Source organism: Chlorocebus sabaeus, chromosome 17, assembly GCF_047675955.1.
Source record: "Chlorocebus sabaeus isolate Y175 chromosome 17, mChlSab1.0.hap1, whole genome shotgun sequence".
Taxonomy (NCBI): Eukaryota; Metazoa; Chordata; class Mammalia; order Primates; family Cercopithecidae; genus Chlorocebus; species Chlorocebus sabaeus.
The window spans coordinates 47,784,062-47,898,585 of NC_132920.1; the positions used below are offsets into that span (position 1 = coordinate 47,784,062).

Sequence of the window (114,524 nt, forward strand, 5' to 3'; positions counted from 1 at the left end):
TCCATGAAGTGGCTCCTGACCAGCCCAGCCTCCGTCAACTCCTCCCTTGTTGGGAGTGACTGCCTCAGCTATTGGTAGAGAAGATCTTGTATACTTTTCATATTTATGTGTTTTCTTCTTCCAACAAGAAGTGTGAACTCTGGGAGGTTAGGGGTCATATTTTATATGAATTGATATATCCACAGATGCATGGCACACTGGGCATTTTGTATATACATAATGACAATGCAGCTGGTGAGGATGTGCTAGTGTAGACTCACCAGTTGTAACAAATGCATCACCTACTGTGAGATGTTGATAGTGGGGGAGGTTGTGTGTATGGGGGGGATAGGGATATTTGGGAAATCTCTGTACTTTTGCCTCAATTTTGCTGTAAACCTAAAACCACTCTAAAAAAATAAAGTGCATATATATACACACACACACACACACACATATATATATATACACACACATATATATATTTTCTTTTTTTTTTTTTTTTTTGAGACAGGGTCTTACCCTGTCACCCTGGCTGGAGTCCAGTGGCACAATCTCCACTCACTATAGCCTCAATCTCCTGGGCTCAAGTGATCCTCCCATGTCACCATGTCAACCTCCTGAGTGGCCAGGGCTACAGGTGTGTACCACCATGCCCAGCTAATTTTTTTTTTTTTTTTTTTTTTTTTAGTAGAGACCAGGTATCATTATGTTGCTCAGGCTAGTCTTGAACTCCTGGCCTCAAGCATTCCTGCCTCAGCCTCCCAAAGTACTGGGATTACAGATGTGAGGCTCTGTGGCCAACCTATATTTTTTAAGAGATGAAATTTTCCCATCTGAGGAGCAGACTTGAGTGAATTTTAAGAGGAGTATTCAGTCCTCAAAGGGATTCACAAACCTAGAACTAGAGAAAAATAGCAACACAGTACTCACAGCAGCTTGGAACTTTCCCATCCTTCCCTGGTCACTTCCTAGAAGATCAAGACTAACCAAGGAAACAAAATGAGGAAGGGGGAATGCTGAGATTAAAATTAAGGGGTGCCTTTCAGTATATTATGAGAACTTCATGAGGATTTTGAAAAATGCCATGCTCTAGATAAATATAGCTTTTCAAACATGGGATTGGGGAAGCTAAGAAGTTCATAAATACAAAAAAAGCAAGAATTTTTGAGTGTTTCAAATTTAAAAAAAGATATGTCACTGACCATGTTGCTTTTTGAGAGTCTTTGTCCTTGTATCAGTCAGTGTAGGGTAGGTTATGCTGAGGTGACAAATAGCTCCCAAATCTCAGGGACTAAGAATAGTAAGAAGTAATCTTTTCTTTTTTTCTTTTTCTTTTTTTTTTTTTTTGTGACTGAGTCTTGCTCTGTCACCCAGGTTGGAGTGCAGTGGTGGGATTCTGGCTCACCACAAGCCCCGCCTCCCAGGTTCACACCATACTCCTGCTCCAGCCTCCAGAGTAGCTGGGACTACAGGCGCCTGCCACCATGCCTGACTAATTTTATATATATATATATATATATATATTTAGTAGAGACAGGATTTCATCATGTTAACTAGGATGGTCTCAATCTCCTGACCTCATGATCCACCCGCCTCGGCCTCCCAAAGTGCTGGGATTACAGGCGTGAGCCACCGTGCCCGGCCAGAAGTAATCCTTTCTTATGATTATCATATGTTAGCAGGGACCTCTTCTTATCACGATCACTCAGGGACCCAGTCTGATGGAGTAACTATTATTCTGAATTGCCGGCACCATGCAGAATTACTTGCATGCCCCACTGACCACAAGGAGGTGAAAAATCGCAATACTACCTTGTGCTTGCAACTGGGGACTGATAGGAATGATTAGGGAACCATACCACCATAATCCTAGTGACCAGAACGCCAGCCAGCCAGTACCAGAGCCCCAAGCAGAGGCACTCGTGGTTTCCAAATTTCATCTTTAGGCTCAGGCTGATTTGTAAGAACAAAGGAGCTACAGCCATGTATCATATATCCTGTGCTACCACCACAGTCTTGAATCCCTTGCCCAAGACAGGAGCCTTTGCTTTTTGTGAGAGTCCGTGTCTGTCACCCAGTGTGACTCATCCATTCTCCAGTGCAGTGCCCCTCCCACTGCAGGAGCTACTCCCATGCAGGACTTGTCTGTCAGGCTGCAGCACTCCTGCACATGGGGCTGACTGCCTGTGGGAACGCAGGGCCCAGCCTGGGGAGCTGCCATTCGGGGCTAACTTGACTCTCATTCGTACAAGAGCCCAGCCTGCTGATTTGTAGCAAGGTATGACGGAGGAGAGCCAGTAATGTCCATATCTCCAGCTGTCAGGGAGTGGGGCAAATTTGCCGGTGACTTTGTCTTTGGCCAGCCACAGTGAGTAGTCCCAGGTCCTCCTTCTTCCAATGGCTTTCTTTGGAGAGGAATTTCAGAGATGACCAGCCACTCATGATTCTGTATGTATGAGGCTTTGGTAATTTGGGGTTTAATTAATAACATATGTAGTGAATAAGTGAATGTATACAGTGAATAAGGGAACATGTACAGTGAATAAGAAGGAATTTGTTAACTTTGAGGCACTTTATATAATAAGAGCACAAGTCTGTATAAAAATACTTTTGTTTTCATTTATTCTTCTCTGTTATTCTGTGCTCCACTAATTTTATCCAAAGATCATAATATAGGAAATGGGAACCTCTAAATAACATTTTTTTTTTTTCTGATCATCTCCAAGTTACTAGGTATAAATACAGAAGTTAATGAACATTTTTATGATTATTTTCCCTCATCAGGCCTTGTAATGTTTTATCTACAATTTTGGCTTATTATGAAGATATCACTAGCCTCAAATCCTTCTTGAAACTGAGGAATATTTTTACACCTTCTCAAAAAATCTTGCACCAACGACTAACCTATGGCAATGAAAACTCTTGGACTTACACATTCTTCTCAGATGAGACCTTCTCAAGAGGAAGGTAGACTTTCGGGAGATTTCTCTCAGTTCTTAAGCTTGTCTTCATTGTGTCATTCTTCGTATTGTGGGGATGTAACTACAGTTCCGTTGTTTTTTATACTATTCTTTAAAATAGTATAATTGATGTTTCATTCATTTGTTTTTTCTGATTCTTTGTCAGTATTTGTTGAATGTGAATTTTAAAAGTTTAGTTTTGCTTAAAAATGTTTATCCTTTGAAATTTGACAAAATGTGTTTTTGCCTCTTAAAGCGAACTGGCAGATGAAAGTGAGGCTTGAATTTTTCTCACACTTTGGTTTATTACATTTCCTCTTTCAAAATTCATTCATACACCTATAGTTTCGAAAAATCCACTTATTCGTAGTTCAAATACATAATTTCAAATATATTTCCGGGCAAGTGGTTAGCCTTAAAAGACCGCAAGACTTGTACTTTGTGTCCTTAGCGATGGTATCCTAAAATAATGTAGCCACAATCCTGTTCTAACAATATTTGCATAATATAGAGTTACAACATCATTGTCTTTTTTGAAAAATGAATAGAAATGTGTAAACAGAAATCAGACCTCTTCTTCACAGATAATGAGATCAGGGGATTCAGTTACCAGGCCTGGTAACTGGTTGCTCTTTCTAAAATTGGACATGGGAGGAGAGCACAGGGTTTGTCAGTGGAAGTCATGTGCCCTGGGTTCAAGCATTAACAGGGTGCAGTTCCTATAGAGGATAATATTTTTAAGTATGTCTAAAAGATAATAGAACCAACTGAAAATCAGTCTTCTTTATCATCAGCATGTTCTGGTAATTCTAACCCATGTCAGTGATATGGGTCAGTGATATGGGCAGACCAGGCCCACAGCCACCTTCCCCACTTGGTACTGCTAGTGTGTGTGTGTGAGATTTGACTTAATTCAGTAGTGGGCAACAGTCTATCTCAGGAGACAGTGGCTACTTCCAAAAACCCATAGTTCAGCACATGGTCTATCAGTCCCATTATCTTAGGAATTGATGGCTTCTGAGTTTGTTATTTTTATATATTTCTTTTAACATAAGAGCCATCTCTCAGGCCAGTAAAACCCCTGTTTTTATTTTTATTTAGGGATGACGCTATAGAACCTACTGTTTCTGCCTATTATTCCTGAATATTTTGACTGCAATGAACAACTCGTTAGCTAAAGCCCCAAAGGTGATTCTATTTTAGTAATACTCAGAGATCTCCTAGAATCCAGGGTGTGAGACACAGGGGTCTGAGAGGCCTCGGGACTCTCTTTATGATCTTTGCCCCTCTTGGTGCATCTGCTTCCTTTTGCTCTGTCCTTCTTTCTACCGTTGAGATGTTCTCAATCACATATTAATATCACCTAGGGATTTTTTTCCTCAGTTTTGTATATTAATATCATCTGTGGAATTTAAAAGACCGTTTATCCTAATGTTAACAGCACAATCTAGGCGAAGGGAAATGTAAGTGTTCACTGTTCTATTCTTTCCATTTTTCAGTTGTAATTAAATTATTCAAGATGAAAAGTTTGGGGCAACATATTAGTGTCTGAGTCTCAGCCCCAGAAATTCGATTTCAATGGTTCTGAAGTGGGGCCCAGGCACGAGCATATTTTAAAAGCTCCTCTGGGAATCCCGATGGGTGATTGAAGGTGGAAATTACTGCTATGGATTGCTGGGTTTTTCAGCTTCTCTCGACAAAGAGAGTGAGTTCCATCTCTTTCTTCTTGTCCAAATTTCAAAATTCCTGGGGTGAGGATGGATGGGTTCAGTTGGATCAGTTGCCATCCCCTAATGCAGTCAGCTCTGGCCAGGTCCACCATTCAGCTGGCTGCACACACAGGAAACATGGACAGGGTAAGCAGTTTCCAGACAGGCACGGGTGGGCTGAGGGGCTAGTTCGGAAAATAAATGTAATGATAATAGGGGTCCAGTGTATTCCTCTAACAGAAATGCAAAGTGAGTCCTGAACTGCTGAATTTGAGAATATCCAGCTGTTGATAAGACAAAGCCATTGCTTATTATGACCGCCATTTTTTCAAATTGTCTCTATTTCAAAAGAATGGAATAACAGAGAATTGGTCTCTGTTAATTTGAAACTTTTGTACCGCAAAATACAAATTAAACATGTTTGATAACAAAAACAAAAATCCTCTCCATATTAGAGTAGGAACTTGTAAAAGTTGCTCTGCATTAGATGATGTGTATTAGCAAATACTGTGTTTGGCATAATGTTCTAGTTGTAGCAGGTATAAATTTTATCTCATAATACATCTGGCTTTTAAAATATCACATTTCCTCAAAGATTCTAAATCAGTTATAAATCAGTTATTAGGACGAGTCCTCCCTACCGCCCTTTGATTTCCTACAAATATTTTTTTTCCAGGAAATTCTATCTTGGCTTTGTGTTTGGAGAGGCTATTTCCTACTAAGGATCTGGTGAGAATTTGGAGAGTCTAAAGCAATCTCAAGTCATCATTGCAGTTGGGAGAGAGTGGCACTATCCCTTCTGTGCAAGCTTGGGCATGGAGATATTTTATGATGGTCTTTAATGCCTTTGATCTCAAAGTTCAGTTCTCTTCACATGCTGAGTCATCCATGAATATCTTCTCACTTCTACAGGCATTTGGTGGTACAGGAACTGATACCTAGGGAGTTTATATAACCTCTTCCCTTTCCCATACCAGGAGGAAAACTCTTCTTCCTTGCCCCAAATACCTATATTTTTACAGTATTTGGAACACCTCTTAAGCCAGGTGTTTGTACAAGAAGAAAGCCTGCGTGGGAATTGAGTTCTGGGTACTTAGCAATTTCTTCTTTGGTTGTGTATCACAACAGCCTGTAATAACCCTTTGGGGTAGAGAGCTCAGAACTTTAAAAAATGTTCAGAAAAGATACCTCTTCATTGGCCCATTCTTCTATAACAATGAGACACACACACACACACACACACACACACACACACACACACACAATTTTAAGAGATTATCCAGATACTGGTATCTGTGCCCAGAGCCATTTCCTGAGGGCTGTGAATCATGTGCTTTGGTGAGGTGGAACTGCTAAGGGAAGACAAGAGAAGCATAATGCTGATACCAAATGCCTAAGTCGTGACATGTTTTCAGCTGGTTCCGAAAGGAGAACTGGGCTTCGGGAGACAAAAAGATTCTATGAGTTCTGAAGCAATCAGAGCAAAAAGAGAGAAAAGGAAGAGCACAGAATGAGGGACAGGCAGTTTCCCATATCCCTGAGAGGTGGTGGAGACCAGACCTGACCCAGGCAGATAGTCTTTGGCCACTGAGAAAACAAAGAATCCGTGTGATCTATGTGCACCTGGTTACCAGAGAGGAGAGTGGGACGTGGCTATTTCAGTGTGGGCAAAGCAGGGCTGAGTACTGATGCCCATAGGCCAGCAATGATTGTACATCTTGGCAGAAGCTACCACTGTGGAGGCTTCATCCATGGATGTCTTTCTCCTGACACCAGAATATTATCCCAGGAGAGAAAGGAAGAGGAAAAGAAGGAGGAAATTCTGAACTGATCAGAAGAGACCTAGTTTAAACTGAAAGTCAGTGTGTTACCTTGCATGGGTTATAAAACAAACAAACAAAAAATGAATAAATAAAACAAAAACAAAAACATTTGCATTCATGCCTCACTAGTTTCATGGCTGTTAGACACAATCATAATCTGTGTGTATTTGTCATAAGTTTAGACTTTAAGTAAAGATTCTTAGTTGGGTTATTCAGATAGCCATGTCTTCCTCCAAAATGCTGCCTGTGCCTCTGAAATGCTCTCTTTTCCCTGAGCCTCTGTGTCTCAGTTCTCCTTCACTGCTGTCCTTCTGGGATCTCATGCTGGAAAAACCATTTCAAAACTTCTTCGGTGCAAAACTCTCTTCCTGCTCAAGAACCAAATTGTAAACAAGTCACCCTTTGAATAGAAACACTGATACCTTGACCATGTACTCATTTGTTTAGCTATCCAGAATGAGAGTAAAATACGGTATTTTCAGACATACCAAGATGAAGAGAGTTCTCAACCACAGATGTTCATTTAAAAAGTTTGAAAGGATGCAGTCTAACAAGAAGTAAAGCAAATACAGAGAAAAGAGATGTAATACTAGAAAGAATGTAAAAAGTAAGGAACCAAGGGAGGAAATGTGGCTCCAATACGGAGAACTGGAGAGGATGGAAATATCTTTTGGTTTTAGGGGTTAGATAGCCCCTTATTTTCATATTGCTTTTTACTTTTGAACATCCATTTGGGGACATTTTTATCTCTTCATTTATGAAGTAATTAATCACAAATAATTATTCATAGTGCTCCTATATCTATATCTACTGAGAGAGAGAGAGAGAGAGAGAGAGAGAGAGAGAGAGAGAGAGAGAGAGAGAGAAACCTAAACATGGGCTGGAGCTAAAGTTCACAAATAATCTGAAACTCCAACTTGTAAAATAATTTTAAAAGATCACTGGTTGGGTGAGTATGCATATTTTAGTGTAATTATTTAAGCCATTGAGGCAAGAGGTCCACATTTTTAATCCCTCTACAGCCATGCGATCAGAGTAGAGATGCTACCTAAAATTTCTCACTCAATATCCTCATTTTGTCAAAAAGGAAATAGTTATTACTCGTCAATGAACACAGTTAGGATAGTTTATACTACGTAAACATTCAAATGTAAAGTTTTTAGAGACATCTGTAGGTCAGGAATCATTCTTTTGAGATGAACTGTTATAAGCTCTCTGGAACAACTGTTATACGTACAAATGCAACCATTATACATACAAATATTTACAAATACATATTTGCATGTATTTTTAGAACTATTATGTATTTATGTTGGGCTTTCTCATTTCCGAGTCCTCACTCATGTGAGTGACGTAGTGCTAGGGTGCTTTTGCAGAAGTAGGAGGCATCATGGCTTAACATGTCCTACAGTTGTGATAGCAACATGGCTTTTATAGAAAAAATAAGATGAAGCCTATTGAAATCTGAACAATAGTAGAAGTGCTTCAGGAAAAAATTTGCATAATGAAAATACATCAATCTTAAAACAAATATTTCAGGCTAAATACTACCTAAATTTCAGCTGAATTCCCTTATTTCTCTTTGTTTCCAGACTTGCTCCTCTTTCTCTATTTCATCTCCTAATGGCCTCAGAACAGTTTACTCTAAAAACATCAATGTCATCTCTTTTTGCTACCCTTTTCATATATGCGTTTCCGCCACTAAACTATTGTCTTTTTCTCCAAAGTTAATAACAACCTCTGCTCTTCACTCCTCCCTCTTGCTCTTTTGGGCATTGGGTCCCATCATTTTTCTTCTTTGTATCCATCTCCCTGCAATTGCCTCGGTTTAGGTCCTTGTTACTCTTCACCTGGACTAAGGAATGTCTTCTTCACTGATGTCCCAGTTCTGGCCTCTGCCTTCTGACTTACCCACTGCACTGTTGGCAAAATAATCTTTCTAAAATGAAATCTGATTCTGTCATTAAAATATTTCTGCTGGATTACCTCAAATCTTCACTTTATATTGATACTTTGCTTCTATTGATGTCTCTTTGCTTCAAGCTCCTAATTAATTTATGAATTTCGTGATGGTATTTTGATTTTTCAAGAGTTATCTTGATCTGTTATTTTATCTTTTCTTCTTTGAACTCATGTGTAATAAAAAACACACTCATATTATCTTGTTCTATATCTTTAACTGTGAAGAATTTCCTTGCAAACGTGTATGTGTATGTGCATATGTGTGTGATATTAACTTTTATGTTGGGTTCTTTGACACAAGCTCTGCTTTGTTTTTCTTCAAAACGTTTCTCTATAATGTACTTGCATTGTTGGGATGCATCTCCTTTCATCTTCCTTGTGCTTAAATTACTCTGATACACAGAAGGTGACTTCTTGACTCCTTTCTCTCCATATCTGACACTACTTCATTCTTTACCAGGACAAGGTTTGAGGTAGGGGCATTTTGCGCTGTACCTCCTTTTCGGCAGTGTAAGGGGGAGAGCAGGCGGAAGAGGTGCTCTACAGCAGCACTGACACCTGGTATATTGGGAAAGCTCCCAGGAACGAATAGCCAGCATTCTCCATAGGATTTTCCTGAAGAAGATCTAGCTGAAAAGAAGAGAATTTAATGAAGAGAATTTTTTTTTTTTTTTTTTTTTTTTTTTTTTTACAGAGGTACAGGAAGGGCTAAAAGACTCAACAAGACAAGCAACAGGGAGCCTCAGGAGTGGAAAGCCATTATGATTTGTAGGCCTGAGGAGGTGGGAGGCCAGAGGAGGGAATTCCTAGAGCCAGTTGCCAACTGAGGCATAAGAGAGAATGCCTAACAGGAACTACAGTCAGAGAAAAGCAGCCGCTGCCAGGAATGTGACCGTGCAGGGAGAGAAAATGAATACATCTCCTCATCTCTCTATCCTCCCACCTTCTCATCTCCTGCCAATGACTCCCATTGGAATAAGCCACTTGGAAGCCAGAGTCAAGACAGTCTGCAGAGGCCAGCTTCCTGGGGCAGAGAGTAGGATGTGGAAGAACAGAGAATAACTCCAATGGGTGATAGGGAACAAATGGAGGGCAACCCACCCACCTAGGCTTAGCTCTCTGATACTGCGGTTTTGTTAAATGCGTGGTATCAGGACTTACTCCATTTTCATGAGTTGTGTATGCCAGTGGCAGATGTCTTAAGGTTCTGACTTGTTTCTTTGACTCTAGGTATAGCCCAAAAGTCTTCATTTGTACCAGAAAGAGGCATTTTCACTGTTTCCTCTCCCCATTTCACAATGTACCCCTAACATCCAATTCTAAAATTCTCAGCTAGATGAGGAAAAACAAAATAATTACTATATTTTGCCTCTTTCTAGATTTCTAGGTATTAGTGACATTTCTAAAGATTTTGTCTACTCTATAGTTTGGTTAAAGGGAACAGAAAAGGAGAATAAACTTGAGGATCTGTGCTCTGCTGCTGCACTCTACTCCATTTCAGAATTTTTGATTTCTTTTCTTTAATAGTTTTGGATTGTCCCTTTTCTCATTTTGTTACAACTAAAGTAATTTCAGTATTTTGTTAGATGCTGAAAATGTTCTTTAATTCATTACCAGGTAGGTGAGAAATCCCACCAGTGTTTCTCTATGGATAAGCATCTGATAAAGACTGCTTTTCTTATTAATATTATAAAATTATATATACACTACTACTATCTCATACTGATAATATCAAAGCACTTCATAAAGGTTTCTAATGTTTGCATGATATTCCTTTATATAGTTTATTATCTACTTTATTATTGTTTGACATCTATACTTTCCATGTTCTTTTTTTTTTTTTACTCTGTATACAACTGCCATGAGCAGCCTTATACCTTTTGATTTTTTCTGTGCTTCCAGTTATTTCTATATGACACAGTTCTAGAAGTGCTGCAAGTGCCGTAAAAGTTTGGCTTTACCTGGTCATTTAAAGTTTCTTACCCAGTTTTGTTTATTTTCCTAGTTTCTTTATCCTGGCAGCCTCTGACAGTCAGCTGAAATTCTCTCTTTGGCTTTTTGGTGAGTCACAAGGTGGATGAGCCTCAGGCATACCTTCACCAAGTGCCTGACACAGCTGCCATCTGCACATGCTCATCCCTATTTACTGTTTACATTTCAGATGTGAGTCATCATCTATTACCTGGCTTCAGTTGAAACCTGCATGCATAAAGGGGAAAGTGTCCAATGCAGAAGCTTTAGAGAAACTGGCCAATCCTCAGAGGAACCAATGAACATGATTGAAAGTTTTTTAATTTTTTTAATATTTATTTGTTTATTTTGCTTTTTCATACAGGGTCTTACTCTGTCTCCCAGGCTGGAGTGTAGTGGCACAATCTTGGGTCACTGAAACTTCCACTTCCTGAGCTCAAGTGATCCTCCAACCTCAGCCTTCTGAATAGCTGGGATTGCAGGCATGAACCATCATGCCTGACTATTTTTTGTATTTTTCATAGAGACAGGGTTTTGCCATGCTGTCCAGGCTGATCTCGATGTTGTCCAGGCTGATCTCGAACTCCTGAGCTCAAAGTGATCCACCCACCCCCACCTTCCAAAGTTCTGGGATGATGAAGGTGGCTGCACTAAACAATTAATTTTCAATGGCGACAAAATAGCCTTCTATTGGAAGAAGATGACATCTTGGACTTTCATAGCCAGAGAGAATTCAGTGACTGGTTTCAAAACTTCCAAGGACAGGCTGACTCTCTTGCTGGGGGCTAATGCAGTTGATGACTTTGCATAGAAGCCAACGCTCATTTAGCATTCTGAAAATCCTATGGCCCTTAAGAATTATGCTACATCTGCAATGTCTGTGCTCTGTAATTATATGGAATAACAAAACCTGGATGATAGCACATCTGTTTACAGCATGGTTTCCTGAATATTTAAGCCCACTGTTGAGATCTGCTCAGACGAAAAGATTCCTTTCAAAATATTACAGCTCATAGCCGTGAGCAATGCATCTGGTCACTTATAGAGCTCTGATGAAAATGTACAATGAGATTAATGTTACTTTCATGCCTGCTAACATAACATGCATTCTGTAGCCCAGGGATTAAGGAGTCATTTTGACTTTAAAGCCTTATTATTCAAGAAATACATTTGGTAAGGCTATAGCTGCCATAGATAGTGACTGCTCTGATAGATCTAGGCAAAGTAAATTGAAAACCTTCTGGAAAGGATTTGTCATTGTATTGTATTTTGTTTTATTTTTGAGATGGAGTTTGCTCTTGTCACCCAGGCTGAGTCCAATGGTGCAATCTGCCTCCCAGGCTCAAGTGATTTTCCTGCTTCAGCCTCCCGAGTAACTGGGATTACACCCACAACCACACCCGGCTAATTTTTTTTTTTTCAACAAAGACAGGGTTTCACCATGTTGACTAGGCTGGTCTCGAACTCCTGACCTCTGGTGATCTGCCCGCTTGGCCTCCCAAAGTGCTGGGATTACAGGCATGAGCCACCGCACCTGGCGGATTTGTCATTTTAGATGCCATTAAGAACATGGGAGGAAGTCGAAATATCAACCTTAATTGGAGTTTGAAACAAGTTGATTCTGACCCTCATGAATGACTTTGAGTGTTTAAGACTTCAGTGGAGGGAGTAACGGTAAATGTGGTGAAAATAACAAGAAAACTAGAATTAGAAGTGAAGCCTGAAGATATAACTGAATTGCTGCGATCTCATGAAAACACTTTAATGAATGAGAAGTTGCTTGTTATGGATTAGGCAAGGAAGCAGTTTCTTGAGGTGGACTCTACTCCTGGTGAAGATCCCATAAACATTGTTGAAATGACAACAAAGGATTTAGAATATTACATTATTAGTTGATAAGGCAGCAGGTGGATTTGAGAGGACTGACTCCAATTTTAAAAGAAGTTCTACTGCTATCAAACAACATAACATGCTACAGAGAAATCTTTCATGAAAAGAAGAGTCAATCAATGTGGCAAATTTCATTGCAGTCGTATTTTAAGAAATTGCTTTAGCCACCCAGTCTTGAGCAACCACCACTCTGATCAGTTAGCAGCCATCAACATTAAGGCAAGACTTTCCACCAGGAGAAAGATTAGGACTTGCTGAAGGCTCAGATAATTGATAACAATTTTTAGCAATAAAATATTTTTAATAAAAGTATGTACATTTTTCAGACATAATGCTATTATTGCACATTTAATAGACAACAGTGTAGTGTACTTGCAACTTTTACATGCACTAGGGAACCAAAAAATTATTTTGACTTGCTTTATTGCAATCTTATATTATTACGGTGGTCTGGAACTGAACTTACAATATCTCAATATCTCCTAGGCATGCCAGTGTGTGGAAATGCTCTGAAAAAATTAAACTCCATTCAAAGATCAGCTCTTTTACCAAGATTGCTCCACCGCACTCCAGCCTGGGTGACAGAGCAAAACTCAGTCTCAAAAAAAAAAACCAAAAAACAAAAAAAACAAAAACACAAAACAAACAAAAAAAACCCAAACAAACCAAAGATCAGCCCTTTCTTATTTTAGAAAAGCCACATGACATACTTAAAAAAAAAGGTACAGACCTGAGTTCAAATCCTAAAGAGTAAACAGACGATAACTGTTCGCTTTATTCTTTTTTTCCCTTCCATAATATCTGTATTCAGGCAGGAGGGATGGACTGGTCATTAACTAAAGGGAAAGCAGTGGGATGGTTAATGACAGACGCTATGGAATCTTCTACCCCTGAGATCATCTGAAGTGTATACCCACAGTCTGTCTGGGAACTTCTACGACACTTTGTGAAATCTCACTTGACGTCTCAGTAATTCATTACAAAGTCTAATTATGCAAGTAGCAGCCGCAGACTATCAGCTGACCAAGCTGGTGATTGAAATCCTTCTGGTTGGCTGATAAAGTTCTGTCTGGACTTTTGTTTACCTTTTTGATTACTGTGATTTGTGACTTCTAGTTCAATACTTTTTTTTCCCTTAAGTCAGAGGTGCGGTTTTAAAAATTTATTTTCAAAATTGTCTTGTAAAATTGCTTGTCTCCATTGCTCTGTGTGTGTGTGTGTGTTTCAGTCAAGCATTTTTTTTTTTTTTTCTAAAGGAGCCAACACTGAACATGTCCTAGCCTGCAGTTCACATGTTTTCCTTTTGCCTGTTTTGCCTTACATTAGGAAGCTGGGCCTGTAGTCAGTCAACTGTATGGCTTTTAGAAGAAGAAATTCTCTATAGAAACAGGAAGAGATATTCTAAAATTAAGTTGCTCACAAAGATGAGACTCGATTTGTGGAATCTGGAATTTTGGAATGCTTCCTGTCATGTTGATTTGATCGGCTTTTATTCTTAGAGTCTTACAGTCTCTAGGGAGAAAGCCCCAGTCTGAGTTCCCAGAGCCCCCGGGTGTGCATCAGATCTGTCATACTGTGAATTCCCAGAGTTGTGAGGGACTGTGGGAAAGAAGCCGTCTTTGTTCTAACTGCTAGGACATTGCTCAGACGTAAGGGGCTCATTTTTTGTTTGTTGAACAAATGTATAGATTAACATCTTAAGTGACTTCTTCAAGTTTGGAAAGCAAACAGCAGAGAATGGGTTGGAGGGTTGGAAAGGTTATTTCTTTGTAGATCCAGCCGTCTTACTAGTATACTTTGCTGTTCCTTTTTTGTTCCCCTCCCCCCACCCCACATTTTTTTCTTTTTTCTAAATCAGGGAGAGGGAAAACAGTTTCTTAATTTTTATTTAAAAAATATCTAATACTTTTGTATTTGGCACATTTCACCTTAGGAAATTGCAATACTAATGAAATTGGGTTTTTTTTTTTTTAAATATGAATCACATGAAGTGACTTATTTTTAGGTTGTATGTTCTTGACGGGTAAGCCTTTTCTGAAATAAATGTCTATAATGAATGTTTTAGCTTAGGACGTGGGTAACCAACATTTCAAACATTTGTTTGAGAGGCAAGAGTTATACTAGAGTTACCCCTGCTCACCCGGGGCAGGGAGGTCAGAACCACTAGATGCCTGTGGCTTTTCACAAGAAAATGAGAACAGAGGCTCTGGCGGATAGGAGGTGGGTGGTCAAAAGATTAGAGTCACACTACTGTTTTACCACTACACTTTCTGCTTCATAGAACTAGAAAAAAAGCTAATGACTATGGTTTAATGTCAACAACTCTGAAAGAAAAATAATTTCATTCAAGCCCAGATTAAAACACGCTACTTAATTTAAAGGGCAATCAGTTTTATCGGCTAAGTTTTTTAAAAGGTCAACTTTAAGAAATGTTTCTTCCAGTTAAAAGAAATTAGATAAAGCTGAAAAACACGCTAAAAATTAAAGTCACACTGTTGCTGAAACATGGAAAAAGAGCATGTCAGAGTTGTGGTCCTCAGTTATTTTATTACAAGGTAGACTTGGGAAGTAAAGAAAATGTTAAAAACTTCTGGGCTCTGTGCAGCAGCATAACTATCAAAAAAGGCCATATTGCAAAGTATAATGAAGGTCACTTCCACGGAGATCACAAAGCCCTCATTTGGACATAACGGAAGTATAATTTTAGTAATAATCAAAAGCATTTTTGATAAAAATTATAACAACTATATTTAAAATGCAAAGCAAAATGGCAATTTAATAAACAGATTTTCAACATATTACATTAAAATTTGAAGCAAATAGAATGAGTTTCATCCTGATTTGCAGAACTCAGCTGATCATACACCTTTTTAAAAAAAATATCTACTTGAGCTTCCGTGCTGAGTAGTGCTAACATTATGAAAGTTTGTTGTCTTGTGTCACCCCCTAAATCATTTTTTAGAATTAGTTTTAATTAAGAAAAAGAACATTCTTTATGAGGAGAGTTTTGAAAGATAAAATCAACTTGATTCAGAAAAACATGGAGTCATCCTTAAGTTTCATGAGCATTATGTCATCAAATTCATCAATGGCTTCAATTTTTTCCAATTTTGAATATTTTGCCCAAAGCAGTAATTGCATTGGTGATGATTCTGATAGGTCAGTTTGATGATTTTTATACCATAATTTTCATGTGTTCGAATAACTTAGGTAGGAATAAAGGATGAAAATATGGCTGGCAATTTTACTTGAAATTGTGTGTCCATCTGTATTGCTACAAAATACATTTAAAGTGATGAGTAACAAAGTAGCCTCTTTGAGTAAGAACTACAAATGTTTGGACAGCTGTATTAATACTAGGCTGAGATAGGCAATACAAAATATTTTAAATAATCACTGAATTTCAGTGGAATTTTAGCTAGACAAGTATTTCGATGGAGGAAACATGATTGGAAAATGAATTTTGCCTAGTCTTTCAAATAATGACATTGTTTCCTATGGAATTATGCATGATTGGGCTAGAGTTCTTCTTGGCTAAAAATGGTCAAATAGCAAATATAAACCATTGTGATTGCTTCTGGCCTTTGTTGATTACATTCAAGTCTTCTGAATCCTTTTAACTAAAAATGAAGAAACAGCAAATCACTTTCAAGGATGATCTCAACTCAAGATAAAATATATTAACATTATTAAAGTATAATACTAAATTTCTTAGCTTAGGTAAGTCCTCTGTAGAGCACAGACTCTGATGCAAATTATGAGCACTTCCCACCCACCTAGCCTCCATCCCTCCTCCCTACCTTCCTCTTTCTTTTCTGAATATACTCTGTGCCAACCATGTATCAAGCACTGTTTTAGGTGTCGAGGAATCAGTTTAGTTTTGATATCACTCCTGGTAGAAATAACAATAACAGACCATGCTGAAGATCGGTTTTGAAGAAATCACCAGTTACCTATGAACATACGGCTCCAGAGTTAGGTGGGAGTGAGGAATAACAGGCCAAGCCTCTTCAAAAGATATTTCTAGGCTGAGTTTGCCCATAGGAACCCCGGCTCATCTTGTACTGTAGCCATTCACAGACTTCTCAGCCCTGCCTAACCCAGAGACTGAAGCATCATTCCTGCTCCCTGAATACAGGCTGTTATTTATTATATCCATGCGGGCAAGGTGAAATCTGGCAGGCAGTAGCTTCCTTTGGAGGGGTTCTCATGTTAGGAGTGACGTGCAAGCTAACAGTAGAGGGTGGGGGATATCTCAGCAATTACCTCTGTCTCCCAGTGCTGCCTGTGCTCTCACTGCAGCCTCCTAGAGAACGAAGTCAATGGGAGGTCACAGGACACTGCCTCTGGAGCAGAAAGGTCTGAGTAGGCAGCATGGAAGAGGAAGACTGCCCAGTCTCATAGGTGAACTGATTGGGTCTGCAGTGGCATGGAGCCTATGAAAGCTTCAGATTGGAGACATTTTGCCTTTTTATTTATTCTTGTAGAAACAAGAAAGTCAGCTGTGTGGAAGACAATGGCTCATACACTTTTGCTGTACTGCTTGGTGTTTCTTTTGCCCACAGAGTCATGTAGGACGTTGTACCAGGTAAGAAAAGGGGAAGGAGTGGAGGATGAGCTGGTGGGGAAAGCAAATGGACAAAAAAATCCATCAGCTACCAGCTCTCAGTTACCAGAGAGCTGAAGTATAGGGAAAAGATGGTGATAGAGTAACTGGCCCAGCCAGAAGTAATTACAACTACAGCTAACCAAAACCCACTTTAGCCAATAGCTACACATTGTTTGTCTCTCACCCTTTTCCCATGAGTTCCTGAGATGCAATGAGGCTCAAGTGATTTAAGAGTAATAAATACTTTGTTCTATATCTTCTGATAGTGAATGTTTCAGTTGTTCATAACCAGGGTGGTACCATTTCCTGGGGGTACTTGAAAATGTGGGGGTCGTAAGGGTTGCCACAATGACCAGGAGGTATTAGTGGCATTTAGAGGTAGGGCCTCTAAAGAGATAGGGCCTAGGAATGGCCTGGCATAATGAAGCATTGTCCCATCCAAAATGGCAATAGCATCTCCCATAAGAAACCTGATAGAAACCTGAAGAAACTCCCATAAGAAACATCTCCCATAAGAAACCTGAAGAAACTCCCATAAGAAACCATAACCATGAATGGGTTAGAAGGAGCAATGAGGAGCTAGAAGGAGCTAGAAGGAGCTGGAAGGAGCAACTCAGGCAGTGGTTAAGCGACGTCTCACTGGGACAGAGTTTCTGGCAATGGACTATTTTAAATTTTGTAGGACAGGGGGCCCTATGGCTCTTTCTGAAATATTTTTCCTGACACCATAAGTAATTTTAATTTCCCTGTTAGTTACTCATTTAAAATAAGCTGTGGAGGAGCACTTGAGAGAGGATACATGAAAACATTTGAGCATCTTCTGAAGAGAGTACTATTATTTGACCACAAGTTCTGGAAGGGAGCTTTGAGATCAACTGGTGAAACTCCACGCCCTTGTTTTGCAGTTGGGGGGATGGAGACCCATGGTGTGAGATGTGATTTGCTTGAAGTATATACTTACTCAGTTACAGGGCCAAGGCCAGAACCCCTGTTTTCAGATTCTCGGCTTCTTGATCTTTCCATTTTAATGTATGTCTTCTTAACAAGAGCCTTTTTAGGAAAAAATGACTTTGGAAGTTCCTTCCAAGAGTTTTTCAAATGATATTTACTTTACCCTCAAGTTAGTTTGTCTTTGCATGGGAATCTTCTGCAAGGCTCCCCTTCCCCACTAATACTAAACAGGTACCTGGTTTCTGGGAGAAGTTAGAGACTCTTGGAAAGACCATTTCCTGAAGGCTGTCAACCCTACAGTTTGTTACTAATTCCTCCTTTCATTCCATTTCTGCATTCACATTTTTCTACAAGACAGAATGTGGACAGTAGGTAGAGCATGGGAGGTTGGCTTTGTTTCTCTTGATCATTGGGATTTACCTTACTGGGAACATTCTATCCTTCTCTTCTCATTAGACAAGTTACTGGGTGCTGAGCTGCTGAGCTGCTGATACTGCTGGCTCCTGACCTGCCTATGCACCCAGGCAGCTCAGCAGGTTCAGCAGGTTGCCGGTTTGCAGGCCTCTTTTTTTCATAGTATTAGGTTGGGGACGGTTGGTATCCCAAGCTAAAGTAATCTATACTGGATGATACACTAGAAATGAAATAACCAGAGGAGTATGTGATGTGCTTTGCAAATTAGATGGGAAGAAATTAATCAGATCCTTCCCTTAAGAAGGCAGAGTTTTCAGAACTACAAGTAAACAGAATATCATGGTTTTCTGCCCCATATACATGATAAATATAATGTGACTTCACTAGAGTTTATTTAATGGACCAAATATCATCCAGAGATGTTGACCTGTAACTGCATTTATCACAGTGCATTGAACACCGTGGTCTTATCAAGATGGTGTTGAGTATCTTGAGATGCCTGTATTTCCTTCCACTCATCCCCTCTGCCTGTTGCCCTTGGACACAGGCTGGCTGTTTAGAAAAAACAATATTGTAGGATCAGGAGATCTAAGTTCTCATCCTAGCTGTAAGGGGCATTTCCTGCATGGACTTGTACAAATCACTGCAATATCAAGCCTCATTTTCCTTAACTGTAAAATAAGAGGGCTGGATTGGATGATCTATAAAGTCTTCCAAAATTCTGAAGATGTTATTTTAGCATTCTTGTTTGGTGCAAGAATTTTAATTCTTCCACTTATAAAATAAGGCTTGATTCTCTGGACTAGAAAATGAAAAGTCATCTTCTGTCAGTGATTTCACAGATATGAATCCTCAGTGATACTTTCTTGACTTCGGAGAGATCCCAAAAGCTCAATTCAGATACCCCACAAGTTCTTATTCAGTAGAGAAAACAGGGAATATTGAGCTTTGTTTGTTGATAACATAGAGAGAAGTAAGGTTGTGAAGAAGAACCCCATGAGTTGGCATGAACCGCTAGAGTTAGTCACAGAGCTGTGTCAGTGAATTTCCAATTTCTTCCTCAATGGATTAGAACTTGGAGCCCAAGTTGCAGTAATTGGGTCAAGGCTCTTCTCAGCCACTAGGAAACACTATTCTGGTGCAGAAGCAAGAAAACTGAGTCTTTCTCTCTCTCCTCACACACACATACACACATGTACATATATGTCAGTGTATATATATGCATACTAAAATGTATACATGCATACACACATATGCACAAGACACTGAACTAGCTACTTGGAGGAATATACTGAAGCACAATATACAGTACATGTTCTTAAGGAACTTGCGATTTAATTGAGGAGTTAATATGCTTCTATAAAAAAGATTAGATAGCAAAATGGCAGGTCAGGTGAGAATATGCCAAGCATTGAATGTGCGTATGGCTGTATGGATGATGATCCCTGTAGGAGCCAGAGGAAAAGATGTATCATGTACAGAACTGGATCAGGAAAGATCTCTTGGAAGGGGGAAACGTGAGCTTTGTATGTAATTGACGTTTGACATTCGTAAGTGTATGTGCAGAGTAATAACAGTAGTAAATCCTTAAATAGACTTATAGTATTCTTAGAGCCCATTCCTAGTGCTTTTCATAGATGAGCGCATTTATTCCTCATAAACATGTTCTAGGGCAAGTATCATACAATTATAGTACTATAGTTCCTACTCTACTTTATGGAAGAGGAAACTGAGGCTCAGAGGGATAAAGTTTCCCAAGGTCTCAGATGTTGGTGTTGAGATTTGAACCCAGGTTGTCTACTCCCAGAGTACATCCCTTGACCACTATGTGACACTTTCTTAGTGAAGGGTCAGATATGGTCTCAATGGATGGGACAAAGAGGGGGTTCTAATTAGGACTGATGGAGATGCTCATGGTGTGCAGGAGCTAGGTTTTGGGGGAGTTCTCCTAAGGAAAAAGAATGCAATATTGCACATATAAAACTAAGGGAAAAGTGAAAATTTATTTAGAATGGGAACAGGAATCACAACAAATTTCAAATTTAGAAATGCTGGATAGTATTATTTAGCATTATTCAGTAATAAAACAATATTTTTTATTAACGAAATGCCCACCTTTTAGTTCCTACATTTTTGACTGCATACTTGCATGATCTTATTGTTTTTTCTGTAGAGAGAATAGAAATATTATTCAGTCTTTCCTTCAGCATTATTGATCAAATTTGTTTCTCATTATTCCTAGTTTAGAAAAGTATCTTTCAGTTTCTAATTTATTATTAGTAATGGCATGTAAGCATGTTGGACTGTTATCAAATTTGGGAAAATTCTATCCAATTTATTTCATATGTGAGCTGCAAGGTATCAGGGAACTTAGAATTTTCTTGTTCTGTGAATAATTGTAAATGTTCTTGGCATTGATATCACTTAAGTGATGATGTTCTCATTGTAATGCAGAAGTGACTGGAAACTACATAACTATATCCTACTAAATTCAAACTAAATGTATCCCAGCTTAACTTGTCCAGAATCCATGAATAGATATGGCTTCTCTAGTGACACCCAAAATGAGAGAGAGTATGAAGGAGGCAGAACTGAAATGGCACAAAATGATGGTCTTAACAGATGGTAGGTGGTTAAAACATTTTGCTTTTGAGAATTTAATAAAACATATGATCACATGAACACATGAGATGATCTGCTTGTTGCTAGATCCTTTCCCAGGGCTTCAAAAGGTCCCATATGAGCAAGGCTCTCTGAGGCTTCACCTTCGTCAATTTCCTGCTCAATCCACTTCTGCTCATAACATGTTTCCTGGATAGAACATAGACTCTTTTTACTGGAGAGAGAGGAGTGCTCCCACTGGGTAGCAGTGGGAGAGAAAGTGGTCCAAGCTGAAGGGAAAATGGGGTCACGGAGGAGCCGTAATTCATGGACTCAGCTTTGGGTGGGCCATGCTGGTATCATAGTTAATTTAACTGTGGTTGTTTGTGACTAACGTGAGCTGTTGGGCTGGCATATCAACAATTGATTTTGATGCAAATTTTGATTTTCCCTTTCTAGGCTGCCAGCAAAAGCAAGGAGAAGGTGCCTGCCAGGCCATACGGTATGTTGGCAGCAGTTACTTATCACATGGAAGTTTTGCTGTCCATCTATTGTAATAGAGGGCCATTCTCAGCCCTCTGTCCTGTGGCATGGCAGATGGAATCCTTGATGACTTGCATTTGGACTCTGATTATTTCCTTCATATTAAATTGTACCTTTGCCTTTTTTTTCTTTTTGATGTTTACGTTAGGGGGTACACGTGCAGGTTTGTTACACTGGCTAATTGCGTGTCACTGGGGTGTGGTGTACGAATGATCCCACCCAGGTAGTGAGCATAGTACCAGGTAGTAAATTGTACATTTCACCCCACCCTGTTCCTCTCTCATCCCAGTACCCTGTGCTCCACCCTTGTCTGAGAATTCTTTGCCATAGATCCTTTGGATTGAGCCCATTCAAACTGGTCCAGTGGCTAGAACAGGTCTGTGAGAAGTCATTGATGATATAACATATTATAGAGTTCCTGATCTGAGAGACTTCTTAGAAAACATTGGAAGCAGTGGATTCCAACTAGAGCTGATCTGGGAGCTTCAGGGGTCTGAGGAAGTATTCAGGGGTTCCTGTGAGGGTGTGAGAGTGACCTAGTGGACTGCACTGTGGGTTTGTCCCTCTCACTTCACCTGGGACAGTTCCAGATTTTTTTTGGTGGTTGTTTTTTTAGACAGAGTCTCACTCTGTCTCCCAGGCTGGAGTGCAGTGGCACGATCTTAGCTCATTGCAACCTCTGTGTCCTGGATTCAAGCAGTTCTCCTGCCTTAGCCTCCCGAGGAGCTGGGATTACAGGCACACGCCACTATGCCCAGCTAATATTTTGTATTTTTAGTAGAGATGGAGTTTCACCATGTGGCCAGGCTGGTCTCAAACTCCTGACCTCATGATCTGCCCACTTTGGCCTCCCAAAGTGCTGGGATTACAGGTGTGAGCCACTGTACCTGGCCATGTTCCACTTTTATCTATTTTATACACTGCAGTTCAGGATAAGATTTTGTCGGAAACAATAACATTTTGTTGCTAAAATAGATGATGACCACTGATCCATTTCAGTCTTCCTCCACTTTAGGAAGAGAAGACACTGATGTCTTCAGTATTTATGTGCTGTCATTGGCAGTGACACCTTGGTGACTGGCCCAATGGGCCCAGAGCCCAGACCTTCCCATCTGATACGGTCTTCTTTCATTTTCCCAGGTGTATGCGATGGTGTCTGTACAGACAACTCCCAGTGTACTCAACCTTGCCCTCCAGACACTCAGGGAAATATGCGGTTTTCATGCAGGAAAAAGACATGGCACAAGATCACTGACACCTGTCGGACTCTTAATGCCGTCAACATCTTTGAGGTAATATCTTTTCTTTGCAATATGGATTCTGATGTGCACTGTATGAGCACAGTGGAGACTCCCCTTGGCAGTGGATGTTGCCCTCAGTAAGAGAGAGGGCGAGCATGTGGCAGGGCAACGTGTAGGGATGGGTGAATAGATAAGCATCCACTAGTCTCATTTTCTATGCAAAAATAGCCTTCTAAACTTGGAGTATGTGAAAGTCTGTGCTCATGGACTCCTGGCCATGGGAAGGGGCAGGCTGCAGGAGGGCCAGAAGGGGGTCCTCTAAAGCAAGGGTTAGTAAACTTCTGTAAAGTGACAGAAATATTTCAGGCTTTGTGGGTCACATGGTCTCTGTCGTGCCTACTCGACTCTACCATTGTAGCGTGAAATCAGCTGTGGATAGTGTTTAAATTAACGGGCAGGTTGCATTCCAGTAAAACTTTATTTGCAAAAACCAGGCAGCCGGTCTGGGTCCATAGTTTGCCACCCCTGCCTTAAAGTATGGGAACCAGAGTCTGAATCTATGGGAGATACTTTCTATTGCTATTTTCAGTCTTGGTGTTGCAGTTGATTCATCCAAATCGAGTTTCAAATTTCTATTTTTAAGATAGACTCATCACTCATGATTTGCCCTTCATAAATATTACAAATAAGCTTAAATGGTACTAGAAATTTCTATATATACAGGTTCTCTGAAGTGATATGCTGAAGATAACAGTTGTTATTTGGGGAGAGGGGGATTAAAGAATAGGTAGATGGGAAGTAGGGACTTTTATTTGCTGGTTCATGCAACTCGGTATTGGTCAAGTTATTTGACAGCAGATGTGACTCTGAAAGTGTAAAACAGAAAAACATTATGTTAGGCTGTCCTAAGTTTTAGTAAAGGTACTTTTACGTTTAACACAAAAATAAAAATTATAAAAATTTCTTTCTTTTTGCCATATCGTAGGAGGATTCACATTTGGTTCAGCCATTTGAAGACAATATAAAAATAAGTGTATATACTGGAAAGTCTGAGACCATATCAGATATGTTGCTACAAAAGTGTCCCACAGATTTGTCTTGTGTAATTAGAGGCATTCAGCAGTCACCCCGGATACCAGGAAACATTGCCATAATTGTGCAGCTCTTACACAACATATCAACAGCATTATGGACAGGTGTTGATGAGGAAAAGATGCGGGTGAGTGTCCCTGAATACTTGGAAGAACATTATCTCAGTGGGAAAGGAATGCAGGTTAGTTCGAGTATTATGTGAGCTTCTTAGGGACTAGGAACCATTCTTTCACATCAGTATTTCTAATGTCTAGCAAAGCAAGTGTTCAGTAAATATTCATTAAAGAAAGGATGAATAAATGAATAGAAAAAGTAAACATATTTAATCAACAAATATTTATAGAGAGCACTTACTTGGTACTGTAGTGAACTTTGGAGTATGATTCACCAATGTATCTTTTGGCTACTGAATACATTTAAGAAACATTCTGTTTTGGAGAGAGAAAGACTTTTCTTATTTTCATTTGTGAGTTAGGATAGTTGCTAAAATGGAAAATAATTGAATGGAAAAACAAAACAAAACAAAACAAAAACAGCCATACCTATCCATTGCAGACACATGAAATAGAACTGGGTTCATTTTGCTTAGTTTTGATCTTCAAAGCAAAGATAATAAAAAGTAGATTCAGACTTCAGGGTGAATTTCCAATTTATTACGTTCTTGTATAGGGCCCTGCAACACATTTGGGATGCAACAGAGGTTAAACACGTGATGGGTTCTCTGAGCAGGGTAAGCAAGTTGCTAGTTTTGCCTAGGTGTGATGTGGAGGGAATGATGGACAGGAGCATGTGGAAAGCTGCCCAGTGGCCTGGCTCGCAGGAGGCCATTGCATAAATGGAGGAGGGCATAGTGAGGCAATTCCTTTGTAGCTCTATCATCTAAGTCAAACTTCAGTGTACATGCAAGTCACCTGGGGATCTTATTAAGATGCAGATTCTGATTCATTAAATCTGGGGTGGGATCTGAGATTCTATATTGCTAAGAAGTTCCCAGAGTATGCTTAGGTTGCTGGTTGAAGGAGCACGCTTTATAAAAGTGAGTGTTGAATGCACTGGCAGTTTCAGAGAGTGGCTCAGTACTAACACTGGTTCTTTATTGTCAGAGTTACAGCACCATAGCCAACCACATTCTTAATAGCAAAAGCATCTCCAATTGGACTTTCATTCCTGACAGAAACAGCAGCTATATCCTACTAGACTCAGTCAACTCCTTTGCAAGAAGGCTATTCATAGATAAATATCCCGTTGACATACCAGATGTCTTCATTCATACTATGGGCACCACCATATCTGGAGATAACATTGGAAAAAATTTCACTTTTTCGATGAGAGTTAATGATACCAGCAATGAAGTCACTGGGAGAGTGTTGATCAGCAGAGATGAACTTTGGAAGGTGCCTTCCCCTTCTCAGGTCATCAGCATTGCATTTCCAACTATTGGGGCTATTTTGGAAGCCAATCTTTTGGAAAATGTTACTATAAATGGGCTTGTCCTGTCTGTCATTTTGCCCAAGGAACTTAAAAGAATCTCACTAACTTTTGAAAAGATCAGCAAGTCAGAGGAGAGGAGGACACAGTGTGTTGGCTGGCACTCTGTGGAGAACAGATGGGACCAGCAGGCCTGCAAAATGATTCAAGAAAACTCCCAGCAAGCTGTTTGCAAATGTAGGCCAAGCAAGTTGTTTACCTCTTTCTCAATTCTTATGTCACCTCACATCTTAGAGAGTCTGATCCTGACTTATATCACATATGTAGGCCTGGGCATTTCTATTTGCAGCCTGATCCTTTGCTTGTCCATTGAGGTCCTAGTCTGGAGCCAAGTGACAAAGACAGAGATCACCTATTTACGCCATGTGTGCATTGTTAACATTGCAGCCACTTTGCTGATGGCTGATGTGTGGTTCATTGTAGCTTCCTTTCTTAGTGGTCCAATAACATACCACAAGGGATGTGTGGCAGCCACATTTTTTGTTCATCTCTTTTACCTTTCTGTATTTTTCTGGATGTTTGCCAAGGCACTCCTTATCCTCTATGGAATCATGATTGTTTTCCATACCTTGCCCAAGTCGGTTCTGGTGGCATCTCTGTTTTCAGTGGGCTATGGATGCCCTTTGGTCATTGCTGCCATCACGGTTGCTGCCACTGAACCTGGCAAAGGCTACCTACGACCTGAGGCCTGCTGGCTCAACTGGGATATGACGAGAGCCCTCCTGGCCTTCGTGGTCCCAGCTTTGGCCATCGTGGTAGTAAACCTGATCACAGTCACATTGGTGATTGTCAAGACCCAGCGACCTGCCATCAGCAATTCCATGTTCCAGGAAGTGAGAGCCATTGTGAGAATCAGCAAGAACATTGCCATCCTCACACCACTTCTGGGACTGACCTGGGGATTTGGAGTAGCCACCGTCATCAATGACAGATCCCTGGCCTTCCACATTATCTTCTCCCTGCTCAATGCATTCCAGGTAAGTCCAGATGCTTCTGACCAAGTCTAAAGTGAGAGAATTCATGAAGATGTTCTGTGATTAGGACCTTGTGGCATTAGATTTCTATGTAAAAGCCAGTGGATTCGGAATAGCATATGGAGTGGGGAAATAAACTTTTGTTCCAGAGAGACCTGGATTTGGATCCTGACTCTTTCATTTACTAATAATGTATAACATGATCTTGGGATATTTACTCAACTTTTTCGAGCCATATTTTCCTCACATATAAAATGAGTTCAATACTGTCCACTTTATAGGAGTGTTTGGAAAATGAAATTAAATGCTGAATGGGAAAGGATCAAGTACTAAAATGATCTAAAGATCATAGACAACCTAGTAATAGGCTAAGTTGTTATGGTTTAAAAATTAAGCAATAACACCTTCCCCAAAATTTAGGTATATAACTGGAGGTATTAAAGTTTGCACATTTATTACATTTCCTTCCACTTAGAATTTTTAGCTACCATTGGAAACCATCTTATTTTAACATGGCAAGCTATACAGAAAAAGTATCAAAGATTGTTTCTCCTTTCTTCTCTTATCACACTTAGATGAATTAAGCAATGTTCACAGTTTCATGTGCATCCTTTGCCAAATTTTCTATGCTCATACAAATATATTTTCATATAACACAGGGGTTAAAACAAGGTATATGATTGTGTAACTTGCTTTTGCACTTAAAAATATGCGCTAGAATTTTACCAGCTCATTGTGTATGAGTATGTCTCTAATGGCTGCATAGCATTGCATATTCAATAATTTCCTTCTTGCTTGAAATTTTGTTTTTTTTTTCCATTTTTTTATGTTATAGTGTGTGAATGATCCAAAGTTTATTATATTGAATGTTAATATGTAGATAGCAACTAATTGAAAAGCAAGCTTTTATTTTTCTAAAGATATCTAAAACATTATCTTTTTTTCTGAATGTATGCGGTAGCCAGTAAGACTATTTTCAAGTAAATGCTTCACCTAATTGCTAATAGATATCTTAAGTCAAGTGTCTTCTCGTTTTCCTTTTTCAGAATTTATGTATAAATGATTTCACTTTATAATAAACACTTTGATGTCTTGAAGAACAAAGTTAATAACAATAGGGGTATTTCATATTTTGAGTCTCTACTTTTTTTGCACTTTTATAGAAAATATTAATTGTATCCTACATTTGTATAGCTTTTGGTAGTTATCAGTTGCTTTATGCATGTTTACAAAACTAGTCATTGAAAAGACTAGGGTAAAAACCCTATTTTTCATAAACCCCTCATGAGCTCATGACTCACTCCACAGTATTTTCCTTCTCTTGTCTCCCTTAGGGCCGTCTTCCCTGTGAGTTTTGTTTTGGACAAGGCTGTGAGCACTTGCATTTTGATATCTTGAGCACCTTTACCTGTCATTGTAGGATCACTTGTGCTTTCAATTTCATTTCTGCCTTGAATCCCAGTAAGGAGCAGGGAGGGGCCTACCTAAACACCAGTGCAGACGGGGCAGTGAGGAGCTGAGAACAAAGTGTTGGTGAGGCCAGTAGGGGGCACTGGGCAGTGCTGTGTTGGTGCTGGCCTGTATTGACTCACAGGAGCTGCCTGTTACATTTTCAGGATTGTTCTGAGCTGGCTATGAACACAGTCATCAATAACAATTAAATCATATGGACTTGCAATTAAACAAATTGGGTTAAAAGTAAAGGTCATGTATCCTCAGAACTCATCACTTCCTAATTATTTGTCTACCTTTTCTCTTGAGGTTACTTGCCTCTATTGTGTCTGCATGGTGGAAAATCTGTACAATGATGTGCTACTGCCCATCTCTTTCTAAATCCATGCTCAGCGATGTCACAGGGCAAGATTCAAATAGGCCATGGTGGGGGTAATTGACTATAGAGATTGGCAAACACTACAAATAAGGAGAGTTTATTGCCATTTACTAGCATATCACTGGATCAGGGCATCCTCTGAGGGAGGAGAGAGAGGAGCCATGGATCTACTGAGATGGGAGACACAACCAACTGGGTGTAAAAAGCAGGAGAAGTGGAGTCTTAGGATGAGATGAGGGGCAGCAGCAGAGGCTGATGGAGCACAGACAGAGGGGAGAGATTCTGAAACATATTGAGAGGCCCAGAGGATGTGGGAGGAAGACTCTTGTAAAGATTTCCTGGTCTTAGCCCCAGGGGAATACCTGCACTAGTTTTAAAACTCACCCATCCCCTTTACTAGAGAGGTTTTATTATGGTGTCAGTTGCTGCCTCGACTACCCACCTTGTCCATCCATAACTTCTGGTTGTATTTACTGAGAGTGATTGTGGGCTGGGTGAGTTTTTGGGACTCCCTCATAGCCATTTTGGTGGGAAAAAATAAAGCACATATACCAAAACCTGGGAGAACACCTTGAGAGTTACCTGTCCAAACTGTGTTTTACCTACTAAAAGAAATGCGAAGAAGCTGCTACTGGTGAATTGTTTGTTAGGTATATTCTTTCTTCCCTTCTCAACCAGATACCAAACTTTATGGCCAATCTTTTAATCCAAATCTTCTGAAAGATATTTTGCATAACTTTATCTAAGGTGGCACGGGCCAACGAAAAGTGATCCTAGTGGAGTATTTCCCTGATACATGTTTATAAAGTCATGTTAAAGTCATGTTTATAGTCATGTGACATGACTATAAAAGTGCAGGTTGCATAATAAAGAAATTAAACACATACATACACTCAAATGAAGAGACACCACATTTACTACTTATTTTGTGCCAAGCATTATGCCTAATGTTGCAGATACAAATATAGATAGACCAACCCCAAGGAATTAAAAGTCCTATAAGAAGAGAAATTCCTCTTAGTTCTTTAGCCAAAGAATATTAGCCATCAGCATATTTGTAGAAAAAAGCATGCTAGCATTGTGTTTCCCAGATCTTTAAAAATATAATTCCTGGCCCAAATTAATGGAGATCCTGACTTGAAATGTATTCCTAGTACCAAAATCAGGCTGGAATATATTTATCAGAAGGGGCCTTATAAGCATGATAACTTTGCAACATAATGGACCATGACAACAATAATTTTTTTTGTAGCAGATACAATAAGAGATTTCAATAATTACCTTGTAGGCTCAGAGTGTTACACAGAAGAACAATCTCATAAAAGCTACATGGAGATTAAGCTTTTGAGGGTTGGACTGACTGAATAGGAAGGTGTACATTAGTGTGTTTGGGGGACTGGATTAGCGGCAAGGATATACACTGGTCCCTGTAAAGTTCTCCACCTCTCATCTGGGCTTTTACCAAATAGTGGCAGATTTGGTATTGTTCTCAGCGATGAATATCAGCTTGTTACATCTTTATGGTGCCAGCTATATAAAACCCATGCCCGTTAACAGGCCTCCGGGTAGGTAAGAGTTCAGGTAAGAGTTCACACTCACTGATGAAGTCAGAGCAGCTTAGCAAGGGTATTCCTAAATAAAAGGTCATTACCTAACCTCCCTTTTCAGGTGAGCCATGGATGGAGAAACTGCACATTTAGGAGAAATTGTTGTCTAATGAATGTTCCTGTCTATCACATTTTGAATGCTGAATCTCAGCTGCCTTTTCCTTAACTGAAAAATGGAACTACAACTTGCCATTCCTTCGTCAAGGGGGGTTTTGTATCAATGTACGTGAAACAGAAGTAAAAACTTCAAATGGACTGTAGCTATAGAGGAACAGACTGTTTTGGGTTTTATATGGGGTTTTTTGTTTGATATGGAAAATAAAAGATATAAAAGCTAATTAATTCCTTCTACATCATCATATTGGGAATACTTGTCATGTGCTTAGAAACTCAATCTATTTAAAGTCATTAAGTTTTTGAGGATATATACACTTGACTTTTCTTTGCAAGTTTTATAATATTCTTTGTAGTGGATGAGGAAGGAGGTTGAAGGTGTTATGGGAAGTTGAGCAACAGCTGTTTCTGCTCTTTTCTGTGGAAGGCTTCTCTTACTTACTCTTCAAGGATGGCAAGCCTGGATTCGTTGCCCAACACCTCCTCTGATTCTTTCTTGGATCATTATATTCAGTTGAGAGGCCCAGCTCCTGCTAAGTGCAAACACTTTTAATTTGCCCAACTTAAAAGGAAAGTTTAAAAATATTCCTGTATGATGTAGGGACCTTGGTCTCTTTGGTTTACTGAGGTACCTCTACAGTGACTGGCATATGGAAGACACTCATCAGTATTCATTGAATGAATCTAGGTGTTGTGATCTAAGGATGATAAATTAAGAGATTTCATAAAATTGTTTTCTTTTTATCAAAATAGGAATTGGTAATAACTGAGAGTGTGTTTTATCATCATCATTCTTTCGTAAATGACTCTTCTTCCCTCTTCTGTGTTTCCCAGGGCTGCTTCATCCTAGTGTTTGGAACCATCCTGGATCCAAAGGTACTGAATGTAAATTCTTCTTGTTGCTTTTTCTGCATTATCGGTACTTGGCCATGTAAAGGCTTGTAAAGGCTATTTATTGAAAAGCTCTCACTTCAGTCATTTGTACAGATGTATGAAGCCTGGATCACTGCTCTTTACAATGCAAATGATATTGACCAGCTTGCAAGTTCTTATGGGAATGAATGTTTTATGTACATTACTGCTGATTCTTAAAACAATTGTAGGTATTGCTATTTTCAATTTTATAGATGAGGAAACTGAGACTCAGAGTGAACAGCTTGCTCAAGATCAGTACAGAAACCAACTCTGATTAGTTGAAGCAGAAAAGGAACTTATTAAATCTTGCAGTATTATCTTTGGGAGGGTCTCTTCGGCTTGGAGTTTTGGAGGCTCTGCTCCAGGAATAGTTACCAATGCACAGCACAGAAATGCTCCACAAGAAATACCATTGCTCTTCCCCGCTTTGCTGGGCACAGATAGCACAGCTCACCAGGCCAGTGTCAGGCAGTAAACACTTAAGCCAGAGTTGCTGCTACTGCTGCCTGAGAGATTGCCTCACCCTGCCTGTCTGGTACATCAGCACCCGCATTTATTCATTGTCATGTCTGATTGGCTGAGTTCAGGTCACATGGTCATGTCTTAGCTGCAAGGTTGGGTGGAAGTGTGAGTTCCTACTTGTATCTTGAATAGCAGTGGAGTCAAGAAAAGAAACTCTTCAAATGCAGATGAGTCTTGACAAGTGATGAGCATTGAAAACAAATAAAAACCAAGCAAAGGAACAACCCCTCAAATGTTTATTGAGGCTTCTAAAACCACCCTCTTTCCATTGTACCATACTACCTTCTGGAAAAAGTAAAGCAAACAACCCTCTCAGATATAAATGCAAAACCCTTCTGTCAATTAAAGTAAATAAATAAATAAAAATAAAAAGGAACAGTACCAGGTTGGATTTACAAAACCAAACCAAAAACCCCAAACAAACAAAAATGTAATCCACTCCTTCCCCCAAGCAGCCCACCTTCACTGCAGAGTTTCTTGTTTGTTTGCTTATTTATTTTTTACTATTTATTTTTTACTTATTTATTTATTTTTTACTAAATAAGAAGAGCACCTGTATTCAGCTGGCAAGACTTAGAGAAAAGGACATGTTAATTTTTTTTTTTTTTTTTTTTTTGAGACAAACTTTCACTCTATTACTCTGACTGGAGTGTAGTGGCACCATTATGGCTCACAGCAGCCTCCACCTCTTGGGCTCAGATGATCCTCTCATCACAGCCTCCTGAGTAGCTGGAACTACAGACACATGCCACCACACCCAGCTAATTTTTAAAAGTTTTTGTAGAGATGGGGTCTCCCTATGTTGCCCAGGTTGGTCTCGAACTCCTGAGCTCAAGGGATATACTCATCTTGGCCTCCCAAAGTGCAGGGATTATAGGAATGAGCTACTGCATCCAGCCTACTGCCAGTAATATTATATTAAATTAATATCAAAGGTTTGTTAAAAGGTCAGGAGATAGAGACCATCCTGGCCAATGTGGCGAAACCTCATCTCTACTAAAAAATACAAAAACATAGCCAGGCATGGTGGCATGTGCCTGTAGTCTGAGCTACTCAGGAGACTGAGGCAGGGAAATTTCTTGAACCCGGGAGGTAGAGGTTGCAGTGAGTCAAGATCACCCCACTGCACTCCAGCCTGGCGACAGAGCCAGTTGGGATGCAGAGATAATAATGTTTTCTCTGCCTTCTCCATTAGATTATGGCAGAGAACAAATGCAATTTTGTAGGTAAAAACACAAAGCACTTAAGGTACTGCCCAGTCATATGCCACAGGATTATGTTTCTATTATCTGTAAAACCACAACTAGTATCTGTAGCCAAAGTACCAGCAGCTGCATTTTTACTTAGTTTACCGGTGTTAGGTGAGATGTGCAAAGAACTCCAAGCCATGGAAACTTCTATCAAGATCAAAACCTCTTACCTTTACAATTATGATATGAAAGGTAAATACTCAAAAGTGTCACAGGACCATACATGATTCATTGACCAAAAGTTGTATATACCAGTAGTCTTCAAACTTTTAGGATTAGTGAAACACAGTGAACACATATCCCTAGATGTGTTCATTATTAACTTAAAAAGTGTTAAGTACATTGGGAAACCTAAGAATGAAAAAGGGTGCGAACAAAGAAATGTAAGTAGAAGTGCCAATGTATCTTACAAATCGCAGTGGGCCCTTGAGCACACCGTCCTCCATCCCTGGCGGGTGGTTTGATGTCTGTGTGTGACAAAGAATACGGCATCTGCAGGGAAAGGGGGAGCCACCCTGAGCTGGAGGGCTTTGGCATATATGAATTGTGAACACAGAACTTCTACAAGGCCTTAGAAGGTGAATAATATTTTGTATAGCAGAAATAAGAAGAGGGCCTGTATTCAGCAGGCAAGACTTAGAGAAAAGGACAGGATGACCTAGTCAGGGAAGATGAATTTCATGGGCTGTTGCTATGTTGTATAGTACTTTTTTCTTTGAGATGGGATGTCACTCTGTTGCCAAGGCTGGAGTGCACTGGTGTGATCTCAGCTCACTGCAACCTCCACCTCCTGGGTTCAGGCGATTCTCCTGCCTCAGTCTTTTGAGTAGCTGGGGTTACAGGTGCCCATCACCACGCCTGGCTAATTTTTGTATTTTTAGTAGAGAGGGGGTTTCACTATGTTGACCAGCCTGGTCTCGAACTCCTGACCTCAAGTGATCCACCTGCCTTGGCCTCCCAAAGTGCTGGGATTACAGGCATGAGCCACCATATCCAGTCGTATAGTACTTTCTTCCTCTAGAAAAGGTTGTTTGAATAATTGACAAATTGTGAGAAGTGATTACATAAGTGCTCCATAAAAATAATGCCAAAGCTACGCCAGGTGAGGTGGCTCATGCCTGTAATCCCAGCACTTTTAGGAGGCCGAGGCAGGTAGATCATGAGGTCAGGAGATTGAGATCATCCTGGGTAACATGGTGAAATCCCGTCTCTACTAAAAATACAAAAAAAAGTAGCCAAGCGTGGTGGCACACGACTGTAATCCCAGCTACTCGGGAAGCTAAGGCAGGAGAATTGCTTGAACCCGGGAGGCGGAGGTTGCAGTGAGCCAAGATGGCCCCACTGCACTGCAGCCTGGATAACAGAGCAAGACTGCGTCTCAAGAAAAAAAAAGAAGAAGCTATGTTGAGGAATCCTCAAACTTGTGGCAAACTGTATTTCTCAACCATTGGGTCCATATTTAAGGCCCTGAAAGTGAGTATCCTGTGCCACCTCCACCTCTCTTGTCTCTCCCCATCTTTCCACCTTTTCCAAGACTACTCCACTGGGTCACTGATCCCTCCATATCCCTCCAACAGAACCTAACTGCTAACACAGTACCTGGCCACAATATCAGCCAGGTCCAAGCATATGTGTTATCTTCTTATGATCTTCTAATTCTTAACTTCTTTTGTTAAATATCCAGATAAGAGAAGCCTTAAAGGGTCGAGTAACCTCTGCAAAAAAGAGCTCCACAATATCAGAGGTAAAGCTTTCATATTCATTTTTGCATTTAAAAGTTTAACAAGATAACAATCTTGGAGTTTCTGGCATATGGAGTGTTGCTAACACTCTCATCTTAACACTTTGCAATGTGGATTTCCCAGAAGTGCTGGATGCCTCTTAAACAGTCCAGATTCTTTCTGGAATATAGGGATGCAAAGAGATGCAAGGGGAGTTACATGAATTTAGAGGAGAGTGACAAGGTGGCTGGCGTTGGAGGGTGAACCTCAAACCACATAGTAGGAGAGCAGGTGATGAAAGAAATGAGATTAGTCTTAGGTTCCCATGATATCTCACTTGTTCTCTATGACTCCAATCAGTTGACCCACATCCAAAGTGTAAAAACTGCAGGGAAATTAATTCTGATCCTACACGAAGAACTACTCAAGAGGGGCCAGTTGCCATGGTTGCTGAAGTGGCTTAAGTGGGCTTGGGGCCTGCTCAGGGTTGCTGTAGAGAAGGTTCAGTCATTGGACAGCAGGCTGGACTATAACAGGGCCTCTAACTTATCTTCTATTCCTGTGGCTTGGAAACAATGTATTGTTATGCAAAGAATGAGGGCCATGAACTGTTTTGAGTGAGGGAAAAACTGCCACTCAATTTTTAAAAAAACTTTTAAATGGCAGCAAAAGGAGATTCAGGGTTGGCCCAAGGAATACACCCACAACAAGCGAGGAGGTGATCTAGAGCCTCCCACGCCAATGTCTGCTGGGGTCCACATCCCCTGTCACGGACTGGGGCTTTAGGGGATCTGCACGGAGAGAGGCTAATTGATGGGGTTGGGTACCCTGTGGCCCTGAGAGCAGCGTTGCCCCATCCTCGTTCCTTGCCTTTCCATTCCCTCTCTGTAGATTTCTTTAGCCCTGCTCTTCTCTTCTTTTTCTTCCCTCTCTTTTTCTGTTCTCATTTGCCTTACTCTTACCTAACCTTTGGTCTTGTTTTTAGTCTTTGGTCTCCGTACCTGGGAATCTACTGGTTTCTCTGTACCCCTTTCAGCTTAAAAAAAAAAAAAGAGCAAAAGTTTAATGCAAACGACATTAATAAATATCTAAAGCAATGGTTCTCAACTTGGGCTATATGTTAGAATCAACTGGGAAGCTTCAAAAAATGGGGTTGCCTGGGTCACACCCCTGGAGATTCTCATTTGATTGGTCTGGAGTGTGGCCTGGATTTGGGGATTTTGAAAGCTCCCCAGGTGATTCTAATGTACAGTCAAGGCTGAGGGTCATTCATCTAAAGTCTCCCAGAAGTATCCTGGCATTGTGAATATTTGTCTCCAACGGGCATCCCTGATGTAACTAGTCTCCTCCTTCACTTTGGTCTGCTGTGGTGCTCTCAGGAGAGAGTCCTGACGCTCTCAATCCCTTCCAGTTTAGCTTTGCTCCTTTCCTTATGTGTTTCAGAATTGATCCATTCAGGCCATCATAGAGAAATTCTGCCTTTCAGTGTTATAAAATCCTAGTCATTTCTCCCACTTCTCTTTGTGGTTTTATTTGACTGGTAAGTCAAAATAATATCCAGCATTTTATGAGTAGTTGTCGATTGAATCAGTGGTTTTTGATGCTGGCTGTACCTTAGAAACACCTAGGAAGCTTTAAAAATATACCACTTCAGGGCACAGTGGCTCACGCCTCTAATCCCAGCACTTTGGGAGGCTGAGGTGGGCGGATTGCCTGAGGTCAGGAGTTCGAGACCATCCTGGCCAACATGGTGAAACCCCATCTCTACTGAAAATACAAAAATTAGCCAGATGGCACATGCCTGTAGTCCCAGCTACTCGGGAGGCTGAGGCAGGAGAATTGCTTGAACTCAGGAGGTGAAGAAGTTGCAGTAAGCCCAAGATTGTGCCACTGTACTCCAGCCGGGGTGCCAGAGCAAGACACCGTCTCAAAACAACAATAACAACAAAAACAACACAACAACAACAACAAACATTTTTCAGGCCCTAATCAAGAAAAGTTAAATCAGAAACTCTTGGAGGTAGGGCCTAAGCATTTTTTAAAGCTCCCCAGTGATTCTAATGTGCTACCTGGGTTAACAATCACTGGCCTAGGTACTATGTAAATTTATCCTAATTTCTTGCAATTCCCCCTTCATTTCTGGCTCACTAACTTTAGGCCACTGCCTGCAATTAGTTTTGTCAACTCTGCTCAGAGGACAAGTAGGTGTCTCATCTGTGCTCTCCTCTTCTGCTTTGTAGGCCTCTAATCCCTAGGTAGCAATCTTCTGTAGTCGAGATTCAACTCCCCTCCTCATGGCGCCTGCCTGGGTAGTGTCAGTCCTGCTTCCCAAACCCAGCATAATAAATTTGCTTGTCTGTGTTCATTTTATATCTGATGTGATGAATTAGCCTATGTTTATGTGGTAGTAATTCTACCAGTGAGTTAATGTGTTACCTATCTTAGGCAACACATTCCTAAAACACAAGGACATCCTTTGGAGACAGGTGCATGACAAGGGGATGGCTTTAACACTGAGGATTTCAGCAGACCAGCTGAGAGAGCTGTTTGAGAGCTTGGAGCCATTTTGCTGTCTATCTCTCTCTCTCCATGCCACTCAATGTCTTCTCCACTATCCACCACCTTCCCAAATTTAGGGCTCCTTCAGTAGGTGGAGCCAGGTCAGGCCAAGGAGGAGGAGCATCTCTCACAGCAGTCGGTTCCTATGTTGTCAGTGGTTCCAATATAAAAAAGGGGAGAAGGGAGCCGGGTGCAGTGGCTCACACCTGTAATCCCAGCACTTTGGGAGGCCGAGGTGGGCAGATCATGAGGTCAAGAGATGGAAACCATCCTGGTCAACCTGTGAATCCCCATCTCTACTAAAAATACAAAAATTAGCTGGCTGTGGTGGCACATGCCTGTAGTCCCAGTTACTCAGGAGGCTGGGGCAGGAGAATTGCTTGAACCCGGGAGGCAGAAGTTGCAGTTAGCTGAGATCGTGCCACTGCACTCCAGCCTGGACGAGAGAGTGAGACTCTGTCTTGAAAAAAAAAAAAAAGAAAAGGAGAGGAGAGGAATAAAGTGAAGGAGTAAAAGGAATTACTGTGGACCACAATTTCCCAGGTGCTTTGAATAATTGTGATAATTGAAAACAGACTAATAATGATATTTAATAAATGCAATTATACTTTGTCTTCAACAGAAGGCTTCTTCTGAATTATCTTGTCATCCCATCAACGGCCCAAGTTAAGAAACCAGGCTACATTCCTAACCTGGGAGGTGAGTGCAAAGCAAGGGATTCCCATATATGTCATATATGTGACATTTCTTTTAAAATTGCAATTTGATTAATTATAATTGGAAATGATTTTTTCTTCATTAAAAGGATTCTCCTATACAGTCTAGTCTCACCTAGCTATAGTTGGAAATACATTCACACTTCAAATTCTTAGGCTACTGAAAATTTTTTGGCCCCCAAAATTAAGCAGGCATGTCTGAAAATGCTTTTAAATTAGCCTGAGTAACTTTTAGATGGGAGTGAGGAGAGTTGCTTGCTCTACTTAACTGCTCCCTCTCTTCAATCTTCTGTCGTCCCAGGACATCCTATATGATATCAGCAGTATCCCCAAATTTCCCATTGTGGCCCCTTTCTTTTCCCTAGCATGAAAAATCAAGGTATGATAAACAATATCTATGAGAGGCCTCAGGGATGATGGAGAAGTTTATTTACATTTGAGATCTTAGAGATAGACAAAGATATATAGAAAAACAGAAGTAGAGGAAGGAGCCATAGGGGAAAACAGAAATTCAGATACATAAAGACAGAGGGACATGGTGACTCATGACTAGAAGAGAGCCACGTAGATACAAGGACATGTGCAGACACAAGCCTTCCAATGCTGTGTCTCGATGTCCCTCTGGATCTAGAGACAGAAAAGAGAGGAAGACAGAGGAACCCACACTGAGATACCCACATTCATAATAAGAGACAGAGAGATGCAGGGAGGGGATAAGACATGCATTGGGAGACCCAGAGAAATGCAGAAAAACAAAACAAAACAAAACAAAAAACAAAAACAGAGAGATTGACTCACAGAGACACATACAGCCATGACAGAGACAGATACAGAGACAGATGCACTCAGCTATGTAGAGAGGGCCTCCCACCCCTCATCCCAACACATCCAGCTCCAGCAGCCTTTGTGGCTTTCTGCAGCAGTTCAGCACCTTGTATGAAAAATGGGTCTTTTTCAAGACGTGTTACAATGAAAAGGAGATGGTCCAGCTTAGAGAAAGACAAGGTGTGTAATTCAGCATTCGTGGGCAACAGAAAAGACTGTTCTCTGGATTCCAAAGTGGCTTAAAGGGAGAAGACTCTCCATCGGTCATAAGAGATGTACCCACATGGGCTCATTATTCACGACAGTGAGCTTATAATGCAGATGTTATAGCCTATGAATCTTGCTACTTGTACATTAAAGCTGTGATCTTCTGTTCTTGACAAGGTTGTATATTCCAGGAATGGCAGAGCCCAAAGGAGAAATGTGCTCATTCCTGTCTTCTTGCCTCTGGAGAATATGTAGGAAGCTCACACATGTGGTGCTGATGGAGGAGGGTGTGATGTGCAGAAAGGATGAAAGCCTCCTCTGTCTAAGCTGTTCTGTGCTACTAAATGCTTCTCATCCATCAACTGTACATAGCTACATATATGTCATGCTGAGCAGCCACAGCAAACAAAAAGACAAAGGGGGTCACGACCGTGGTTTTTGTTGGGGCTTTTCCACCTCTTTGCTGTTGGGTCACATTTGTCTTCAGAAAGCAAGCTCTGTCTCATCTTGGGAAAGGCGGCCTGGGATTTCACCTGACTGGATTCTGTGTGTTGCTGAGGGAGGAGCCTCATGAATAGTCACAAAGAGTTGGGCTGATTCTAACTAGGTCATTGCTGATTTTTTTTTTTTTTTTTTTTTTTCCCAAAAGGAATCCACTGCCAGTGTATTCTACTTTTTCAAATTTAAATAGATTGGATGGTCAACCTGGTGTGGGCTTAGATAAAACTTCCTTGGCCATGAACTAAGCGGAAAAGCATAGAGTTTTTGAGACAGAAAGATGACTATTTTCAGTTAAGGAGATGGAAGCCTGGAGTTGTGAGTCAGTGCTAATCAAGGACTGAGCCAGAGGTAGAAACCCAAGTCTGCTGGCTCCTAGCCCTGTACTTCCTCTTCAAGACCGTGTAGCCACTGAAAGATCTTCTGCCTACACTGACAATGTAAGATCAATCCTCACCAACAATATGCTTTTTTGATACCTGGGATTGGAGAGAGGAAATATCACCTTTCCAATTCAGAGCTGCTCATTTTCTTAACTTGTATGTAAACAAATTCAACATTCAAACCAGGTGTTACCTGACAGAACAGTATTGTAGGTAGAAGCTCTTTGAGGAAAAAAAGCCTCTTTACAAAGCAAGGACACAGATGACGGCAGCAGCATCTAACTAGCGGATAAAGACAAAGGGGCAATGGGCAGCCTTTAATTATCCCAACAAGAAGTCAGTATTAATGATGTTTCATTACAAAGGAGAAAGTGGAGCTTACTTTATGTATGAGTGCAGTTCCTTCCTTCCTTCCTTCTTTCCTTCCTTCCTTCCCCCCTCCCTCTCTCTCTTTCCTTTCCTTTCCTTTCCTGTCCTTTCCTTCCCTCCCTCCCTCTCCTTTCCTTTCCTTTCCTTTCCTTTCCTTTCCTTCCTTCCTTCCTTCCTTCCTTCCTTCCTTCCTTCCTTCCTTCCTTCTTTCTTTCTTTCTTTCTTTCTTTCTTTCTTTCTTTCTTTCTTTCTTTCTTTCTTTCTTTCTTTCTTTCTTTCTTTCTTTCTTTCTTTCTTTCTTTCTTTCTTTCCCTTTCTTTTCTTTTCCTTTCTTTCTTTTCTTTTCTTTTCTTTCTTTCTTTCTTTCTTTCTTTCTTTCTTTCTTTCTTTCTTTCTTTCTTTCTTTCTTTCTTTCTTTCCTTTTCTCTTTTCTTTTCTTTCTTTCTTATTACAAATTATCTTCCTAAAGTAGGAAAGTTTGAGCAGACAAAAAGCATCAATCTGAAGTTTAAAAAAATGCATCAACCTGGAGAGTCATTTTTCAAATGGCATTGCTTATCTTGGGACAACAAAAGCATCCTTCACAAATAAAGCCAGAGAGTGGTTTTAATTTACCATTTACCAATATATTTGTATATTCTTTTCAAGAGAAGGGGTGAGAAAGACATAGTCCTGGTTTTCCTCAGTGCGGGCTTAGGTACAAAGAAATGTCACTTACCCAGAGTCCATATACTGAAGTGAAAATGGAATTTCATGAAGCAAATATAGGTATAGGATGGTACATCTGGACAAATTTTATAAAAGACTAACTCCAATTACCTCATTTCACAGATAACAGCTCTGAGCACTAGGGAGAGAGGGAGGGATTGGCCTCGCATTTGCTTTGTGCCTTGAGCAGTCCCATCTAGTATGGAAGTACTCACTACTCAGCTATACTCACTGCCCGAGGCAGGATGGTGGGAAAGACACCCCACCTTAGCCTCCTCATTAACCAAAAAGCCCCCAGGATGCTGAGTGAAAAACTCTGGAATGATTTGGGAATTCCTGGAAGAAGCTATGCCCTCTCTCCTGCATCCCAAAGCCCACTCTACACCATCTTGAAAAATGTCAAGGAACTGTATGGATTAGTTTGACTCTGGATGACCCCGGGTAGAGACACATTCAGTTTCCTGCTGACACCTCACCAACAAAGTGATTTGGTCAGGTGACCCTAGGAGAAATTGGTACTGATAGTGTCCAAGGCAGATTTGTAAGTATGACTTAATACATAATGATTCTTGGGAAAGCCATTTAAATTCCTTAGACTTTAAGTGGATAAATGTAGCTAAAGTAGTATAGTACTTGGCACATAATAATTGCTCATTCAAATTCAAATGTTAGTTTTTGTTTTTTTTAAATTAGAGTCCTGTGAATATATGAACCCACCCACACACACACAAACACAAGCAAACACACAGCCATGCCCCCATGCATAAGTTTGGCTGTAGACACCTTCATGGGAACTAGTTCATTGACTTCCGAATTAAAGAGTTAAGCATTTGATTTGGTCTGTTCGACATTAGGGGTATCAGTCAGCAAAACTTGTTGAGCTTACCATTGAAAAATCTTTTCATTCATGACTGTGGTCATAATACACAGTTCCCTGGCCAGGAAAGAGTACACATCACAGAGCTGTGCTCACTGCATATGTGCCTGAGCTCGCCCTCACTTTCCGCCTTCTTCGAGAAGTCTTCCCTGATTGGTCCAACCAGAAGTGCTAATTCTCCCCACCTGATTTCCTGTAATTTAATAATCTGTGTCCTTCACTTTACTTTTGTATTTACTGTGTTGTATTGTTTATTTCCTTTTGGTCTTTTTGTGTGCATATGTATATGTTTTGGGGAACGGGGTTATTCACTTTTGTTACTCAGTATGTTACTCACTTTTGTATGCCCATAGTGCAGATCGTGGTGTCTTGTACATAGAATATGTTCGGTAAATATGTGCAATAAAAAGTCCTTTGATTACACAATGGCTTGATATTGGCTTTTCCACTTCCCAAATGAGCCAGTTCTTCTTAACTACTGACCTAAATAGAACTGACCCATTTCCATAAACAGCACCTCCTTGACCTTCATTGCTATAAAACCCATAACAAAACTGCCTCCTCACTTACCTCTCCTTACTGTTCACATTTCCCCTGGAAATATCTAAATGAGGGTTTGCTTTAGATCTCTGCGGGGAAGAAACCTGTGAGTAGACAACAGTAGAATTGGAGTGTGTGGGACTGTTTGGTGGTAAGCAGAACAATGCAAACCAACTCCCCTGTCTAAAGTCAAATTGTGTGCGTTCCCCACAGTGCCTTCTGTGTCTGAGTTACCACAGCCATGTAGTGGCTCAGTAAGAACTCCTTGTCCCGGTGATTGCAAAAATAAAACAGAAATATCTCTGTTGCTAGGTTAGGAATTAGATCACAACTTATGCATCAGTTTGTCAGCCAATTTCCTCCAAGTTCAACATCAGAACAGGCAAAAAAGCAAAAAAAGTATCAGCCTTTAAAAATCATCAAGAGTATTGGTATAACCTTGCATTTTATCACCCTCGTTCCAATTACCCCAGTGCAGCAGATGCAAGCAGAGTCTCATGCGATCATCTGAGATAAGGATGGAGAACTGAAAGACAAACAGATGACTCACTTTAATGGATTTGCTTCAGACAGGAGAAACCTGTAATTTCTCTTAGGCGTGCTTCATGGACCCATAGTGGAGTGAATCACAGACTTGCACAAGCCTTGAAACTGTGGGCAACTTTACAGTTCTCAGATCGGCTTCTCACAACAGGCAGTGAGTTCTCACTGGGCCCCTTGGACCTTCCATTTCAAAAATGGAGAAGACAGATCACAGCCGCTGACCAGGGACTGTGGGAGGTGCCACGTGATGGTGGGGCACCATGCTGGGGAGCTGAGCGCTGGCCTTCCTGCCGGGTGATTCTCCACCTCAGGGCTGCTAGATCTGCTTCCTGGATGCCGTGAGTAGATGTCCCACACCAACACCATTTTCCTGTTGAAGAAAGGCTTGTTTTTGCACATATTCCAGAAGGGGGAAATGTGTGATTTATGATGGTATTTTCTGGAATGTTCCATTCTTCCAGAAACTTCTGTAACGTGATTTAGAAATTGGCTAGCTCAAGGTTGGAGTATTTCCTAAGCCACCTTTATGTTTGTTTTTCTTTAAGAGTCATTTGTCAGGCTTTCATGGCTCACTCCTAGGAGTGAAAATGCAAAGTATCCTGTCAGGCAAATGAACTCACTGTCCCTGCATTGTCCCCTTGCTTGATACATTTCAATACCTGTCTTTTAGACTGAATGTAAAGCTGGATGTTGTTTTAAAAGCATTCTTTTTTAGTTTCTTCTTTTAGTGAGCCTGACAAAGCTGTCATTGTATCAATTTTAAAAACATTTCTGCAGTTCCTGCCAACACGTTTTGCATCTTCCCTTGTTTCAAGTGGCCAATTCTATGCCACTTGAAACTCTGTATTCCTCATACTCTGAAGACAGTTGTGAGAGCTCTAAAGTGTTGCATCATTAGGGGCTGTTTGTTTGTTTTTGCTTTTTTTTTCAGTGCCAGCACTCCATGAGCTTTCTTCGTGGAGCAGAGGCAATTGCTGGGCCTATCAATTTCTTTAAAATTTTATAAGTATCAAGATAGTTGGTGAGATATCTGGATGTCTTCCAACTCTGAAATTATGTGATTCTTGAAACCTATCAGAATCTAAATCCAGATTCCAATTTTTAGAAAAGATACTGGGTTGCCAACAGATTGGCTGGAAGCCATCTAAAATAGCCAAAGATGAGATGTTTCTGATTCTAATAGTTCTTTTCTATCTTGCTTTCACCCAAGGCTCTATGTGAAGCATTTTGTCCATGGCAAGGAAGAACTGCTAAGGGTAACTAAATAGATTCTACTATTGAGGACAGGGATATTGGGTCTTAAACACATAAACAACTCGTTTATCCATCTGATGTTATAATCAGAGTTCTAATTATACTACTGGAGCAGAGGAAACAGAGGGTTTTAGAATTAGGGGAACAACACACACACACACACATACACACCCCAAAATGTGGGTCACTTAACTCTTAAGTTCCTTGCCCTCTAGTTAATCTCTTTGAATTGGTTGTTCTCATCAGACAGTGGTCTGGCCTGGGAGTATGAGGCGAGTTGCCACCTTGAAGACTGGCAAACAAGTGAGAATAGGCGCTCCCTCTTACCTTGTGGTACAGTTCCAGGGAGAGGAACCCTTTGGGAAAGTATGTCCTTGATTCACAAATATTCTTGGCCACTCACCTTAGGGTGTTTTGCATGAATAGGTTTGTGAGATCACACCTTCCAAGGCATTCCTTCCTCATTGACTACACTTATAGTTCCCGGCTGACCTTTTAAATTTTTCTTTGGGAGTCCCGATGTCAGGCCACACTCAGCATGTTCAGACGCGTAGGGAGTACTCAGTCTGTGTGAGTCATCCCCTACAATTCCATCTAGCATGTTTCAGAAAGGAGCTCCAGTACCCAGGCAGACTCACTGTAGTTTTAAATTCCAACTCATTCAGAAAATCTGCTCCAGGTACAAGGAAGATGGGACAAATAGGAGATGGTGTTTCAGAACAGTTGGGGTCATCTGGGTCTGTCCAGAGAAACAGGATTTTATTAGTTCTGACTTGTGGAGACAGTGTGGAAAGAGACACATGCATTGTTATGACACCCTCTTGTGCCCATGGTGGACATCCCTAACCTGGCATGGCATTATTTCCTGCTCAATTCTTTCACATAAGGCTCCAGGCAGTACAATAAAGAGGAGGTCCACAGTCGGACTGGCATCCAGGAGTGTTTCTACTTAACACACCAGGTTCCAAAATTATCTAGAGTCGCAAATGTGCTCACCTGCCCCTCTGAGATAGAAAAGTTGCCTCATGATTTTAAAACAAAGACTTCAGATGCTTCAGATGCTGATGTCACTCTGCAGGGATCATTTGCCAATTCATTCACTCATCCAACAAACGTTTACCGAGTGTCTATTCTGTATCTTCTGCTGGGTGCTGAGGATAGAGAAACATCAGGTGTTTACATTCTGACTAATGACAACCTGACCTTTTTTTTTGGTCTATTTCACTAGGTGTGGCCTAATTTCTCTGAGGCTCCGGGGCAAAGAGCACAAATTGTTGTGCTCTGTTGACCCACTGTGATTAGAATTTCGGCAGCAGTGTGAAAGTCGCTGATTACTGTAAACTTGATGGAGAGGTAGATCCTTAGACACATCCCCCCCCCCCCCCCCCCCCCCCGCCCCGGGACAATCAGGTCTAGCTGCGTTTTCCTGTAAGTCTCTGAGGCCAGCAAATGTTATTTTCTTTGTAATGACCAGCAAATGGTATCTTTTTCTTTGTGATGAACATGCTGGAGCGGGGAGCCTGGCCTCCATTCAGCAGGCTTGAATTGCTTTTTAGTACTGTGTGAAAAACAAAGGTGGATGGTAGTGGGTAATTAACACTTTTATAATCATGCACAGAAAGAGGCGGGTTATGGAAGTGGAGGAGAAGGAACCTGGGACATGACTTTTGCAGGTCCTGAGAAGCTGCCATTCTAGGTGACTTAGTTGCTTTTATCTCTGAAATAAGTCGTCTTGCAGATACCTTGGGAACGAGATGTGGAGCTGCCCTTATCGAGTGACTAGTATAGAAATTGGAGGGAATTTATAAATAACTGATAACTCTTTATTTACCTTCTTGCCACAGATAACCTCAGGCAAGCGTTCTTTTGCTTCTTGTTTTCTCTTTCACTTTTTAATTCTTCGTTTCTGAAACTGATCTCTTTCTTTTGGTCACCCAAGCTTTGCTGTGAATGACTTAAAGAGCTCCCATGAATGTATTAGCACAGGGACGGGCATAAGGTAGATGCCCAGCAAATACATGTGAAGCCTAAGTCTGGAGAGATTAACGTGTTTCCCTCCAAGATTACATATTGTGATGGAATTGCAGCTTGAAACTCCCCGGAGCATTTCTGATTATCTATTTATTTTTATTTTATTTTATTTTATTTTTTGAGACAGAGTTTCACTCTTGTTGCCCAGGCTGGAGTACAATGGCGCAATCTCAGCTCACTGCAACCTCTGCCTCCCAGATTCAAGCGATTCGATTCTCTTGCTTCAGCCTTCCAAGTAGCTGGGGTTATAGGTATGCACCACCACGTCCAGCTAATTTTTTTTTATTTAGTAGAGACAGGGTTTCACCATGTTGTTCAGGCTGATTTTGAACTCCTGACCTCAGGTGATCCACCCACCTTAGCCTCCCAAGGTGTTGGGATTACAGGCGTGAGCCACTGTGCCTGGCCTAGAATTTCTGATTATCAAGTGAATTGTAAAACCTGGATGAAACAGTCTTCTTACTACAAGAAATCTCAGAACCTTTGATACGTGTTCACGCCTGTGTGTGTGTGTGTCTGTGTGTGTGTTGGGGGGAGTTGTGGCAGTGGTGTTACACATTGTTTCCCAAACTGATTTGGCCATGGAACCCCTTTGTCTTTTATGAGACCAGCGTTCCACAGAAACCCACGTGAGGACACAAGGCCTTGGTCAAATACAGTAGACACCAAAGCTTCCACTGTTTGCCTACTAAAAGTAGAGCAGCCCCACTCCCCGAATTCAAAGAAAATTAGGTCAGTGTATACAAATGCCCTCAAAGTTAAATTTTTCTTCTGTTCCATTTTCTTTAACCTTTTTGTGCCTGCTACAAATGGTTGGCAAACAAATGGTGGATAATATGCATCAACCTCAAACATAAATATGCCTCGTTCCAGCATTATTCTGTCACGATTACTGCTTGCCGTTTTTGTTTCCCCTCACTGGGTACTAGAATCTTAATTTAAGTGGTGACATCTCTTCCCAACAAAGTGTTTTTCTGCCACCATACACAGAGGATTTATAAAGGTAGGGAATATAAGAGAATACACAGACTGTAAACTAGTTCAACCATTGTGGAAGACTGTGTGGTGATTCCTCAAGGATCTAGAACCAGAAATACCATTTGACCCAGCCATCCCATTACTGGGTATATACCCAAAGGATTCTAAATCATGCTGCTATAAAGACACACGCACACGTATGTTTATTGCAGTACTATTCACAATAGCAAACACTTGGAACCAACCCAATGTCCATCAATGGCAGACTGAATTGAGAAAACATGGCACATGTACACCATGGAATACTATGCAGCCATAAAAAAGGATGAGTTCATGTCCTTTATAGGGACATGGATGCAGCTGGAAACCATCATTCTCAGCAAACTACCGCAAGAACAGAAAACCAAACACCACATGTTCTCACTCATAGGTGGGAACTGAACAATGAAATCACTTGGACACAGGAAAGAGAACATCACACACCAGGGCCTGTTGTGGGGTTGGGGGAGAGGGGAGGGATAGCATTAGAAGATATACCTAATGTAAATGATGAGTTAATGGGTGGAGCACACCAACATGGCACATGTATACATATGTAACAAATCTGCACGTTGTGCACATGTACCCTAGAACATAAAGTATTAAAAAAACACACTATTTATTGCATAATGAAACACACACACACACACACACACAAAGAGAATACACAAGTTTGTTGATAACCTGAACACAATGTAGAACCAGAAGTCAATAAATGGAATAAAAGTAATTTAAGGAGAATATGCTTGGAACAAGTCTGGATTCTCCACGTAGGATAGGATCCAGCATTGGCTCCCCACTCTTTACCAGGAACTGGTATGTCCCTCACCTGGGTGAGTTAGCCCCGTAAGGCTCCTGTATGGAAGCTTCTTCTTTAGGTACAGGCCATGGTTTGCTTATATCCATCTGGATAATTCTCACTGTTCTTGTTACATTTAATTTAATATTCAGGTTTTGCATGCTTGTTCTTTTATTTCCCTCATCCTTTCGGGAGACTACTCACTACATATAGACATGTGCTGGGTGCTGGAGAGATACTATATTTGTATTTACTGAAACTTTTCAGTTTGGAATGTTGAAAAACTCCAATTCACTTTAATTATTGAGTCTTTATCAGTGGTAGATGTAAGGATGTGTGTTTCCTCCATTACGTTCTATAAAATATCAACCACGGATGAATTAGGAGGATAAATTATACTGCCAAACCTTTTTAGAAATTTTTAAATTCTTCATTCTCAGAGTCCTTAAGCTCTTCTCTGCAGAGGACTCTGGCTTTTGGCCTCAGCTACATTTGAACTCTGACAGGAGGGATCCCATTCAACTCTTCCTGGTGAGAAGAGAACCAACCAAATTAGGGCCAACCTGAAAACGTCTATCTCATCCATCCCTGCCAATCAAACTGGGCTAAAATAAAAATGCTATCATTCCTCTTGGGTAGTATCACTGAATATTCTCTCCCAACATTTGTAATAACTGAAGAAAATTTACTATATAAATTGCCATCCCAAATGGTATGTAGTTACATATGCCAGACTATAGTAACGTGAATGATCAAGTAGCAAATTAATTAATCAAAATCCTCCAGCCAATTGTGCTTAGTTCAAATTTATGTATTTTATGGTCACGTTTATGATTTCGTATTACATATATACTTTATGCTAGTAAAATTTTTTATGTATATACATATATGAAATATATCATTATTCAATATTGTTCCACAAAGAATGATTTACAGAAAATGTCATAGCTATTGGATCCTTTACTCCCTGAACACGTTCAGGAGCTGTGTGCAGCTGGAGGCCTAGCACTAGTTGGAGAGGCATTTTTAGACTTCACAAATGACATCACATCATTCTGCCAAATATCTGACTTGCTTTCAACAAGGTTAGCTTTAAGCAAAACTCCTATATTAAAGCTAATGGACAGTAAACATGACCCTTCTCCTGAAGCCTCAGACAGCAGGTGCTATCCTCTCTCTCTCTCTCTTTTTTTTTTTTTTTTTTTTTTTTTTTTTGAGACAGAGTTTCACTCTTGTCACCCAGGCTGGAGTGCAATGACATGACCTCGGCTCACTGCAACCTCCTCCTCCCGGGTTCAAGCGATTCTCCTACCTCCCGAGTCGCTGGGATTACAGGTGCCCACTACCATGCCCGGCTAATCTTTGTATTTTTAGTAGAGGTGGGGTTTCACCATGTTGACCCGGCTGGTCTCGAACTCCTGACCTCAAATAATCTGCCTGCGTCAGCCTCCCAAAGTGCTGGGATTACAGGGGTGAGCCACAGCCCCCGGCAGCAGATGCTATTCTTTATAAATGCCTCCCTTCATCTCGTCGTCACCCATTTTAGTGCACATTTCCGACCATGATCTGAAATGTGGAGAGGAATTGGGTTTGCCTTCACCATCGGTCCTATTATTTGGCCCTGAGAATAGATTTCTTTTCTCCTTCACACATGTACCCTGTGAAGGAGACTTCAGTATAATCGTGAAGACTAGCAAGAGAAAGGATTAAAGTGATCACTTTAATGAGAGAAGTGAACAGTCTTCAGCTTGATAATTAAAATGAATCTTACAGTCTGTTTTTCAAACTGCAGGTTACAATCCATTAGAGCCTTGTGAATTAAACTTAGTAGGTGACAACTAGTATTTGAGAGAATGTCAAATAGAATGGAGAAGAACATAGGATAAAACTATTGGACGTATCAGAGTTCTTACTTGTAGGTAGCAAGGATAACTATTTTACATAAAATTTGTCAATATAAAAATTACGTTTTTTTGGTTTTATGTATAGACACTGATATACATGCATAGATACATACCTATGTATGGCTGTGCATAGTGAGTCATAATATGAGATTTGAGATCTGTTTTTTATTGTGTTATTGTCAAGTTTTTTGTTTTTGTTTTTTTTTTGTTTTGAGACGAAGTCTCCCTCTGTCACCCAGGCTGGAGTGCAGGGGTGCGATCTCAGCTCACTGCAACCTCCGTCTCCAGGGTTTCAGCAATTCTCCTGCCTCAGCCTTCAGAGTAACTGGGACTACAGGCGCTCGCCATCACACTTGGCTAATGTTTTGTATTTTTAGTAGAGATGGGGTTTCACCATGTCAGCCAGGGTGGTCTCAATCTCCTGACCTTGTGATCTGCCCACCTCATCCTCTCAAAGTGCTGGGATCACAGGCATGAGCCGCCGTGTCCGGCCTGTCAAAAAATTTTGAAAGCCAAAGTCGTATATGTGAAACATATGGATAATTTTAAAACAATTTATACTGGTTCTTCTGGTACTTTCTTTAGTGATGATCAGTTAAGCATCTATCCTAGACAATATTCATATTGCAAATTGCTAGGTGTGCCCATTCATCAATTTACGGCCTACATGGTGACTTCTTTCTACCCACACTGTAAGATCATCAATTCTGCATTCATAATCCCAACTCCCGTCAAATCCATTACCACACCTTGCCTGTCATGCTGCCATGTTCTCTTTCCCTTGCTCAGACTTGCTCTACCAGATGATGTTGTAAATAAACATACTTTCCCCTGTGTTCATTGGTTAGAAACTTTAAACTCAAAGATAATTTGGAAGCATTCCTGTAAGTGCCTGTGGCTTGTCATCTCAGCTAAAGGCTCACTGGACTCATGAAAGTCCATCTTATGCTTGACGCTACCCAGAAAGGGTCTGATGTCAGATCAATCAGTTCTGTCTGCTCCCTGTTCACCGATTGCCTTATGGACCTAGTTGGATCAGGGCCTAGGTCATCTCTACTGGATCATAAGGGAATTTATGTTTGCTGAGGAGAGTCTTTGCCTGGCTGTGTTCACGGAATGCGATGTGTAGGTAATCTCTTTTCTCACTGTTGTTTTGACTTGTCTATGTTACCCACTGAACATCTTTGACAGGAAAAATAGCATCTTTTATTTCTGTATGCTCAGCATCTGGTACAATGTCTAGCAAATGAGTGACACTTGATAAATGTTGGTTGATAGAATGAATGATCATCTACATTTTACAAAATGGATGAAAAAACAGGCTGGTTCATCCATAGCAGACATAAGATTATAGTATAGCTCTTGCTGATTCTAAAATCAATGATCTTTTTGTTTTGCTGCATCTGAATTTCCAGGAAAATCATTTTAAGGAACTTTATTACCAATAAGTGGTCTGAATTGCCACTATCTTATATGAAGGTGTCATAGTAACGATCATGATGATGTTGATAAATCTCAACTGTTGTAAGGATTTTTTTTTCTGAGATTTGGATTTGAAAGGTAGAACTCTCAGGAAAAGGCAAGAAACAGAGATATGGCAAAAGAATAGAGAGTTATCTTCCTGTGCATCTAGTTTATCTGTATAAACAGTTTATCCATTGCTAAGAGGGAGTCTCAGAACTTGCTCTGGTAGCAGACAATTGGGCTTATTAATTTCACTTTAAGTTACTTGTCTCCATATGCCTAGACAGAGAGTACACTATAGGACAGTGGTTCTCAACTGGGGGAGATTTTTCCTCCACGGGCACATTTGACAACAATTGAGGGGGGGTAGTGAGTGCTATTGGCATCTACTGGATAGAGGCCAGGGATGCTGCTAACCATCCTACAATTCACAGGACAGCCCCCAACAGCAGAGAACTATCCAACCCAGAATGTCAATAGCACCATCACAGAGAAATCCTGTTATAGAGATGAAGAATGGCTGTCCAGCTGGACCGTCTGGGTTGAACTCGTGGCTCTACCACTTTTTATCGGAGTGAAGTTGGGCTCATAGTTGCTCAACTCTTTGTCCGTTATTTTCCCCAGTGATAAAATGAAGATAGTAATAGCATCTTACATCATAGGATTAAATGAGTTTATAAAAGACAGTGCTTAGAACAGTTAATTGGCAAATAGATATTCTTGATAAATATGACTATTATATAAACTTGTCAATTAAATAATAAGGAATGATGCTTTGGTGAAACTACATCCTTCCTGGTTCTTCCGTCATTCTATCTTCTGTAGAAAAGTTAACAGTTGAGAGAAATTATTTTCTTTCATACATTTTAGCTGGCTTGAAAATAGATATTGGTGTGCTTTTCTGGGGCCGGCTGCTTTGGTGTGACTATCTCAGAATATCCGGTGGGTTCACTAAGGAGTTGGTTAGCCTGATAAGTATTATTAGTTGTGTGAAGGTATCACCTTCAGGTGGGTATGCCTTCTTTCTCTATTGCAGGTAAAGATCCTCATGTATGAAAATGAAGTCCCAGGCAACCATGATTTGCTGCTTAATGTTCTTTCTGTCCACAGAATGTTCCCACTATAGATCCAAGATTCACCTAAAAGTAAGTTTGAACTATTCCTATGTGATCCGAAGAGAAATCTCTCAGTTGCCCTCGATGGCAAGACTTCTGATAAATAAGATGCCATTTTAAATACATTTTCAAATGGTTACAACTTTACTCTTGTTGATAATAACTTTCTAAAGAAGGGAACAAAGAAAAGCTGAGAGGTGGCAGGGACTTGCCTGGGGAGCGAAAGTACAGTAGAATAATCACTTTGCAATGAGAAATGTAGATAGAATGTAGATAGACTGCTGGTGAGAGAAGAAGTACTCGCCTGGGAGTTGAGCAATGGAGAGTCAGATCTTAATTTTGCTCCCCAGTAGTTGCATAAGTTGTTTCACTTTTCTGAGTCCCAATTTCCTTATCTATAAGATGAAGTTTTTAAAGATATTATTTATAGTTCTTTATGGATATAAGAGATTTGTGATTCTATTATTGTGATCTAGTGATTATTCCTAGTATCTGTTCATTTCTGTCTTCTAAGGATCTACAGTGTCTGGTGGACCACATTAACTTCATTTCATCCTTACAGTTAACACAGGCAGAGAACAGATTAGTCGTTTAATTCTCATCTGTGTTCTGTTCTCCCTGGATGCTTAAACTTCTTGAAAGATGTAGCATCTTTACTAACTTCACCTAGAAAGGCCAAGTGACCACTGTCAAGGTTCTATCCCTCATTGGAGGGCAGTGCATTCTCCCTGTGCTCTCACCCACGTTTCCTTCAGCAAGTTCCCACAATACCAGCACGTGGATCTGCTGCAGTTTTCTTTCTATTCCTGAACGCATTTTCTTTTCATATTCACATGGAGCCTCTCAGCTGAGATGAGGGAGCAGAGCCCCACAGTAAAGAGGACCTTTGGGAATTTATATTTTTCAGGCTGGAGATAAACTTCAAAGCCCTGAAGGGAAACCCAAGACTGGAAGGATCCAAGGTATGTGACTATAGAACAGTCTTCATCCATTTGAAGACAGGGAAGAATAAAGGAAGGGCATTGGTGTTACAAACTTGTCCCCAGACCATAGGCTTTCCAACTGAATAGCAATCTCCAGTAAGTTCTATATGCTTACCAGTATTCATAGATTTTCTTACAGTTATACCATTACCAGTGGCATAGTCAATGAAGGGAGTTATCAAATATTCACATGTGCTGTAGAATAGTAGAGAAGTGCACATCTCCAAATCCGAAAGAGAAATCTGTTCAAAGTAAAGAGTTAACAGGAGGCAGAAAAGGAAAGAGGACAAGATTATTCCTTCCTTCGTTCAAAGAGATTTTCAGGGTGCTTAAATGTATGCAACACTCTGGTGCTGAAAAGTCTATTAAAGCACTGTAAGATGGACATCATGGGTGATGAGACTGGTCACTCTCAAGAAGTGAGAAGTAAACTGAGGGGGTAATCACTAATAGTACTTCAGTGAAATCATGTGGTTCTCACTCACATAGTGGGGAGTAACTGGATTCTGCACAATCATGGCTAGGTGGCAAATACATCCTTATTTGTGGGTGAGAAAGGAAAGCAGAGAGAAAGGTAGCTAACATTTACAGGGCATTTAAGACAACTTGGATCTAAGTGTTGTACAAGATGCTGTCTCATTCCATATTTATAACAACATTATGGCATCATATTCAATCTATATGGAAGAAGAAAGTGAGAACTACTCTGGTTAATGAACTTGCAAAAACTGATGCAAATTTTGCAGGCAAGGTTTAATGCAAATTTTGCATACAAGGTTTGGCGAAGTTTGTTTCCTTTCCCAGTAAATGCAGTCATCACAGAGCTGTCCAAGCCACAAAAGGTGACTCGCAGGTAACTGGTCACCTCATTGTATTGATTTGAACACTCTAATAGCTCTCAGCATCATTTACTTTCCATTCCCCAGCTGCTATCTTAAGGCAATTCTCCTGAGAATATTTCAACAGGCTCACTCTTCCTATCCAAAGCGCCTTCACTGTGACCCATGGGCAAAATTTGGCCTGCCACTAGTTTTGGTAAATAAAGTTTTATCGGAACATAGCCATACCCATTCATTTACATATTGTCTTTGGCTGCTGTCACACTACAAAGGCAGGGTTGAGTAGTTGTGACTAAGACCCATATGGCCTGCAAAGCTGAAAATATTTACTCTCTGGCTAGAGTTACCATATTTAGCAAATAAAAATAGAGAATGCCTGATTAAATTTGAATTTCAGATAAACAATGAATAATAGCGCATGGATCATACAGACACTGAAAACTTATTTGTTGTTTATCTGAGCATTTACAGTCATTTATTATTTGCAGATTCTATATTTGCAAATTTGCTTAATGCTGAAATTTATCTGTAATCCCTAAATCAATACTCACAGTGCTTTTGTGGTCATTCACAGACATGTAGAAAGCAGCAAAAAATTGAGATGTCCAGTACATATGTTTTCAGCAGGAGCTGGACAAGGTGATGTTTTACCTTCTTGTTCTAGCTCTCCTACTATAAACAACTGTTCTTTCCTGGTCTATGCAGCACCACAGTTTTGTTTTTGCATTTTTGTGCTTTTTGTTGATGATTTTGCTGTTTAAAGTAGCCCCCAAACATACTGCTGACGCGCTGCCTAGCATTCCTAAGCCAGAAAAGGCTGGAATGTGTCTTATGGAGAAAATGCATATGTTAGATAAGCTTTGTTCAGGTATGGGTTACAGTGCTATTGGCCATGAGGTCAATGCTAATGAATCAACAATATATATTAAATAAGGTATCTTTATATAGAAACACACATTCAAGAGGTCATATATTGATTAGTTGATGAAAATACTGTAAGCAGAAGCTTGTAGGAACCTACCCTTATATTACCCTAGGAGCGATTGTTCAGAACACTTAGTGTTCATGGTGACTTTATAGAATGTAACTCCTGTGGACAATGAGAATCAACTGTGTGTGAAAATAAAATTGACATTTAACTGGGATTCCCATATTTTATCTGGCAACTCCATTCACGTGTTCCTTGACATAAAAGTTTATGGACTCCTGCTCTATCTTATCATCAATTATCTTTCAAAAACAAGTCCAATCATGTCTTCTGGTAACTCCCACATTAGCACAGCATTCAAGGCCCTGCGTGAGTTAAACCCTGCTTTCCTTCCCACCCTCATCTCTTGCCACTCCCGCTTCAAGTGCTCTGGACTAGTCTTTCTGAATGACGTGAAATTCCCCTTTCCATGTGCTGTTCACTCTGCCTGGACACCAGCTTCACAATCTACCTGGCAGCTCTTACTCATTGCCGTGGGCCCAGTTCAACGTCACTTCCTCCAGGAAGCAATCCAAAAATCTCCAGAATGAATTTGATGCACATGTCAGAGTATGGAAATCCTAATTGGGCTCCTGTCTCTCTCTCTCTCTCTCTCTTTTTTTTTTTTAGAGAAATGCCATGGACCTTGTATCTCTTCTTCCAACTGCAGCCGGCCCTGTGCTAAGGACTTTCGTGGAGAAATAGGATTTACATGTAATCAAAAAAAGTGGCAAAAATCAACCGAAACATGTACAAGTCTTTCTGTGGAAAAACTCTTTAAGGTAACGCATTCAAAAATTATTGGTGACAGAAGTCAATCCCCCAGGAGAAAGTGAGGCATTTTTAGTGTGATCTGTTCAGCATGACAAAAAGTCTCAGATCTGCAAAACCTACCGAGTGGGTTAAATTTAGAAAAATCTACAGAGTGGGTTAAATTTGTTTCTTGACCTTCTTTCCTTACCCAAACTCTCAGGTACTCTCCCTCCTCTCCACATGCTCTCTATTTCTACCACTAAGAAACTTCTCTTAAAAAAAACAAAAAACAAAAAACAACAACAAAAAGAAACAAAGATATGAAACTCATTTACGCTATGGTGCATATGATTGCTTAGAGGTTACGTTTTAGCTCTAATGGTGGGTTTGTATGCCTCTTGTGATAATCAGTTAATCAACTAAATGTGTCTAGAATCAAATTTATTTTGATATCTCTTTTTTTGTTTTTGAAATGGAGTCTTGCTCTCCTCCAGGCTGGAGTGCAGTGGTGCAATCTCAGCTCACTGCAGCCTCCGCCTCCTGGGTTCAAGCGATTCTCCTGCCTCAGCCTCCCGAGGAGCTGGGACTACAGGCACCTGCCACCACATCCAGCTAATTTTTGTATTTTTAGTAGAGATGGGAATTCACCATGTTGCCCAGGATGGTCTCGGTCTCTTGATCTTGTGATCTGCCCGCCTGGGACTCCCAAAGTGCTGAGATTACAGGCATGAGCCACTGTGCCGGGCCTTTATATCTCTTTTTAATACTTTCAATCTCTTGACCAAAAGAAAGGAGAGATGTGTGCTCTATCTAGAGGAACAGAAATTGAATGCATACACATCCAGTTAAAGTTAAAATCTCTTTTGTATCATTCCATGTAGCAACTGTTATCTTCTACCTCCCCTGCAATCCCATGGAAGCTCATGGATCTCTGCATTTTCTAAAATTTTAACAGTGTTTACAAGGGGATTGCAGCTGGCTTCTCTGTCACTTAGCCTAGGTAATCACATAGAAGTCCTTGCAACTATGGTCACACTCAAAAGTGAATGAAAGGAAATAAATCATTGCTTTTCCTTATTCAAAGTCACATTCTGAGTGAGTCTAGGTAAAAGAATCAGAAAACGAGCAAATCACCTCTTCTAACTAGTAAACTCTAAAGTCCAAAATTGTAATTCCTTAGCGTTCTGTGTTTGACCTGCCAACCTCCCAAATCCACTCCCCCGTGAAATTCCATGTGGCTCTTCTTTCCCTTCGCTGTAGAAAATTATCTTGTTATAATGCTTGAGTTAAAAATCAATGTCCTGAAAGCAAATTCCAGTAGTAAAGGTCAATATCCTGGTGCCTGCTAATTCGAGCGAAATCCTCTGCCTCTTTCTGACCCCGCTGTGTCCTCTCCACCCCGCTCTGCATCAAATCCACTTTTTAGGACGCTGCTTCTTCATCTGCCTTCCGCATGTAGATTGTTTGTGTTTTAGTTCCTTTAGTCTGACACATGGTAGGTACTTAATCATTTTTGAATGAAACTACATTTGTTTTAAACAGGACTCAACTGGTGCATCTCGCCTTTCTGTAGCAGCAGCATCTATACCCCTGCACATTCTAGACTTTCGAGCTCCTGAGACCATTGAGAATGTAGCTCAAGGAATCCGTAAGAACTGCCCCCTTGATTATGCCTGCATCATTGATGTTGTGAAATCATCAGAAACGACATCTGGAAATATTGCATTTATAGTGGAGTTATTAAAAAATATTTCTACAGACTTGTCTGATGATGTTACTCGAGAGAAAATGAAGGTATTCTTTGTTAGTAATTAAAAAATGATGTTTCTCTTAAAATTTTCATTTGAATAGTTTCAAATGTACTTTCCAGGACAAACACTACAGTGACAGCAACCATCACAGCAACAGCAGGCATTTCACTTCGGTGTGGGATATTGATTCATTCTAGTTTATGGAAGTTTTCAAGAAGTTAAAACATTTTGAATACCTATCTTTGTACACACTTCACATTTTCAAGAAAATGTCACATAGTGTAGTGATGGCAGTGAGCAAGATGGAATGTACCTTTCTAAAACTATATTCTTTAGAACGGGGGTCCCCGACACCCGAGCTGTGGATTGGTACTGGGCTGTGGCCTCTTAGGATCTGGGCTGCACAGCAGGAGGTGAGCGGAGGGTGAGCGAACATTACCGCCTGAGCTCTGCCTCCTGTTGGATCAGCTGCAGCATTAGATTCTCATAGAAGCATGGATCCTATTGTGAGCTGCCTATGAGATGGAGGTAGGTTGTGTGCTCCTTAGGAAAATCTAATGCCTGATGATCTAAGGTGGAACAGCTTCCTCCTGAAACCATCCCCACCTCCGCTGCCCAGAGTCCACGGAAAAATTGTCTTTCATGAAGCTAGTCCCTGGTGTCAAAAAGGTTGAGGACCACTGCTGTAGAACATAACCATTCTGAGAAATGTTAATGGAGATTCTGTTTTTAAAAGGGAGATCTGTAGCACATCAGTTGTAGGAAATTCTGGGTTAAACAAAGTTAGGCAGGTTTCTGTATGGCACAGCATTTCAGAGCCTTTAATGTCCTAATGAACTTTGGAATTATTTGTAAGGCAGGGGGAGATAGGGACAGGGTGTGCAGTCTTTATCAAGGTTGGATGACCAGAGAACATACCTCCACTCTCCTCCATTAAACAATCATTAAAATCTAATGGGAAACTTGAGTTCTACACACACTGCAGTCTGGAAATGCTGCCCTGGGTGCAATAATAAAGCAGGTAAACCTTAGCTGTGATTTTTTGTGTGTGTGTTATTTTACTTTTCTTCCCTCTGTGTGACCTTACTAATGTGGGATTCTAATACATAGGGAATTTGAAGAGAAATATGCCAAATAAGATTGGGTAACTTGATCTTTAGAAATTTCAGGTTTTAGAAATCAACTTTGTACAACAATGTGTAAATCCTTAGTATAATGTTCACCTTTCTCCGTTGCAGAGCTACGGTGAAGTGGCCAACCACATCCTGGACACGGCAGCCATTTCAAATTGGGCTTTCATTCCCAACAAAAACGCCAGCTCGGATTTGTTGCAGTCAGTGAATTTGTTTGCCAGGCACCTCCACATCCACAATAAATCTGAGAACATTGTGAATGAACTCTTCATTCAGACAAAAGGGTTTCACATCAACCATAATACCTCAGAGAAGAGCCTCAATTTCTCCATGAGCACAAACAATACCACAGAAGATATCTTAGGAATGGTACAGATTCCCAGGCAAGAGCTAAGGAAGCTGTGGCCAAATGCATCCCGAGCCATTAGCATAGCTTTCCCAACCTTGGGAGCTATCCTGAGAGAAGCCCACCTGCAAAATGTGAGTCTTCCCAGACCGGTAAATGGTCTGGTCCTATCAGTGGTTTTACCAGAAAAGTTGCAAGAAATCGTACTCACCTTCGAAAAGATCAATAAAAGCCGCAATGCCAGAGCCCAGTGTGTTGGCTGGCACTCCAAGAAAAGGAGATGGGATGAGAAAGTATGCCAAATGATATTGGATATCAAGAATGAAGTGAAATGTCGCTGTAACTACACCAGTACAGTGATGTCTTTTTCCATTCTAATGTCCCCCAAATCAATGACTGACAAAGTTCTGGACTACATCACCTGCATTGGGCTCAGCGTCTCAATCCTAAGCTTGGTTCTTTGCCTGATCATTGAAGCCACGGTGTGGTCCCGGGTGGTTGTGACGGAGATATCATACATGCGTCACGTGTGCATCGTGAATATAGCAGTGTCCCTTCTGACTGCCAATGTGTGGTTTATCATAGGCTCTAACTTTAACATTAAGGCCCAGGACTACAACGTGTGTGTTGCAGTGACATTTTTCAGCCACTTTTTCTACCTCTCTCTGTTTTTCTGGATGCTCTTCAAAGCACTGCTTATCATTTATGGAATATTGGTCATTTTCCGTAGGATGATGAAGTCCCGAATGATGGTCATTGGCTTTGCCATTGGCTATGGGTGCCCATTGATCATTGCTGTCACCACAGTTGCTATCACAGAGCCAAAGAACGGCTACATGAGACCCGAGGCCTGTTGGCTTAACTGGGACAATACCAAAGCCCTTTTAGCATTTGCCATCCCGGCGTTGGTCATTGTGGCTGTGAATCTCATTGTGGTTTTGGTTGTTGCCATCAACACTCAGAGGCCCTCTATTGGCAGTTCCAAGTCTCAGGATGTGGCCATAATTATGAGGATCAGCAAAAACGTTGCCATCCTCACCCCACTGCTGGGACTGACCTGGGGTTTTGGAATAGCCACTCTCATAGAAGGCACTTCCTTGACATTCCATATAATTTTTGCCTTGCTCAATGCTTTCCAGGTAAGTTCCAAGAGAGAGACTTCTGTGTTACTCAGGCTACACCACAAAAAATGACTATGATCTGAAATTATAGAACACAAAATGTTCTCTCCACTTCCTTTTATATCTTAGGATTATTTGGCTATGGCATCTCCAACTGTTGATTGTTAAATTGAATTTAGCTGACCAGGGTGGTTGGGTGGAAATCTCCTTCCTTCTTTCCTCACTGATCCACCTGTATCCCTACTAAAGTTTCAATCTTAGAAGAAGCCAACCTTCACTTATAGAGGACTATTGTTTGGTCAAGGATATGTGAAGCTACATGTTATGCCTGAAAACAGGTACATTTTTTATCCTTTCTCCAGTGGTTTGGGAATTCAGTGAAATAACAGCCACTTTCTATATTATGAAAAGATGGGCCTTGCCACTCACTTTGGGTGTTAGCCAGTCAGGAGTTCTCATACCCCTTCCCTGCTAGTCACATTTGTAAAATGTGAGAGTTGTGAAATGAGAAATGAGTTAGAAATGACATTCTAGTCCAACCCATTCATTTTACAGGTATGGAATCAAAGCTCAGAATACTTATGGGATGGGCACAGGGCCACCCAGCTAACAGCTATCTGTTTATAGAAACAGATCTTGCCGTATGTTACCTGATCTTGGGAATGACACTTTTCTCTGCGCTTCAACTTTCTCATCTGTAAAATAAAGATAGGCATCTAGAATGATCTCTATTGTCTTTTCCTACTCCAACATACTGGGTTTGGCAAGATTGTTCCTCTCAAAGTTGTTTTACTGTCTCTTGGCTACTAAGCTTACACTTTTGGGAGGCTACCATTGACCAGACTGCTTTTCATACCCACAAGTAATAGAACATTTGATGAGTCCATTTTCTTGATTATGCTTTTAATCAGAAGTTGGCAAACTATGGCCTGCAGGCTGTTTTTGTAAATAGGGTTTTACTGGTAGCCAGTCATGCTCGTTTGTTTACAGTTTTCCTTTGACTGCTTTTAAGTTACAACAGCAAACTTGAGTAGTCACAGCAAAGACCGTATGGCCTGGAAAGCCTAAAATGTTTACTATTTGGTTCTTTTCAGTACAATTTTTCCCCACTACTGTTTTAAATAACATAACTAATTAAACAGCAAAGTATTCCTATTAACATGTCAGTATTATTCTATTTAAAAGCATGATACAAAATAGAAAGCAGCCTTTAAAGAAATACCAACTCAGATCAATTATATATCTTACTCATAATTCTATAATAACTAAGGAGCACACTTATTCTACTCTTTCTGTTGCATTGCTTTACAGTGAAATCTTTGACATGAAGGTTTTTTTTGTTTGTTTTTTTGTTTGTTTTTTTTAAATCAAAGACTCTGGGACTTTTGATAAATTTCCCCACTCTTGAAGTTACCCTGGTGAGTAATGATCTCATCCTTCCTTACTTTGCAACTTAATTAAACCCCAGGAAATTTTGCTATATATTTCTTTTTCAGTTCATTTGTGTTTCTCTCTTCTTGACAGAAAAATACTCAAATGTTTCTAGTTATATACATTTCTCTTTTCTCAACAAGCTCTCCCTGTGACTTAACATCTAAAATTTTAGTCTGATGAGTGTTTCTTCACCATGAACTCTCCTTAGATTGATTGTGAAAAGACCCTAGCCTTATAAATCTCTGTAGCATTCTCTTACTTTTATGTAGAAAGGTTTTTTTTTTTTTTTTTTTTCCACCAGCTTAGAGGCCTTGGCTATCTATTTACTGACTTTTAACTCCAGCTCAAAGTAGACTAGAATATAAGTTTCGTTTTCTTAAGACACCTTCCATGATTGTGATTTTGAATTACAAGTTTCTGTCACACGTTACTGTCATCATGAGTAGAAACAGCTACCTCTATATTTGGGAAGAAAGTAACATAACTGCATAAGGCTGAAAACTGTCCTACATCTACAGTCATTCAATAAATATCAATAACCCTCCTGTACATTCCTGTGCAGGCGATGATCCTCTTCCAAGGGTGGGGGCAGACTCAAAGGAACAACCATCAGTGCATTATTATCTGCATTCGTGGAAACTGAAGTTTCTAATGTCCAATAACTGCCCTAGGAGGTATCTAGAAGAGTGGTATGAAAATAACAGCTGAGATATTTTTTGAAAAACCATCCCTCATGAGTCTGTTGAATTTTGCCACAGGGTTTTTTCATCCTGCTGTTTGGAACCATTATGGATCACAAGGTAATTTGAATTTGCTTCCTCCTTATCAGTGATTTTCATGTGGCTGGGGGAAGCAGGAGGATGAAGCAGTTTTGATTGGAGAGCATAGTCCAGGGGAATTGAGTTTGTGAGGATGGTTTGAGGAATCAGCTGTGAAAAGGAAAAACAAAATAAAACAAAACCAATATTCTGTCATTTCTTGCTCTTTATCAAGTCAACAGGAGTCTCTTTATCAAGTCAACAGGAGGAGTACTGCTGGTGAAAAAAATGGAAATCATAATCACAATTTTAATGTTAATACCAAATCTGAAATCTAATTAAAACTACATGCTAGCTTTTATCCAAATCTTGTTACTTGCCAGTCACTATGCTAAGTCCTCTGATATTGCTTCTGCCAGGGTTACTGGTCTTAAAGTTTCAGGACAGGCATCTGAGCCCTGGTGATTCTGTTGTTTCTTACAACATCCGTGAGGTACTTCTTACTGTCATTGCTTCTTTAGATAAGAGATGCTTTGAGGATGAGGATGTCTTCATTGAAGGGGAAATCAAGGGCAGCTGAGGTAAGCTTTCCCCTTTTAGTCTCAGCCCTGGAGGGTCCATGTCCTCACCAGTTATGCAGAGACAAATACCATAGCTCAGTACTCAGGATCTGCGGTCGAAGAGGATCAATAGAGCATAATTCATTCATTTCTTCATTCGATAAATTTGGAGTATTCTGCTAAAACTGAAGGTCAGTGGAATATACCCTTCAAGAGAATGTTTCATGTTGGATGTATTTCAGCTTGACATTTGAACCCATCAAGATGGGACCACATGAACTCAGGATCATAGATTCATAAAATGTGAGAGCTGTGAAATGACAAATGAGTTAGAAATGAGATTCTAGTCCAACTCATTCATTTTACAGGTATGGAAGTCAAAGCCCAGAATGCTTATGCGATGGGCACAGGGCCACCCAGCTAATCAGTAGCAGAATCACAACAAGGAACAATTGGCATTGAAATCTCTTTCCATTCTCCTTGAGACTCTTTTGAGTAAACCATACTCTCTTGGATTGGAGTATCTGTGTATTTACAGATCTTGGAGACTTTGAGCCTGGCTATCAGTCTCTTAAAGCACCAAGTAAAACTGCTGATACTACTTTATTAATTAGAAGTTATTTGTTTAACCTACAGATTCACATTAGGAGTCCCTTCCTTAAAAACAAAAACTTTTTGGATACATTGATAACTACCATTTATAGTTAGATAGCATTGAGTGTGATTTTTAGTATCATAGATTATCTATTCTAAGATAGGCATTTTCTTCATCTTTTAATGTGTCTGAAATTGGAATGTATCTTATATTCAATGGCATGTCAGAGTTTAATTGGAAAGTTTTGTTTCTTTTTGTTGTTTAGCAGAACATAAAAATAATGATGTAGCTTACACTTCAATTCAGTGAAATATGATAATTTAGTTTTGTGTAGCTATATCAATGTGGGTACTCTTTCTCATGTATTCATTTTCACATGTTTATCTCTAGAGAGGGATATACATTTAGTCAATATCATTACTCATTACCACCACTGTTATTTTTCCCCCACTTAGAATGCATCATTAAGCCCAACCAATGGATCTAAATTAATGAATCTTCAAGGATGAAATGTGAGTATTAAAAATACAAAGAGAAATTTCACCTGCAATTTGTATCAATCCACCAGTACCCCTTGTGACCACACTATTGCCTGCTATGTGATGCCGGAATGAGGTAGGAAGGGAACGGGGGACATACATTTCAGAGAATGGAAACATCTTGATTGTCTAGCACATAAATGAAAGTATGTACATTTTCTTTAAAACCTATGTCATCTCAGCTTACATGACCAAACCATCACACCTGCTGTCCACAGTACTCACATACCTTAATTCCATCTTGTCAGTGAGTAGTAACACTCATAATAGCCCCATTGTTGAAAAAGAACACTTGATTGATTGGAATCACAAAGCGACAGGTCTGTCTTTCCTAATGAAGTGGAATCCAGAATCATTCCTAAGCGGGTGTGGGTGGGGTTGTGGCAAATTAGCTACCTACTCATAGCCAACCCCAGAGACATATTTCTGCACAGGTGAAACCAGGGGAGAACACACATTAGACAGCCAGGAAGCAGGAGAATAAGTCACAAAAATGGCAGCCAGAAGCCTGAGAGGTACTGGGGGAATGTGGGCAGGGATGATCAACCTTGGGAATGGTTTTGCTTGGAAAGGTTTCATGGCCTTTCTGCATTGTTATAGAAGAGTCTCAGACTTTCAAACAAAATACCATTTGGCAGCAGCCACGTCCTTTTTATATTTCTTTACTTTTCTGAGTCATGGTCCATATATTGAGCAACGGGCCAAAACAAGGGGTTGAATCTCATGGAACCAAAGACACTCTGAGTTGGAAAAACCTTTAAGGGACATCCATGTTACAGACCCTGCAAACCGTATGCTGTGCTGGTATGGGAGGTACAGGGAGAGGGAGAGAGAGGAGGAGGGCTCTGTCGTATACATGGAGTGGCATGTGTGAGTGCTGGGAAAACAGGGAGAGGAAAACATAGGCCTGTTACCCTTAATAATTGTCATCATATTTGGAATTTTATAGGAGAACTTTACAAAGGTTGATCCTCCTGCTCGCTGTCCATTTCCTAGTCTGTCAGCTTCCTCCAGGATGAAACATCGCTATAACGTTTCTTAATTTGCCACTAATAGAGAGTCACTAATTCAAATGACCTATTAAAAACACAGCTGGCCTTTCTATTAAGGTCCTAATTAAACAACCACTTGTTTTAGGTTTATCAGACTGTCTCAGGTGGAGGAGGCCCTGCCTTTGGGGGATACTGTGTCCAGCCTTTCAAGGGAAGAAGTGCGTAGTGAAGGCCTTATCTCCAGCTGGTTGGGGATCCTTGGTTGGCTGTAGTCCATGTTGGAGAAACACAGGAGAAGGCAAGATCAGGAGCTATACTAACTAGGGTTGGGGATGTACAAAGGAGTCTGCCAGTATTAGAAGGAAGTCCAGGAAGGAGGTGGAATGCCCTTACAATACTCCATGATGAAGACTTCATCACGTAATTCTCTAACTATCAACTTGGCTCTATTTTGGAAGTGATAAGAGGTAGGCGAGGAACTGAGGACTGGATTCTTTGAGCATGTCCCTTGTAGGTGGCTCTGTGCCTATTGAATTTTCTCAGTATTGGGTCCTATGCTTTTCACATCTGGACTCACGTGATATCAGAAGGGCTCTATAATCACAGCTTGCATCGTGGTAGACCGTGTTGAAGACCCAACAAAGATTACAGTACAGGGCTAAGAAATTCACACTAGATCATCCTCCAAAGTCCAGAGTGGAGGGTAGCAGCACCAGGGGGGTCCCTCAGCAGAGAGAGGGGCCCCATGCACAGGGTTCAGGGAAAAACCCCAGGCACACTCGGGTTATTTGGTAAGCACCAGGAGTGGTGGTGGTCCAGGGCAGGGCTGAACCATGGGGGAAGGCAGTGTTCCAGACCTTTACCAAAAATACAGGATTGAAGGCTGACCTGGTCTCAGCCTCTCAATCCGAGAAATGGCTTGAGAGGTCAGAATTGGACTTGCAAGGAGAATTGAGGCTTCCAGGGTTGGGGGACCCTCCTCATATCCCAATGAATGCAGGTCAGAATTGTTCTTAGAAACAGGGTTGAGACAGGTCTGTCAGGTGGTCCCAGGGTCAGGGAAGGAGGACTGCAGAGGTGGAGAAACAGGGAACTTAGCTCTGGGTATAGATTCTCACGGGGGGACCCCATCCTGGGAGGCAGGGGAGAGAGGGCCACGGCACTCTGTTGGAGGCCACAGCTCCACAGCACCCTCTGTTGTTCATATCAAAGGCAGGACAAGCAGGCTGTTAGATTCCGGGGGCACCAGGAAGGCGCTGGGTTCCTCCAGTGTCTTCCACATATTTGTTTATGCCTGTTTAGTGTTGGTTTATCACTAAAAGGATACAGATTTTTTCACTCTACAATAATAAATGAGACTGGTTGAACAAATACCACAAGGGAAGCAACACGGTTTACAATGTAAATTCATAGCAGCAGAGGCATTCTAGAATCCAAGTTCGAACAGCAGAGGAGGAGGGAGGGCACTGAGCACCAAGTTTAGGGTGGAAGGAGCAGCCCAGAGAAGGCAAAGGCACCAAAAATTGCAGCTGAGAGCATCACCTTTTTACTGTGTGACCTTGAGGAAATTACTCAATGGCTCTGTGCTTCATTTCATCTTCTGTAAAGCAGAGTTAATAATAGTACTGGCCTCCCAAGACAGTTTCAGGAGTAAATGAGCTAACACGTTAAAAACCCAATGCAAGCTGTTATTCTTGCTATTAATTGTTTTTCAACCATATTTCCCAGGCTGCCCCATTTTTGATGGACGTCCTGAGACCAAGAGGGGAGATTGGGAGAAAGAGGACATGGAAAGCAGGCTGGAGTGAGAAGGAATGGTCATGCTTCCTTGGAATACTTTCTCTTCTGGTCAGGAGTGACTCCAAAGCTCTTGGTCTGCTGAAGAAAAAATGAGGATATCATTTGCTGACTGAGCTTTAAGGAGGGTGATTTAGGGACTCTTTGACCTACCCACGTCCTGCAAGAGGCTGGCTTCTTGGTCAATCTTGGCTAGATTAAGGGTCAACCTGCAAGCCATTTTATGGTCTCGTTGGCCAGCTGGGGCCTGTGAGGCCCTGCTGGGCTTGGTTGTCTTTCACTCCTGAGGCCTGCTGTGTGGCTCCATAGCTCAGTCCTCCATCACTCTGCGTGGATCTTGGGTACTTTGGACAGTGAGGGTTAGATCCAATTTTAGGAGTAGGGTTGGGGGTGTGAGTGGCAGTGTGGGGTAGCAAGAGGAACAATGAGTCTACTTTGGAGACAGTTAAGTCATGGTATGTTTCCTAAAGATAGGGAACAGAAGAAAAGTAAGAGAACTGTTTAATATGCTGATTTTTTTAGTCTATTTTAGACCTTGAGTAAACTAATTTAGCTTCTAGGATCCAAGTTTCCTTATTTGTGAAACAGGAAAAAAAATATTCTTGTAGGTATTACTATTTGTGTGTTTGTGTCTACCTGCATGTGTTTGTGTCTGTGTGTGTGTGTGTGTGTCTTTTAAAAATACTATATATAAAGAAGATTCTGGTTGTTATTTTAGACGTAAAAATGAATATATGTACCTTTCACAACTTGCTCATGTGTGAGTTCATTTGAGATGGGCTTGTCCATTGGTACCACACATTCTTGGGCACCAGTGCTGCTATCAGTCCACCTCAGTGCATTGACCATACCTATAGGAGGCCTGAGAATGCAATCCTGCCGTGCGTTCACAGGGCGGGAACCTGGAAATATTTAGCAAAGAACACTAGCGTCTTTCAGGGATTCTCAACGAAATTTCTATCACCTATTTGGCTTTATAGTGAGGCATTCAGGATTGAAGATGGGCATATGCATGGGTAGAGCACTCTGTTCAAATTGTGGAAGTCGTAAAAGCCGATTAGTGGTCATGTTTTTTCATAAAACAAACAACAAAACAATGGAATGAATATCTCTTTGCAGGGCTCCTGTCAAAACCTTTAGTATTGGTTTAGAAACAAGATAAGATCTGGTTTCAAACTAAATAGTAATTATTTAAAGGGTGAAAATTCTCAGCCAATTGCAAATTTTTCTCCTCTCATGAAATGAAAATAAAATGTTCATTGGAGAGACATGAATTTAACTTTTAGATGTATAAAAGTTCTTTAGCATTAATTTATTGATTCACATTTCCTTTCTGACCCTTGCTACTATAAAAACAACTTTTATTTCTCTCAATCCAGAAATTCCTGAGCATTATGCAATTCCAAGCCAAATAATTGCCTTTGGTTTAGTAGATTTATTTGATACTGTAACAAGGCCAAATCTATAATTTTCATATACTAATACCATTTAGTCTTCTTTCTTTTCCGTATTTTCCAAAGCTTTCCATCTTTGTAGCACATAGTAAGAGAAATGTAGTACTGGGTGCAGTCAGTTCTGCAATAAGGCCACATATGCGTTTCAAAAATCACCTCGCTATGCAAAATAGGCAATAAAAACCACAGAGCTTATGGGGAAAATGGATTGGAGATAAAACATGGCAAAACTTTGTCAGAGACACGTTAAAAAAGGTAACTGAATAAAAATTATAGCACAGTTTTACTCATGCTAAGTGGTCAAGAAATATATGAATATGACTATATATATACACACACACACACACACACACACTTTTCATTGAAAAAGATCTGAAATTTGCTTTTGGAAGTGGTTGTCAAAAAGGTTGCAGCTTGTTAGTTATTGTGAAGGAAGGTTATCTGACATTGAGAGAAAGTTGTAACACCAGAAGTAAATTGGTATGGCTTATAACACATGCAGTGAATTGAGAGAGGTGGTAGATGTTTGAAGTTTGTGTGTGTGTGTGCATGCGTGTGTGCATGTTTTGTATACCCCTACATGGCTTGATTCATGTACATACAGTTTTCTGGGTTCACCTAATGTTTCTTGAAGATGGTATCACGTATTAGCAAACATGAAATTCATGTTCTGTTCAAATTATTCCCTAATATATCCATCCAGTTAGAACAAATTCTTGTTTTCAAAACAAGCATTATAGCAGAACTGACTGTATCTCGTGGTGAACCACCATAAAGAACAGTGAGTTCCAGCACTGAAATGCGTTAAAAATCACCTAGGAAGCTTCTAAAACCATGAAACCCTGAGCCTTACCCCCAGAGATTCTGATTCAATTAGTCTTTGAAAAGGCGGGAAAAGAGAACCTTTCTAGGTGGAAGAACGAAGAAAGAGAAACTTCTCACTCAATAAGTTTAATTCAGATAAATAGTTACTGGTTTCTTACTGTATGTGCCTACATTGACGGGTTCAAGTGAAGAAAAAGAAGTCTCTCTTAGTCCTCTGCTTGTGACCAAGTATCTATCCACAGAAAAAGATGATATAAAAGTTTTATCCAATATTGAATTATTACACAAAGACTTGATGTAATGAATATATCAGAGAATTGTGGAATTGGATGGTGATCTCAGAGCAAGTAGAACCTGAGCTGGGCCTAATTGCTGGAAAGGATTTGAACAGATGCTTATTCTAGGCCTGGAGGAGAGCATGAGCACTCCAGAGAGGGAAGTAAAGAGTAAAGAAGGCACTCATGGGAGACCATGCAGACAGCAGCCTAATGAAAGCGGAGGCCATGCTGGCCATAGAAGGAGAGTATGTCAGATTCTGGAAGGCCTAGCATACCTGGTGGGGGTGATGGGGCTGGATCTGGTATGTGACAGTAAAGATAATAAATACTGCTTAATGCACAGCTTTCTGTTTTGGAGAACAATGGTTAGTCTTATTAAGGAAACCAAAGACTCAGAGAAATGTGGAGAGGATGACAGGGTGGAGTAGAGGGGCTATCTGTTAGGAAGGCACTGCCCAGGCTCTTGGATGACTGTCTTGCTGTGATTCCAGTATCCAGGCATGAACCCTAGGCAGAAAGATCTCAGCCCTGAGCCACTCAATTGAAGGTAAATTTTATAGCTATGGATTTCTCCCTCCTGGCAAATGTCACAAGTCAATGACTCAATGGTTGTGGTTCCATTATAGCCTTTCGTATTTGTCCATTTTGCATTGCTATAAAGGAATACCCGAGACTGGGTAATTTGTAAAGAAGAAAGGTTTATTTGGCTCATGCTTCTGCAAGCTGTACAAGCGTGGTGCCAGCATCTGCTGGGGCTTCTGGTGAGGTCTCAGAAAGCTTGGCATAAGGGAAGAGGAGCAGGTGTGTCTCATGGTGAGAGAGAAAATGAGGGAGAGAAGGAGGCGCCAGGTGTTTTTTAACAATCAGTTTTCATGTGAACTAATAGAGTGAGAATTCACTCATTACTATGGGGAGGGCACCAAGCTATTTGTGAGGGACCCATCCCTATGACCCAAACACCTCCCATTAGGTCCCGCCTCCAACATTTGGGATCACATTGCAACCTGTGACTTGGAGGGGACAAACATCTAAACTATATCATTCTTTAAAAAGAAATCCATTTTTACCTGCATACTGTAGCCAGGTAGTATTTTGTCATCTCGTTCTACCTCTTCACCCATTTCATTCATTCCATTGGCAGATCTGGCTGAAAGTTTGTATTGCAAATGGAAGGGGCAGCTTTTACGTAGGTTTGTTTTTGCAATCCAGCTCTTTGAGAGATAGCAATCTGCCTGGGGAGTGGAGAACTGGTTTTCAGAGTCACAGGACCTTGGGGAAACAGTCAGTCACTGAGTGGCACCCCTGAAAGAGGCAACCGGAGAAGGGAGCCTGCATTCAGCCCAGTTCCCACAACTTCCTCTGGGAGGGGGCCTGTGCAGATTTAACAGCCCTCAGTGCAGGATGTGATGAGCTGGCAAAGAAAAGACTTTAACTGATAAAACAAATGAAGAATGTTGAAGCTCATAAAACAGGAAACAAGCATGTGCAGAAGAGTGCCAACCTTCTATATGATATGGGTATTTTAAGACAGTGGATAGAACCTTTTTTCAGACACATAAATGGGGTATGAAAGTCAGGGAGTAAAGACTATGAACATCTACACCTTTGAACCTGGGGACTTTTGGAGAGAGTGGGCTGGATTGGGGCTTGTCTCTGTGATGCCCATTATACATAAGCACTGTAGGCCAATGGAAAGAAGCTAGGTTTTGGAGAGTCAGGCATGTCTGTCATTTCAATTCTGTCCTTTCCACTTTCCAATGCATGACTTGGGCAAGGTATTTAGGCTCTTGGAGCCTAATATTTAGTCTAAATGTTTATCTATAAAATGATAACATAAAACACACTTTATGGTATGGTTTAGAGTAAAGAAGCTATCTGTGAAAGCACCTGCCCTCATGTCTAACACATGGTAGATATCTGAGAAATGTTAGTCCCCCTTCCCCATATCTCTATTTTTCTGGGGATGAGGGGATAGTGGTAGTACTAGAGAAGTGGAATCTGGGATTTATGTATTAAGACTTTTATTAGGCTCAAGAGCAAGAGTTAGAAGAAACCTCCAAATGTTCTTCTAGTGATTAGGCCTGGTTCAGGATAGGAAAAGGGAAAGAGTTTCAGAGCAAGGAACTGCTTCAGTGAAAAAAAAAAAAAAAATATATATATATATATATATCTGTGTTTTGAACCTGGTTCAAGAGAGTGACCCTTATATGGGATAATATTAATTTTCAGAGGAACCAATTGTGTGGAGAAGACAAATTCCATTCTTGAATGACTTTAGTAACTTAATTGTTCAATGCAAAGCAAGTTCTGGGGGAGATTAGTGGTAAAAGCTCGCTCTCTGAATGCTAAAATTCTAGCTGGAGTGATGTCCCTACAGGTGTATTTTAAAGGTGTATTAAAATTAAGAAGATAAGCCTTTGGGATAGGTAACATGACCTGTGCCTCAAGACATTCAGCGTCTCTGTCTTGGTTTATCTATCTATAAAATGATATTTGAAGCATGAGCCCTTCCTATAGGTTGTTATGGGATGAATTATGTCTCTTCCAAAATCTGTATGTTGAAGTTCTTATTCCCACTACTTTAGAATGTGCCTACCTTTGGAGATGGGGCTTTTAAAGAGGGAATTAAATTAAAATGAAGCTGTTAGGGTGTGCTCTTATCCAATGTAATTGATGTCCTTGTAAGAAGAGGAGATAAGGAGACAGATAAGCACAGGGGAAAGACCATGTGAAGACACGGGGAGAAAACAGCCATCTACAAGCCATGGAGTGAGACCTTAGAAGATGTCAACCCTGCCAACACCTTGATCTTGGACTTCCAGCCTCTAGAATTATGAGATAATAAATTTATGTGTGTGTGTGTGTGTGTGTTTTTTTTTTTTTTGAGAGACAGAATTTCGCTTTTGTTGCCCAGGCTGGAGTGCAATGGTGCAATCTTGGCTCACTGCAACCTCTGCCTCCTGGGTTCAGGTGATTCTTCTTACTCAGCCTCCCGAGTAGCTAAGATTACAGGCACCTGCCACCACACTTGGCTAATCTTTGTATTTTTAGTAGAGACAGGGTTTCACCATGTTGGCCAAGCTGGCCTCGAACTTCTGACCTCAGATGATCTGCCTGCCTCGGCCTCCCAAAGTGCTGGGATTACAGGTGTAAGTCACCACATTCAGCCAATAAATTTATGTTTTAAGCTACCCAGTCTGTGGTACTTTGTTATGGCAAACCTAGCAAGCTAATATACATGCCTAGAGATATTTTTAGATGAATGAAATGCTTCATGAGAATACGTATTTATTTCTTGGAACAAAAGGTGGATACAATGCATTATTATCATTACAAGTCTGCACAAACAAACTGTTTATTCTTAGCTCCACTGTAGATTTTTTATTTTCATTTTCAAAATAATATGCCAATAATAGGGTGGATTTTATTTCAGGCAATTCTAATCTAAATATTTGTTGAAGTTAGCTATTTGCAAAGAGCATGAGAGCAGCTAGTATAGTATAGCAGTTATAAAGACAAACATGATGCAGTGCTGTAGTGCAAGGAGTTTGTTGTGAAAATGGCCATCCATTTATATTCTCAAAGCAACTATCTTGAAGAAACCAATTATAGTGGATGTGGTGAGGCACTACCATGACCTTCCTTTCAGGATCAAATCACTCATTCCCCCAGCTTCCAGGAGTGTTGCTGGCTAATGACTTACAGCTGTTCTCAAACTGCTAATAAAGACATACCCAAGACTGGGTAATTTATAAAGGAAAGAAGTTTAATTGACTCACAGTTCAGCATGGCTGGGGAGGCCTCACAATCATGGCTGAAGGCAAATGAGGAGCAAAGGCATGTCTTACATGGTGGAAGGCAAGAGAGCTTGTGTAGGGGAACATCTCTTCACAAAAGCAGCAGATCTCATGAGACTTATTCATTATCATGAGAACAGCACTGAAAGACCCTCCTAATGATTAAATTACCTCCTACTGGGTCCCTCCCACAACACGTGGGAATTATGAGAGCTACTATTCAAGATGAGATTTGGGTGGGGACAAACTACATCACACCCTAAGCATTGTCCTATAGGAACTGAAGTCAACTGCCTCTCCCTATATCATGCCAAGGTCAGCTTGCATGCAATGATTGAATGACATTAACCATAAAGGCCTTGCTCAATTTGGAATATTTCTGAAGTACCACCCATCTCCAGAGCTTCCTGTGGGATCAGCAGCGGCCACTGTTCATTGCTTCATAGTTCAACTCTTTCTTCTTCCCCATTTGGCTGCTTTCATTCACCCACAGAAACACTCCCCAATAAACTTTATGCAACTAAACTTCCATCTCAGATTCTGCTCTCCAGGGAATGTGAACAACGACGCCATTCATAGAAAACTATTTTTATTGGTATACTAATGATATTCTTTGCTCAGAGTAAGTGGAAGTAATTGATAGTCTGAATGTTTTGCATGATAGACTGTATGTTGATGAAAATTTTCTGACATTAGAGAACATGTGCTCAATGGAAGTAGGACTCACTTAAAAAAAACAAGCCACATAGCAGCCAAATAATTCTGGGATCCAAATATTCTGAGTTACTAAGCCATTATTAGAGGACTGCCCATCAGTGACCTTGCAGGCTGCTGGAACTATGTAAAGAGAAAACACAGGGCTGAGTGTGGCTACCCAGGATAAATGCACCTTGAGATATGATTGTTCACCCCAGGAATGGGCCACCCATTTCTGAAGGAGCTCTGATATTAGTGCACAAGCAGTCTATGATCTAGTGTTCTTGGTTTTCAGAGTGATTTATCATAAAGAAATCGGGAAATAAATCAGGCTCTGGAATATGTTCTGAGCTCTGAGAACACCTGAGTGCCACCAGTCATGTGACCTAGGGAAAGTCATAACTCTTCTGTCCATCTGTTTCTTCACCTGTCACCATGGACAGAGTGGAAAAATGGGCTGCAATCAATCCTGAATCTCCAAGTCCCTGATCTGCTGTTGCCACAAAAAAGAACTGCAGAGGGGATGTTTCAATCATGTCTCTTTTTCATGAGGACTTCTTAGTGCAATAATATTCCTATGAGGAAGTCAGTCTTGGTGAACGGGGCTGGACCATGCACTTGGGATCTACAATGACACCTTTGTCTTTCTGGGGTAAGGTCACATGTCTTTCTTGGTTTATTTTCTCTCTAATCTTCGCTCTCTGTTTTTCAAAGAAAAGTGTTTCAAGTATAAGTGAATCTTTCTCTGTAGACACTGAAGCAGTGGCTTAAGTTGCAGACTCAAGGTTTCCTGCTTAAGGTTTCCTACTGCAGTCTACTTGAGTCACCTCTGAATCATGCTCTCTGACTAGAATCTTCACCTTAGCCCTTACCTCCTAGCCTCTGCACTGTTATACTGAGGCCTTTTATTTACCAGCTCAACTTTGCCCACTTTTGAGCCAATGCCAATAATTTGGAAAGCATGCTCAGAGTTTCATGCACAGCAATGATTAGGACCTGGGATTTGCTACCATCAACCTGGTTTAGGTGAGCTGAAGATGAGTCCAGGGTTCTGGGTGTCCTCAGCCTGTTATTGTTTCCTTTATCTCCTGTATCGGCAGGGTCTGGTTTACTAAACAGCTGTCATGCTGTGGTTAGTGTCCTGATCTGAGTTGTACCTTATAAGACCAGAGCTCTCACACCTCCTCTGGGCAGCTTCATTCTTGGGTGCTGTCCTATGCTCCGACTGGACCTTGCTCCATTGGTCAGCCCCCTGAGATCACTTGTCACCACCTACTCCTGATCTGGCTGCTACACCCTGTGAAGTATCCTAGACCCGTTAGGCAGTGCTTATGGCCAAGTCAAGCCCTGGCTACTCAGCCTCTCTGCGCTCTGAGAGTTGGGTAGCTGCTCACTCCACATAGGACCAGTCCTCTAGGTAAGTGAGCTCAGTCCAGCTTCTTGTCCATTCCCATAAGCTTCCTCTGTTGAGGTCTCAGACAACTTCAAGGAAGAGCTGCTTCTTTCTTCCATCCCCTGCCGTGCCATCCCCTGCTGCTGCTATCCAGCCCTGTCACCAAAGGGAGCTAAGTAGAGAAGATCTGCACGTAAAAAGTCCCCCCAATGGGGTTAAACAAACCAATTATTTCAAATATTATTTTATATTTCAATCAATGTGTAAATGAGGGTCTCCAATGTGTAATGATTCTGCTTAGACCCCAATCTCTGAAGAAATGTTTTTCCCCAGTGAAGGTCACTTCATCTTAAACTTCAGGATCAACCTTGCCTTAGGCTTTAGGACTGATTTTGACCTTAATCAGAAGGAAGTATAAGAAGTCTTTTTCATTATGAGCTGGGTGATTCAATATCTAATGAAACTCCTTGCTTACTTTGATCATATGCCTTGGTTGTAACGGGGCTTCCACTGTGCTCCTGGAACCAACTTTCCAAATTGTACCAGCTCTAATAATGACTCTGTGCCATGTATTGATCATCCTTTCTGATTTTAAGTCCATATAAATCTGGGCCTTCACCTTGCTACCTTGCTCCAGTCTTTCCTTTTCCCCAGGGACTGATTCCCAGATCCCTCCCCGACTTGAGTAGGAGTCTGCTCCCAGATACCTTGATCACATACTTGCCCACTTGCTAGGAAACCCTTCTTATCTCCTACAGGAGCTCCTTCTTGCATGATATTTGCTTGAAATGCCATCTATTTCCTATTGTATATTTCAAAATACATTTATTGATGAACATTTATTGAGCGTCTTCACTAGACTTTTAATTGTGAACAAAACCCAGTCCCTGTCTTCAAAGAGCTTATAGTCTACAGAAGGAGAGAGACAAATAGGAAATATGAGGAGCAGATCACTGAAAAACATTATTTAAATTGCCAATTTTATCTGCACAGGAATCCTGTGAGGGAGACATTATTATCTCCACTTTAATAGAAGTGGAAAGTGAGGCTCAGATAGGTGAAGTCGGTTGGTCTGGGTCACGTAGGATACCAAAGTTTTAAACTTTAAACTTTAAAGCAAAGTTTACAACTTTGCTATCCTAAGCTTAACCTTATGCAATGATGAGTCTAAGTACAGTTTGTCAACATACACAAAAACAATCTGCTGAATTTTGATTGGAATTAAATTAAATTTGTAGGAAGTTAATATCTTTGTAAGATTTTTGTCTTTAATTCATTAACATAGTTTACCCTTCCATCTTAGTCTTTTGGTCAATGGGTTTTCTTTAATTTCTCCACATGTTTTGCAGTTTTCTGTATGTCTTGCATATTTTTCACTTTTAGGTATTTGGTGTTTTTTGATATTTTTGTTGTTTTGAAAGTGTTCATTTTTAATTGTTTTTCTGTCATGTAGAAAAAAAAATCACCTTCTTTGTGTATTGCTCCTACATCTAGCATCCTTGCTAAATTTACTATATTTTCTAATCTCTTATCTGTAGATTTTTCTAGTGTTAAATGAATAAAGACAGTTCTCCTTTTTGAATACTCACATCTTTATTTTTCTTGTTCTACTATTCTTACATCATTTAATTATCTGAATAAATAATAATGAATAACTAGGATGTCATAGGATATATTTTTCTCTGACTAATTTCTCAAGTTTCTGTTTTCTTTACTAGATTAAAACTGGGACTTGTTCAGCAATGACCCTTAACTACCCTACACTCTGCTGTCAGCCAGAGTTAGGAGTGGATGCCACCAGAGTTGCTAAGAGTCAGATCTGTGTAGCTTTTGGAGAGCTTCCCTCTATGATTAACTTATGAGTAAGGGTTTCATTCTTTTCTCTGTAGCTCACAGCAGTCATGTCTTATTAGTATTGCCTTGTATTTATTTCTTTGTGCACAAACAACACCTTAAAAATGAGAAGGGGAGAGAGAGAGAGAGAGAGAGAGAGAGAGAGAGAGAGAGAGAGAGAGAGAGAGAGAGACTGAGTTTGTTAAAAAGCTTTCCCAAGCCTTATTGTCCTATTTTGCAGCCAGTACCGCCATAATGCCTTGAGAACCTCTCTAGTGTCCCTACACTACTGTGAGGCTTATGGTGTCACTGTAGGAACTAGAAATTAAGTCATAATTAACTTTGGAGAAATGAAATCCTTGCTTTATTCCTATGCTGAAGAGGCCAGCAGTTATTCCTATGTAGGAGAAGTTCAAAATAGAACCCAACTCCCAATTCAGAGAGCCAAAATATTAGTAATCTTAGTAAATACTTTACTTGAGCTTATCTTTGGCTAGGTACCAAATACTGATACCCCACCCCAAATGATAATGCTGGCATTCACCCTTTAAGTTTTTATTGTATTTTATTAGTGGAGCAATTGTGGAGAGGCCTAAGATTAAGATTCTTACACAGTTTATACATTGTATAATTCAGATTTTTAGATTTATGGTATTAGACATATACTCACCCAAATAGCTTCTTGACTTCATGACTGGTATTTATTGCCCATTAAAATACGGAAAAATGCACATAAACATCAACACTTATTTCTATGAGGAAGAGGGTAAAGGTTATAGATAGAAAACTGGGACTAGTGACTGAGAATCAAAATTTAGGTTTTCTAACAAGCACGAAACTTTCTCAAGTATATCATTTTTCACCTAGTACACTAATATGATTGCATAGTTTTGAGCAAAAAATTGAGGTATATGGCTTAATAGTTCTAATTATCAGTCTATTTAGCAGACATTATCTGTATTTAGTAGACATATAGTTTCAAGTCATGTACTCATGTGTATAAGACATAGAATTTAAAAAAACTCAACTTAATTTTAAACCTTGCTTCACCTGTAGCAAAATTATATATATATGTATATGTATATGTATATGTATATGTATATGTATAAATTGAGCCCATTCAAAATAAACTCATTTTCTCTAGGCCAATTTCTATTAGTTCAGGATTTATCCTCCTTATTCCCTCCCTCTCTTTTCTTCCTAAGATTCCATTTAAGTTCTAGGGGCTTCCACAGTTTTGTGTATCAGCAGAAAGGAGGTCTCAAATCTTGGGCTGCTCTATCTATGAGGGCATCTGCCCTGGATCTGTACCATCTGGTCTTTGGGGATAGTCATCACCCTGTCCCAGTATCTGCTGAGATTTCTATGAACATATCTAGACAAATGGCTTGTTTTACTTCTTTCTCCTCCTCTCTTTCTCCTAACTTCCATGTCCTTTTCTCAGGTGTGTGGAGAGGATACAGATGGTATCTCGTGTCTCTCTGAAGTCATGAGAAACACAGTGAGGTTGCTTATCCCTCTCTGCCCCTAACAGCTCCCACAGCCTTTCCACTCTACACCCCCTGCCACTACAGTGTGTTGAATGTTTGTGAGTCTGTCTGTCATATTCCAAAATCCCAGGTAAGGGTGTGGACAAGTTTCGTCTTTTCTTGGTCCCCCAAACTTATCATCTGCTTTCTCCCTACACTCTCTGCCAACCTCGGATCTAAGCCCAGAGCTCAGGACCTGTCTTAGACACCTTCGCCAGTAGCAAATGGTTTTCCTGTTTCTGCATGTCTTCTCTCCCCCAGCCAGGAGAATCCTAACCTATTTTGTGAATGCCAAAACCCATTTTGAATCTGGAAAAAAAATTCATCAAGTATTATTTTAAAACTTTTTGTCTTGTTCACAGACTAGTATTTTTGAAATTAAAAAGCTAGGAATTGGATGTTTGAGCCTGGTAATTATGGTAGCTGGAATTGATGTCCACTTCATATCTATAAGCTCAAGCGGGGTGCAGGAGAAGTTCATGAAGTTAAATGGGATTTGTATGTGTGAAACATATTAATACCTCACATTTGTCTGAATATCAAATCATCTAGCCATCCATCCATCCATTCATCCATCCTTTGAATACTCCAGAAAAATACGTTGATGCTGTTTGACTTCAGCATGTCAGGGCAGAGTATGAAAAAATCAAGACAAGTTAAAAGTTCCAGAACTTGTGGTAGCAGTAGTAGACAAAGTAATGACCCCCAAAGATAGACATGTCCTGAAACCTGAGATTGTGTTAGGTTACATGGCAAAGGGGAATGAAGGTTGCAGATGAAATTGAATTTGCTAATTAGCTGACTTTAACGTGGGTAAGATTATCCTGGGTTATCCAGGTATCACCAATATAATTACAAGTGTTCTTATAAGTGCGAGAGGGAGACGAGATAGATATAAAGATGCTGTGCTGCTGGCTTTGAGATTGGAGGAAGGGGCCATGAGCCCAGGAAGGCATGTATCCTTTAGAAGCTGGAAAACGAAAGGAAAAACATTCTTTCCTGGAGCGTGCAGAGGGAATGCAGCCCTGCAGACACCTTGGTTTTAGTCCAGAGAGGCCCACTTTTGACTTCTAACCTGCAAAACTGTAAGATTATACATTGTGATATTTTAAGCCAATAAGTTTTTGGTGATTTGTCACAGCAATGATACAAAACTAATACAGTAGCTGTGACTTTATAGTCATAAATAACTTATTAGGCAAATTAAAACTGGGCTAACACACAATTGATTTTAATAAACACTTAGGCGCCACCTGGTGGTTGAAATCTTAGAGTGAATGATAACTGAAATGACATCTACCCAAAGCAGTAGAAGTAAAATGCTCCAAGCATGACACTAAGCTTATTGTTTTTGGTTAAATGATTCAAAATAAAAGATGGAAGGATTTATTTGGGTCACCAGATAATACAATGAAGAAAGAAGCTCAGCTTGTAAACATTCAGGAATAAAGCATTTTACAGCAAGGACACACGACAGAAAACACGAAGCCAACGAGACCTGCCTAGGAATCATCATTTGTCAGTGATATGTGACTTGGGAGAACTTTCACTCTACCCAGACCTTACCTCATGAAGTCTATGAAATCTCCATTCTCTCCATATTAGTTATGGACAATTACATTTTCTCAGCCGACATATAAAGTATGATGCAAATGTAGCATTATTTCAACCAGAGACCTCCTCTAATCCTCTCCTATACAGAATCTGAACCTGTTTGTACACCCATGGCCATTCAAAAGTGCAAGATATCTTGCACCCATTACAATGGCTGTTGTGGAAGGAAAATAAAATCTCGGGACTCCGAACTCACCATGCCAAAGGGAAGAATTAAGTTTGGGAACTGAATAGTGCAAAACTGCCTCTTGTTTTGTTCCCAAATTGAGAGCTGCAAAGATACAAGGCCACTTACCTCCCCAGGGGGCCTCCCTCACAATTTGCTTACAATGAAATTCCTTGTGGGCTCCAAGATTTTTACTCTAAAACAGAAATTCTGTTAAATTTCACCCTGACAATGTACATCAACAACTTATATTCATAGTTTTGGGACAAGGACAGGATTGGAAGTCATCCTTCTGCTTGCCTGAGACAAATACATATTTGACTGCTTCTTCTACTCTATGTTTACTTTATCTTATGTCGAAATGCAGATTCACTGAGCAGAAGGCCACACAAATGTGTAGTTGACTGTTTCTCTAGCCCCTCTTTTCACATGTAAAAATGTGAATTCAGTGAACAGTGATCGAAAGCCTCAAAATAATGCAACTGATTACCACTTTTATCTACTGTCCTCCTTTTCCTTTCCTCTTTCCTCTACTGCCTACTCTTTCCCCTTTAAATACTGAAGTCCCCAAACCTTCGTCAGCAAAAGTATGGGCAGCAGATCCAACTGTGGCTAGTGTCCCTTTTTCTCTTGTGCATCCTCAACCTTGGCAAAATAAACCTTGAAATTGATCTAGACTTGCCTCAGTCATTTTTCTTTGATTTTACACCGCTATAAAACAAGACATAAAATAATAAGTGTTGGCGAGAATACAGAGCAGTTGGAACCCTTGTACATTGTTGGTGGGATTGTAAAATGGTGTAATTGCTGTGGAAAACAGTATGAGAATTCCTCAGTAAATCAAAAAAGGACATAGAACTACATACGATCCAGCCATCCAACTTCTGGGTGTATATCTGAAAACATTGAAAGTGGGGTCTCATAACAATTCTGTTTACAACTGGCAAGAGGTAGAAGCAACACACACGTATAGAATATTTTATATATATATATATATATGCGTATATAAACATGGAATGTTATTCAATCCTAAAAGCAAGGAAAATCTGTCACATGCTGCAACATAGATGAAACTTGAGAAAACTATCCTAAGTAAATTGAGCCAAACGCAAAACACAAACACTGCAAAATATCACTTATATGAGGTCTAGAAAGTAGTTAGATTCATAGAATGGTGGTTACCAGAGAACGGGGGAAAAGGGAATTGTTTAATGGATATATAGTTCCAGCACTAAAGGATGAAAAAGTTGTGGAGATCTCTTTCAGAACAATGTAAATATGCTTAACACTACTGAACTATACACTTAAACATGGTTAAGATAATAAATTTTATAATATGTGTTTATTACCATAATAAAATAAAATGCAGGGTAGTGGAGCACGCACAGGACAGAATGAAGGATGGTGAATCCCCTCTTCTAATGGCCATATAGGCCTCTGGCTGAGGCACCACGAACGTCCCTGTCCACTGAACAGGCCGGTTGAAGGCTGTGGCATTTGAACAGGGTCAACATCTGTGAGCCTTCTTCAGATGGTCCCAAGAGTTGCCTCTCTTTTGCAATTTTTATATGACACAACTACTAAAGCACAGCTTTACCCTTCCATCTTCTGATTTTCTGCTATTCATTGAAAACGTTCAATTCTCCCGTCAGCCATGAGTTCCTCCTGGTATAAAGATGTGTTCACATTATCCCCAGATCTTTCTATCAGGATTTTTCAGAACATGTATAACTTTATAAAGCCTCTAAATGTAGAACCTGAACTTCATCACATAACCTAGTTTTAAGGAAACTTGATCGTACTTGAGCCAACTTAACTCTTTTAGGCCTTTTACCAGCCTGCAATATTCCTTATGTTGACACTCTAGAAAAGTATTAAGCAGAGGTAGAGTGTGTGCATGAAATAAGACACTACAGGTTTGAATTCTGGTTCTACCGTTTGCCTGCTGTGTGGCCTTGGATTCCCCAAATTAGTTTAAGAACTGCCTGGTTGGTCCTTTGGATTCAGCTCTTATCCCCTTACTGTTTAATTCTCAATACAATCGCCTGAGTGATGTCATAAAATTGATCCACATTTTGCCTTATGTTTGTGTTTTTGAAGTTGTGTTTAAATAAATTCTTCTGTACCCACAGCCCGTAAAGATGTTTACCTAGATCGAGGTATTTATTCCATCTACAAATGTGTCTTTCAACAGGAGGGATGTTTAGCAGGGTCTGGAGACATTTTGATTGCAAAAACTTGGGTCATGGGTGGGGCTACTGTGCAGGGTAAAGAAAGAACAAGAATGTGCATTGTTAAGTAAAAAAAAAACCAAGGAGCAGAGTTGTTGTATATAGTATAGAATATTTTGCATAAGAAAGAAAAAAGCTAGAGTAACCACTTATGTATTTGTTTATTAAAAATATATCCACAGGAAGAATAAAGCAGAAAGTGGTAAATGTGGTTACCATTAGAAGCAGGGCAAGGTGGGGTGAGCCATAGGTTGTACTGAACACATAAGCGTGTTAGTTTCCTATAGCACTATAAAAAAATTGTCACAAATTTAGTGGCTTAAAGCAACACATATTTATTATATTACAGTTCCGGAGGTCAAAAGTTTAAAATGGATCTCCCTGGGCTAAAATATAAGTGTCAGCAGGGCTGTGTCAGCGGGGCTGTGTTCCTTTCTGGAGCTTCTAGGGCAGCATACACTTGCTTGCCTTGTCTGGCTTCCAGAGGCGGCCTACACGTCTTGGTACTGCTCTGCCATCTTCAAAGCCAGCAAGGATGCACTGAGTCCTTCTCACGCTGAGTCATTTTGACCTCCTTTTCTGTAGTCAATCTTCCTCTACCTCACTCTTCTGAGTACCTTTTCTACTTTGTTGTTGTTGTTGTTGTTGAGACAGAGTCTTGCTCTGTCGCCTAGGCTGGAGTACAATGGCATGATCTCGGCTCGCTGCAACCTCCAACTCCCGGGTTCAAGCAGCTCTCCTGCCTCAGCCTCGGGGTAGCTGGGACTACAGACACTCACCACCATGCCTGTCTAATTTTTATATTTTTAGTAGAGATGAGGTTTCACCATATTGGCCAGGCTGGTCTTGAACACCTGACCTCATGATCCGCTCACCTAGGCCTCCCAAAGTACTGGGATTACAGGAGTGAGCCACCACACCAGCCTCTACTTTTAAGGATTCTTGTAATGACACTAGGCCAACTCAGATAATAAAGGATAACTTCTCCATGTCAAAATCCTTAATCACATCTACAAACTCTCTTTCCCAGGTAAGGTAACATATTCACAGACTCTGGGGAGTTAGACATGGACATCTTGGGGGCTGGGGCAGGGTTTGGTCACTTTTCCTCCTTCCACAGCATAGGAATGATATTACAATGTTTTTACTTTTTAACAGTGTAAAATGAACACATCAAGAATAAAGTAAACATGAAAATTATATATTTCAAGAACATTTTAGGCCAGGTGCGGTGGCTCACGCCTGTAATCCCAGCACTTTGGGAGGCTGTGGTGGGCGGATCACAAGGTCAGATCGAGACCATCCTGGCTAACATGGTGAAACCTTGTCTCTACTAAAAGTACAAAAAAAGAAAAAATTAGCCAAGCGTGATGGCGGGCGCCTGTAGTCCCAGCTACTCGGGAGGCTGAGGCAGGAGAAATGCCGTGAACCCGGGAGGCGGAGCTTGCAATGAGCTGAGATAGAGCCACTGCACTCCAGCTTGGGCAACAGAGTGAGACTCCATCTCGAAAATAAATTTAAAAACGAACATTTTATATGATTCTATGCACTTAGACCTCAGTACAACATATGAGGCAGTGCTGTTATGTACAGGAAACTAAAGGCCTTTGCTATTTCATAACTTGTCCAAATAGCAAAGCCAGTTGGCAGCAGAATTATGATTCAAACTCAGTTTGTTATAACTCTGGAATTATTTCCCAAGGTCACTTTAAAAGCACTAGCATTGAAACACCTAACTGGTGTTTTTTCCGTTACTTCACAGCTGCCCAGAGTTAGCTGTAATGGCCACCCAAGTCAAGTCTTTCCTTCACTGTGATCTGTTGTGTATATTAATAATAGCAAAATCTCCTGTACTGACAAACCGTTGTGAAATGTCCTTTTCAAATTATTTTAGAAGCTCCTCGCAGCTAGGAAAAATTAATGAGTTGCAATGTAAAACTTCCCATAGCTATGATCTAGTACCCAGGGGTCAAGGCTGGCTTTGCAGAGGATCAGCTCTGGTTAACAGGTAGAAACCCAGAGTCATTGAATATAGATGCTGGTGGTGGGAAGCAGTGATGGTGGGAGCCTGTAGAAGTTCTCTTCTGTTTGCTTTTATCTTCTCAGAGAAATAGAAAGAAAGATCATTAGCTGAGAATAAGAATGGGGGAGGAAGTGTGGAATTTGAGAGGGGAAGAGAATGTGTGGAATAGTCATTTTGGAAAGTGGGGTATCTTATGACTGCTGGGCACCATAAAGAGGCCACTTGATTTAGTGGTCACAAATTTAAAGAGATTGTACGCAGAAAAGGTGCTGATTTGGATTTAACCAAGTTTGTGGTTTGCCAAGGAAGTGGGAGCAAATGAGAGAGGATAAGGGCATAAAGGGTGCATGCGAAGGTTGACTATGGAGTTTCAACTGTGTAAAGAGGGGAGTGAAACCATCAAGGAGCTAAGGAACAGTGAACAGTAAAGGGATTTAAGAATCGATGAATACTGGGTGTCAGTGTGGTGGAAAGACAGTTGGCATAAGGCATTAGAGGGAGTGAGTTGCAGTTAGGAGGCAGCTGGCAGAGAGTGGGATGTGCACACCTGAGACTGTGAAGGGTGCGCAGCTCTGTAAAGGATGGTAATGATGAGGTCTTAGGGTCTGACCATGGGGTAGTCCAGGCATTAGAAGTCGCAATTACATGTGTATTGAAATGACTAAGGATTAGCACCAAAATAGTACGAAGTGACAGTGAACCAAGAGTTCCCATGGAAAATAAGGAGGCAGGACTTGGGGGCAGCAGATGACAGTTACAGTGAAATTCAGAATTGAAGGAAAGAGAACAGCCCAAAAGCAGCAATGGAGGTTGTGGGCAGGCAAGGAGAACACTTACTCCCTTCCAGGTCTGGGGGAAAATCAACCACTGCTAGAGTGGGCTTCAGGGAATGAAATGTTGGATTTAGCCAAGTTTGTGGTTTGCCAAGGAAGTGGGAGCAAATGAGAAAGGGTTAAGGGCAAAAGGGTACATGCAAAGGATTAACTATGGAGTTTCAGCTGCGTAAGGAGGGGAGTGAAACCATCAAGAAGGACAGGAGCAGTGGACAGCAACGAGATTTAAGAATCAATGAATCATGGGTGTTAGTGGGGTGGAAAGACTCCTGTGGACCTGATTTCTGTTTGAACAACAAGAAAATGAGAGAACATTCAGAGAAGAGAGGACAATAAGGGGGATTTGTCCTCTGTGATTTGCTAGGAATCCAAATAGCACAATGGAAGGATCTCAGGATTGGGGGAAATGTGGAAGAGATGGGCAGAATGGGGGTGAGCAGACCCTTACAATGTGGGAGATGAGGGGTGGCTTTGCAGTTTGGGGCTTTTGAGGTGGTTTTCATAAACAGGAATAAAGTGAATAAGGTGGATCCAAAGGAGAGGGTGGGGTGAGGCTCTGACTAGAGGGGGGCCAGAGAGGGTGAGTTTCTAGAGGCCCCTCTTTACACTGATGCTGGAGGTAGGTAGAGTTGTAGGTTAATGGGAGGTGTGTTCTTACAGCAAGCATACCAGTTCTCTCTTCCTCTGTGGGGCAGTGGGGCTTACCCCAAGGGTGTCTGTTTCCTTCGACCCCATTATTGATGTCTTGGGAGATCTCTGGAGAAGCAGGTTGGTTGCACCTGTCTTTATTCAGAATAATGGGGGTTGAAGGCATCATCTTGTTTCCACAACAGAAAAGTATGAAATTCAAATAGCAGCACTCCAGGAAACAGTTGAGTTCCCTTAGAAAGGGCAAACCTAACTGATAGTATCTGCAGAAAAAGACAAACCTTTGCATGACTGTCATAGGAAGCATTCAGAGGCACTGAGGATGATAGAATCGTGAGTTCTTTCAGTAAATTGATATTCATCGCGTATCTACTATGGGCCTAACACTGTTCAGGGTGCCACAGGACATGCAACAAGGCAGTGAAACACAGTGTGTGTTCTTCAAGCAGACTCAGTTAAAAAACAGTGGAAAGTATTAGATATAAAGCCAGTGCTGTCCCAAGGAACACAGGCTATGGTGGAAGTTGTTGAAATCTATCTTCTGTTGAGCTAGAGTTTGATTTTCATAAGGCATTAGCAAATCAAAAGCCAAAACCAAAACCGCAAACATAGAGATTGATTTGCTCCCTTGTATTGTTTTCTTGTAGGCACCTTGGATTTTTAAATTTATTACTTTTTAAATGCAGATTACATACATACTGCAACCAGAAATGCCAGCATCTCATGATGGAAGTTTTCTTTGCATTCTTAAGAGGACTATTTTGAGAACTGAGTATCTATATTTTATATTTCAATTTATTGATAATTGCAAATAGCTGAGAAGTGATAGCTCAAGGATTTGAATTCTTTGATGCTAAAGCCCTTATGTCCGTATGATTTTACCTTTTGTGCGATTTTTTCTTTCCATCTAGGCTCGCCCTGTCCCACCATCTCTCTTGGTACCAGTTATACTGCTGAATCACTATCAGTGATAGGGACTCATGTGGGTGGGTCATCCAGAAATGATTGTCCTATTTTAAGAACAAATTAAAAGTTGCCTCAGTTGGTGGTGTCTAACTCTTCAACTTAAAAGAGAAAAAGTATTAATAGGAATCAACTCTGCTTATTTAACAGGTCAAGCTGGTCTCTGGTGTCCATGGGGACACTTCAGGAGAAGCCGATTAACATTGAGATGTGTGGAAACAGGATCGATAATTTTCAGTAACTGAGGAAGATTACCAGAAGCCAAGGCGGCCTTTAACAGAGACTGTGCGACTCTGAGCCCAGGGCTGTTGGGCACTTGGCAGGCAATGGAGAGAGTCTAATTGTGGCTGACGATGAGTCATTTTACACTATTGTCACACCTCCTTTCTCCACGTTCCATTTTAGGAACAGTATAACTTTCCCAGCCAGAAATTGTCTAATTTAAACCCTGACTCTTACCTGTGTGAATCAAAATGACTCAGAAAGTGCAAATAAAATAACCCTGAGGAGTCAGTGGTTGTTTCATTTTTCTCATAGCTTCTCTTCTCAGAATTGGGGCCTTTATCTTCCACGTGTATAGAAGAAACAGAAGGGCTAGAGGATTGAATCTGGGTGGCAGGGAAAGAAGAAGTCTCACAGGACTAGAAGTTAGAGCATTTTTCCTGACATGAGGATATAGGGTAGGTTATTTTGAGATTTATAGCCAAAGTCTTAACTAGATGAAAACTAGAGTGGTGATTTTTTTAAAAGGAGAGAGAACTGCTGCTTTTTAAATACAATTAAAACATGGATAAACAAAAAAGAAGGTGCATATATCTGTTTGCCTGTATATATATAAACATGCATAGACACACACATATACATATACATTTTAGTCCTGTATACTCAGAGTCTCTCCCCCATTCATTCTTATGCGTTTTAAGAAATAATCATGGCATAGAGTCTAAAAAGAAGACTTAATTCACAAGAACATGGGACATTGGCCTATGAAATGAGGAACAATTAGCACTGAATATTTAGACAACTCACACGGCATCATTTAATGCAGCATCCAACAAATATTGATGTTTACAACAATAGCTCTGAATTTCCTAGAATACAAAAACAATTTACATTTCTTATTTTTGTATAGTACTTTCCAGTTTTGAAGGTTTTAAAACACATATTATCTCATTTGACCACCCAAACACTGTGTGGTAGCCAGAGTATGAATTTTTATTTCCAGTTTATAGGTAAGGAATTGGAAATACACACCTCTTAAGTGGTGCACCCGGTATCAAATGATCCTACAAATCATGTATGTTGACTCCTGCTCTAATGATGGGTAGAAATATATAACACATGAGGCCGGGCGCTGTGGCTCATGCCTGTAATCCCGGCACTTTGGGAGGCTGAGGCGGGTGAAAGCACCTTGGGAGGCTGAGGCAGGTGGATCACCTGTGGTCAGGAGTTCGAGACCTGTCTCCCCAACATGGCGAAACCCTGTCTCTCCTAAAAATACAGAAAATTAGCTGGACGTAGTAGCGGGCACCTGTAATCCCAGCTACTCTGGAGGCTGAGGCAGGAGAATCATTTGAACCTGGGAGGTGGAGGTTGCAGTGAACTGAGATAATACCATTGTACTCCAGCCTGGGTGACAAGAAACTCTGTCTCAAAAAAAAAAAAAAGAAAGACATATATAACACATGATTCAAAATTTTTCACCATAATAGTATTAAGATCTCTGAAATGGTGAGAATTAAAGGGAATGAATGGCTTCAAATATCCAGAAAAGTTACATATGTGCAACATAGTTTTGCTTGATTAATTAGATATTGCCGTACTTAAAAAACATGTTGAAATTTTTAAATGTGCAGATTATTTTTCTTTTTTTTTTTTAGATTGATGGTTTTCTGTTATGTCAGGAGTCTCTTATTAATAATCCATTTTCATACTGAACTGTGGCACGAGTTACCAACATAGTGTAACACTTCTTTTTAATAGTTGAATCATATGTAGAATCATATATATCTTTATAGAAATTTGGGAAATACACAAAGATATTGGTTTGAAAAATAAAAATTACTCACCATCTAGAGGATAACCTCTTTATACGTTTTGTTATATTTTCTATTAATTGTCATTTTATTCTTATCTAGGCACTAAAAAATGCAATTGAGGATGTATTGCATGTATAAATTGATAATGTTTCATACAGAATTTACATGCTGCATAATTTATGCAGTCACACCCTTATCAGTGGATAGTTAAGCTATTTTCATGTTTTGTTGTTATAAATAGTAACAGGATGAGCATTGGACAAGTTTATCATTGTTTATTTGTAATTGAGTCCTAGAAGTGGTATGACTGGGTCAAATGATGAACACATTTTCAGTCTGTTGACAAACGTTGCAATTTTTCCCAAGGAACTTACCACTAGCCGGGCAGAATGCCACATCATCCACTATGGAATTGTTAGAGTGGAATCAGTGTTGAAAGAGGTATTGCTGCTGTAAAAAATCACCACAAACTTAGTAGCTTGAATCAACGCAAATGTATTATCTTACACTTTGGATGTCAGAAGTCCTAAAATCAACATGTTAGCAGGGCTGCATTCCTCCCAGATGCTTTAGGGGAGAATTGCTTCCTTGTTTTTTCCAGTATCTGGAAACTACTTGCATTCCTTGGCTGGTGGTCCCTTCCTTCATCTGCAAAGTCAGCAGTATAGCATCTTCAAATCTCTCTCTTGCTCTTTAATCTCTCCTTCCATCAGCACATCTTCTTCTCTTTCTGACCTTCCTGTCTCTATCATTTAAAGAGCCTTGTGATTACATTGGTTTTAGCTGGCTAATTCAAGATACTCTTCCCATCTCAATATCCTTAATTTAATGACATCTACAAAGTCTCTTTTGCCATGTAAGGTAATATATTTACAGCATCTGGGAATTAGGAAATGGACGTATTTGGGAAGCCATTTTTCAATTGACTACAATAGAAAAAACATAATTTGACTTTGTATCCTATCTTCATGACTTGCTAGTTCAGAAAAGTTTCATCAGTATTTTTTTTTTATGGTTGAAGAAATAAAGCAGATGGAAATGTGTTTATTGATCAGGTGCTGAGGAAACCGAGGCCCAGTGAGGTCATGAAACGTCTCCAAAGTCAAGTGGCTGAAAGGTGACAGGTCTGTCTGACTTCCAAGTTCATTATATTTTTTGTTGTTTATTTGTTTTTGGTTAAATTTTCTTCTATTTAAAAACTAATGCTATCAATACCCATAAGGTATAACAAGTCTCTGACTTTAAAAAGTCAGCTGCTAATTGTATAATGTCATTATTGTTATAGAAATAGCCTGTATTCATGTGAGTAATGTTGTGGGAGGGAGTCCAGGCATCCTGCTTCCTTGCAAGGCTTCAGTGACACCATAAGTGGCTGCTAGACTCAATATATAGATTTCAGCACATTTATCTTTATAAATCATATAACTTTCAAGATCTGTTTACATTTAAACTTCTAGAAGAAATCTGTATTAGATTTTGAAATCAGATTTTAATGGGCTCGATGTGTCAGGAACAGCAAGTACTTTTCATGCCATTGGCTACCTCTGGGAAAGTGTGAGTCCATGTCTGTATGCACTCTATGGAGCATCCTTTAGAAAACCTTACAGAGATTTTAATAAGGACAGTCAACCTACTCCCATCACCTCAGAGCATCAAAGACAAAAATTAATACTTGGCCATGACTTTAAGTAAGTGTGTTTCAGAGCAAATACATGAATAAAGATCACTAGTGCTTTGAACGAGGTGAAATGATTAAGTTTTACATTTGACTCTGTAGATCTGTGAATTGGGCAATTCTTTCTAAAACTAATTCATACTATTTATATTAGCCTCATTATTCCATGCTCTATTAACTCTTCTGCATATGATTCCCAGTTCCATCAGTCTACCTGTGATGACTGCTTATTCATTGAGCTCTGGCCTAATGCTCACCTCTGCCCCCAACTCCAGATCTCAGTGGCCGTGACAAGCAACAGATATGCTGTCCCACAGGCCACTGTGCTTACACTCTGCCAGTACAGGAGGCCAGTAGCTAGACAATGTTCTCCATAGCTTTTAAGTAGGCCTCCTACTTTCGTGAACTAAAAAAAAAAAAAAAAAAAAAAAAAAAATCAATGAATCTGAGAGGAAGTACCAGCCATTAGGTTGAGGATAACCATGTTCATTAACTTGTAGGACATTTTGGTCATTACATATGAAGACACAAGCCATCCCAGCAACCTAGGTAAGAAGAAAGGAAATTAAGAAGGATTGATTGAGAAACATAGCTAACAGGTTATATTACAGGATCTTGACAATGAAGAAGGTAGAAAACGTAATTTTTTTAACCTTTTTTAAATTGTTTTTCTTCATGAATGGCTTTGCTATTCCACAAAGGATTTGAGACTGCTTAAAGGAAGAAGACAATAAAAAAAATTAAGACTAGAACAAACATTGGTAAAATAGTAAAGTCAGACAGAGGGAAATTTAGAAAACTGAGGAATCTACGTTCTTCACCATCCTGTAGTTTTGGGGAACAAACCTACTTTGGAGAGAAGAAAAGCGTTCTGTGGTTCTTCCTACAAAGACTCTCTTCCAACATGTTTAATGGGAGTGTAGTGCTGTGTGGAAGAGTTTACAGGTAATTCACTTTACCCTCCCTAGCAAGCCAATTTAGTCTTTACTCCTTAAATAAATATAGCTTTTTGAGGTCTTCTTGCTTATTATCCTTTTTACTTCTAATATTGAACTTTCTGATTACTGCAAGTGATTTTTTTTTTTTAGTGTCCAATTAAAAGTTTAGGCTACTAGGGACTTTTAGAGCACAGTTCTTCTAAATCAGCCAACTGGTGGACAATATTCACACATTCTTAGTCTTTGCGAAACAAGTACTGAACGTGCAAATATAAAGCAGAGTGCCAGTTTCTATAATGGCTTGTTTTCTATCTTGTTTCTACCTGTATTGAACCCAAATAACCTGAATGGTTCATTTTTTTTCCTCCTAAAAGTAGCTTCTATTTTATTTTATTTTAAAAAAAGAAAAAGGAAAAGAAACAATATCCCTTTTGACCATCCACTAATTGTCCTGAAAATTGAGAAAAAGTATATTTTATATATTTATGAATCATAATTTTTAATTTGATAATGGCGTTCTTACAAAGTAAATCCCATTATTATATTCCTGTGGTAGGAAGTTCTGGGTTTTGTGGGTAAATATCACGATACAGAATTCCCACCATTGTGAATAAAAAATTAACTGAGTCTTAAAAAAGGTCTCATTGGAAAGTTCAAATTACATTGTTACTCATCAAACTACAGTGTCTATTTTTTTGTTTTTCAGAAATACTACTGGAGTGAGACCTCATTTTTCTAAACGAATAAAAAGCATATTTAAAAATAGTCTTTAACCATTTTAATGATAGTAATATCTAAAGTAACCTAAGGTCCTTTCACATAATATCTATTTATTTATTTAGAGATGGAGTTTCGCCCTTGTTGTCCAGGCTAGAGTGCAATGGGGCAATCTCAGCTTACCGCAACCTCCGCCTCCCGGGTTCAAGCGATTCTCCTGCCTCAGCCTCCTGAGTAGCTGGGAATACAGGCACGCACCACCACGTCTGGCTAATTTTGTATTTTTAGTAGAGATGGGGTTTCTCCATGTTAGTCAGGTGGTCTCGAAATCCCGACCTCAGGTGATCCGACCGGCTCGGCCTCCCAAAGTGCTGGGATTAAAGGCGTGAGCCACAATGCCCAGTCTATTTATTTTTAAAACATATACTATTAACACACGTGTAGGTCTCTATATTATTGAGTGCTATGATTTTATGTAATATTTATTTTTTATATGTAGCTCTATATTCGTCACACTTGACATTTCAACTACTGTATAAGATAAATTCAGCTGACGTATTTTTGTTTGCGTGAGTGTTATATTGACATTGGCAAGAACATACTTTGAATAATTTCAGTTCTTTGAAAATTATTAAAACTAGCTTTAGGGACCAGCATTGATAAATTTTGATAAATGTTCCATATGCACGTGAAAATATGTATATTATGTAGTTGTAGAGTACCGTGTTTTATAAATGTCATTTAGGTCATTTCAATCATTCTTGCTGTTCAGATCTTCTATATTAGTATAATCCAACAGAAAGATAACGCTTGAGAATTCCTGGGAGGGGATTCTCAGGAGGCTGAGGCAGGAAAATCGCTTGAACCCGGGAGGCGGAGGTTGCGGTGAGCTGAGATTGCGCCATTGCGCTCCAGCCTGGACAACAAGAGAATTACATATGTAATTCTTATTTTAAAATTTTCTGGTAGCCCACATTATAAAGTAAAAATTAAGTAAAATTAATTTGTCATATATTTATTTAACACAATACATCCAAATCATTTTCATTTCAAAGTGTGGTTAGTATAAAATCATTAATGAGTTTTTTTTTTCATATTTAGCCTTCAATATCTGATACGCAATTTATATATACAGCACATCTCAATGCAGGTACTAATTTTTTTTTTCTTTTTCTTTTTTTTTTTTTTTTTTGAGACAGAACCTCGCTCTTGTTGCCCAGGCTGGAGTGCAATGGCAGGTACTAAATTTTGGCCTGTGTTTAGATCTCATAAAATTTACTGTTGAAAAAGCTTCACAGACTCACATATCCTGGTTGTTTCAACCAGTCTTAAATGTTTTTAGTACCCTAATCAAGTGGCAAAAGAGTCGTTTAAAAAAATTCGCATCCACATTGAGAAAATAGATTTATCTGTTTTAGAAAACTTGATTTGACTTTGAAGGGAAAGCATATAATTTTCAAAAGTTAGCCAGGAGAGGTGGCTCACGCCTGTAATCCCAGCGCTTTGGGAGGCCGAGGCAGTTGGATCACGAGGTCAGGAGATCGAGAACAACCTGGCTAACACGGTGAAACCCCGTCTGTACTAAAAATACAAAAAATTAGTTGGGCGTGCCTGTAGTCCCAGCTACTCGGGAGGCTGAGGTAGGAGAATCAATTGAACATGGGAGGCAGAGGTTGCAGTGAGCAGAGATCGTACCACTGCCCTCCAGCCTGGGGGACAAAGTGAGACTCTGTCTCAAAAAAAAAAAAAAAAAAAAAAAGATCATCTATACAAGTTATTTACTAAATTTTTTTACATTGCATCATAAAATAGAATTTATTGTAATAGAATCCTGTAAAATACATGAGTTACCATTTCACAAGGTAGAAATAAACCCTGGTCAAAGAACTTATGCTTTAAATAATTAAAAACAAAACTGAAGGACAAGACAGAATATTCTTGTTCTAAAGGGTATTTGTAAAATTAAAATAAAAATAAGTACAAAAATAACTCATAATAGTAGCTACACAAACTACCATGTACAAATTAATATCAATTTTAAAGGGATATTATGAAAACTGGAAGCAATTTAAAATTTATCAGTATCCAGAAAGCTTTACTCAAATTTCCTGTAGTGTTTGTTACCAATTTACATATTTTCAATTACAACTAAAATCTTCTATATATTGATTCTTGTTATGAAAATGTAAAAACAACGTCATTATTGATTGTAATATAAAATATTCCCTGTCAATATAAATTCACATACTTGTCTAGGTAGGTTACAATAGCTTTTTCTTTCCTTGGAACTTGAAAATTTAGCTCCTTCATGTGCAGTGTGATGCCCGTCAGGAAACACAAATCAAACTACTGTTTTTTTTTTCTTTGATTGTTTAATATTTGACAGACATTCCTTTAGTTTCAAAATTTTCTAGAATTGGACTTAACATTGCAATAAATATTTGTAAAACTTTCCCACAACTCAACCAACAACAATTGGCAAAGAACATAAGACAATTACCTTCACTGTCTTTTATTTCTTTTAATTGTTCCACAAATGGATGATTCATAACATTTACGTTTACATACTGAATAATTTTGCAGTATGCTTGACACTCTTCATAGAGACTGTTTCAGAATGATGAGCACAAATATTTTCAATATGTAGCACATATCGGAATGAAGTAGGAGGAAAACTTGAGTCTGTGGTTTAAAATTCTAGTAAATCCAGAGTTTTGATTTAAAATAACTGAAGCACCATCTGTTGTGATAGAAACTATTTTTTTTGTATCTAGTGGAAATTCTTCTTTGACAGATGTAAAAGATTAAAGAATATCCATGCCAAAAATTTAAATTTTAGGTTGCAAATGTACACCTTTTTTTGTTGTTTTTTGGCAATTGGAACATCCAAGACACTGTACACTCCGCATATTAATTCAGCAGGGTCTGTTTGACCCTGTATGACTCAAGTAAAGCTAAAGAAAAGTACTTGCAATTTTTCAAATTTTCAGTCAATTAATCTTTGATATTTTTAGAAAAGTTTTGTTATCTATGATCCATGATTTAGTGGCTTAACCAAAGATATTTACAAGATTATTGAATGTAAAATACCTTCTTTTTTTACTTTCCTCAGAACTTTCTAACAAAATTTCCATTTCTAAAATTAGAATTTACTTTCTCAAAATGTTTTTCTATTTTCTGCAAAATCCAAGCTGTTTTATAGATGGACTAAGTTATAAGGCTGGATCTTGTTATATATTGTTTAACTTTTTAAAATTGGACATTGCATTCTGATTTCAGGCAGACAGTGTTGCCAATTTTCCTTTGACTACTGAGAGTAAACTTCTTACATAATGATAAAAATGTAACAGTATTCTTCACTTTAATCCTTAAAAATATTTTTACACAACAAACAGCTTTTTTTGCTTTGTTTCGTCACAGAAAAGTAAAATTGCCATTCATTGTAGAATTTGCAGCATCCTTATGTTCAGTCTTCTTAAAAAGTTATTGTATCAGCTTTGGTAGTCTAAGGCGGGTAGATCATGAGGTCAGGAGCTCAAGACCAGCCTGGCCAAGATGGTGAAACCCTGTCTCTCCTAAAAATACAAAAAGTAGCTGGATGTGGTGGCAGACGCCTGTAATCCCAGCTACTTGGGAGGCTGAGGCAGAGAACTGCTTGAAAGCAGGAAGCAGAGGTTGCAGTGAGCTGAGATCGTGCCACTGCACTCCAGCCTGGGCGACGAAGTGAGACTCTGTATCAAAAAAAAAAAAAGTTATTGTATTGATTATAGTACTAATTTTTGCATCTCTACTCATTACTGCATCTTCCCTGTTATGCTGGAGTCAGATTGGAAAGTAAGTCATGATATACAGGGTTAAATAACCTCATCTGATGATAATTTATGGTTTGTAGGGCATGACTCCCCAGACGCCTTAGATAAGAATTTGGACAAGATTGAAAAAAAAAAAAAATAGAGTTTAGTCCTCAATAATGAAAGTGAAATGAAGCCCTACCAAAAAAATAAGATTGTGCTTAACAATAAAAAAATTTACAGTGCTTCAGTTTTAAAAATTTAAACTAAATTAAGATTATATATAAAATAAAAAATTCCATTCTCAATTTGCACTAGCCACATTTTAAGTGCTTAATAGTCCCCTTTGTCTAGTGGCTTTCATATTGAATGGCACAGTTGTATATTCTCATTAATTTTTTCCTTTGTTTTATTAAAAACAGAAAGGTGTGCTAAGATCTCCTACTATGATTGGGAAACTATTCCTCTCTTTAATCCTATCAACTTTATATATTTGAGTTATGTTAGTGGGCATGGACATTTTGAGAATTGTTATATCTTCCTGGTATATTGCCTGTTTTTGTTTTGTTTTGTTTTTTGAGACAAAGTCTAGCTCTGTCGCACAAGCTGGAGTTCAGTGGCACGATCTTGGCTCCCTGCAACCTCCACCTCCCAGGTTCAAGTGATTGCCTGGCTAAATTTTGTATTTTTAGTAGAGACAGGGTTTAGCCATGCTGGCCAGACTGGTCTTGAACTCCTGGCCTCAAGGGATCCCCCAACCTTGGCCTCTTAAAGTGCTGGGATTACAGGCATGAGCCACCATGCCTGGCCAGTGTATTGCCTTCTTAGCATTCTAAAATGTCCCTCTTGATATCTAGTACTAGTCTTATGTCTATGTTGACTCATATTAAAATAACCATATCTGTTTTGTTTTGGTTTTGTTTTTGTTTCCATTATATAACAATATATGTTGTACATTTTTAACAGTTAGCTTTCCAAGCTTGGGAAGCACTGATCTGTGGCATTTGTCACCTTCCATCATGTAGCTACTCTTACCAGCACTGATTTCAAGCTTCTAGCATGACATTAATTGGCTCACAATATTTCCAAAAATTTCATCATTGATGCTCATGAGCTAGTGTGAGTCTGCTTCAACACCTCACTGATTGTATACTTTTTTCCATCAACCTCTATGTGTCCTTATATTTAAGGTGTGGGGCGGGGGGTGCTTTTGAAAGGAGCATATTTTTCCCCCCAGTCTTACAGTGTTTCTCATTTAATTATGATATGATACCTTTTACATTTAGTGTCATCATTGAAATATTTAGGTTTACATTTCTTGTTCTATTTGTTTTATATCTGTCTCATCTACTTTATAATAAAAAAAATCAATTTTATTATATCATTTAGCCCTTCAATGATCTTATATACCTTCTTTTATCATTTTCTTAGAGATTAAAATATTCATCTTTGACTTATTACAGTTCACCATAAGTCACTATTTCTGCCACTTCCTGAACAATGTTAGTACCTTAGGGTGCTTTAACTTCATCACCTCCCTTTTGTCTTTTGTTGGTTGCCCTTTTTGTCATATCTTAATGTTCTATATATTTTTGTTTTGTTATTTTTATTTTTTTTGTAGCTGTTGTTAGCATTTAACAAACCTCCCTCCATGTGGCTTCACACCACCGGCCCACTCCAACACCCTTTAATCCTCTCCTCAGCTCTTCTTCTGAAGAATCTGGCCTTCACAATGACAGGCTGCTTTGGGAGCGTTCCCTTTCCCAGAACTTTGTAGTAGTCTGATCATACGACATCAATGGTAGGAGAGCCCCAGTCTTGTTTTTAGCAGCATTCACCTGTGTCTGCTCACTGACCAAAGTCCACAATTCATCATGATTGGCAGTTGAGCAGGAGCTCTGGTTCCTCTCTAAGTGGTAATCCTCATCCAACTTTCCCAAAGTAGCCCCAGTGATATTTGTCAAAGTTGATCCTGTGGTGATGCATGCCACCAGCATTCTACTGCCTTCCAAGTGCTTCTGGTGTTTGCTGATGAGGCTGTGGCTATGGCTCAGATGACCCCAAAGTTTCTGGGTCTTTCTCACTCTGGATGGCATGTCAGCAACTGAGACAACATAGAGACACTCTATGTATTTTAAAGTCAACTGGGCATTTTTATTATTGTTTTATAAGACAAAATTTATTTAGCTTTAACCACATATTTACCTTTTCCATTGCTCTTTACTGTTCAAGGTCTGTATAATTATATTCCTTCTCTATAATTATATTCCTTCTTAAAGAATGCCTTTCAGTATCTGTATTTATGCAATTCGACTGGCAAGAAACTATTATTGTTATTATTTTAAAAAACCTTTGTTTTCATTCATAAGTATATTTTTATTTTGAATAGAATTTTAGGTTAGAAAGTATTTTATTTCATCACTTTGAAGACAAAACTTTACTTTCTAGCTTTCATTGTCTCTGTTGAGACAGCAAGTATCATTATCACTTTCTTGCTGCTTTGAAAGTAAGGTGTCTTTTTTTTTCCCCTCTGTCTCCTTTAAAGATTTTCTCCTTGTCTTTGGTTTTCCTATGATATGCCTAGAAATTGATTTCTTTGATATTATTGGAGTTCATAATGAGTCTTGAGTTTGTGGTTGGATATATTTCGTTATTTTTGAAAACCTTCAAAAATTGTTTTTGCCTGTTTTCTCTCTTGTCCTTTTCTGGGACCACAAATATATGTGTTAATCTTAGACCTGGATACATTTTATGTACTGAAATTATAGGTCACTAATTTTCTCTTCAACTGTGTCTAATTTGCTATTTAACGTACTTACTGCATTTTTTTAGTTATTGTATTTTTCAGTTTTAGAGTTCCCATTCCCACTTTGTACTTCTTCTTATTAACTCTAGTTGGTGAAATTCTTTATCCTGTTGTAAAATTTTGAACATGTAAATCATAGTTTATTTTAAATGCCCTGTCTATTAACTTCAATACCTGCATCCCTATGAGTCTGTTCTTAACAACTGTTCTTTATCTTGTTCTTTTCTCTTGATACATATGCCTGGTAGGTTTTGATTGACTATCAGACATCATGTATGAAATAATGTACAGGCTCTGCATGATTCTATTCTGCCAGAGAACAGCAGATCACCTTACTTCAACCAGGGCTTAATTGGTTTCTAAGCTTGACTTCTGTCTGTTTAAAGACCTGATCTAGTTCCACTTCGCCTTAATTTCTAGGGTGCAGTTCTTCAAGAATTCTTAGGTACCTTATCAGTATTCTTCCAAATAAGCAGACATTTAACTCTGTGTCTTCTCTGCTCAGCACAGTGAAATTTCTAATTGCCTTGCTTAGATTTTTAGCCCTTAGCAGGTACTTATTGTTGACCCTAGGTACCAAGTTCACTTTTCCAAACTTCATTTCTGGACAAGATCTTGAACTTTCAAGTCCTAACTTTGTTGGCAGCCCTAAGCTCCAAGTGTGTCTTTATAGTTGCTAAGACTGCAGAAAATTTTCTCCACCTCTCCAGGTTTTGTTCAGCTTCTAGCATTTCTGTCCACATTACTTATGAATTAGCAAATGTGTTGAAGGGAAAAACATTGAAAAATGTCAGAATCACTTCTGAGTTTTCTTTCCATGATCTTAGCCTCTCAAACCTGTCTGCCTTGGTACCATTTTGATAGCTTCATTTAAAATGTTTTTCTGTATTTTACAAACTTTTAAAGTTATTCTCAGTGGGAGAACTGGTTCTTATTATAACCAAAAGCAGAAGCGTTTCCAAGCCATAGAAATGGGCATTTATTGTGGATTTATTCCCCTTGATTACATTAAAAAAAGTACATTTGCCGGGCGCGGTGGCTCAAGCCTGTAATCCCAGCACTTTGGGAGGCCGAGACGGGCGGATCACGAGGTCAGGAGATCGAGACCATCCTGGCTAACACGGTGAAACCCCGTCTCTACTAAAAAATACAAAAAACTAGCCGGGCGTGGTGGCGGCGCCTGTGGTCCCAGCTACTCGGGAGGCTGAGGCAGGAGAATGGCATAAACCCGGGAGGCGGAGCTTGCAGTGAGCTGAGATCCGGCCACTGCACTCCAGCCTGGGCGACAGAGCCAGACTCCGTCTCAAAAAAAAAAAAAAGTACATTTGTTGTAGTAAACATAGAAGACCCAGAAATATTAAAAGAATGTATCTTCCAGAGATAATTATTTTAATATTGATACATGCTATGGACTGAATGTTTGTGTCTGCAAAATTCATATGTGGAAGCACCAGCCCACAATGTGATGTACTTAGAGATGAGCCTTTGGGAGGTAACTAGATTATGAAGGGAGGGCCTTTCATGATGGGATTAGTGCCCTTATAAGAAGAGACACCAGAGAACTTGCTGTCTCTGTCTCCCCAACATGTTAGGATGTGGTAAAAAGGCAGCCATCTGCCAGCCAGGAAGAGGTCCCTCATGGAACCTGACCATGGTGGCACCCTGCTTTCTGACTTCCAACTGACTAAAACTGGATATATGAGGTTGACTAAATATATACGTTGTTGTCTAAAACTATATATATATTTAAAATTCAATATATAAATTATATAAAATTATGTATTATATATAAACATATAATATAATATATAATAAAGAATATACATTATAATACATTACATAATTATATAATATAATCTATTGTATACATATTTTGTTTTTCACTAAGTGAAATCTTATATATAATTTTTATTATCTGATTCATTTAAATTTGACAATAAAATAAAAAATCAAACCTTTCCTTATGTCAGTAAATATTATTCTACTACATATTTTAATGCTATGGATGAATCCAGTTAGATTTCTTGCTAACATTTTATGATTTAAAGTAATGCTATGATGAACATACATAGCATAATATTTTATATATTTTTGATATGGTTTGGCTGTGTCCTCACCCAAATCTCATCTTGAATTCCCACGTGTTATGGGAGGGACACAGTCAGAAGTAATTGAATCGTGGGGGCAGGTCTTTCCTGTGCTATTCTTGTGATAGTGAATAAGTCTCATGTGATCTGATGGTTCTAAAAAGGGGAATTTCCCTGCACAAGCCCTCTTCTCTAGTCTGCTGCCATGTGAGACGTGCCTTTCACCTTCCACCATGATTGTGAGGCCTCCCCAGCCACGTGGAATTGTGATTTCAATAAACCTCTTTCTTTTGTAAATTGCCCAGTCTCGGGTATGTCTTTATCAGCCGCCTGAAAATGAACTAATAAAATTTTATATTGTTCCCTCATGATAGGTTCTTAGACATGGAGTTTACTAAGGTAGGTAAACAATTTAGATCTGTATTTGCACTTGAACATTTTTTATTCTAGACATTTTTGAACATATGTAAAAGTAAAGATGATAGTATAAATAACCTCCAAGTACCTAGAACCCATTGTCACCATTTCAGCAAATTCTGGGATGGGAGTTTCACCGTGCTGCCCAGGCTGGTCTTGAACTTCTGGCCTGAAGCAATCCTCCCACCTCAATCTCCCAAGTAGCTGGGATTATAGGTGCAAGCCACAGTGCCCAGCCATTTTTGCAAGATTTTAAAAATGTGATTGGACCTCTAATTTCAATAATGAATAAACAATTCATTCCTATCTGTTAGGGAACTCACTAGATATTAGGGCTTTTTTCCACTCCAAGTATTTGCCTTCTCAATTTCCTACAAGCATCAACGCACAATAGCCACAAACTTCTAGGAGTCCAGTTTATATCTGCATTACAGAGAGCCTTGAACAGTTGAGAAGCTAGGTTTACATTGCTACATCAGGAACTCTAGAACATCGTAGCAGGACCTCAGGTGTGTTATTTTTCTTTGGAGTCCCCAGAAAGTTTGGGATAAGGTGAAATATAGAAAGGGGACTTGGGCTCAAGGTCAAGTTCTTGGAAATTTGAAAGAGTAAGGCCCCATACATACAGGGCAAGGGAAGAATTGCGCTCCTGGAAGAGTAGGGTCTCATTCTTGAATGGGGATTCGTCAAGGGATATTTCTTTGTGAAGATTGGCTTAGGGTTCATAGAAGGCTACTGGGAAATATCACTTTGAAGATTTTCAGACTCAGATTCCGTAGGACTTGGGAACTGCCCTGAAATGAAAGAGAGAGAAACTTCAGAGTGAAGGGTTGCTCTTTGAGGCCAGAATGACTTAGACCTGAGTGATCTAAAACCAGCGGAAAGAGCTACATCACCTGAGGGAATATTTGTTGCATGGAGAGTGAAAGACAGTGAGATTGTCGTGGGGGGTGGGGTGGGGGAACACATGTGTCACTCATCAATGTCACAGACTGAAAGAGAGCAGGAAGAGGAGTTGTAAATGGTCAACAGTATTGGAGCAGATGAGTGTGGATGCAGACACTGGAAAAAGACACGAAAGGATCCGAGGTAAAAAGCAGCATTGGTTGGCGAAGTGGGAGTGGCGTGTCAGGGTAGCTGTGCTCATGAAACTTACAGCTGAGTACTTGGTAGTGGGGTGGGGGAGACACATGGCTCAAGTCCCCTACCGCTTGGTTTATAGCTTAGGTTTTTGATTTTTTTTTTTCTGACAAACAACATAGCCTAAAATAATAATTTTATTTTTGTTGTCACTCATTTAATTCCAGGTAACTTCAACTTATTTTCTTCCATACAAAATAAACATATTAACCCTCTACAAACTAGAATAATCTTACAAATTAACGAAGAAATTGCACTGCTAAGTAACTCTTTCAGTAGCTTTTCTCCCAGAGCAAAATACTTGCCCACAATCAGTGCATTAAATGTGTAAGTGTGCATGTGCGTTTGTGTGTGTTTGTGTGTTTGTGTGTGTGTGTGTGTGTGTGTGTGTGTTGAGATGAAGGAGTAAGCATAGGGAATAAATGTACAAGTAAGGCAACAGGCTACAATTCAGAGGAAAGTTACAAAGACTGGGAAAAACACCTCCAGTTGGGGAGGCTGAAAGGATTTCATGGAGGAGGTGGTTCTTAAATGAAACTTGAACGTTATATAAGATTATAACAAGAGTAATGGTAGAAAAACATTCCAGATGATTCTCACTTCGTATGGAAAACCTATGGGCCAATGAACTGGGTATCTTATTGTTTCCTATTCATAGACATGTTTTTGTCCAGATTAAAGTACATGTGCTAAAGCTTAGAAGCTGGAAAACAAATTTGAGGCCATATATAGCAAAAACTCTCCATGTGAGGCTGGAAACACTGCAGTGCAGCAGGAACTGAGGAGTTAGCCAAGTAATTTTAGAAAAATTGCTCTTTTTCTTATTTCTCTGAATAATAATCTAAAATCTCCATCTATTTTTTTCTTAATTTCTCTTAAAATTTAAAAATCAATGTACAAGACTAGAACATTTTGGGAAACAGGAACAAGAAAAGAAAAAAAAGGCAATTATAATTTGACCACCTGAAATCAACCTTTTGCTCTATTTTCTTCCACAAATATTTATTCACATTATTTGTGAAAGCATTTATAAAACTTTAAAGGCTTAATTTGTATGTATCATATTACATCATAAGCATTTCTCCATGCTATTTTACAGTTTTCATAAATATCAATTAATGGCCTCCAGTATTCTATGATATTGATGTACCATAGTTTAATCATTTGCCTCCTGTTGAATTTATGGGTTACCCCCTCTTTATAGGCATGTAGTGAGTCTGCAAAACAGACAAAGAATGATCTTTGTGGTTTAGAATGATAGATAGATTCAAAGAAAATTTAGTAGGGATATATATATATATAGAGGGAGCTCATTTAATACATTTATTTATAGTTTAGTTTTGAAAGAATAAAACGTACCAGTAAGAGACAAGCAGATCTGACATGAAAAGAACCCAGGTGCTTAATTAAATTGGATCCTCATTGAAATGATAGCTATAATCAAACAGCTAATGCAATCTTAGGTTTTTAATGTAAAAGATAGTGCCACAATAAAAACAAGAGTCCTGCTAAACTTTGATAAGTTACTTTAGGAAAGACAATTATTTGAGAATGAAGAAGGAAGAGGGAAAAGTCAATACTTCCCAAGGTGATTGCCCCCATATAAGATGAGCTTCAGATTTCGACCTTTAAATGTACATTGGTGATGAGAATGAGTAATATTACTTTCCAGGAATGCCTCCTCCATGACATCATGCTAATAGCTAGCTCAGGGTTCTAAGCATTATTAAATTAAAGAAGCTGCTGGACAACAAATGTTACCTTCCATTTTTCACATCTAATGAATCAGAAAAATGCAGTTGGAGTAAAACTTTTATTGAAAACTTTTATTAATGAATTAAATAAATGAAGTTAAGGTAAAACTTTTATTGAAATCTAACTAGTCACGTCCTCAAAGTTCTTATTATGGCCATGAATTTCTAATATGCATACGATATGTAGAAGTCAATGATAAAGCCTCAGAAATTAAGTTGAGTGGAAACAAAGACCCTGGTGTGTTGCATAGTATGAAAAATTTAATTATAATTATTATTTACTCAAGGTGCTTTCTAAAGAATGCTTATTAGAAGGAAAGGTGAAGGGGTGACATGTACAAAGATTAGCATCTCACCATTTAAAAAGTATGCAATTGAATGAGGGCATAAGGGATTCACTAAGATACAGTGACATGCATTTTATAATAGGTTGGTTTAAAGAATTATGAGGACCAGAAAGAGTGAGAAACTAATGATTCTGCTTGTTGGAGTAGAATGGAAAGAACGGAATGCTACATATAGGTGACATTTAGCTGATTTTCGAGGACAAAGAGAGGATAATAAATCAGTTGCCTCATATGAAAAGACAAAGAAAGCTTATCTCTGACAAAAGGCATATTCTAGTTGGACAGCAAACTGAGTCTTACAAGTCTATTAAGATGTAGATAAATATATTTCAAAGGACTTTTTAAATAAAATCATTGCAATCAAAGAGTTTTTCTTCCTTTAGTTAACCAGAAAATTAGTAATAATTTTGTTAAGCACTGTGCTTTACAGGTCAAATGTCACTTATTCTTCACAGTTACCCCATAACACAGGTATTATATTGTTATCCATTTGGCTTATGGAGAAAAGAGAGTTTCAGTATCATCTTAAGTTCACTCAGCCAGACCTGGTATTGGAACCCATGTACTTGTCATAAGTACATAGTCTCTGCACTATTTGTTTTTTAACCATTTAGTTTTGTGAGGTTTTTCCAACACATCAGATTTATTGTTAGCATGCAGACATGTGTGAGTGGATGCACATATACAATGATTTGTTTACTATAGCCTGATGACATGGATCACATAGTTCATTTTGTACATATCTTTTGGGTTTATTCACCGTCATCACCCTCCTTTTTAAATTTTGACAACTCTCCTATGCACGATTTTAAGCATTTGGTCTACATTAACTCATTTAATCTTAAGTAACTTCCTTAAAGGCATACAACTAGCAAGTAGTGGAGCTGGGATTTGAACCCAGGATATCGGATTCCAGGAGCTATACTAATAATCACTACAGTGTACTCCTATTTAAATCTTAGCTATCCTTTAAGTTCTCACACTTGAAATCATCTCACCTTAAGCAGTCTTTGGCGGTTTTAGGTTGAGCTCCCAAGAATCATACATATGGAACTCACTGGAATTTTCTAACTTTATTGTGTAATGTGCTGTACATATTAATTTTTCTGCTGTTATTGGACTAAAAGCCCACACAGCTGCTAAAGGTGAACACCTATCTATGACTGACATCACCATAAGCCACATCTTCTCTCTTTTCAGTGTTTGTCACCTGGAAAATGCTCAATACATGTTTGTGTAATGGTTAGTTAAAACTGCAATTGTGAATATCAGTTATTTATAATTGCGTTGTCCTGTAATACATTGATTCACCTAGGGTCCATCTCAATATGCAGAGCTATTGATCTTGATCCTAAGTCTCTCTGAATTTTTATTTTTAAGAATTCTTGGCCGGGCGCTGTGGCTCAAGCCTGTAATCCCAGCACTTTGAGAGGACGAGATGGGCAGATCACGAGGTCAGGAGATCGAGACCATCCTGGCTAACCCGGTGAAACCCCATCTCTATTAAAAAATACAAAAAACTAGCCAGGTGAGGTGGCAGGCGCCTGTAGTCCCAACTACTCGGGAGGCTGAGGCAGGAGAATGGCATAAACCCGGGAGGCGGAGCTTGCAATGAGCTGAGATCCGGCCACTGCCCTCCAGCCTGGGTGACAGAGCGAGACTGCATCTCAAAAAAAAAAAAAAAAAGAATTCTTTATTTTGTTACATATAGTAGACTATATAAGTAATTACATACATTTTATTTAATACATTTTAATTGATAAATTTTATTTTATGTATTTGTTAATTTTTTATTGAGATGGAGTCTCGCTCTGTTGCTCAGGTTAGAGTGCAGTGATGCAATCTCGTCTCACTGCAACCTCTGCCTCCCGGGTTCAAGCGATTCTCCTGCCTCAGCCTCCCCAGTAGCTGGGACTACAGGTGTGTGCCACCCACACCCGGCTAATTCTTTGTATTTTTAGTAGAGATGGGGTTTCACCATGTGACCCAGGATGGTCTTGATCTCCTGACCTCATGATCCACCCACCTTGACCTCCCAAAGTGCTGGAATTTCAGTCATGAGCCATCAAGCCTGGCCAAATTTTATTTCTTTAGAGTAGTTTTAAATCGACAGCAAAATTGAGTGGAAAGTACAGAAAGTTCTCGTATGCACAACTTCCTCCACTATGAACATCCCACACCAGGGTGGTACATTTATAATTGATGAACCTACATTGCCACGTTATAATCATCCAAAGTTTGTAGCTCACTCTTGGTATTGCACATTCTATGAGTTTTGATAAATGTGGAATGACATGTATTTACTATTATAGTATCATACAGAGTAGTTTCACTATCCTAAAAATCCTCTGTACTCCTCCTGTGTGTCTCTCCCCTCCCTTAAACTCTAGCAATAACTAATATTTTTACTGTCTTCATGGTTTTGTCCTTTCTAGAGTGTCATATAGTTGGCATTACACAGTATGTATAATATAATATACATAATCTAATGTGATATAATATAATGTAATATGGTATTATATAATGAACAGCCTTTATAGATTGGCTTTTTACACTTAGCAATATGCATTTGGTTTTCTCTACATTTTTTCATGGCTTAATAACTCATTTTTTCAATGCCAAATAATACTCAATTGGCTGTTTATTTATTCACCTACTAAGGGATACCTTGTTTGCTTTCAAGTCTTGGCAATGATGAATAAAACTGCTATAAACATTTGTGTGCAGGTTTTTGTGTGAGCATGTTTTTAATTCATCTGGGCAAATACCAAAGAGCACAATGGCTAGATTGTATGGCAAAAGTATATTTAGTTTTGTAAGAAACTGCCAAAGTGTCTTCCAAAGTGGCTGTTGCAATCACATCTTGCATCTGCCTTTGATACCTCTAGTTTACTTCTGTACAAAACAAATTATTATTGTGAGAAAAAACACATAATATGGCATTAACCAATTTTTAAGTGTACAGTCAGTGTTGCCAACTATATGCACATAATGGTACAGCAGATCTCTAGAACTTACGCATCTTGCATGACTTAAAGTTTATACCCATTACACAGCAACTCCCCACTTCTTCCATACCTCAGTCCCTGGCAACTATCATTTTATTTTCTCATTCTTTTGAGTTTGACTACTTTAGATACATCACAAAAGTGGAATCATGCAGTATTTGTATTTAAGTGCCATTTGGTACAGTAATTCCACTTCTGGGTATTTCTCCAAAAGAATTAAAAACAGGATTTCAAAAAGATATTTGCATTACCATATTTATTAATTACAGCACTATTCACAATAGCCAAGATGTGGAAAGAACTTAATTGCCCACCGAAGGATGAATGTATCAATGAAATGTTGTATAGACATACAATGGAATATTATTTAGCCTTAAAGAAGAAGAAAATCCTATCAAATGGTACAATATGGTTAACCTTGAGGATATTATGCTACCTTTTTTTTTTTTTTTTGAAAACAGCAACAACGACAAAGATCTAGTTTTTTGTTTTTCTTTTTCCCCAAAGAAAGTCACTGACCCAGATTTGAAATGACTGGTTCCAGTCCCATTTATACCCTTTTCTCCTCTGGGTAAATTACTTAAACTCTCTAAGCCTCGGTTTCTCTTTATTTTTTCTTTTCAATGTTAATTTTAATTTAAATTTGTTTAACACAAATATTGTGCTACCTACTTTTTTTTTAAAATTATACTTTAAGTTCTGGGGTACATGTGCAGAACGTACAGGTTTGTTACATAGGTATACACGTGCCATGGTGGTTTGCTGCATCCATCAACTCGTCATCTACATTAGGTGTTTCTTCTAATGCTATCCCTCTCCTAGCCCCCAATTGCCTGACAGGCCCCAGTGTGTGATGTTCCCCTCCCTGTGTCCATGTGTTCTCATTGTTCAACTCCCACTTATGAGTGAGGAAATACATTGTTTGGTTTTCTGTTCTTGTGTTAGTTGCTGAGAATGATGGTTTCCAGCTTTATCCATGTTCCTGAAAAGGACATGAACTCATCATTTTTTATGGCTGCATAGTATTCCATGGTGTATTTGTGCCGCATTTTCTTTATCCGGTCTGTCATTGATGGGCATTTAGGTTGGTTCCAAGTCTTTGCTATTGTGAACAGTGCCAAAATAAACATATGTGTGCATGTGTCTTTATGGTAGAATGATTTATAATCCTTTGGGTATATACCCAGTAATGAGATTGCAGGGTAAAATGGTATTTCTGGTTCTAGATCCTTGAGGAATTGCCACACTGTCTTCCACAATGGTTGTACTTTTAATCTCTTTTTTCCAACAATCTTCAGGCAGGGAGCCAGAAACCTAACCTTGTTAGAGCTGTGTCTAAAGTAAGAGTAAATAGGTGCATGGATCTGATCTAACAGGTTCAGTGATACACATATTTGTATCTGTGTGTGTGCTTAGAGACCTTTCTTGATTATTCCTGTTTTCAGTTTTCATTTTTTATAATGTACATGATTACAGTCAATATAAATAATGTAACTAGAAAACAGAAAGAAACAAGAAGTGTTTGCATAAACTGCATGGAATTCAACAATTTGTAACAAAGTTTATATACAATTTGTAAATGAAATATATTGCTCAGACAGCATTATGCAATAGTTCCTGATGCCCACAGCTACTAGCTGACTAACTGTCGTATTTATGCCCTCAATTGGCAAGAGAGAGGTTGGGAAAATTCTGCTCACTGTTAAATAAATTTTAAGAGTTGATAGATTTAGAAAATTCTGTCATTGTGTCATTATAGTATTATTTCATTGCATGGAAGTGTCACCTGAGGAGTTCACAAATTATATCTGAATGGAAATTTCAGTTGGTACTAAAATAACCATGTCTTAAAATATCATTTACTTCACCTTGCTCACTTTCTCCCTGATTGCAACAGGAAGTGTTCCTGACTTTGCTCCCTGTAGATCTTCAGAGAGCCAATTTGATAAGAACTTTTAGAAATGTCCTTCAAAATACACACCCACACAGTTCTTTTTCAAGTTTTTTAACTGACTGCTTTGTATGTCATTTAATCACCACATTCAGCATTTACACATTTTCCAGGGAATTGCACTAGAACTCAGGAATGGGCCTATCACACATCAGCTAGTTTTGATTCACTCTCTTCCTCACTGCTTCATTCTGGCAGGAATCTTTGCAGAGTGAAGGTGGGTGGATGACATGTCAAAAACACTTATTTTCCCTTCTGCAAGTGGTTTAGAAGCTCTTATTTAGGATTGTTGGAGGGAACACATGGACAGCCTTCTTCTTGCCCACCCTCTCCCCACCGTTAAGTCTTCAACTGATAAGCCAGGGTATTTCATGGAGTTTTATGGGGTCTAAGCAAGAAATAATTACTTTTAAAAAAGTAAAATATGGTTGTGATTGGCATGTTGATCTAGCATTAAAAAGCCTTGTGAATTTAGCTTTTGAGACCCAAGCTGTTTCCTTACTCATACTTACAAGGTAAACATCACTATTAGGCAAATACAGTCTCCCTTCACCTCTCTGTCTCTCTCTCTATAGATATGTAATCTAAATTTATATTATATAATATACAAAATTTATATATATTTATATCTATATTTATATTAGATATATATTTATATATATGTCTATACACACATAAGTATAGGTCTGGCATATAGTAGCCACTTAAGAAACAGTAAGAGTTATTTTACCATCATCACCATTGTTTTAAAATTTATCATCTTAGCCATTGGGTGAAAAACATTTCCTTGAGGCAGTAATGATAAATCTCTCCATGAGGTGCTATTTAATCTTTGTTTCTTTTGATGAGAAACTTGTCTCTTCTGACTATTTAAAAACCTAGAGACTCTTTCTGATGTTTTATGACATATCACTAACCATGTTTTGCTGTGTTTCATATTCCATCATCTTGTAGCAATTACCGGAAAGACACTGGATTGTCATGCTGGATTGTCATGGATGGCCTCTCACATTGTAGTTGGGGGCATGTTGTAATGTGGAAGAGTTGTGTGTGCTAATGATTTCTCACTATTCTTATGTTTTGTCACTGCTCACATATGTCCATTTCTGAAGAATTACTGATTTTATTAGAACTCTGTCTCATTATATCTTCACATTGATATGAAAATAAATCAAGGACAAATATAGTCTTATTTGACGTAAGTCAATAGTTCTTACTTATGGATGGGTTTTCATCAGAGTTAGCAGAGGTGTTTTAAATATGCATAACCCGACTTGAATTAAAAAGTCCTCAGTGGGGCCCAGGTGTATTCCCATGGCTCAATCATTTACTGAGGAGAATTCCATTGAATTCCTGGTTCCATAGACTTTTTTTTTTCAAGAAATATTTTAATGACCATTAACAGTGTCATTTATTTTTCTCTATTGTTCTTCTGTTTTCTATTTCATTGATTCTTATTTTTAGCTTTATTTTTTTCTTCTGTTTATGTTTGCCTTTTAAAAAATTCTAGTTTCTTAAGATGGCACCTTAGGTCATTGATATGTAAGCTTTTTTCTTTCTATATTATGTTATGCATTTATGTCTTTTTGATGAGTCAATCCCTTTATTATTACAAAATGGCCTTCCTTATCCCTTGTAAATTTCTTTGCTCTGAAATCTACTTTTTCTGATTTTAATATAGTCACTCTAGCTTTCTTTTGGTCAGTGTTAGCATGATGTATCTCTTTTTTTAGCCTTTATTTTTAATACTTTTTATGTGTTTATATTTAAAGTGCAATTCTTGTAGGCAGCATGTAGTTAGCTCTTGTTTTTTAATCTAATCTGACACTATCTACCTTTTAGTTTTGGTGTTTGGGCCATTTACATTTAATGTAATTATTTGTATGGTTAAATTTAAATATCTCATCTTGCTATTTGTTTTCTACTTATCCCATCCATGGCAGTTAATTTTATGTGTCAAATTCACTGGGCTATAGTATATCCAGATATTTGGCCAAACATTATTCTGGGTCTATGAAGGTGTTTCTGGATGAAATTAACATTTGTACCAGTAGACTGAGTAAAGCAAATTGCTCTCCCTAATGTGAGTGGATTCCATCCAATCAAGTGAAGGTCTGAATAGAACAAAAAGGCCCTCCCGTGAGTAGAGGAAGACTGTCTGATTGTCTTTGAGCTTGGACATCAGTCTTCTCCTGCTTTTAGATTTGCTCTTGGGCTGGAACTTAAACCATTGGCTTCTCTGGGCGTCCAGCTTGCTAAGATTTTGGACCTACTCAGTCTTTGTAAACGCATGAGCCATTTCCTTGTAATAAACCGATCTTTCTGTCTCTCTGTCTCTCTTTCTTGCTCACTGTATAAGTAGCACACACACACACCATAACACATTACATATATATATATATATATATATATATAGTATCTATCATTTATATATATATATATCAAGGTTCTCTGGAGATCCCTGACCGATACAGCATTTATTCTTTGTTCTTTATTTCTTCTTTTATAATATCATCTTATTTCCTTTGTTGGCTTATTAGCTACAACTCTTTGTTTTGTTAATTTGGTTCTTGCTTTAGGGATTAATATATATGTATTTAACTGATCACAGTCTACATAGACACTACACATATGACATAAGAACCTCACAATATTATACTTGCATTTCTCATTTCACTCCTTTGTGTTCTTTATGTTCACTTTAGTGAACGTATACACACACACACACACTATTAATCTGATACTGTATTTTTATTATTTTTGCCTGAACAATTATACTTCTAGGAGATTTAAATAATAGTTACCTATATAATTACATTTCTGTTGCTCTTTATTTCTTTGTGATTTATGTTTCCAGGTTTCTTTCCTTTTTTCTTTATTTTTCTTAAAAGTAAATTTATTGAAAGTTTTTTAATTGACAAAACTTTTGTATATTTATTGTGTACATGATGTCATTTTGAAATATGTGCACATTATGGACTGGCTAAATCTAGCTAATCAACATATGTACTACCCTCACATTTTTTTTGTCATGAGAACACTTAAAATTTATGCATTAGCAATTTTCAAGAACACAAAGCATTGTTATTAAATATAGTCTCCATGATATTCAATAGATATCTTGAACTTATTCCTCCTGTCTAATTGAAAGTTTAAATTTTTTGACTAACATCTCCCCAACTCCTCTGCTCCTAACCTCTGGTAACCAACATTCTACCCTCTACTTCTATGAGATCAACTTTTTTAGATTCCACATATAAGTGAGATCATTCTGTATTTTTCTTTCTATGTCTGTCTTATTTCACTTAATATAATGTCCTCTAGGTTTATCCATGTTGTCTCAAATGGCAGAATTTTCTTCTTTTTTAAGGTTGAAGAGTATTCCCTTGTGTATATGGACTGCATTTTCTTTTTCCATTTATTCACTGATGTATGTTCCCCTTTCTCTGTTCCCATGTAATCTTGAACTTCTCCTTTGTAAAACTTGCAGCTGCCTGACAGAAAAATTAATTAGGATATAGGCCACATCTTTTGCTCAACAATAGTGTTCTCAGGGCCAAGCACAGTATTGGAAGCATACTCAGAAGGTACTCAGTAAATATTTGTTGAATGAAGGAAGGAGAAGAGTTCCATGCTAGCATTGTAACCAGTAGGCAAAGTCTTGATGAAGGCTGACATTTCTGAGGTCCTGTATGGTGAGACTTGATAGTGTGTCATTCCCTCATGGAAAAAAAAAAAAAGAGTAGAAATTAGTTACTTTCATCTCTTTTCTCATGCTTCTAAATTCTTTAGATCGTTAGTCATGGTGCTTTTTGTCTGATCTTTCAATAGAACTTTTTGATATAAGATCTTTCTTAATCCTTGGGTTCCCGATTTGATAAAGAAAGATTTTTTTGTCCATCCTTTTTTTCTTAATCTTCTCTGTCTGTTATTTTGATTTACCACCAGTGACACCTGAGCAGATGATTGTAAGTCAGTGCTGCTTCCTCGGGCCTTCACATATAAATGTGAGTATCAGAAAAGATAAAGAATTGCTCCTTCTTTTAGTTAAGGGAACCATCATTGTAAAAATCCATTTCAATGAATTTCTTTCCATACAGGAAGCAAAAATACTGTGCATCAACTACACTGAAATATTGGACATGTCACTTGAGCTGGAACTAATAATATATCTAGCTTTTTGTTAACCTCCGGGATGTTAGCCTGTATCTATACTCCCTCAGTCCACAGTTTCAAAGGACTGCTCTGTGTTAGCTAGGCACAAACTTGAACGTATCTAAATCATTTTAAGCTCTAGGTAAGAATTACTCTGAACCTTACTGCCCCATAACAAATTATTTGATACATAAATTAGTCTGAACTTTAAGTTTTATCGTAGCTAACTATTTTGAAATTTTTACTATTTTTGCTCCTTTCTCTGCCTGGAAGTTTCATATCCCAAATATCGTTCAGTCTTGCCCTTTCACTTTCCTCATATTCTGCTCCAATATCACTTTTATAGTGAGTCCTCCCTGGCCACTTTTAATAAAACAATGACTCTCTACCATCAGCCCAGCCTCTGGCATTTTGTATTCTCTTCCTTGCGCTCTATTTTTCCCCATTATACTATGACCATTTTATTTTTTATGTATTTATTTGTCCATTTGTTCATTCTGAGTGCCAGGTACATGCAGGTGCTATTATGGTTTGAATGTTGAACTCCAGACTCATGTTGAAATGGAATTACCATTGTGACAGTATTAAGAGGTGGGGCCTTAAAGGGGTGATTAGGCTGTGAGAAATATCATTGTGGAAATGGATTAGTTATCGTGAAAGTTCGATTATCTCTTTTTCTCTGTCTCGCACACTCTTGCCCTCTCTTGCCCTTCCTTATTATGTGATACCTTCTGCCATGTAATGATAAAACAAGAAGGCCCTTTCCAGATGTGACTCCTTGATCTTCTACTTACTCGATTCGAGAACTGTGAGCCAAATACACTTCTATTGTTCAAAAATCACTCAGTCTGTGATATTCTGTCATAGCA

The 114,524-nt window shown here is 39.4% G+C and overlaps 2 protein-coding genes and 1 pseudogene across 5 annotated transcripts; 2 read left to right on the forward strand and 1 right to left on the reverse strand.

Moving 5' to 3' along the window:
- Window positions 1-2,146: 2,146 nt before the first annotated feature.
- Window positions 2,147-41,735, forward strand: LOC103221399 (putative adhesion G protein-coupled receptor F2P). 4 transcript variants are annotated; one of them, XM_007972313.3, is made up of 10 exons: window positions 2,147-2,260; window positions 16,785-16,885; window positions 21,332-21,374; window positions 22,556-22,707; window positions 23,642-23,875; window positions 24,852-26,213; window positions 30,597-30,638; window positions 34,134-34,193; window positions 37,352-37,428; window positions 38,655-41,735. In XM_007972313.3, the coding sequence occupies exons 2-9, from the start codon at window positions 16,814-16,816 to the stop codon at window positions 37,397-37,399; spliced, it is 2,013 nt and encodes a 670-aa protein (XP_007970504.1). In that variant the 5' UTR covers window positions 2,147-2,260; window positions 16,785-16,813; the 3' UTR covers window positions 37,400-37,428; window positions 38,655-41,735. The 4 variants fall into 4 exon arrangements, with proteins under 4 accessions (XP_007970504.1, XP_037862078.1, XP_072862148.1 ...); XM_038006150.2 differs by lacking the exon at window positions 2,147-2,260 and adding an exon at window positions 2,268-2,430; XM_073006047.1 differs by lacking the exon at window positions 2,147-2,260 and adding an exon at window positions 2,775-2,949.
- Window positions 41,736-41,982: 247 nt separating this feature from the next.
- Window positions 41,983-68,998, forward strand: ADGRF4 (adhesion G protein-coupled receptor F4). The gene is made up of 10 exons (XM_007972319.3): window positions 41,983-42,733; window positions 51,901-52,009; window positions 52,887-52,941; window positions 55,399-55,550; window positions 57,064-57,315; window positions 58,511-59,890; window positions 62,065-62,106; window positions 62,586-62,645; window positions 63,675-63,731; window positions 66,479-68,998. The coding sequence occupies exons 2-9, from the start codon at window positions 51,917-51,919 to the stop codon at window positions 63,726-63,728; spliced, it is 2,088 nt and encodes a 695-aa protein (XP_007970510.2). The 5' UTR covers window positions 41,983-42,733; window positions 51,901-51,916; the 3' UTR covers window positions 63,729-63,731; window positions 66,479-68,998.
- A 28,651-nt stretch (window positions 68,999-97,649) lies between these two features.
- Window positions 97,650-98,086, reverse strand: LOC119626767 (large ribosomal subunit protein uL15-like; annotated as a pseudogene).
- Window positions 98,087-114,524: the final 16,438 nt, after the last annotated feature.

Bases quoted from the DNA above. Each gene is read 5' to 3' on its own strand.
- LOC103221399 (XM_073006047.1), top strand. From the start codon at position 2,889: ATGGCAATGAAAACTCTTGGACTTACACATTCTTCTCAGATGAGACCT. The intron at 21,375-22,555 runs GTATGTTGGCAG...TCATTTTCCCAG, and splicing joins GGTGCCTGCCAGGCCATACG to GTGTATGCGATGGTGTCTGT. The intron at 26,214-30,596 runs GTAAGTCCAGAT...TGTGTTTCCCAG, and splicing joins CCCTGCTCAATGCATTCCAG to GGCTGCTTCATCCTAGTGTT.
- ADGRF4 (XM_007972319.3), top strand. From the start codon at position 51,917: ATGAAAATGAAGTCCCAGGCAACCATGATTTGCTGCTTAATGTTCTTT. The intron at 57,316-58,510 runs GTATTCTTTGTT...TCTCCGTTGCAG, and splicing joins TTACTCGAGAGAAAATGAAG to AGCTACGGTGAAGTGGCCAA. The intron at 62,646-63,674 runs GTAAGCTTTCCC...TCCCCCACTTAG, and splicing joins GGAAATCAAGGGCAGCTGAG to AATGCATCATTAAGCCCAAC.